Source organism: Trichomycterus rosablanca, chromosome 18, assembly GCF_030014385.1.
Source record: "Trichomycterus rosablanca isolate fTriRos1 chromosome 18, fTriRos1.hap1, whole genome shotgun sequence".
Classification (NCBI taxonomy): Eukaryota; Metazoa; Chordata; class Actinopteri; order Siluriformes; family Trichomycteridae; genus Trichomycterus; species Trichomycterus rosablanca.
In genome coordinates, this window is record NC_086005.1 from 27,599,314 (window position 1) to 27,727,590 (window position 128,277).

The 128,277-nt window shown below is 43.8% G+C and overlaps 2 protein-coding genes across 5 annotated transcripts; both read right to left on the reverse strand.

The window, feature by feature from the left end:
* Positions 1-411: 411 nt before the first annotated feature.
* arfip2b (ADP-ribosylation factor interacting protein 2b) lies at positions 412-24,945 on the reverse strand. 4 transcript variants are annotated; one of them, XM_063014008.1, is made up of 10 exons: positions 24,738-24,945; positions 17,281-17,380; positions 16,011-16,067; positions 10,458-10,566; positions 8,857-8,916; positions 7,157-7,269; positions 5,952-6,173; positions 5,682-5,839; positions 4,575-4,749; positions 412-4,239 (listed from the first exon to the last, which is right to left on the reverse strand). In XM_063014008.1, exons 2-10 carry the CDS (start codon positions 17,377-17,379, stop codon positions 4,084-4,086), a joined length of 1,149 nt encoding a protein of 382 aa, XP_062870078.1. In that variant the 5' UTR covers position 17,380; positions 24,738-24,945; the 3' UTR covers positions 412-4,083. The 4 variants fall into 4 exon arrangements, with proteins under 4 accessions (XP_062870078.1, XP_062870077.1, XP_062870079.1 ...); XM_063014007.1 differs by lacking the exon at positions 24,738-24,945 and adding an exon at positions 24,074-24,111; XM_063014009.1 differs by lacking the exons at positions 16,011-16,067; positions 24,738-24,945 and adding an exon at positions 24,074-24,111.
* A 9,439-nt stretch (positions 24,946-34,384) lies between these two features.
* Positions 34,385-95,198, reverse strand: LOC134332459 (protocadherin-16-like). Its single transcript, XM_063014115.1, has 20 exons — positions 93,420-95,198; positions 54,210-54,398; positions 53,793-54,024; positions 52,743-52,979; positions 51,296-52,333; positions 50,671-50,858; positions 50,482-50,578; positions 50,182-50,339; positions 47,186-48,035; positions 45,012-45,251; positions 43,052-43,177; positions 42,533-42,742; positions 41,539-42,405; positions 41,341-41,454; positions 40,274-40,485; positions 40,009-40,160; positions 38,843-38,973; positions 38,462-38,748; positions 38,221-38,362; positions 34,385-37,792 (listed from the first exon to the last, which is right to left on the reverse strand). The coding sequence occupies exons 1-20, from the start codon at positions 95,196-95,198 to the stop codon at positions 35,190-35,192; spliced, it is 9,852 nt and encodes a 3,283-aa protein (XP_062870185.1). The 3' UTR covers positions 34,385-35,189.
* Positions 95,199-128,277: the final 33,079 nt, after the last annotated feature.

A 128,277-nucleotide genomic window follows, 5' to 3' on the forward strand; every position in this document is an offset into this window, starting at 1 on the left:
CAGGTGTCCAAATACTTTTGGCCATGTAGTGTATTTCATTACGGACGTCTTTACTGTGTGTTTCAATTGGTTTAAGTTCTCAGGCTAATGTATATTTCTACTGGAGTAAGAAAATGTTTACTGAGGAAAAGAAAATTCACTTCTGGAAGTAGTTCTGGATGAGAGCATCAGCTCAGTGCTGTAACTGTTCCTGTAACTGTAGAGGAGGAAAAAGGGAGCAGTACATCAACATTTCTAATGTTTTAAATAAACATTTTAAATAAAGTTTATTCCAAATCATGAGGTTTTTATCTCAAAATTAAATCAAAGTGAACACGTTAGGATTAAAAATTCAAAATATTGATGTGTTGAGCAGGTAAACTTAATGTAACTACAACAAATACAACAAATTCAGAGAGTGTTTATCCTTATTCTATTTTATATTCTTTTATTCTAGGTTATTGTTAATTAATGTTTTATGTTGCACCATGGGTCAGAGAGTAACGCAATTTCAATCCTCTGTATGTCCTGTACATATTGCAGTTTTGACAATAAAGCAACTTTGACTTTGACTTTGACAAATTAAACTTAAACTAAAAAAAAAAAGAATAGACAACTTTTTTTGCAAACATGTCATATTTTATCTTGTGGGATCTACTAGATTACTTCCATATTCCAGAGGGTTTGGTCAGCGTTAGGAATCAAGGCAAACATTGTGGAAAGCCGGTTACATACATACAGTCGTCCACACGCCATCACAGAGCAGCTGCCTACATACTGATTGTATACAAAGACTTTGGGCGTTGTCATACATTAACATTAATCCACTCTGTTAGTACAAATTAGCAAAAATAAAAGACAGTTTGCAAAAATGTTCAAGTTTAGAAGTCCGGGGAAATGTAGATGTGAATTTGGTTCGGTAGTACTACAGTTCAGCATCGAACAGTCCTTCATATTTCTCACACTCGACCCACTGATACCCTCATAACTGACCAGGACAGTTTAACAAAGTCACATACAGTCAAACACACAACTCACTATTATATAAAAATAATAATAATAATAATAAGTACGCATAAAAGAGAAAAAAATACAACTAATTCTCAAACTAGCTGACATTCAAATAGTTTCTCCTACGCTGGATTATCACTCGAATGCATCATCAGTTCGGACAGATTGCCTCATGAACATGTTCAACAATGTACAACGATTACAGAATCCATATAAAACACACAATATGGAATCGCCAATATTAAAATATAACATGATCAGAAATATCTTTAGTATTGCTTATTTAAAGGCTCATTCCAGCAAATGAGAATAAAAACCTCGATCAGCCATGATATCAGCTCTGCTCTAAACAGATTGTATAGAATTTATTTATTTATTTTTTGTCTATTTTATTGATGCATTTTCTCCCAATTTATCATAGTCAATTTGTCTTCTGCTGCTGGTGGATCCCTGATCACAGTCGTGGTGGGTATATTGCTGCTCACGCCTCCTCCGACCCATGCGCAGCCCTTAGCGGAACCCTTTCTACCCATGCATTCTGCACAGGCGCCTCTATCTGCCAGTCAGGGTACTTACACATTTGCATTTGAAGACCCCACCCACAAAGTCCGGTCATCCCGCCCTCTAGCAGAACTGTGTCTGCTGCAGGCACTGCCAGTTATGCCCGCTAGATGAGTTTCAGACCGAGGGTGCCGAATTCATTTCTAATTAGACTAAATATTCAAACTATTACATGATTTTAACATTACTGGCCCAGACAGTGTTAATTTCTCAGATAAATCCAGAATATTTTACTTGTAACTGAGAAATATATATATATAAATTTTGGAACGTATAAATAAAATCAGTAGGGTGGCTAGTGTAATTAATGGACTCTTCATAGTAAGAAGCATAAAAAGAAAGAAAAGTTTCCATCATATTAAACAAGATCACAAATTAATTTAAAAAAGGAAAATCAACATAACACACACTGTAGTGTACAGATCTGTGTAGAAACTAAAAAAAAATAAACAACAACACAGCTAAATCACTAGCTAGGACAACTGAACAATAAAAATAACATAATTCACATAGGAAACTGTGAACTGTAGATTTTTTGAGATATACAAACAGCCGCCGGACATATAACACACACAACACTCTTAGACTGGCACGTGCCCTCAAGTTTAGTGTGTAATATCCACTGATGATCTGCGAACGTCCGACCACAAACAGTCTGAACCCCAAAGCTTTTTCTCTCTGGTGTAACGTCTGCGTATACAGTACAGCAGGGCCTGGAACAGTATACAAACTGTATTATGTGATATTACGGGTTTATTACAGCACGAGGGCGACGCAGCATCGGCAGTGCAGGGTTCAATTATATAAAAAGGAAACCTGACGGAATATTTTTATTTAAGGAAACACAAACCTTATATTTCTTTAATAAAAAACTTTTTTAATGCATTTTCTCCCGATTTTTAGCTCGTCCAATTTTTACCCAATTGCGTTATGCTTCCTCTCTACTGGTGCTGACCCCCGCCCCTGATTAAGGAGAGCGAACTGACACACGTCCCCTTTGACACGTGACACATCTTTTCACCTGCACGGAGAGCCACACCCTGATTAGCATTATTCCTCTACTCTGTGCAGACACCATCAATCAGCCAGCAGAGGTCGTAATTGCATCAGTTATGAGGAACCCTGGTCCGGCTCCCTACTCTGGATGAACAACAGCCAAACGTTGTTCATATAGCCACACAGCCAGATGGCAGAGCTGAGATTCGATACGATGAATTTGAAATCCCAGCTCTGGTGTGCTAGCGTGTTTTACCGCTGCGCCACCTGAGCATGTGTACTACAAATTTAAAAATGTTTATAGAGGATGCAAACCTCTATAACAAACCTTGAAACACCAGCAGAAACATTTAAAAGCTGTTTACTGCTTTGCTCTGAATTGATCGTTTAGTCCCAATACTAGAATGTATAGACTTATATTAGACAATGTGCTTAATATACACATTAATATTATGAAATTTAGAGCTTGTGTGTAGGAGTTCCCACCACGACGACATAAAAACTGTTGTTTTCAGGTTAAATATCTCTTAAAATGTAAATAAGAACGATTTGCTTTTGTTACCTGAACATTTGTTTAGTGTTAATGGAACGTTTGCCACCCTCGGAAGACGAATGATACAGAGGTTTACAGGGAACGTGTTATATTAGGAAGATTCAGCAGTCAGTCATTGACCTTTATGGGAACCTACGGGCTCCTGATGCATTGCGACCCTATTTAGGAAGAAGCGGCTCTAGCTGATAAGTAAATAAACATAAATAAAGAATGAATTTTATTATCCCTACTGTACTGTATACAACACTTCTGCTGCCCGTCTTCATTCTGACTGAATTTCAGAGCTTTGAGGGAGCGGATGCACATTTCATGAAATATTAGACCTACAAAATATTATAATAAAACTGAATTAGACATTTTTAACAAGTGTCTTGTTTTTCAGTGAGGAGCGGCTGCTATAAAAGCACTTGGTTGCACAACGTTCTCAACCGACTTGATTAAATACAGTATAATGGCTAAGGTTAAGATTTTACCTTTTTGGAACATGGAACACAACACGTGTTAGTAAAATAAATTACATTATATTGATTCTTCCAAAAAAGTAGGAACTAGAGTGCTCACTCTTTCAGTCGAGGTCCCCGATTTAATGTTTCATGTGGACAAAAGTGGAAAAAGAGTTCATTAGAGGTCACTTAGAGCTTCGAGTGACAGATTTCTGGAGAGTTCTCAGTAACCGTTGTGTTGAGTAGCATTTAAACAGAAAGCTGACAGCCTGTATAGTGATCTAGATAAGGGTAGTGTGGACTATCGTGGTCGAACACCATTTCAGAGGATGAAAAGAGTCGTAAAGTAGAGACGGTATGAGGTGGGAAAGGCAGTTCGGGCCCCGTTCTTCAACAGCAGCTGCAGCTACAGGATGTCCGACCCCGTTCTAACCCGGCGGCCGTCCTGGCTCGGCCGTGTCTCGTCGCGCTGTGGTGCCCGCTGTGTTGCTATGACCTGCAGAAGGAAGGGAGAGGACCGAAGGTGTCGCCGGAACGTTGTTACTGCTCCTCTAACCAGGACGGCTGGTCGGCTCCGGGCGGTTTGAGCTTTATGTTGAACTGCTTGAGGGTCTCCTCCAACTGCTGCTGGTTGCCGGCGAAGTAGGCAGAGATGGCATTGTGGAAGAGGAGAAGCTGCTTGTGCATCACTTTTACCTTTGGGAAGGACAATGGGGGGGGGGGGGGGGGGGGGGGGTAAGAATAACAAGGATTAAAGGTTTGAATACTGTAGCATTTACATTATTGTGACATTTACGGCATTTAGCAGACGCATACATTATTGTGACAGTGTATTGTCTAAGCAATTTAGGGTTAAGGGTCTTGCTCAGGGGTCCAACAGTGGCAACCTGGCAGTAGTGGGGCTTGAACCAGCAACCTTTCGATTACCAGTCCAGTACCTTAACCACTAGGCTACAGGTTGCATAAGTTTGTATACCCTCTTATATAACTGATATGATCTGATAGTCATCACTAAGGTCACGTCTAAACACCTTGTTTTCCTCCAGGAACTTGAGCTTGACGGAGACGTCGTTGCGCAGCCTCTCGTATTTGTCCTTGTGGAGCTGGTACTGCTCCTGCGCTGCCTCGATACGCGCCATGGTGGCAGCATCTCGCGGCGCCAGGCTGAGCTCCTCCAGATCCGCTCTGTAGGCGTCGAACTCTAATCTGCACCAGAAAACACAGAGAGAGGACGGACGATGAAACGAGTCTCCAGATTCTAGGAGGACATAAAAACTTTATTTCTAGACTTTCACCTTCAGGCTGAATTTCCAATCTAGTCATGTCCAATTCCCCTATTTGTACCTTCCTCGCTGCAGCAGTGCTATCCAAGCAAACATTTATTTCGATGTTTTACGCCATAGGTCATTCTCATATTTCAGTTTGCAGTCCTTGTCAAATGAGACTGCAATGAGGAACCAATGGTGTCTGTGGGGGCACCTGACTGGTCAATAGCACATGATTTTTACTGCGACCCAGGCAACACAAACGACACATCAAAACGAAATAAACGTACTTAAATATAACTAAAAATATTGGGGGCGGCACGGTGGGTAGCACTGTCACCTCACAGCAAGAAGGCGGGGTGGAGTTTGCATGTTCTCCCCGTGTCTGCGTGGGTTTCCTCCGGGAGCTCCGGTTTCCTCCCACAGTCCAAAAACATGCAGTCAGATTGATTGCCCTATAGGTGAATGTGTGAGTGTGTGTGTGCCCTGTGATGGACTGGAGCCCCGTCCAGGGTGTTACTGTGTGCCTTGCGCCCATTGAAAAACAGTGATAGGCTCCAGCACCCGCCCGCGACCCTAATTGGATAAGCGATTAAGACAGTGAGTGAGTAAAAATATTGGTGGCAATCTGATCCCACTGTGGTTTACAAGATGTAGCATAAAGCCTCCGCAAGGGGGCGTTTATTTAATAATAATAATTATTTTTCTCTGTGAGCCATTTTTTGACTCGTGACCCACCCAAGGGTGCCACACCCAAGCATCCATCATAAAAGCTTTTAGAATAAATTCCCTCCTGTCCGGTGAAAAGAACTGGCTAATGGGAATTTTTCTTGTGGTTCAGTTTGGACTACAGTTGAAAGTTTTTTTGGTTACCTTGCGTTCTCGTACATCTTGATGGTCATGAGCGTGTCTTCCATGGTCTTGTTGACGAGCGTGTTGATGCTGGAGACGAAAAAGTTGATGGCCCCCAGCAGGGTCTCGCCGTTTCTACACAGGAGTTTCTGGGTTTCTGCGTTGTAGCCGAATTCATCCTGGATAGAAACAGGTCACAGAAACAGACGCCGGCCAGACGCTTCCGTTAAACCATTAAACACAAAACCCAGTACTTAATGAGCGACGGATCGACGATGACGAGTCGCTCACCCGTAATTCGGGGGATTTCTGGCTGAGGTCTGCGAACATGTCTCCCAGCGAGTGCTGTGTCTGCACCATGCTGTAGAAGTGGTTGGTCAGGGCTCGGGACAGGCGCAGCACGCTCTCGTACTTGCGCTTGGTGTCGCGCAGCATTTCGATCTGAGCCTCCAGCTCCAGGTCCACGGTGCGAGAGCCGCGACCGAACCGCTCCGAGATCAGCTGCTTAGTGCACTGGAATTCAACACAGTAACAATTCAAACAGAACAATTATTAATAATGTTTATTTCTTACATTAAATGATCCAGTTTTTAAGTCAGTGATCCAGTGTTTCATTAAATGATCCAGTGCTTCATTAAAAGATCCGGTGATCCAGTGCTTCATTCAATGACCCACTAAAAGATCCAGTGCTTCATTCAGTGATCCAGTGTTTCATTAATAGATCCAGTGCTTCATTAAAGGTTCAGTGCTTCATTAAATGATCCAGCGCTTCATTAAAGGTTCAGTGCTTCATTAACGTTTCAGTGCTTAATTAAAAGATCCAGCGCTTCATTAAAAGATTCAGTACTTCATTAGAAGATTCAGTGCTTCATTAGAAGATTCAGTGCTTCATTAGAAGATTCAGTGCTTCATTAGAAGATTCAGTGCTTCATTAGAAGATTCAGTGCTTCATTAGAAGATTCAGTGCTTCATTAAATGATCCAGTGCTTCAATAAAAGATCCAGTGCTTCATTAAATGATCCAGCGCTTCATTAAATGATCCAGTGCTTCATTACAAGATCCAGCGCTTCATTAAAAGATTCAGTGCTTCATTAGAAGATTCAGTGCTTCATTAAATGATCCAGTGCTTCATTAAAAGATCCAGTGCTTCATTAAATGATCTAGTGCTTCATTAAATGATCCAGTGCTTCATTAAATGATCCAGTGCTTCAGAATTTATACTGGCCTAAAAGTATGTGGACACCCGTCAAGTGCTTGAAGCCGAAAAAATCCCAGATTTATCACCACTATTGTGACCAATGAGAGCTGTACCTAACACACGCCCCCTCTGACACGTGTAGCCAACCACTTCTTTTCACCTGCACGAGGTGGGTTCACACGGGGATCAGTATCGGGATCAGTATTCCCAGCAGAGGTCGCAATTGCAGCAGCATTGAGGAATCCCTTTAGCCCACCCACCCTCAGACACAGCCCGTGAGGTTCAGAACGGCTCATACCTTGTAGGTGTTCAGGCTCCATTTCTTCATCATGTCGAACTTCTCCACGGCGACGCCTCTCGCCGCCTCGTCTGCCATCATGGATGAACTGTTGCTGTGGTGCATGCTGGATCCTGACACACAGGTACACACATGAAACTCAAAATACGCCCCAAATCCCCGCAGCTCACTTATCTGTACGTGTGATTCAGTCTCACGATCCCACCATCACGCTTTACAGCCAATAAGCAGGAAAGAAAAGTCAGAGATCCCCCTCATTCCAGTAGAGACAGTGAACGACACTGAACAAGGTGAAATGAAATGTGAATGAAAGGAGGTCATTTGGGAATGTCCCGGGGTACCTTGGTTACCGGGGATGTCGTCCGATTGTCTGGCTATCCGGCTGGCGGCGGACTGGCTTGGGTCAATGCTAACTCCCCTACACTTCATTCGCAGGTCTGGATGGAGCCGAGATCAGGGGTTATGGGTGGGCGTGGAGGGGTGTTTGGAGGGAATTCGGATTAGGGGGGTAATGAGTGGACATCGTTACATGGCGATGCATGTAACGTTTGGAGGTGTGGCGGAGGGGGTGGAGGGTGGTGGGTGTGTGTGGAATGAGGGCAGGATGAGGAGGCACAAGGAGGAGAGAGAACACAATGCCATGGATAAATAAAACAAATAAAAACATGTATGATGATGATTAAATGATAACATGACTGTCGTATGGGAGGCAACAATAAATCTGTATCTGCACAATATCTCTGAGTTATGAGAGATATATATCATAAAATACACCATAATATATGAAACAAAGACTTTGTGATGTGCCGCATAACTATTCTGTTAATATATTTTTTTAAACAGGATAGAAAACAATCGTGTATAATAATAGTAATAATAATAGTAATAATAATAATAATAATAATGATAATAATAATAATGGTAATAATAATAGTAATAATAATAATAATAATGATAATAATGGTAATAATAATAATAATAATAACAACAATAATAATAATAATGATAATAATAATAATAATGATAATTAAAATAATGATAATAATAATAATAATAATAACAACAATAATTATAATAATGATAATAATAATAATGATAATAATAATGATAATAATAATAATAATAATAATAATGATAATAATAATAATAATGATAATAATAATAATTATTATAATAATAATACTACTAATACTTATAATAATAATAATATTAATAATAATGATATTAATAATAATAATAATAATAATACTAAAAATGTAATAAGTGAATTTGTTACTATCGTACCATTTTGCAAAACATTATATAAACTATTATATATTATATATCTTATATATTTGCATAATTAACATGATTAAATAAACATGATTTAATTATTCAATTCAGATGTGAACAGACATAAATCCTAATAAGCAGCACTGTAAAGCATGACAGGATGTGCTACTAAAAAAATATAATCATCAATAACAGAAAGTGATGCAAAGCTGTAAAGTAGAAAACTGTCACTGAAGTAAAACCCCTGAAGCCAAGAGTGGTGAAAAAAGAACAGAATCAAATTCATTTGCCCAGAACTCCCAGCCTAGAGAGAAGAGAATTGAGAGAAATGTCATCCAGCTCCAGATCACCTGAGATTAACCAGGAAAAGTGAATTAGAGAAGAGATTGATTCAGAGGAAGTGTTTGATAGATGGGAGAAGGTGTAACCTTGTCCATCGACTGGGATGCGCCTGCCCACAAAATCAGTGTTGAGGCGAACGCCCGGGCCTGAGAGGGGAGAGAGACACAGCAGGGCTTTTACTGAATCAGCCACCAGGGGGAGACGAGAGCCTCCGTCAAAACATCATCAGTTACTCTGGTATCTACAGTATAATACTACAGTACTATAGGGTGGCAAAGCCTGGTTCACAATCTACATTCGAATTCATCCCAATTGTGTCTGATGTGGCTCTGTGCAGGCCACTGGAGTTCCTCCACACCAAGCCTACATAGAATTTGGAACAGTCATGCCTGGAAAAGAGACCATAATGTAACATCTGATGTCATTTTATACACCTGAAGTACAGCGTAAAAGGGTGTCTGAATAGTTTTGGCCATACAGCGTGTAATGCAAAGTCAAAAATGACAGTGGACGTCACACCAGTGCTGGTTTATAGAGATTTACATCCCCTCCTGAATCCATCCTATAGACAGATAGAGCCCTTATACCTGATAGGAGATGCACACAGAGCCCAGTTCTGCACAGTTCTGTTCAGTTCTGTACAGTTCTGCTTAATTCTGCACAGTTCTACTCAGCTCTGCTCGGTTCTGCACAGTTCTGCTTGGTTCTACATGATTCTGCTCAGTTCTACACGATTCTGATTAGTTCTGCTCAGTTCTGCAAAATTCAGCTCAGTTCTGCTCAGTTCTTCTTATTCTTGTTCTGCACAGTTCTGCTTGGTTCTGTTCACTTCTGATCAGTTCAGCACTGTTTTGCTCAGTTCTGCCCTGCATTGTTCTGCTCAATTCAGTTCTGCTCAGTTCTATTAAGTTTCTGCACAGTTCTGCACATCTCTGATTGGTTCTGCACAGTTCTGCTTGGTTCTGCTCAGTTCTATTAAGTTTCTGCACAGTTCTCCTCGGTTCTACATACTTCTGCACAGTTCTGCTCAGTTCTGCTAAGTTCTGCTCAGTTCTGTTCTACATAGTTCTGCTCAGTTCAGTTCTGCACAGTTCTGTTCTGCTCGGTTCAGTTCTGCTCGGTTCTACATAGTTCTGCTCAGTCCTCTGTTTGGTTCTGCTCAAGTTCTGCATGGTTCTACTCAGTTCTGCACAGTTCTGCTAAGTTCTACAGAGTTCTGTTCAGTTCTGCAGTGTTCTGTTCTGCATAGTTCTACTCAGTTCTGCTTAGTTCTACACATCTCTCTTTGGTTCTGCACAGTTCTGCTCGGTTCTATAGAGTTCTGTGAAGTTCTGCACAGTTCTGCTCGATTCTGCACAGTTCAGCTCAGTTCCTGTACAGTTCTGCTTGGTTCTACCGAGTTCTGCTCAGTTCTGTTTGGTTCTGCTCAGGAAATGCAGTCAGTAATGCAGAAACATTGAGAGTGAAAGAACGTCAGCGTGAAGACCATGAGAATGAATGTGAGGCGCATTGCCAGACAGGAAATAATAATATAGACAGACACTCGGGAGGAAGTCCCACCCTGGCGCAGCTGATTCGCTGGAACAAAACAAGAACGCTTGATGTTTGGAACACCGGAGCCGATCTGTGTTCAGTGCTAAAGCTCATCCAGACGTGTGTGTGTCATCTGGAACCCAAAACTACAAACCTTTAATAGAGCTGGTGGGAATGATGCCCTCTGCTGTGCCACCGTAGCCGCCCGACACGATGCTGGTCTCGTTCAGGTCGGGTCCAGATACCATCACCTGCTGCAGATCCTACAGACATGAAGAGAGACACAAAGATGATCTTAGAACTTAGAACCCGTCTCTGGGGTTCAGGTCTGACCAGAACCTTAAAGGAAAACTCGCCTGGTCAGACACGGACTCTCGAATGTGGTGTCAACAAATCAGATCAACAGTTAGACCTATTTTTGTTGTAAATGCAACCGGGATGGGAAGTGAACCAAAAGAACACCACACCCACAGTGAAGCGTGGTGGTGGCAGCATCATGCTTTTGGTCTGTTTTTCAGATTTATTTTATATATAATGCTGTTATTTGCTTTTTCAGTTTATATTTACATTGTAAAGTGTCCTTGGGTATGTGAAAGGCACTATTTAAATTAAAATTATTATTATTTTAGCTGGAACTGGGGCTTTAGTAAAGGTAGAGGGAGCGATCAGTCAATTTTGGCACAAATTTCAGGCCTCTGCTAGAAAACTGAAGATGAAAAGAAATAACCCGAAGCATACACCCATGACAACAAAGGTATGGCATCACCAGAAGATGATCAAAGCTTTGGAATGGTCCAGTCAGAGCCCAGACTTGAATCCAATCAAAAATCTGTTGGGTGCCCTAAAGAGGGAGGGGGGCAGACGACACCCTTGCAATCCTTTATAAAAAAAAAAGAGTGGGCAAAGATTTCAGACAGTGGCTCGTCCAGGGATGGGACTGATTCTGAACACATCGGTCCGAAACTCTGTGTTGCCACCGGTCGGCTGGGCGCCATCTAGCGGGCACAATCGGCAGTGCCTGCAGCAGACAATAATTGGCCACCTTGTCTGCTGGGCTGGATGACCGGACTAAGTGGGTGGGGTCTGCAAACGCTGTGAAAGGACCCTGGTTAGCAAATAGAGAGGCACCTGTGCAGAATGCATGGGTGAAAATAGGGTCGGAGGATGCGTGAGCAGTAATGCACCCTCCTCGAATGCAATCAGCAGCGGAAGACAAATTGACTACGCCAAATCAGGAGGAAAGGGGAGAAAATGCATAAATAACATTTAAAAAATAAAGAATATATATATAATATTTGATAGTTAAGTATTTACACCACATTTAAAAGCATGTTTTACCACCCAGGGGTTTCATTTAAGGCCTGTTAACAGAAGAATGACCTGAACCGTAGTACATTCCACAAGGATGAGGAAGGTTTAGTGTTAGGAGGATGTTAGAAAATCACTCAGAATGAATAAAATCTGCGTTTTAGATGAAGCAGGGTTAGCAGAACCCGCTGTTACTGTAACCACACATTAAAGCCTCCTATTCTTCACTGTGATGAATAAGATGAGACTCGTGACCGTGCAGCAGGAAGACGCTCTGATCACGTCAGCGGCGCAGCGATTTGCATCTAAACCCCCCTCCTGCAGTCGAGCGGGCCAAATCGTGTCCTCAAACAAAACAGAGACGGTGCAGGCGCTGACACAGCAGTATAAACGTAACGTTCTGCTTTCTCTCGCAGGCTCTTTCTTAAACGAAGACGTCAGATGCACGCTCGCTGCCAGACGTCACGAGTGCTGACGTGAGTTAGTACTAGATTTAGTTTATACTGACACACACACACAAACACACAAAAAACCTTTAGAATGTCCTCACACTTCTATAATGGTTAAGATTTTGGTTAAAGCTGCTGTAAGGGATTTTAAACACACTGGAAAATATATAACAGCTAAAAGTAGCTGATAATGAGACACTGAGCTCATTTCAGCTTCTATAAATAACAACTGACCACAGTTAAGCTTTAATAATAATGAAACGAGCCTGCAGACACGCTTCACTGCTTGTTTACATTCTCGTGTATGTTCGTGTGATGTACACGGTGTCTTAAATGTACAACCCTGAATCAGAAAAAGTTGGGACAGCATGGAAAATACTTTGACTTTTATTTGATGTCAGACAGGATGAACCTGAGATATTTCATGTTTTATCTGCTCAACTTCATTCCATTTGTTAATAAACACCCAACTGTGCATTTCAGGCCTGCAACACATTCCAAAAAAAGTTGGGACTGGGGCAATTTAGGGCTAGTAATGAGGTGAAAAGCAGCATCCAGGAAAGGCTGAGAGTCTCTGATGAGCAAAGATGATCAGAGGATCCAGTTTGTCCACAAATGTGTGAGAAAATGATTGAAATGTTTAAAAACAATGAACCTCAAAGTAAGATTGAAAATGATTTGCATGTTCTCCCTCTACAGTGCATAATATCATTAAACCATTCAAGGAATCAGGAGGAATTTCAGTACGTAAAGACCAAGGACACAAGCTTAAGCTGAACGCCTGTGATCTTCCATCCTTTAGATGGCACTGCATCAAGTAAAAGTAAAAGACGTGTACATGTGTTGGGGGCTTTTCAGCATTTAGTGGACGCTTTTATCCAAAGCAACTTACAATTGTGACTGAATACAGGTTTGAGCAATTGAGGGTTAAGGACCTTGCTCAGGGGCCTAACAGTGGTGGTGGTGAGGCTTGAACCGGCAACCTTAAGATTACTAGTCCAGTATCTTAACCTCTGAGCTCTCACTGCCCTAAATTGTTATTTACATTACAGCTGTGACAGCATACAATCCACATCTAAGCAATTGTGGGTTAAGGGTCTCGCTCAAGGACCCGGTGGCAACCTGGCAGAGGTGTGGCGTGAACCGGCAACCTTCTGATTACTAGTCCAGTACCTAAACCACTAAGCCACGACTGTCTATATAGTACGCTGGAAGATCATGTCAGATCGGTGACCGATAATCACATGGAGGACGGGTTATAAGCAGCACACATGGGTCTATAAGGTCTCAGCACTGCTATTGATGAATAGGCAGAATTTACACGGCATTGGTCGAATTCTGAATCATGTGACATCTACAGCCAATCAAATGCTGATTGTGAGATGCAAGAACGGAGAAGCTAACAAGCATTTAACTAAACGTAAGCTAACATGATTTGCTATTATCGCTTACAGCAGCTTTAATAGTAGTTTAGATCTGAATTAAGGATGCTTTTCAAAAGACAAGCATGCAGGATTTGTTTCTCCTTTAAATGTGCACTTTTTCTTTATATAAAACACATTTCAGCAGGTTATTGTTTATGTTTTCCTTCCGTGACGAACGAATGCACCGTTACGTCACGGCCGGCATCACGTTTGTTTATAAATCCGCCAGACGAACGGAGGAAACTGAATCCCAAATGGTTTCCTAGCCTCTAATTCCTCACGCTGCTGAAGATGCAGCGTTAATGACGCACCGTGAAGTGCATTATAGGGTCCTTATAAATTAAACGCACATAATTTGGAAACTAGACCAAACTGTTTATGGTAAACATTGAATTTACAGTTTATAAATGTTTGTCCAGGTCAGGGTGGAAGCTCTAGCACGTTAGTTTTAATACATTAACTTAAGGTCATGGTACAGTGTATCACAAAAGTGAGTACACCCCTCACATTTCTGCAAATATTTTATTATATCTTTTCATGGGACAACACTATAGAAATAAAACTTGGATATAACTTAGAGTAGTCAGTGTACAGCTTGTATAGCAGTGTAGATTTACTGTCTTCTGAAAATAACTCAACACACAGCCATTAATGTGAGTACATAAGTGAGTACACCCCACAGTGAACATGTCCAAATTGTGCCCAAAGTGTCAATATTTTGTGTGACCACCATTATTATCCAGCACTGCCTTAACCGTCCTGGACATGGAATTCACCAGAGCTGCACAGGTTGCTACTGGAATCCTCTTCCACTCCTCCATGATGACATCACGGAGCTGGTGGATGTTAGACACCTTGAACTCCTCCACCTTCCACTTGAGGATGCGCCACAGGTGCTCAATTGGGTTTAGTCCATCACCTTTACCTTCAGCTTCCTCAGCAAGGCAGTTGTCATCTTGGAGGTTGTGTTTGGGGTCGTTATCCTGTTGGAAAACTGCCATGAGGCCCAGTTTTCGAAGGGAGGGGATCATGCTCTGTTTCAGAATGTCACAGTACATGTTGGAATTCATGTTTCCCTCAATGAACTGCAGCTCCCCAGTGCCAGCAACACTCATGCAGCCCAAGACCATGATGCTACCACCACCATGCTTGACTGTAGGCAAGATACAGTTGTCTTGGTACTTCTCACCAGGGCGCCGCCACACATGCTGGACACCATCTGAGCCAAACAAGTTTATCTTGGTCTCGTCAGACCACAGGGCATTCCAGTAATCCATGTTCTTGGACTGCTTGTCTTCAGCAAACTGTTTGCGGGCTTTCTTGTGCGTCAGCTTCCTTCTGGGATGACGACCATGCAGACCGAGTTGATGCAGTGTGCGGCGTATGGTCTGAGCACTGACAGGCTGACCTCCCACGTCTTCAACCTCTGCAGCAATGCTGGCAGCACTCATATGTCTTTTTTTTAAAGCCAACCTCTGGATTTGACGCCGAACACGTGGACTCAACTTCTTTGGTCGACCCTGGCAAAGCCTGTTCCGAGTGGAACCTGTCCTGGAAAACCGCTGTATGACCTTGGCCACCATGCTGTAGCTCAGTTTCAGGGTGTTAGCAATCTTCTTATAGCCCAGGCCATCTTTGTGGAGAGCAACAATTCTATTTCTCACATCCTCAGAGAGTTCTTTGCCATGAGGTGCCATGTTGAATATCCAGTGGCCAGTATGAGAGAATTGTACCCAAAACACCAAATTTAACAGCCCTGCTCCCCATTTACACCTGGGACCTTGACACATGACACCAGGGAGGGACAACGACACATTTGGGCACAATTTGGACATGTTCACTGTGGGGTGTACTCACTTATGTTGCAGCTATTTAGACATTAATGGCTGTGTGTTGAGTTATTTTCAGAAGACAGTAAATCTACACTGCTATACAAGCTGTACACTGACTACTCTAAGTTATATCCAAGTTTCATGTCTATAGTGTTGTCCCATGAAAAGATATAATGAAATATTTGCAGAAATGTGAGGGGTGTACTCACTTTTGTGATACACTGTATATCAAACCTTTCGAACTGATTCTCTTCATTTAGTCACTCCCAATTCCCTTTTACAATTTCTTGCTGCCTGCACTACCCCCACAGTGACCGAGAAGAGCCGCAGACTAGCACCCGTTGTTTGTTTTTTTGTTTTTTTTTAACCCCAGTCACTGTGACGTGGAGAAACCTCAAACCTCAAATATATTTATTGTATATTTCAATATAATATACAAAATATGGATAAAAAACCTGATTTAAATCCTAACCTCAAGACTAGAAAACGCTCGTGATGTTACACATCTATAATAATAACCTGCATGCTGATGAGATGAATTTTGAAAAGCATCCCGTGAGCTTAGAATTTGGAATCAAACGACAGTCAGGATACCGTCCACCCAGAAAGTCAGACAGACAGACAGAAACAGACAGACAGACAGACACACAGAGCCTCTGCGGGCTCGTTCCCGGGCCCCGAGTGCTCTCCTCACCCTTTGGCCTGGTTGACGCCCTACCGTCTCGTTCAGGCCCCAGTGTTTCTTTGGAGCCTGCGCACACACGAGTGGATGAAAGACAAACATACAGAACAGAAAATGATCAATGAAGGAAATAAAAACATGAAGGTGATTCAATAATGCTAAATAAAATAAACGTGAAATAAAGGACGAGCTGATCATCATTTAAACGTGCAGTGCTGTGTGATGAGGGATTGATCACGAGGCTAGGGTCCGACCTAATTCACGACCTAATATTTTTCAATTATTATTATGTTTTAATGTATTTTCCCCCCCTTTTCTCCCAATTTAGGACAACTGAGGACCCCGTATACTCGCCCGATGTGTGAGCAGTCCACCAATCCCTTCCTATTTTCCGATACTTCGGTAAATTTGTGTGTTGGGTACGGAGAGCCACACCCTGATCTCTGCGCTCCTTCACTTTCTGTACAGGTGCCCTGGGCAACCAGGGTCCTTACACAGCATTGATAACCCCGCCCCTTAGTCCAGTTGTTCCCACCCAGCAGACTACAGGCCAATTATCGGCGCCCAGCCGATCGGTAGCAGAGCAGAGATTCAAACCCCTAAGCTCAGAATCTCGGAGCTGGTGAGCTATAGGATTATCCCGCTGCGCCACCTGGGCACCTATTGATAATTATTATTTAAATGTTAATTATTTGTGTATCTTAAATCTATCTCATTCTGGCTGCTTTTAATAACAAAACATATCTAATTTGAATATTGTATAAGGTAAACTGATAGTTGGACGCACTGGAATGCTCAGATATTCTGATAACCAGGCTAAAAAGTACTATAAAGTTCCCGACCCTGAAACTCCACCGAGCGAGTCAGGTAATCTCCTTCTCTCAGCAAACACACCACTGTTTGCTCGGCGTTCCTGAGCCGGATCTGAGGGCTTCGCACGGTCGTTCTACGAGGCGTGTCTTCAAACAATGCAGCCACTAAACCTGGTGTTTACAGAGAACCTCGGCGTTACACCTGAACGCTTGTGTAGCTTACGTACGCCAGCTTTTATTCTCTTAGTGAACAGAAACTCACCTGAGACCTGATACCCTGCAGGTAGCATTCCTGAGGCTTCACACACACACACACACACACACACACGTACCAGGAAGTGTTTGATCCACCTGCTCCACGATGCTTTTCCCCACAGACGTAAAGATAAAACTAGAAACAACACGTGCTCTGGTTCTCACAGTGGAGACATCACGCTTATCAGTACGACCGTTGCGTAACGTCCTCTTACCTGCTCGAGGCCGTCGTCCTCGCCCAGCGTCCTGCTGTCCCCGTTGCTGTTGATGGGAATCTCCATCGTGGCAGCTTTGCTCATGATACTGTCGGTCATGCTGGAGCGTCGGCGCAGGACGGGGCAGAGAAAGAGAAAAACGTAGACAGAAAGAGGGAGGGAATTATTTCTTTAATATGTTTAATATTCACGACTCTGTATCATGCAGGGCTGGGTGATGTGACTAAAAAAACTCATATCTTGATATGCTTCAGAAAAGTGGCGATTATTATAGGATACGATATGATAAAGAAACTGTATATAATAAGTTATATTCAAATAATAATAATAAACAGAAGATAATTGCATATCCAGAACACAGCTTGTAACTTGAGTTTGTTTGTTTATTAGGATTTTAACGTCATGTTTACTCATCACACAAGATTCATCAGTTCACAAGTTTAAATCAAACACAGTCATGGTCAATCTAGCGTCTCCAGTTCACCTCACTTGCAAGTCTTTGGACTGTATGAGGAAACCGGAGCGCCCGGAGGAAACCCACGCAGACACAGGGAGAACATGCAAGGACCTCGACCTGGGGATCGAACCCAGGAGCTACAGTGTATCACAAAAGTGAGTACACCCCTCACATTTCTGCAAATATTTCATTATATCTTTTAATGGGACAACACTATAGACATGAAACTTGGATATAACTTAGAGTAGTCAGTGTACAGCTTGTATAGCAGTGTAGATTTACTGTCTTCTGAAAATAACTCAACACACAGCCATTAATATCTAAATAGCTGCAACATAAGTGAGTACACCCCACAGTGAACATGTCCAAATTGTGCCCAAATGTGTCGTTGTCCCTCCCTGGTGTCATGTGTCAAGGTCCCAGGTGTAAATGGGAAGCAGGGCTGTTAAATTTGGTGTTTTGGGTACAATTCTCTCATACTGGCCACTGGATATTCAACATGGCACCTCATGGCAAAGAACTCTCCTGAGGATGTGAGAAATAGAATTGTTGCTCTCCACAAAGATGGCCTGGGCTATAAGAAGATTGCTAACACCCTGAAACTGAGCTACAGCATGGTGGCCAAGGTCATACAGCGGTTTTCCAGGACAGGTTCCACTCGGAACAGGCTTCGCCAGGGTCGACCAAAGAAGTTGAGTCCACGTGTTCGGCGTCATATCCAGAGGTTGGCTTTAAAAAATAGACACATGAGTGCTGCCAGCATTGCTGCAGAGGTTGAAGACGTGGGAGGACAGCCTGTAAGTGCTCAGACCATACGCCGCACACTGCATCAACTCGGTCTGCATGGTCGTCATCCCAGAAGGAAGCTGACGCACAAGAAAGCCAGCAAACAGTTTGCTGAAGACAAGCAGTCCAAGAACATGGATTACTGGACTGCCCTGTGGTCTGACGAGACCAAGATAAACTTGTTTGGCTCAGATGGTGTCCAGCATGTGTGGCGGCGCCCTGGTGAGAAGTACCAAGACAACTGTATCTTGCCTACAGTCAAGCATGGTGGTGGTAGCATCATGGTCTTGGGCTGCATGAGTGTTGCTGGCACTGGGGAGCTGCAGTTCATTGAGGGAAACATGAATTCCAACATGTACTGTGACATTCTGAAACAGAGCATGATCCCCTCCCTTCGAAAACTGGGCCTCATGGCAGTTTTCCAACAGGATAACGACCCCAAACACAACCTCCAAGATGACAACTGCCTTGCTGAGGAAGCTGAAGGTAAAGGTGATGGACTAAACCCAATTGAGCACCTGTGGCGCATTCCCAAGTGGAAGGTGGAGGAGTTCAAGGTGTCTAACATCCACCAGCTCCGTGATGTCATCATAGAGGAGTGGAAGAGGATTCCAGTAGCAACCTGTGCAGCTCTGGTGAATTCCATGCCCAGGAGGGTTAAGGCAGTGCTGGATAATAATGGTGGTCACACAAAATATTGACACTTTGGGCACAATTTGGACATGTTCACTGTGGGGTGTACTCACTTATGTTGCAGCTATTTAGACATTAATGGCTGTGTGTTGAGTTATTTTCAGAAGACAGTAAATCTACACTGCTATACAAGTTGTACACTGACTACTCTAAGTTATATCCAAGTTTCATGTCTATAGTGTTGTCCCATGAAAAGATATAATAAAATATTTGCAGAAATGTGAGGGGTGTACTCACTTTTGTGATACACTGTACTTGCTGTGAGGCCACCGTGCCGTCCCTGTAACTTGAGTACAGTCGGTTGCTTTACGTTTTTGTACGTAAATAAAGACTTTGTGTCTGTTTGTCCGGCATGAAAATGCAATTTTGACGTAATATATGAAAGACAGACGACTAGGAATGAAATTTTAAACTGATAAAATCATTTAAATGGCATTTTAACCATTTTTACCGACAGCATAATCAAACAAATGGTTACACGTTCATCATCAGTATCCATAATCAGTATAGAATTCATATAGACTCAGCTGTTCAGTCAGTGTTACACTAACCACACTAACGCTGTCAGGGAACGTTTCACGCCGAGTTTTACCTTCTACATCATTTCTCGTTCATTAGCATGTTTACGTCTTGTAACGGACTGTCTGTTCATCGCTTTTGATCGCGGTGGTTCTGCTCATGGGATCGTTCTGCATGTCTGCTGTGATTACAATGATAAACTTTTTACAAGATCCAAAGCTGCCTGGATCTGTTCATAATATACTGTAATAACTTAACCAAAAACAAAGGGTGACATGGTGGCTCGGTGACTAAGTGGTAACACTGTCGCCTCATAGCAATAAGGGCCTGGGTTTGATCCCCAGGTGGAGTAGTCCGGGTACTTTCTGTGTGGAGTTTGCATGTTCTCCCCCTGGGTTTCCTCTGGAATATATAATCATAATTAAGACCACTTATAGAAGTATAGAAAAGCTAGACTTTAATTTTTACAGCCGCTTTATCCTGGTAAGGGTTGTGCCAGGTCTGGACATGATGCCAATCCATTGCAGGGCTTCTGAGAGATAGCCACTCACGTCTGTGTGGATGCCCAGCAGGCTCGTAGCACTAATGAGATTTGAACTAGGATCTCAGCTTAGGATTGTTTGATCAAACCCTGTGTGACACGGCGGCTCGGTGGGTAGCACTTTCGCCTCACATGACGTTAAAATCCTAATAAACAAACACACACACTGGTGACCATATTTTGGTTTTCATAAAAGAGAGGACACTTGGTCCGGGGAGGTTTTGGAGGGATGTCGAGGTTTGGGGTTTCATGTCATTGGTGGCACCATGGCAATGTGTATGTGGTAGAGGTTTAAATATTCCACAAATGCTTCTATAACCATCCAACTATGTTATTGAACTTTAATTTATAAACATCTAACAAACGTCTTTATGACCAGATAATCTTATTCCTTTCAACTCAGCGTTTAGCCCCAAACAATAATAACAACAAATTCAAAAACAGTTGTCACCTATAAATAAAAATACATTAGAAACAGATTTAGAAATCCAGGCCGGACGCATTTTAAGGTTTAAATGTGAGGACATGTCCGGGAGAGAAAGAGGCGCCTGTTCATCCTACGTTATCCTGGTCAGACGAGACTCGAACGGTCTACAGTCACGTCTCCAGAAACTTCATCCCATACAGAAATAAACAAGCTCCGAGTGATTCATCAGAAGCTGCTAAACTAATTCAGTCTGAGACCGGCCGTCAGAAAATCTATAACGAGCGTTTTAGCCATTACGATCAGCACGTGCTGGATACTAGCGGAACGCGGGCGAGCCTTCAGCCGCAAAGTGCAGGGCAGAGGAAACGACCTGTAATGAATTTGCACTTACTGATGGATAGAGGGGAAACGGAGCTCGTCTTGTACGATTACAGTTCACTTACAGTGACGAAGCCCTCACACGGGGCGCTATAAACTCTGCAGAGTTATACAGAGTTTAGGAATAATCTGGAGTTTATTACAGATTAAAAAGTTTTAAACTGAGATTATTTTACACTTTTCAATCCTGCAACACCCTAAATTCAATGCAATTCAATGCCATGTGCTAGTGATCTGAAGGTTGCTGGTTCAAGCCCCACTGCTGATTAGTTACCACTAAGCAAGGCCCTTAACTGTACATGCCACAAATGTAATAAAACAATGGGGGCTGCTGTAGCCTTGTGGAGAAGGTACTGGACTAGTAATCAAAAGGTCATTTGTTCAAGCCCCTCCACTGCCAGGTTGTCACTGCTGGGCCCTCGAGCAAGGCCCTAAACCTCAATTGCTTAGACAATACGTTTACATTTTGCTAATGCTTTTATCCAAAGTGACTTACACTACTGTGACAGTATATTTTCTAAGCAATTAAAGGTTAAGGGCCTTGCTCAAGGGCCCCACAGTGACAAACTGGCAGTGGTGGGGCTTGAACCAGTGACCTTATGATTACTAGTCCAGTACCTTAACCACTAGGCTACAACTGCCCCTGTAGCATATTCTCACAGTACTGTAAGTCGCTCTGGATTAAAATGTATATAAACGTACTACACCCAGATGATCGTTCTCTTTTTCTCTTATACACACACACACACACACACACACACACACACACACACACACACACACACCCCAAATAAAAACCAGAACAAGTCCTGAGTTTTAAACTCTGTAAATGTAAATAAAGAATAAAGAGCGCTCCTACACTGTGTACAGGACCGCGCCCCTCCCTCGGATCGCCTCCCGACCAGATTACAGTCTCTCTGTCTTATGTTAAAGCCGCGGTTTTATCTGACACCTCTGCATTTACTGAACCACTGGAGAGTCTCAGAAGCCCGAGGCGGCGAGTTCTCCACCCGCTGGACAAACAACGTCAGCATTAAACATGTTAAACCAACACGGGACGGGCCTGTAACAAACATGATTTAAATAAACACAATTCCCACAGAAGAGATCAGGACGGGCGGAGAGGGTTGCTGTTTGAGATTTGGATTTAGTGTTTCTAACATAACGTCTGTAGATCCTGAGACGCGTCCTGAAAGGTTTGGATTTGAAAAAGGTGCCACTAAACGAATAGACAGAGTAACAGTGGTGGACAGTGGTAGCCCAGTGACTATTAACTGAAAGGCTGAAAGTTCGAATCCCAGATACCATGCAGCCACTGCTGGGCCCTTGAGCAAGGCCCTTCACCCTCTCTGCTCCATGGGCGCCGTACAATATCTGACCCTGCGCTCCGATGCCAGCTTCCAAACAAGCTGGGATATGCTTTTGTGTACTGTACATCTGTATTTGTACAAGTATATATGACAAATAAAGGCGTTCTATTCTAAAACAAATATTGTATAGCATTGTTTATTTAGATTTATTTACATTTTTATTCATTATTACTTTGTTTTATTACTTTCCAATACCGGTTTTAACGTCATGTTTTACACTTTGGTTACATTCATGACAGGAACAGTAGTTACTCATTACACAAGATTTATCAGTTCACAAGGTACACGGACGATTTTGTGTCTCCAATTCACCTCACTTGCACGTCTTTGGACTGTGGGAGGAAACCGGAGCACCCGGAGGAAACCCACGTGGACACGGGGAGAACATGCAAACTCCACACAGAAAGGACCCGGGGATCTGGGGGACCTGGGGATCGACCCCGGGACCTTCATGCTGTGAGGCAGCAGTGCTACCCACAGAGCCACCGTGCCGCCCCTTCCTATATCGGGAACACACCGGTACAGTCACAAGAAGTAGTATTTGTTTGTTTGTTTGTTTGGATTTTAACGCCATGTTTAACACGTGTGTGTACACTTTATAATTTATACTTTACAGACTATACCAGCCTTACCGGAATAACACCTCCATATGTACCCACAGGCCCCGGTGTTAAAGTGTGTTGTTGTGATTATGAAGGTACTTGTTTGTATACGGTGAGTGGGTTATAGTGGGTACTATTACTTTTCATCTATGTAACTTGCTACTGAGGCCTTAATTCCCTTCAAGATTAATAAAGTATCTGTCTCTTCTATCTATTGCATCTTGTCTTTATATTATGTGTCAATTTTATACTTTTATACCTGCATTTCTATTTTCATGGCTGCGAGTGTAAAACTTAAAACTGTTCTTGTGTTGCCTGGACAAGGGGAGGTATATAGCAGGGTTTTGGCTATTCATCTGAGCCTTAGTTCAGCGACAGAACACAAGAAGAACCTACAAAAGTACACACTGCAAGTCAAATGAGTTCTACTCTTTAGGGTTCTGAGTTTATGGTCGCAATTTGAACAGTAAACATCATTTAAGGCTTTAATGTACAGGTAATATCACAGTTTAATACTTTTTAATATGTACGAGAAAGTTTGCTTGTGTAGACTGAATCCCATAATCACACCACAAATCTGCTGTACGTTTAACTCTAATTATAATATTTTATCTCTTTCTTTATTCCCATGCAATCTTAATTCTCTTCTTTATAAATGTATAAGCAGCACTTGCAGTCTTGGGACAGTTTACAGTTCACACCCTACGTGTCCAAAAGTATGTGGACACCTGATCATGAGCGGGTTAGACATCACATTTTACGGCCCTCCTTTGCAGCTAAATAAGATTCCCCTTTTCTGGGAAGGCTTCCACAAGATTCTGGAGTGTGTATGTGAGAATTTGTGCCTTGTTTTTCAGAAGAGCATTTGCAAGGTCTGGCTCCTAGCTGAAATGTTTAATGAGGTTGAGGCATATTGGAACAGGATGAAATACCTTCCCTAAAGCATTGCCACAATAAGTGAAGCCTAAATTGTATGTGTATAATGAACTATATATATTTGTTAGCAATGTTGTGGCTCACCTTAACATTTAGGACGGGCGTCCACATACGTTTGACCACACATGGTATATAAACAGATGCATATTTACTGTTACAATTCAGTTATATTCAATGGAAAACTGAAACACTCCTGTTTTATTAAAATAATAACTGTATAAAGAGATAAAACAGGTTTCTTCCATTTTGCATAGAACGACACTTCACAAGCATTAGCTACTGTTGCCGTGGACACCACGGCTGCGTCCTAAACCGCACACTAACTGACTACATAGTGACCTACTGGCTCTATATTTTCCCTCCCTACTTAGTGCACTAGGTTTGCACTTGTGTGCACTTGAGGACAGACCCAAGGACACTTCATTCCACAGTCGCAGATTATATCAGTTGTAATCAAACGCCTACTTGTTTCAAACATCTGATCACATTTTAAATTTTATTATTGCGAGATTATTCATTAAGATTCATAATATATTTGACGTTTAAAAGTCTAAAATACTCAAACGTGCTTAACAAATGCATGTTATGCACCGGGGCCGTACCGAAGCTAGCCAGCTGTCAAAGCAGACATACACACTCAGCGCTGCTTTTATAGACTTCTAGACAATAAAACCATGCGTACATGTGTGAAATTATGTTTTAAACACAATGCAACACAATAAACAAAGATTATAAACAGAGATCTTACCTGTGCGTCTCCTATTCTGGGATTAGCGATCTGACAAAGTGAATAACTCGTTTAAACCAAATCATGCGCAGTTGAACACTGACAGTCCGAATAAAGAGGTGAATTATGCGCTATTTTAATAATAATAAACAGCGGGTTTTCATCTTCATTCGAGTCTCTCTCTTTCTCGCTATCTCTCTCTCTCTCTCTCTCTAGCGGCTTGTTTGTAGCTATCATTAGGATAAGCGATTCAACACCCACAATGCCTTTCGAACACACTTTGCTTCCATTCCAAATCTATCACTAATTTTTACCAAGTGCACTAAGTAGGCTGCAACTTCTAGCAGGTCTGTACGCACTACGGTGTGCACTATGTAGTCCACAATACATAGCAATATGGAAGCAACTCCGGTTGGGCCGTTGACAGCGTGGAACACGCTTTGGGAGTAGAAAAAGCGGCCATGTTGATAAGGTCATTTGTGTCAGACTTGGCATACTGGCGCAGCTGGTGAAGCAAGTGCCACATAGCAACATGATTCCTGAAATTCTATGCCAATCCCTCCTTCTCCGCCCACGGTCATTCCGAACAGTTTTGCGTGTTTTTGCTTACTTAATTGAGTTTTTCCAGGGCATTCCTTATCCTTCCGCATCTTGAAAACACAGAAGGTCGAATTTACCCTTGGGTGTGACTAAGGGAATTTGTGAGACCTGGGGTGTGTTCTTTATGGCTCTATGAATGAGTTTTACAGGAAGTTTTGGAAAGGGGGAATCAGAAAGATCAAACCTAGGTCCTCAAGATCCATGTTAATGCACCACATACTCTTGTGACAGTAAAATTGACCAGCCCACCTGCACTGTGTACGTATGTGGTGGTGTTTTGTTTTTAATACACCTAAATCACCCAAACTAAAGCATCAATTCTTAAATCAGTATATTTTATCTATTCTCATTGTTTTCTGGTTCACAGTCAGTAGGCCTGTGTACAGAACCATTCTATTCTAGGATGGTGAGATCTCCCAACCTTCTGAGATTGTGTTGGACACCCAAGGAAAACAAATTTCTCAAGTTTTTCCCAAGCTGGAGCAGATCTTAACGTTGCAAATGTCCAGTGACACTTGCATGAACTCTCTACTTTTACTTTTCACAGACAATGTAAATAGAATTTGCATGTCTGGGGTGACTCCTGTAGAACAGGGCTGCAGGTGCACCTTCATGTGGGATGCACTCACGTTTACATTTTCTATGAGAAAACTTTGTCCATGGAATGATAATACAAATGATCTCAAACGGGTTACATCAATGACCGTCGCAGTCACCAGATCTGAAGCCAAACAAGTGCCACTCGGATGTGGTAGAATGTGAGAATCGCAGCACAAATGTACAGCTGACGAATTTGCAGCAATTACATAGTCTACAAACACGGTATGTCTAAGGGGGAATGGCCGAACAGCCTAGCCATTGGGAGGTGCACTTGTCAGTGCTGGGCCCAAGTCCGGATTAAGTAGGGTCGTGTCAGGAAGGCCACCCGGTGTAAAAACTGTGCCAAATCAGGTAAACAGACTAGAATGATCTTCCAAGACGACCCCTAAAATATACAATAAAAAAACAAAAGACATTAAATACTTCTTTCCATCCATTGTACTCATTTAGATGACGCTTTTACCCAAAGAATGAGTAAGTAAGATATCACACAACTCAGATTTATAGCTAATTAGTTAAAGATTAAGGACCTTACTCAAAAACCACAAAGCAGTTTGAACTCTAAACCTCAGTTTTAACTCCTGACAGTAAAATTGTGAGATTTTATTTATTTATTAGGGTTTTAACGTCATGTTTTACACACTTTGGTTACATTTATAACAGGACAGGTAGTCACCAGTTACACAAGGTTCATCAGTTCACAAGTTCAATGTCAAACACCGTCATGAACAATTTTGTATCTCCAATTATCTCACTTGCATGTTTTTGGACTGTGGGAGGAAACCCACACAGACACGGGGAGAACATGCAAACTCTACACAGAAAGGACCCGGACCGCTCCACCTGGGAATCGAACCCAGGACCTTCTTGCTGTGAGGTGACAGTGCTACCCACCGAGCTTAAATTCTATTGTGTGTTCTGGTCAGTAGGTGGCAGTAAAAAATAAGAAGTGAACTCAAAACGGTCTGTAATTTTCTATTCATTTTTTAATGATATTCTTTACTTAACTTAGTTCCTGACATCTCGATAAAACATGCCAGTAGTTGGATTGTTTATTTAAAATTGTCTCCAGGTGTAGGTTTGATGGTCAGCATAATGCCACAGTGGGTTGCGCAGTTGCCTCACAGCACAAAGGACCCAGGTTTGATTCTCTGGCTGGATGGCCAGGGTCCTTTCTGTGTAGAGTTTGCATGTTCTCCCTCCTAGGTGTGGGTTTAAGTTTGGGCTTTGGCTGGGACACTCAAAGATATTCAGAAACCTGCTCCGAAAACACCCCAGTGTCATAGTCATGTTTCCAAAACTAGAGGAAGGTTTAAGGTTGTGACAATCTTCTTCCAAAATTACAAAGAATGTACAAAATGATTAAAATTAATACTAATAATAATGGAATTAATAAAAATTATAGCATGCAAACATTGAGAAACAGTAATGATTGTGATGTGGAGGTCATCATGAGCACTGGGAATAAAAAAAACACTATTAAAGCACAAAATTTTGATAATTCATCCTCAGATACGAGCAGGTTTTGTGCACGTTATTGTCTTGAACAGATTTCAGACATCACTGCCTGATTTATCTCTCCAGTCTTCTCACACCTAAACACAAAGACCCCTGATCCTCTCGAACCTGCTCCATGTGCCATGGCTTTGATCGATGAAGACGAGGTCTCGCCCGAGTGATTCTCCTGTTTTTCCATCGAAGTTTCCCTGACGTTGATTAATGATTGCAGAAGAACAAGCTGGACGTGGGTGGACGACGGTTCTGGAACGTTTGATTGAAGAGGGAGAATGATTGATTGTGCGATAATTGAGACACATACAGTATATCAAACCTACATTTCGATTGGAAAACTGGTGTTTAATCTCTTTAGTCTCTGTTATTTAGTAGACTAACATAAATAAAATGAATTTTCTTTACATTTACACACATCATGTCTTCTGACTTTATACTCAAAACATACAAAGAAGTATAATTTACAGAATTACTGCTGGAGCCTATCCTGGCTTTTCAATGGGCGCAAGGCACACAGTAACACCCTGGACACCCTGGCGGCAGTCCATCACAGGGTAGACACACACACACACACACATTCACCTATAGGGCAATTCAGTGTCTCCAATTAACCTGACTGCACGTCTTTGGACTGTGGAAGGAAACCGGAGCTCCCGGAGGAAACCCACGCAGACACGGGTGCAGAAACTCTGCACAGAAAGGACCCGGACCGCCCCACCTGGGGATCGAGCCCAGGACCTTTTCACTGTGAGGTGACAGTGCTACCCACCGAGCCAAGTGAAGCACCAAGCAACATTTGAAGAAAGTTCAATTTTATAGGCCCAGAAATCAAATTCTGACTTTTTAACTTTAAACAAAAAGCTAAAACACATTAAAACTGTTCAATCTTACTAAACATTTATGGAAGATTTTAAAACTGCCTGTCCACTGTCAAAAAATCTCTTAATGTAGATTTCGTAAAGCTGGAATTGCCAAAAACAGCTTACTGTTGTAAGTTTCCTACTTGCAGCAATAACCACTGTGTGTAAACTGTGCCTTAGATTAGCACCTGACCCTAATTCAAATTGAAATCTACACATGAAATATGTATTTTTACGTCATTTTAGCCTCGTTAAATCACACTGTGTGTGTAAAATAAGTGGACGTGCACTGAAACTGTACTTTGAAGTACAAATTACACACACTAAAGTAAAACAGTGTGTTTTTAACCAGCACAGATGGTAGATATGACTCTTCTCAATGTACATTCAGCTCCACAGTGTTACATCAGAACGATCGACTCTCTGACTCGGCATCAGATTCGGCTCACGTGCAGCTATTTTCGTGACTTTCGTCTTTTGGGAAGTTCACCCGTTACCCGTTTCCCACAATCCATCTGAAAAACAAGGCTTCTAGTCACACCGTGGCACGAAACCTGAATAATTCTGCATGGCCAGCTCAGTGATTCACGTCCCGTCCTTGATGTTTGGATGCCGTGCAGATGGATTTCATTTACCTGTTACAGTTTCACCCGTTTCGGTCGATGACTACTAGATGATAAAACTGGCAGGAGTTCAGGAGTCCAGGAGTTTGTGCTTTAGTCACCGTTTTTTCGCTGGTCTGTGCAAAAACAAGCTTTTAAATGATGTGTGTGGTTTGAAAGCTGCGTGACTGGACACACTCTTGCATTTAATAACTAAACATGTATATCAATTCATCCTGGTACAGCTCATGGTGGATCTGGAAAGATTAGGCACAAGGTGGGGATACACCCTGGTCCGGGTGCCGGTCAGTTCTATCAGAATTTATTCATAATTAAATGTACAATTTAATAATTGTACACGGAATACTATTATTAGTATGCATTCTATATATACAATAGATATAGACAGATAGACAGTAGTGTATATAGGATACTATGTATTATCAGTATGCATTATATATAAGTGTATAAAGGATATTATATATTATTAGTATGCATTATACTGTACTGTATATCTAAGTGTATATAGAATACTATATATTATTAGTATGGATTATACTGTATATCTAAGTGTATATAGAATACAATATATTATTAGTATGGATTATACTGTATATCTAAGTGTATATAAGATACTATATACTGTTAATATGCATTATATGTAACTGCATATAGGATACTATATATTATTAGTATGCATTATATATAACTGTTTATATGTTATTATTATGTATTATGTATGTATTATATATTATGTATTGAATATAAGTGTATATATGATACCATATATTATTAATAAAAAGTGTATAAAGGATAGTGCATATTATTAGCATTGTATTAGTATCCGCAATATATACAGTATATTAGTGTATATAGGGTATTGTATTTTATTAGTATGCATTTTATTTAAGAGTATATATAAGAGTATATATGCATTATATTTAAGAGTATACATTTATAGAGTATAGAGTATATAGATACTATATATCATTAGTGTGCAGTATATTAGTTTTCGGCTTATTTAGCCAGAACCCTCCTGGTTAAGTCCCTGTCGGCTCCTCTGACTAACAGAAGATCAGGATTAACAGAGGAACGTTTACAGGAATGATTTTTCATGGTTTTAATCTCCTGGGACTCACGATCACGATGCCTTGTTTAATCTCCTCAGGAACTCATTGTGATAAGGACGCTGTGGAGGAGGATTAGTCTGAGCTAGACAATATTTTTGGGGTGATCCTCCTGGGGGAAATCAGTTCCACAAATGGGGGACAAACGGACGAATAAATATACAGCGACCTTACAAATCAACCGGCCGGTTTTAGTTGGCCGATAGAATCATGGAGGAGGTGGGAGGAGAGCACATCACCTGGGAACAGGAAAGGTCTCAGACTCATCCCTTATTCATGTCCACTTCATCTGGAGGCGTGGTGGTGGGGAGGCGGGAGGGGAGGGAAGGTTTGGTTATAACTCCGGCTGTGAGATCAATAAACAAAAAGGGGGGAGGGGGGGGTATGGATATTTAAGGTGGAGCCACCAATATAATTCTTGTTCTAAGGTTCATAAAGCAGAATAGTAATATATACACAGTAAATAAATAAAGAACAGAATATATATATATATATACAGTAACAAAGTATATAAATAAAACTATATATATACTGTAAATATATAAATATAACTATATATACTGTAAATATATAAATACATACATAAATAAAATTATAACTACATATAAATAAAAATAATTACATACTGTAAATAAATACATAAAACTATACATATATGATAAATATGTAAATAAAACTATATACTGTGTGTGTATACTGTATATATATATATATATATATTGTAAATAAATAAATACATAAATAAATAAATAAATACATACATAAATATATGATAAATATGTAAATAAAACTATATATATATATACTGTATATATATATACTGTAAATAAATAAATAAATAAATACATAAATAAATAAATACATACATACATAAATATATGATAAATATGTAAATAAAACTATATATATAGTATATATATATATACTGTAAATAAATAAATACATACATACATATATAATAAATAAATAAATAAATAAATAGAACTATATATATATACTGTTAATAAATAAATACATAAATAAATATAACTATATATACACAATGTAAATAAATAAAACTATAAATATACTGTAAATATATAAAATTACATATTTACTGTAAATAAATACACTGCAACCTGTTTTCAGTCTACAACAACAGCAATGCTGTCACCTTTAAGCCAGGTCCATAAGGTAATTTGAATCATTTAAATGCGCTAGTGCTTGTGGGTTTGTAATACGACTTTGGAACAAACACAGAAGAAAAACATTTATTTTAGATGTTTATTTTTATTTTGTACTGTTAGCACTAGCTAAAGTTACGTCGATTCCTAAAACATCACCAACGTACAAGTGCAATAAAAACCCTGAAAGGTCAGAAACCCCAAACATGAGATCCACTGGTTTTTATTTATTCCAGACTGACGAGTTGAAGCGCAGCCAGAGAGGTAGGAAAGAAAAACGCTGTCAGGTAGAAGCAGGATGAAAAGCGGTGAAAGATTTCAGGACGGATCTTTATTTAGGTACGAAATCAGACCCTAAAGTGGAAGCAGATGGCAGAATAATCCGGAATAGTTTCCACTTGAAGTCTCCGACTCTCGTTTGGACCCTGTCCAGAGCTCTCCGGTCCACATTCTGGAGCTCAGACGGGGTTTAAGTGGTTGGGTGCCGGGCGGGATGCGCACTGTTGGGACTCGGATACGAGCCTGTACCTGTGAATACGGCTAAATATTACACACAGTAATATAAAACATATGATTTATAACTGGAAGTATGAGGAGATCAGATGGCAGTGTTAGTGTGGGTGCAACATAGCAACGTGGGTCCTGAGGACCTGGGTTCAAGCCTGTTCCTCCTGTGTTCTCCACATAAATGTCCCTCCAACCTCCTAAAGACATTCCAGAAGGTGTATTAGCTATACAAGCTGCCTTGTGCCTACTGTTTCTCTGTGCCAACTTACCCACTTTGACCCCTGACCAGGATGAAGCAGTTAAAACAAGTCAGTTCTACTTTACGACAGACATTTGCGCTTCCATTCGCTCTTTAAATGCTAAATAAATAATTATTATGTTTTTATGCAGCTGAAAATCTGAGATCTGGGAATCCAGGGTTCAAATCTCAGTGGTGCTATCAACCCGTCAGGCATCTGGCTAATATCCGAGGGTTTAGGGGAGGTCAAAACAACCTAGCCGTTGGGAGGTGCACTTGACAGTGCGCTCTCAGTGCAGGTCCCAAGCCCGGATAGAAATATGAGGGTTGTGTCAGGAAGGGCATCCGGAGTAAAAACCGTACCAAGTCTGGTATGCAAACCAGATCCGCTCTGGTGACCCTTAAATACGGGAGCAGCCAAAAGAAAGAAAGAAAAGGTTTTAGAAGTACAGATGCTCGTATTTTGTGGATTTACTGTGTTGATGTCGGTCTTGTCTGTGCTAATATTTGCACAGCAACATCTGTAAACGCTGATCTCTAAAGACACGGCCCGTACCAGCGCCAGGAGCTTTTTTTCCCTTCCAGAACTCTTTAATCTCACTTTAGTCAGTAATCTGTGGAGAGTTCAGCTGTTGGCTGCTTCACACGAGATTTTACAGCGCTGCAGGTGAACTGCACGCGAGCTCTTGTTCCATTACGTCTATAAAACGCTTCTGACGGACGCTGGGAGTACAGAGGGATCGCGTTAGAGACGGCGGCATGAAATCGTAGCTTTTAACGATACCAATAAGGAGACGAACGGCAGAAAATCAAAGCAGAAAAACAAAAGCTTTGATTTCATCTGAAAGTCGGCAATATCTGGTAATGCCTTACGGTCTAACCAACGCCCCAGTATGTTGGATTGATATTTCTGGTCTACATTGATGACATCCCAATATACTGTACATATACAAGAGTACCTTAAAACTCAACATCAGTCAGTTCTGGGACTGGTGTTAAGTTTTAAAGACGTTGAGTTTCAAGGTTTTTTTCCCATAAGGATGTTTGGGAAACCTGTTAATGCGTCCATGGTCCCGTGGAGCTGCATAAATTTTAGGCTCATGTAAAATAATGAGGTTGTTTTAACACTTGTACACTAAAAATAACACAAATATAATATAAAAACACTGAAATACAATTAAAAACACGCTGCACTTTAGCTTTACCTCTTTATTATTTCTTTAAGCTTTTTAATCGTGGAGATGCTTGATCTTGGAATACCGTATTCCCTTCAGTAAAGGCGCAGTAGCTGACCACTTCTTTTCACCTGCACCGGGTGGGTTTATATGGAGATCCGCATCATGCACAGAGACTCACGCACTGATGTTTTTATACACTGTTCCCATACACACTATCACCCGATCCCCAGCCGCGGGGAGCCATAAATCTGAAGGTGCTGATGTGATGTGTCATGCTTATCTGATAGAGCTCTGCCCACCACCCCCCTGAGTTTCTGTACCCTGGGACGGGGCACCACATTCCTGCCAGTCATCGCTCACTGCAGCCGACATTGAACAAATATTTTAGTCTTTTTCTCTACGTGCGTCTTTTACTGACCTTGTTAATCATATAATAACGTTAATTTGTTTTATTTTTACAAACTGCTCTATTTAGGTTATGGTCACGGTGAGTGAGGTGCCAGCTGGTAACCGTGTTAGCAAAACAAGAGCCCTAATTCACCATCAGATGGCACGCTGGCTCAGTGGTCCCAACTTTCCTGGGAATGGGGTTAGCCCACAGTCCAAGAGAAGAAAGTTAATAGAACCCCAAATTCTAATAATAAATTCCAGTTTATTACAGGGAGGATGGGGTTCATATAGAGGAGAGAACATGTAATTGAGAATGTGGGCTTACGTCCAAGCTTAGCTGTCGGGACCAAAGAGAACCTCTTGAGACAGGCTCTGTGGTTACCTAACCTGTGGTTGTAACACAGATGTCGGACAGGACAAGTTACCAAAAGTTTATGGACGCCTTGATATTTTACCTAACTAGTGTTATTTAACTTCAGGCTTGTGGTGGTTCTTGAAACCCAGAAATATTAGGCACAACACTAGACCCTTGAGAGAACCAATCTATTACATGGCACCAAACATTTACTACCTCTATTAAACAAACTGAACCCATTCATATTTTTCATGTTTTGGGCAGGAGGACGGAAACCAGAGTACCCAGATGCAACCCCTGCTGGACCTGGAAGTACTAAGGGTGCCAGGAACCCATGATCTGTACTAGCTGTGCCAGTGTGACACCCACATTTCTCTTATTTGTTGTTAATCAAAGATACCCCCCCCCCCCCCTCCATTTCAGCACTGGACTCTACATCTCTAACTACACACACACACACACACACACACACACACACACAATTAATCTTATCGTAATTATTGGACAAACGTACTCCATATGCAAATGAGTCTCTTTTATTTGGGACCTTGGTAAATCAGGGCCCTGAAGTCTAGCAAAGCACAATAATAATATTAATAATAATAATAATAATAACAATAATAAATGCATGAAATGCATCATAACAAGGCTACTACGGGTATTTCTACAGTTCGAATTTTTTTATAAATAATTATCAAAGCATCGTATAATCATCTCAAAAAACCCTCGTTCACATGACAGACCAAGAATCGCACAACAATCACGCAGGAATCAGTGACCATACTGTATGGTGAGACTAGCTAAGTAAAAAATAAACAACAACGTACAGGAATGCGGTGTTAGCAATACGGCTAGAATGTACAGAATGCAGTGTGAGGTAATGGTACAAACTGTGAGCGATGAAAAAATATATAACAATTATTTATTTACAGACATTTGACTAGAATTGCTAATGTGCATACGCACCGAAATCTCCTGGAGCACTTTCACAAAGTTCAATATGGATTAAAAACAAGAAAAACTGGTGATAGCAGCCATTATGGACAGTCTGTACAAACGTTTCCAATCTCAGTTATCAGTATATATAAAAAAAAACACACAGAACAACACAACGATTGGTCCTCTGGCCAGCCAGGGACAGGACTTGTTGGCTTTTAGGAAGATTGGCATAATTTCACAGCAAAACAGTGTTTTTAACCCTTTCAGTAACCAGCTGGGGTCATAGTTCTTGCCGAGTCCCTCAGATTTAGCCACACCTACACACTTTCCTTGGGAGAACTAAAAAAGTCAAGGCTCCCCACAGTATGAAAATCAAGGCATGGTTAGATAGAATCTGTAGATCTAGATTCTCATCTCGGCGTCATCTTTCTTCTCCAGCGAGTGCTCAGCAGTGCTGATCGCGGAGGCCGACGGGCCCTGCGCGACACCGAACGGTGAGACAGCCGGCGATCGAGCCGCCAAAGGAGACAGCGACGGGGAGAAGCTAGGGGACATGGCCGCTGACGATATGGAGCCTTCGTGGCTGATAGGAGAACGCCTAAGTGACGCCAGATGCGGGAACGTCCTCGTGATGGCGGGCTTAGGCGGAACAGACTTGGCACTGGGATGGGCCACCGAGGTTATCAGAGGGGGCGGATCGATTCTTGATTTCGAATCTGTCTTTAGCTTTGGTTGGAAGGGTCGACGCGGGTTGTTGGGGGGTATGCTTTCATCTTTGAGTCTGGCTATTTCTGTAAAGACGTTAGCTAGTGGTTGGAACTGGGGGCACCAATTTAAAAGGTAGTCCCAGTTATAGCTACCCCTCAGTTCTTCGTCACTCGCGACGATGGCCGTCAGGGAGCCGTCGATTGACGGTTTGCCATCATCGGGGAAGGCGTAGTCCTTCGGGTGTGATATGTTTAGCCCCCTGCCGACTCCAAGATATCCACCAGCATCATCTCGAAAAACTGGAAGCTGACCGGAGAGCATGGTGCCGCTCAGACTCCCAAGTTTCTTGCCTTTGAACCACTGGCTGGCGTCCAACGTTCCTGGTTCACAAGAGATGTCAGAAAGCTGGTCGGCGTCCTGCTGAATGCCCGAGTCGGGCCCCCGGGCGGCTATGTGCTCCTGCATGGAAGAGGTGATGCTTGCTACCCGTGGATACTCATTTATCATGCGGATCTCATCATCCTCCGCAGCTTCTGCTGACCCTCTTCCACTGGAGTGCGATGGATCCAGGGAGCCTCCTCTTGTGTAGGAAGCTCCTACTGCCCCTTGATCAGTGACGTACCCCGGAAGGGTCTGATGGTAGATCCTGTCCCCACCAGCGGATTTAGAATCGTCCAATTGCTGGAGCGCGGTGTCTGAAGCCACGGTTCCGGTGTTCTGCCCCTTCTTCTTGTGTTTTGACTTTACTAAGTAAAGAACCACGGCAAGAACAACTAAGAGAACTATAACGCCGAGGGAGGCAGCGACGACGCCGATGAGAAGGATGTTTATGTCAGCAGTGAGTCCAAAGGATGTGTTGGTGACGTCGATAGTCAGCTGTGCAGTCATGACCCTTGAGGTTTCTAATGGACTGTGGGCAGTGACGTCCACAGTCATGAAGCGGGTCTCCCGTTTGGAACGGCTTCCTTTATTAGAGCTGCTGGAGCTGTCCATTTTGAGGTAAATCACACCGGTGGTCTTATTGACCTCAAAGTATGGAGAGCTAGTCAAGAAAGAGTAGAGCACAATCCCGTCAACTCCACCATCCTCATCGCTGGCCTGCACCTGACCAATGCTCTGGTCCTTTTGCGCACCCTCCGGTACCTCAAAGGAAAAGGACGTGGAGGTGAAGACCGGATCATACTCATCCTCCCCGGTCACGTATATCTGGACGGTGACCGTTGCCGTGTTGTTCCCAGCGTCCACAGCCGAGGCCATAAAATGAAAGGAGTTCACCTTTTCGAAGTCGAACGACAGTCGAGAACGCACCTCCCCTGTGATCTGATCCACGACGAAGGAGTCTCTTTCTTGACCAGATCTGTCCACTAGAAAGTACTTGAGCTGCCCGTAGACCCCGGAGTCGTGGTCTATGGCATGCAGCATGGTGACTGCTGAATTAGGGGGCTGGTTTTCTCGGATGCTAGCGGTCATGGTCTCAATTGGAAAGTAAGGCCTGTTGTCGTTAACGTCCTTTACCTCTATGTTAATGGGAGCCAGGGCAAAGTGACCGTGACCGTCCGAAGCTTGGATGATTACTATGTGGGAAGGACGGGTCTCCCGGTCCAGAGACTTCTGCAGCCTCAGGGCTCCGGTCCACTGGTCTACGGAGAACAGTTCCGTGTCGTCTCCAGAGCTGATGCTGTACTGGATGACCGCATTCGGAGCCGAATCTGGATCGGTCGCAGACAGACGCAGGATTTCTGTACCGGACGAAGCCTCTTCGCTTAAAGCCACCACATACTCAGAGCGGCTGAATATTGGAGGGTTATCGTTGACGTCGCTCACAGCGATAACGACCGGGACGCTGGAGCTGCGCTGGGGAACTCCACGATCCGATACGACCACTGTAAGGTTGTAGCAAGGTGTCGTCTCAAAGTCCAGCTGTTCTGTTAGGATGAGCGTCCCTACCGTCTGGAAGCCGTGGCCCTCTATGAAACGGACGCTACTTTCGATCTGAAAGGTGTTCCCGATGTTTCCGCTCGCGATAGCGAAATCGAAGCCCGAGTTTTCCTGGGAGAGGTCACCGTCTGCTGCTTCCAAGGTCAGAATGGTGACCCCAGGGAGCTGGTCTTCAGACACCGTGGCTTTGTATTCCGACTGGTGGAACATGGGGGCGTTGTCGTTCACGTCTGTGAGCAGGACTTGGACAGTGGACATGGAGGACAGGGGTGGTTTACCTCCGTCGCACGCCTCGATGACCAGCCTCACGGTGGGGTGCTCGGGGTCGAACTCGGCTGTTTGGCTGATGAACAACGTGCCTGAAAAAAAGAAAATAGCATTACAAGATATTAGAGTATTAGGGTTTGGGGTTAATGGTTAGGGATAGAGTTTAGGGTTGGGGTTAGGGTTATGGGTTATGGCTTAGGGCTGGGGTTTAAGGTTAATGGTTAGGGATAGAGTTTAGGGTTAGGGTTATGGCTTAAGGCTTAGGGCTTGGGGTTAGGTTTAGGGTTTACGGTTGGGGTTAGGGCTTGGGGTTAAGGTTAGAGTTGTGATTAAAAATTGGGGTTAGGTCTTAGGGTTAGGGTTTAGGGTTGGGGTTTGAGGTTAAGGTTTAAGGTCTAGCATTAGGGTCAGGTTTAGGGCTTAGGGTTTAGGGTTAGATTTTAGGGTTAAGGGTTTATAATTTAAGAAAGACCCCAAATGTACCCAAAATAATGAAAACAATAATAAATTGACTTCATACCATTACTGGGATTGATGTAAAATCCCTCCCTGGATGACGACACCACTCGATAGGTGACTCTTCCATTCTCTCCTGAGTCCTGATCCGTGGCTGTTACCATAATAACAGGACTGCCCGGTGGAGAATGTTCGGGCAGTGCCACCTGAGAACCCGGGATAGAAGACAGAGCGGTTAATACTAGATACCGTAATTAAACATGACCACTACAGAACATATTCTGAGGTCCACTAGTTTCGTTTACCTGATATAGGTCTTGCGTAAACGTGGGCACGTTGTCATTCACATCCTCCACCAGGATGGTCAGGTTGGCGGTAGCCTGATGCTTGGAGTCTGACGCTTGAACAGTTAAGGTGAACCACGTTCTTTCCTCGTAGTCCAACATGCCGGTCAAAAACACCCTGCCGTTGTATGGATGGATTCCAAAGTTGCCCACGGAGGTTGTGTCCAGTCGTAGAGAATAAGACAAAGGTGGTCCAGAGTCCACATCGTTCCCTGTCACCATGGTGATCTCTGTGCCGATAAGAGCATCTATAGGAAAGCAGAGGTATAAAATACATTTAGCATCATAGACAGTAGATGGGTTTAGCTTCAGGGAGACAATCTGGCCTGTAGGGTGACTCACTTTCTGGCACGTGGACTTCCCTCGGCAGGGGGATCGTGGGACTGTTGTCGTTGAGGTCGACAATAATCACGGTTAAGGTGGCGGAGCCGGAAAGTTTGGGGCTGCCACGATCCGTTGCTGTAATCACCAGCCTGATGAAACAAAAATAAATAAATAAAATGGTTAAACGCACATCTGCTCAAACGCACATCTGCTCAAACACACACCGTGCTGCGTTCACCACCAGTCATTCTCTTCATTTTCATTCTCAACTAAAGTTTAATAAAATATGCCTTCATTGTTTTGACAAGGACTGGAGATCATTTTTAAATGACACCAAAAATCATCAGCAAACAAAAAGAAATTAGTTTTACACGATACACTCTAATACTGGAGCTACTGGAGCTACACCAAACTTTGGGATTAGGGTTGGAGTTTAGGGTTTAGGGTTGGGTGTTAGGTTTAGGGTTAGAGGTTAGGGATAGGGTTATGGGTTTCAGTTTGGGTTAAAGGTTAGGATTGGGGTCTTAGGGTTGGGGTTTAAGGTTACAAGTGGGATTTAAGGTTAGGTTTGGGGTTAGGTTTAGAGGTTAGGGTTGAGGTTTAGGGTTACATTAACATTTTCGGCAATTAGCAGACGCTTTTATCCAAAGCGACTTACAATTTACTGTCTAAGCAATGGGGGGTTAAGGGCCTTGCTTAAGGGCCCAACAGTGACAACTTGGCAGTGGTGGGGCTTGAACCAGCGACCTTCTGGTTACTGGACCCATACTTTAATCACCAGGATACAGCTGGTTACATTGAGGGTTAGGGTTAAGGATGTGGTTTAGGGTTGGGGTTGGTATATAGGGTTAGGGTTGGGGGTTTAGGATTGGAGGTTAGGGGTAGGGCTGGGGGTTAGGGTTGGAAATTAGGGCTAGTGCTTGTGGGTTAGGGTTGGAGATTAGGGTTAGAGTTTAGGGTTAGAGCTTAGGGTTTGAGGTTAGGATTGGGGCTTAGGTTTAGGGTTTAGGATCAGGGTTAGGGTTGGTGTTAAAGTTAGGGTCATGGGTTAGGGTTTAGAGTTTAGGGTTAGGATTAGGGTTTACAGTTGGGAATAGGTTTGGGGGTTAGAATTAGGGTTTAGGGTTGGGAATAGGGTTGAAAAGAAGGAAACTCCACACACACACACACACACACACACTTACTTGTTTTGCATCCAGATCTCTCGGTCCATGATAGCCGCTGTAGTGATGCTACCGGTCAGAGGGTCGATCTTAAAAAGGCCACTCCAACTAGACGACTGAATGGAATAGGTCACCTGACCGTTTGGACCCTGGTCCACATCCTCGGCTACAACCTGGGGACAGAAACATTTTAAATGGTCTTGTCCTACCATAATGCATGCTTGTTTTTCTTAAAAAATAGTATAATTATTATGCATTGCTTTAAATCAAAGAGCAAATCAAAGACCTGAATAATGGGCGCGTCGTAGCCCTGCGCCTCACGCAGGTACGCCACGTAGTTCTGCAGCTGAAAGCGAGGCAGGTTGTCGTTCACGTCCTGCAGAATGAGGTTGACGGCCATGAAGGAGCTGGAGGTTGCAGTTTCAGCCTTCACCACTAGACGGAGTCTTGGAGCGTCCTCGTAGTCCAGTCCTGTAGAGCTTTGTACCCAAATTTCACCTGTGTGGAAGAAGTGGAACGTGTCCAAATTTATACAGACATATTAAGAATATCCTTAATAACATGCAGAAAAGTCTTTCAAGCCGTCCAACATGCTGAACAGATTTTCTCTTCCATCAAAAATACTCACTTATAAATCATTAAAAAGACAAAATCTGTGATTCATTAATTTTCTTGAATCTTTATTAAGCTGACAAGAATACAAGGGTTAAAGGTTTAGGGTTGGGGTTAGGGTTTAGGTTTAGGGTTAGGCTTAGGGTTGGGTTTAGGGTTTAGAGTTTGGTGTAGGGTTAGTGTTGGGTTAAGGGTTGGGGTTAGGGATTAGGGTTGGGGTTAGGGTTAGAGTTGGGGTTAGGGTTGGGGTTTAGGGTTAAAGTTTAGAGTTGGGGTTAAGGTTTAGGGTTGGGGTTTAGGGTTAAAGTTCAGAGTTGGGGTTAGGTTTAGGGTTGGGGTTTAAGGTTAGGGTTTGGGTTAAGGTTTAGGGTTAAAGTTTAGAGTCGGGTTAGGGTTTAGGATTGGGGTTTAGAGTTGGATGTAGATTTAGTGTTGGGTTAGGGGTTGTGGTTAGGGTTGGGGTTAGGGGTAAGGGTTTAGGGTTGGGGTAAAGGTTTAGGGTTTGGGTTTAGGGTTGGGGTTAGGGCTTAGGGTTTAGGGTTGGGGTTAAAGCTTAGGGTTTACGGTTGAGGTTAGGGTTAAGGGTTTAGGGTTGGGGTTTAGGGTTTAGGGTTAAAGTTTAAAGTTGGAGTTAAGGTTTAGGGTATAATTACACCCATATACTGTGTAATTCTATTTAACAGAAGATTAGCATTAGCAGACATTTTGCCCCCCTCACACATGGTTGTAACCCTAACTGACCTGTGCTAGCGCTGATACTGAACGATCGCTGCTTGTTTCCGCTGAAGATGCTGTATTTGATGCCCCCACGGGTCCCGTCTGGGTACTGTGCCTGCGCCTGGGCTACTGCGGTACCTTCAAAAGCAGAGAAGATGTCAGTAAATCTTGGGTCAGCTGTCCAATATCGTACCTATATAGTATTTTTACTCCTTGACTGACCTTTAGCTGCGTTCTCTTGTATACTGACGTCCCTGGTGGTGCGGGAGAATCGGATGCCCTGGTAATTCTGTTCCTTCACATAGATCATGACCACGCCCAGGGAGGACTGAGGAGGGCTGCCCTGGTCCATGGCCTCCACAATGAGGACATGCTGAGCCTTGGTTGGACCGTTCAGCGTTTCGGAGGCTTGGATTTCACCGGTCAGGGAGTTTATAGAGAAGCCCTGCACAGGCGCAGCGAAACGGTAGAACACCGAGCCGTTGGCACCGAAGTCTTTATCTTCTGCCCTCATGGTGGCCAGCACGCTGTTGGACGACACGCTCCTGCTGGACACGTTAATGATCAGAGGATCCTGAATGAAAAACGGAGCGTTGTCGTTCACATCCAGGACGGTGACGGTGACCTGGGCCGTGGAGTTAAGCGGGGCGGCGGGAGACGAGTCCACCGCACATATTTGGAAGCTGTACGAGGCTCTTTTCTCTCTATCCAAAGGGGCGGCGGTGACGATTCGGCCCGTTTCGGGGTCCACGGTGAACGCACCTCTGGCTTCGCTGCTCAGGAAGTACAAGACCTGTCCGTTCTCGCCCTGGTCTGGATCGCCGGCCGTGACCTCCAGGACCAGAGACCCGACGCCGGCGTCCTCCGAGACGTCCACGCTGTAGCTGCTGGTGCTGAACTTGGGGCTGTTGTCGTTCACATCCAGGACGGTGATCTCCACTGTGGCCGTGCTGGTGAGTGACGGGCTGCCACCATCCTGAGCGGTCACTCTGAGGGTATATCTGTCTTTTTTTTCTCTGTCCAAGGGGTGAGAGGTGGACAAGGCTCCTGAAGTGCTGTCCAGCAGAAAGTCACCATCTGGGTCTCCAGCTAAAGAATAAAATAATAATAAAACATGTAAACGACATGTACTATTTTGTGTCACTGTCCTGCTGAAACACCCGACTGAACTATTTTGGGGGTAAGTTTAAGTCAGTTTTGCTCAAATTTTGCCTACCGGTTATCCTGTACTCCACCCGTCCACTGTCTCCACTGTCCTGGTCAGTCGCTTTGACAATAAAAAGCTCCACGGGTTCGAAGTTCTCAGGCAGCTGAAGACTGTACTGCAGCCTCCCGAAGACCGGACTGTTGTCATTCTCGTCCAGTACCGTGATACGCACCGTTGCCTTGGCGAAGTTGGGTGGCATCCCTCCATCTCTGGCGTACACTGTGAGTATTACATCGAAAAGATTACTGCCGAATACAGGAACGTCCAGATACACAACAACATACGAGGGATCTTCAAAAAGTTTCCACACTTTTATATTGTGGTTATAAGCGGTGAGGGTGGGAGGAGGAGTAATCAATCGTGTCTGAGAGACGCTTATAGTCCGGATTTAGCTCCATCTCATATTCACCATTTTGGACGCTCAAAGAAGCTTTAAGGGGAAGAAGATTTTGATGATGTGAAAGCAGCGGCACATCAGAAGTGCGGAAATTTTTTGAAGAACTCTCGTAGAAGAGAAGAGAGAATTACCGGTGACGGTGTAGTGATCCTGCTGCTCCCTGTCTAGCACTTTAGTCAGAGTAATGATGCCCGTCTCGGGGGAAATAACGAAACCTTCAACTGTCACACCTCCGTACGTCACGTGTCCATTTGTACCTAAAGAACAGAGACAAACAACATATACACATCTGTATAGTAAGGCAAGAGACTTCAGTGATAGCTCAGCAGTTTAGGAACTGAACTAGTAATCACAAGGCTGCCGGTTCAAGCCCCACCACTGCCAAGTTGCAACTGTTGGACCCCTGAGCAAGGCCCATAACCTTCAATTGCTTGCATGATTGTAAATGCTGCAAATGTAAACCTAAATGAGTAGTCTGTGTGGGTTTCCTCCCGGTGCTCCGGTTTCCTCCCACAGGTCCAAATTGCCCTGTGATGGACTGGTGACCTGTCCGGGGTGTTTCCTACCTTTCGACCAATGAAACAGACCCACAGCGACCCTGACCAGGATAAAACGGTGGTAAAACAGACACTTAATGAATAAACAGTTCATTCGATTTTATTTAACACTTATTTAATACGATGAATTAAATAATAATAAACCCTGAGCTGATTTGAATGACGGCTTGTGCTCGTATCATTGCAGATAAACTGCTGCTTTAGTCCTTGGCACCTTCTCTCCATCGTGGCACGTAACTATCAGCAGGGTGCAGGTTTGCGTGCCGTGTAAGTCGAACCCGGCGCCAGAGCCTGTTTACTTCACTAATGTTTGTGAAGCAATAAACCTACCGGTAAGATTTTCCATCATAATTAACACAGCAGCACGGGTCAGCAGAAAACACGTCATGATAAAGCAGTGCTTTCAAATACTTTAAAGGAGGGAGGTGGGGGGTACGGCGTCAGAAATAATGCCTGCATATCAGCGAGCATGAACGCCCCACTGGTCAGCGTCACAGTGGGTCCAGTACAGAGAACAAGGCAGGAATACATCTTAAACAAGGCATTAATTAATATAGGGTTATCACTCACTCACAGGTTTAATCCCAGCTTTGCCGTGCAGCCACTGTTGGGCCCTTGAGCTGTTAACCCTCTCAGCTCCAGGGGCTCCATACAATATCTGACCCTGCACTTTGACCCCAGTGAAAAATAAAGCATTGTACTGTACACATGTATGGTCGTTGATTATTGTTGTTATTATTATCATTGTTTTTGTTAGTATTTTTATTATTGTTATTATTATTATTATTATTATTATTTTATTACTATTATTATTATTATTATTTTATTACTATTATTATATTACTATTATTTTCACTATTATTATTATAATTATTATTGTTATTCTTATTTTTATTACTACTATTATTATTGTTATTATTTTATTATTATTTTTTTTTTTATTACTACTATTATTATTATTGTTATTATTATAATTATTATTGTATTGTTATTATTATTGTTATTATTATTGTTGTTATTATTGCTATTATTATTATTATTATTGTTATTTATTATTATTATTTTACTACTATTATTATTGTGTTATTATTATTATTTTAATTTACTTCATGACTTAAACCTAAGAGCGATTTAAAGTTGCCAGCTCACAGTACTCAAGCTGTAGTAAGGTGAGAGGATACTGGGTAACTAGAGGAGAGTCATGTGGTAAATGAATGAATGATTCCTATCAGCAGTTTACACCGGATGCCCTTCCTGACACAACCCTCCTATGTATCTGGGCTTGGGACCTGCACTGAGAGAGCACTGATGTGTCCTTTAATGCCTAGGTTCGGTTCATGTAACACCATGTGCCTTCAGAAATTATGATCCCAGACTGGGATTCGAACCCCCAGGACTGTGGCACATGAACTTAAGGTCTAGGTCTAAAAAACATGCACATTTCTCAGACATTTCTCCCAAAAATTGTATATGGACTTTGGTTGTCTAAATACTTTTGATCATACGCGGTACTTATGGATGGTTTGGGTCTTACCTTGGTCTCTGTCAGTGGCGGACACGGTGAGCATTGCGGTCCCAACCGGCTGGTTCTCTTTGATGTGGACCTCATATTCGCTCTTCTCGAACCAGGGAGCCTCGTCATTCACGTCGATGACCCGGACGGACAGGACCTGAGTGGTGGAGTGCTGGGGTGTCCCATGATCCTCTGCGATGATAGTAAGGTTGTAGCTGTCTTGTTCCTCACGGTCCAGAGCTTTGAGGATGGAAAGAGAACCTGATGGGGAGGAGACGGGGAGAAATCAGACTTCCATTCAGGGCAGATGTAGCCTAGTGTTTAAGGTACTGGACTAGTAATCAAAAGGTTGCTGGTTCATGCCCCAGTACTGCCAGGCTGCCACTGTTGGGCCCTTGAGCAAGGCCCTTAACCCTCAATGGCTTAGACAGTATACTGCCACAGTACTGTAAGTCACTTTGGAAAAAAGCGTCCGCTAAATGCCGAAAATGTATAATTATAATTTCCAATCGAGGAATCACAATTACAAGTGGCGTCCCAATACTTTTGTCCAACACAGTGTCGGATGTGATAAAGCGCCGGATTTTTCCTAAATCACTTAACCAGTGCATAAATATTTCCAGTTCCTCTCACACACAAACCACAAGCACTGCAAACACCCGACAGGGGCCAAAGAACCGAAAGGCTCCATAGATGCCCAGGAATCTGTTACTGAAGAACTCGACCACAGAACCCTCGAGGAGAAACCGCGTTTTTATTGGCTCATTTAGTGCCTTTGTGCTTGGCTCTGAGATAATTCCTCTAAACTGTGCAGCGTGGATGGAGCTCAAAAGACCAAAGACCTACAGATCGTCATCAACAAGAGTCTGAGGTCTCACAGGATGAACACACTCCATGCATGAGCGTAGCAGCCCGACTGCCTGCCTTATTTTTTTTACTAGGTGTTTATGCTGTATTTATAATTCACCCCTCGTCCCTTAAGTTTAACTGTGTATTTGATGTTACGCTCTGCTTTTGCTCTTAATTTTGGCTCAAATTCACCGCCAGACGTCTTTCTCATCCAGTCAGAAGCTTGTTAAACGCTAATCCCGAGCGTCTGCTCAATATCAGTAAATTAATATGTGCCAAGACGAATTAAAACTGAGAAGTTAACTGTTATTACTGCTTACAGACGATACGACGATGTATTAGGACCACTGTTAAAAGAGTAAAGTCTAAATATTATGGACAGGCATGTGCTAGGACGGTCGTCGTTGGCTTGCCAGTTCAGCATTTGAAGTTAGACGGCCACAACCTGCAAGTTCAGTCCGGTTCTTTCTTCTAAATAAACGCAGTTCCTTGCAAAGTCATTTCAGTGTGCGATACAACAGTAGACGGAGAATCCTCACTGTCCCTCATTTTAACATCAGGAGGTCACTGTGTCCAAAATATTCCAACTTCATTCTCTAAATCATTTTTACTTTATCTTGAAGTTGTAGCTAGAATGGAGAATGTTGTTTATTAAACATACACTATATTCATACTCATGAACACATGATAGGCCTGATTTATTCATCTTTCCATTTATTATTACTATTATTTATTTATGTTGTGGAAAAATAAGGTCAGATAATAAAAGAAAACAAAGATTACAGTTGACTGGATTGAAGAATTTACTGACACAATCGTGGGTTCTTACAGCAGTGGAATAGCTGAAGAACCTGGAACAGAACTGTCAGCCTCCCTTTATACTGCTCTAGTCATATCACAGTGGGTGTTGGACTTTAGAACCTCCATTCTGTGCTAACTGTTGTTTCTTATCTGCTAACAACAGACTGTTGCTTATCTCTGTACTTTAGACTCCCAACCTCACCTCAAGCACCATATAACTAAGGATTAAATGCACAAAACAGCATAATACTACTCAGGTACCGTAATATGAAGCATAACATCTAATTCTTCCATAACACTTATTTATTTAAACAAAATAGAGCTGTTTGCATTTGCCTGTATTCATTGTAGTGGGTGGTAACAGGTTCACCAGCCATGAAGATTGGCAGAGGAGTGCAATCTCGAGAATTATGCCCACCTGCCATGCAGCTACAGGTACAGATGATGGAGCACCGTATCGTTTATTTTAACCAAGAATCTGACTGCTGACTGGTCAGTTTTACAGGCTACAAGCAAATATAAAATACAGTAGAGTTCCCACTTACCCGTGTCAGGACTGAGGCTGAATCGTCCCGCCGTGTTGCCAGCTTGAATGCGGTAGGAGACGCGCCCATTTTCACCCTGGTCGGCATCCCGGGCGATTACGTAGAGCAGCACAAAACCCACCGGCTTGTCCTCCATCACACTGACCGCGGTCGGGGAGTAAAACACCGGCGCTTTATCGTTTTCATCCGTCACGAATATCCGCGCTGTGACCGAGCTCCAGCGCTGCTGATCCGGATCCGTGGCCGAGTCGGTGGCCCGGACCACCAGGAAAAGACTCGGGGTCTGTTCGTGGTCCAGCTCCTGAGTACAGGTCAGAACTCCGGTCACGGGATCGAGGGATAAAAGGTCCGAGCTGTCGGGCCAGCGGCTAGTGATGGAGTAGCGCACCTCGCTGTTCGGCCCGCTGCCGTCCTTATCGGTGGCCTGAAAGGCGTAGATGGACGAGCCCGGCTGCACGTTCTCGGGCACCACGGCGGTCACCGGGTCCTCGGGAAACTGCGGCGCGTGGTCGTTCCTGTCCTGCACGTTAATCTCCAGCTGGATCACGCGGCTGCTGGGAAGAGCCTTGGAGAAGTCGTTCGCCTCGATCTGCAGGGTGTAGCGAGAACCCTTTTCGTAGTCTAACTCCCTGGCCAGGTACACATCCCCCGTGAGCCGGTCCACCATGAACATGCCATCCTGATCGGTGCCACCCAATACGAGGTAGGTCACCTGTCCGTCCAGCACCACGTCTCGCTGGTCGTGCAGCCGCACCGAACCGATGTTGGAGCCGGGTTTGGTGCCCTCCACCGTGTTGAGTGTCATGGATAGCGTGTTGGGTTTGGGGGGAGTCCTCGCTGAGCCCAAAACCTACCGACAGAAACGCAAACATATTAAACATATAATGCTAAACAACATTCTCTCTAAGCTCATTTAATAGGTATAAATAAAAGTATTTAATAATTACATCTAAATGGATTTGAACATCATCATCAGACCTTATTTATAAAGCTTTCACGAATGGAGAGATAATTATGAGAGCTAAGCAACAGTTTCAATAGCTCAAGACACTGAAAACATGAGGATTCAATCAAGTATCAGGAGCTCCTAGGAAAAAACGTCATGCTTTATGCAAGGAAGCTGGAACTCGGGCGTCAGTGGACCTTCCAACAGGGCAGTGAGCCCAAGCATACCCCAGAGTCCACCAAGACTTGGTTTTAGAGGAAATCCTGGAAGATCCTGGAGTGGCTGTCACAGTCACACAATTGGGAACAGCCTTACCGGAAGAGTAACACGAGGCGTGGACTCCACAAGCTCCACCATACTTCCTGCAGAAAAGCCCACTATTCTGTTGTATTCCAAGGTGTAGGACTCCTGTGTTCCACAGCGTGCTGCATGCCATCACAGATGTGTTCGTTGAGTGACCCTAAACCCAGATGAGCGTTCCTCTAGGCATAATTTGGCATCTCTAGATGTGTGGTGGCGCATCATCCAAACCAGCCAGAATGAAATCAGGACACAAACGGGCATAACCCGTCAGAAAGGAGGCGTCTGTAGACGTACCAGGAGTCCAACTGCCAGCTAAACAAACCTCGTACCTTTATGGAGTCCCCTGTTGTTCCAGATATCTAATTGCTGTAAGTGTAAGAAGTAGAAGAATGATGGTTGTTGTGCTATCAAGGAATTTCAGAGCACATTTAATGCTTTTTTTATCTACCGTCCACACTAGACTGCAATTAGCATGAAACAGTTCCATCCGCCACATGAAAGCACGGTGAAGTCATTTCCTGTGGCCCCTGACTGACCCTGAACGTTAGCTCGGACGCCGTCTGATGATAACAGGTGAAAATGTTCCTGCGTAAATCAGCGTGAAACACAAACCAGCGCGGTGTCGCTGTGATGTTACTGTGATGAAATGTTATCTGGGAGGTCAGAGGCTCTAAAAAGGTTCTGAAAAGTGCCCGAACAGAGAGAAATACAGCTGGGCTTGGTCGCCGCACATCTGGAAACACTTGATTTAAAGACGCCCTTTTATTTCCTCGCTCTCTTTCATTCGTTTAGGACGGGATGCTGCGGGGAGTCGCTCGTTCCACAATTAGCATCCTTTTCTCTTTTAGAAATCACACATGAAACGCGACGTGGTTCTTGTATCACAGAACGAACAATCCACCGCCTGCCAACGTGTCTACAGACATAGAAAAGAGCATTTCCGCTTCACTACTGAGGAAGAACTCGAGGTCTCTGAGCTGATGGAGGGTTTCATACAAGAAACAAGAGATTTTTTACAACATTTTTTCCATTTTTAACTAATTTTCTTTTCATTTTAATTGATTAAATTTTTTTAAAATTTTTTAACTGGTGTCTTTTATTTTTAACTGATATATTTTATTTTTAACTGATTTTTTAAACATTATTTTAAACTGATATATTTTATTTTTTAACTGATTTTCTTTTATTTTGAACATTTTTAACTGATATCTTTTATTTTTAACTGATTTTTAACTGATTTGTAAACAATTTTTAACTGATATCTTTTATTTTTAACTGATTTTTAAACAGTTTTTAACTGATCTGATATCTTTTATTTTTCACTGATATCTTTTATTTTTAACTAATATCTTTTATTTTTAACTAATATCTTTTATTTTTAACTGATATCTTTTATTTTAACTGATATCTTTTATTTTTAACTAATATCTTTACTGATATCTTTTATTTTTAACTGATTTTTTAAACATTTTTTTAAACTTATATATTTTATTTTTAACTGATTTTCTTTTATTTCAAACATTTTAACTGATATATTTTATTTTTAACTGATTTTCTTTTATTTTTAACCGATATAGTTCACTTTTAACCAATCTTTTTTATTCTTAACTGAAATCTTTTATTTTTAACTGATACTGTATCTTTTATTTAGTCATAAAGTATTGTATATATTTTGTGAGCTGGTTAAGAGGCTCCGGGTCTCAGGGACCCCGGACAGAACATGACGGGTCACCGGGTGTTTGCTGACCTGTACGCGCAGGATGTTGGAGACGCTCTGGGATGGAACCCCACGATCCGAAGCAGTGACCGTTAAGCTGTACTCCACCTTCTCTGCCCTCCTCAGTGTGGAGGCCGATCGCAGTTCACCCGTGTTCGGGTTCAGAGAGAAACGCTCGGCCCTGGAACCTGGAACAAACAGAGGGACAAAATTAAAAATCTTTTATTCAGGGAAGTTACAACCACGACCTCTGACATGCAGTCAGGCCACTAGAGCGACTAAAAATAGCGCTGTGTGTGTGTGTGTGTGTGTGTGTTACAGTTCATTTACCAGATAATGAGTAAAAGATGGTGCCGTTCTCTCCCTCGTCAGGATCTTTGGCCTGTAACGTCCCCAGCAGTGATCCAGCAGGCAGACCCTCCTGCACCTGAAACACACACACACACACACACTTATTAAACCAGTATAATACCACCAACACACCTGTACCTGTAACATTTGGTATCTTGATGATCTCACCTGGATGAGCAGCTCCCGACCGGGTAGAACATGACTAAACACCGGCGCATTATCGTTCTCATCCAGCACGGTGACGTGGGCGGTGCCGGTAGCACTACGTGGAGGAGTGCCTCCATCCTGCACCACCACCACCAACTGGTAGCTGGACTGGTGCTCTCGGTCCAACGGGGTCCTGGTGCTAATCTCACCTGGAAATAAAAGGGAAAAGGGCACATCTAAGAACTAAGGGTGAGTGAGTGGTGGCTGTGTCTGAGGGAGGGGTGGTCAGATAAGGTTCCTTCTGACTGGCACTGCAACAAAACCTCTGCCAAAACGAGGTGCTTTTCACCTGCACTAGGTGGGTTCATATGGAGATCCGTATCGCGCACAGAGTGTCACACACCGATTTCCATTATCCCTCATCTCTGTGCAGTACCATCGATCAGCCAGCAGAGGTCGTGACTGCAGCAGTTATGAGGAACCCTTAAGACCCACCCTCCCCTCATCAGGACCGCAAAGGGCAAAACTTGCCTCTCTAGCACTCAGCAATGTCCAGTAATTTCATATTTTGGTAAGATTAATGATCAAGGTTGACCTCCAAGGTTGGTATGAATTTAAATAATTGAATTTTTTATTCATTGCTTACCAGTTTGGGAGTTGATCTGGAAATTGCGATCGGTGTGCAGTAGCTTGTAAGTGAGACGGCTGTTGAGTCCGGCATCGCGGTCGGTGGCCGAAATTCTCCCGAATCCCGTTCCGGCGGGCACATTTTCCCTCACTGCCAGGAAGACCCGTTCCTGTGAGAATCGGGGCGAGTTATCGTTCTCGTCTGTCACGGAAACCCTGACGGTGGCGCTGCCCGTTTTCTTCAGCTGCCCACTTCCCGCGGAGGCCAGTACGGTCAGCAGGTAGATGTCCTTGGCCTCCCGGTCGACCGCACTCTTCACGAACAACCACCCGCTATCCGAGACGATCCCGAATCCCGCAGCGTCCCCGTCGGGCCGGAGATGGTAAGAGAGCGGGGCGGAATTTGAGGATGAGTCTCCGTTTGTACCCTGATCCCTGCTCAGGGCTCGGACCTGCAGGAAGCGGGTGTTCAGCGGCGCGTTCTCCTTCAGCTCCACCCGGTATGTCACCGTGTCGAACACGGGGCCCTGGTCGTTCTCGGCCTGGACGTGCACTACGAGCGTGAAGGTGGCGCTGAGCTGAGGGGCGCCGCTGTCCTTGGCCAGAACCTGGAGGTCGTATCGAGGGACGTTCTCGTACGACAGACCTCCGATGAGCCGGATCTCGCCGCTGCTCCTCTCCACGCTGAACGTCCGCTGACCCTCCGACGAAAGGACCTCAAAGCTCAGCTGCCCGTTGGCGCCGGAGTCGCGGTCCTCGGCTTGGACTCGGTACACCACCGTGCCCAGTTTAGTCGCCTCGGGCAGCAGCAGGGACTCGGACGACGAGGGCAGGAAGGTGGGCGCGTTGTCGTTGACGTCAGTGATGGTGATGCGCACCCGGGTGTGGGCGAATACGGGCGGGGAGCCGCTGCTGGCCTGGATCTCCAGCTCCAGTGAGGGCCAAACCTCGTGGTCCAGGGGCAGGCTGGTGCGGAGCGCCCCGGTCTCCTGATCTACCGTGAAGTAGCCGTCCGGATCGCCAGAGGAGATTTTGTAAGTGATCTCCCTAGAGGCTTCTGGAAGAGAAATAAACATCATTCAAGCAAATAGATCAGGCAAACATGCCAGTAGGGATGTTTTATGTTCAGTAATACAGGTTAGGTAGGTCCATGAGGTAGGGAGGGAGGAAAAATATCCCTAAGAGTGCAGCGTCGCTAAAGAAATTGGTCTGGATGGTTAGATGTAATCCAGGTCTTCTATTCTCCATTATCAAACAAAGAATGAATAACTGTCCACAATCAAGCAAGCTTAAAATCATCAGAGATCTAAAAGCTGCTGCACTAAAATATAAAGAAGTTCCAGCTCCAGAATTCTCCTCCTAAACCCAGACTAAAGTTCACGGTTCAGTTTCTGAACGCAGCATCAGCAACATCAAATTCCTGTGAGTTTAGGATCAGAGAAAGAGTCTCAGGTATCAGCGCTCACCGTTCTTACTGCTGGCACGCACCACGCCCACCTCGGTGCCCCTCAGGACGTCCTCCGGCACCGTGAAGAAGTACTGCGCCTGCTCGAACACAGGTGGGGCCACCGAGCCGGCGACCACGCTGATGTTCACTCTGGCGTTAACCGGTGCGGTCAGGCCGCCTCCGTCCTGCGCCGTCACAACCATGGTGATGACCGAGTTCTCCTTTCCATGCAGGGAGCGCGACAGAGAGACCACGCCTACAGAGATACAGAGATGAGAATGCCATCGAAAGACATGCTCGCTTTATTAAAGATACTGTTCATCACAACATCATGATAATAATAATTATAATAATAATAAAAAATAAGTATTGTATAATAATAATAATAATAATAATAAATAGTATTATATAATAATAATAATAATAAATAGCATTATTAATAATAATAAACAGTATTATATAATAATAATAAATAGTATTATATAATAATAATAATAATAATAAATAGTATTATATAATAACCATAATAAATAGTATTATACTGTATAATAATCATAATAATAATAAATAGTATTATATAATAATAATAATAATAATAATAAGTAATATTATATAATAGTAATAATAATAATAATAATGACAATAAATAGTATTGTATAATAGTAATAATAATAATAATAACAATAATAATAATAATAAATAATATTACATAATAATAAAAAATAATAAATATATAATAATAATAATAATAAATAGTATTATATAATAATAACAATCAATATTATATAATAATAATAAGTATTATATAACAATAATAATAAAACTAGTATTATATAGCATTAATAAAAATCATCAATATTATATAATAATAGTAATAATAATAAGAATAATTAATAATAATAACTATTTTATAATAAGAATAATTATTTTTAACAATTATAGTTAACAATAATGATTCTTTTTTTGGTGGTTGGTGGTGATATTCCCACAATATTAACCTTCTTATTACACAACAGATGCTAAGAAAATGTTCAGTATCACACACACACACACACACACACACACACACCTGTGTCTCTGTTAAGGGTAAAGAAGTCCGACCCTCCCCCTAGCACGGTGCGATACGTCACTTTGCCATTTTCGTCTGCATCAGGGTCGTGGGCTGAGACTCGGAGGACCGAGGTTCCAGGAGCACTCTGGGAGCTCAAACTGACCGCGTAGTTGACCGGGTAGAACGTGGGTCTGTTATCGTTAATGTCCAGCAGTGTTATCTTTATCTGGGAGGATGAGCTCAGGCCACCCTGGAGGAGTGAATAACACAAATATATAACACACATAAATAAAGAAGCTTTAAGGGGAAGAAGATTTTCATGTGATGATGATGTGAAAGCATTAAAATATTATTGGAAGGCGACTATGTAGAAAAGTGATGGAGTTTGTTTTTGAAATTCTTAATAGAGTTCTTTCGTAGGCCTCTTTTACTCACCCCGTCAGCAGCGGTGACCATAAACTCGTAGCTCTCGGTCCCGTCGTCTCGGTCCAGGGCTGCGCTGGTGCAGATCTGCCCTGTCTCTTTATTAATGCTGAACTGTGTGAGAGAGGAGCTGGACGCTGCTGACCCTAACGAGTACGTTATAGCACCGAATGATCCTCCGTCGGCATCGTTCGCCGTCACCTGTAAAACACAAAGACAGAATAAAAGATATTTTATTTAACATGGCTGAGCAAGGCTCTGAAGTCTCAATGGCTGAAAGTGTATTCAGTTATAATCGTAAGTTGCTTTGGATCAAAACAGGCGTCATACAGTATTAGCCCCTTAAGATTAGAAAAACTTGGTAGAGTCTGGATGGGGTCGCACCAGGCGTCCACAAATCTCAAAAGCGTTCATTTGTTCAGGCACCCCGCTACCGCTGAGTAATGGCACCCAGACAACAGCTCAGTCCTGCGTTTATGACATGATCCACTGAGAAGATGAAATGCGAGGAAGCAAATATACAAACGGCGGCTTGGCAAAGACTAATCAGCGGTCTGATCTGAAATAAGGAGCGAGCGGCTATAAGAAGCGTGTTTGCCGTTCAGGTCAGGTCAAATATTTCCGACACGGAACTCCACAAGGCGCTGGTCACGGCGGAGGCTAATCCCAGGTTCAGGGTACGAAAGCCGGTCGTGCAATAGCTCAGCTAACCTAATGTGTCATCAGCAAACACACCGACTAGATGATAAAACAGCTTAAAACCGGCCGTGTTCATTCTGAGCCGACTGTAATGCGGCATCGCCACATGTTTATACATCACCAAATGATGTAAGCCAACAGGTTTCGGGGGCTTTCCAGGAGGGTAATATTTTCTGCTACTGTAACGGCGGAGGTCGTGACCACAGATGCCCCTTTCTGTGCTGACCATTTCCTAAAAGCAACAATGATGTTCCCAGTAAACCTTCAATCAAAACCCTACGACTGAACTCTCTAAACTCTCTGAGTTCCAATCTCAGCTTTTGCTACCGGTCGGCTGGGCGCCCCCTAACACTGCTAGTCTGCTAGGTTAGTAGCCCGAGGCGCCTGTACAGAAGTGGAGGAACGTGGAGATCAGCGCGAGACTCTCCATGCACAGGACCGGCCTCATGCACCGATCCACCTAGGTACGAGTGAACAAAAAGAGGTTGTGGACCACATACACATCTGAGGGACTGGCTATGACTAAATTGGGAGAAAAAGGGAGAAAATGTGTAAATAACATAGTTTAAAAACCTTACAAACAAAGAGCTCCTGGCTGATCCTTTAGTCACAACTGAATATGGATGAAGTCACAAGCTAACTTGCAACCATGTGACGTCCTTTATAGGCTAATAAATAAATTATATATTTTTTAAAGTTAGTTTTCCCTGTACAATTTGTTCTAGACTTCGCCCAGAATTAATGCATTTGGAAACAGGCAACAAAAAAATATTATCTGTGTGTTTAAGGTACTGGACGAGTATTTAAAAGGTTGTTGGTTCAAGCCTCATCACTGCCAAGTTGGACCCCTGAGCAGCCTTTAACTGCTTGATTTTTATCACTCATACTTGTGAGCCACTTTGGATAAAACGCTGCAAACGTAAATGCAACAAGACAGACCTGAGTAAAAACACGTCGTACGTTTCCCACTGGTCAACACGTGCTGGACGGCAGTAAAGAATTACGACTTTACCCGTCTACAGAGGGTGAATAGTCTGAGCGCACGATTCATTATTACCACCCGGCTTTCGGCAGATATAGACCATTGAGAGGCTTCTCTTAACACAAACAAGACCACCAGAGGAGAGCAGATACCGGCCGCAAACGTCTTCACGATGTCTTCATCTCAGCCTTGTTTTCTTTAAGACTATCTTAAAGGTATTTCAGATGGATCTGATACACGGTGACTGTCAGGATGATGAGTTTCTGTAGGATTTGTAGAAATTAAGCGAGATAAGAGACCTGCAGAATTCATTTGGGAGGATGGGTGACCCGGGCAGATGCTCTCTTGTTCATATAGGAAGAAATAGTAAGTCACGTCATGCTGAGGGTATAAGAATTATCTCATATAAAAAACGCATTCAGATCCAGTGTTACAGCTCCACGTGTATCTGTGTTTATCTGGATTTTCCTACGTTTCACTTTTAAACTTGTGTTACAGCTCATGCCTCTGAGTAATCATGAGAATCAGAATCAGCTTCTCCCAGAGTCTAAATTGCTTCTGGTTCCAAATAAAGCTTAACGTGGTTTAATGTAGTAAAAGAAGGAGACAGGAGCACTAAACTTCTCTTCATTATTACTGCTCATAAGTTCCTCCACTAATTAACCTCCTTGCTTGTTGTTTTAGTACAATAAGTCCCGTTAAGCGCTGTTTGTTCAGGATAAGTCGTTTTCACAGCGTCATATCAAACAGTTTGTCTCATTGGAGGAGCTTTGAAAAAGTCAGCAAACAGCAAGGTTCAATCAGGTGAATGCATCCAGGGTTTGAATCCTGAACTGTGCTATTGATGGTTGGCATGATGACCCCATGATGAATCAACATCCTGTCCGGGTGTAATGGTTCTGTGGCGTTTGTGGGACTTACCACTCTTCCCCGACGTCACAGGCCTTACAGATCAGTACTGAGCTAGGCCTTTAGCAAGAGGCCAGCTCGTTAGGGTGGACGACCTGCAGCTGCGGCTCCCTTATTTAAGGGTACGCCGCCTGGCTGCAGGGGTCGCACCTTTTGTCTTGTTTGCTCCTTTTGTTTTGGGCACTGCGGTGTCCGTGGGGACTGCTGACGGCTCCCCCACGCTTCTTTTGTAGTTTTAGAGGTACCCCCGGTGGCATTAGGCCATCAGGGTGTGTAGACTGCAAGGTTGAGGTAATTAGCTTTTCTTTTACCTTCTTAGAAGTAGCGTGGTGCGATGTCGTGCAGTCCTCGTACTGTGTTTATTTTACCCGTTAGCATTTAGCATTAGCGGGTGAAGCCAGCCCCGTGACACGGCGCTGGTCCTCTCCCCGCTAATGTTTACCTAGCTAACCCAGCTGTGGTATTCGGCAGCCGGTGGGTGGCGTCTCGGTAAGACACTCGGTTGGTCTGCCAGCACCCCCGGTTCGAATCCGCACTAGGAGCTTGGGTAACTGTTTTGTTAACCGGTTTTCTTTACTCTGTTTTGTGTGCTTTAACAGATTGGCTCTAGCTGCGGCTGATGAAGGAGCCGTCTGTTACCCCGAACTGCGCCTGAGGCGATTTCGGGGCTTTGTAGCGTAAAACAAGTATTCTGGGATTCAGCAACCGCTGGGTGGCGACACCGCTAAGTGCGCGGCTGTCCTGCCAGCCGCCCCGGTTCGAATCCGCACCCTTTTGTGTGCTTTAACAGATTGGCTCTAGCTGCGGCTGATAACGGAGCCGTCTGTTACCTCGAACTGCGCCTGAGGCGATTTCGAGGCTTTGTAGCCGAAAATAATTGTAGCGCCTTAAGCGCATGAAGTCATCTGCTTTCCCCCGCGGCAGCAGCGCGCTGGTTACGCGCCCGGCTCTCACCCGAGCGGCCGGGGTTCGCGCCCAGCGTCTTTTAGTTTTCTTCTTTTCTTTTTGTTGCTGCCTGCATTCCCCAGCTAAAGTCCATCGGGGTTCCTTATGTTTGTTTTTGAGTTCTGTCTTGTGTGTGATGTTCTGTGTTTTTTCATTTAATAAATAAACTTTTATTTACTTTAACTCCGCGCTTGAGTCCTTTCTCTCCCACGTGACAGAAAGGTGCGACCATTTCTGGACTCAGTGGAGGACCCCCATTCTCTCCCAATAATTTTTTTGGGGGGGCACTCCCTGGTTGCTTATAGCAACCTGGGGGAATCCCCCGGTTGCCAGTAGCAACCTGGGGGAACTGGACCGCTGGCTAGGGACCTCAGGAGAGGTCCCTTTAAGGAGGGGGTACTGTAATGGTTCTGTGGCGTTTGTGGGACTTACCACTCTTCCCCGACGTCACAGGCCTTACAGATCAGTACTGAGCTAGGCCTTTAGCAAGAGGCCAGCTCGTTAGGGTGGACGACCTGCAGCTGCGGCTCCCTTATTTAAGGGTACGCCGCCTGGCTGCAGGGGTCGCACCTTTTGTCTTGTTTGCTCCTTTTGTTTTGGGCACTGCGGTGTCCGTGGGGACTGCTGACGGCTCCCCCACGCTTCTTTTGTAGTTTTAGAGGTACCCCCGGTGGCATTAGGCCATCAGGGTGTGTAGACTGCAAGGTTGAGGTAATTAGCTTTTCTTTTACCTTCTTAGAAGTAGCGTGGTGCGATGTCGTGCAGTCCTCGTACTGTGTTTATTTTACCCGTTAGCATTTAGCATTAGCGGGTGAAGCCAGCCCCGTGACACGGCGCTGGTCCTCTCCCCGCTAATGTTTACCTAGCTAACCCAGCTGTGGTATTCGGCAGCCGGTGGGTGGCGTCTCGGTAAGACACTCGGTTGGTCTGCCAGCACCCCCGGTTCGAATCCGCACTAGGAGCTTGGGTAACTGTTTTGTTAACCGGTTTTCTTTACTCTGTTTTGTGTGCTTTAACAGATTGGCTCTAGCTGCGGCTGATGAAGGAGCCGTCTGTTACCCCGAACTGCGCCTGAGGCGATTTCGGGGCTTTGTAGCGTAAAACAAGTATTCTGGGATTCAGCAACCGCTGGGTGGCGACACCGCTAAGTGCGCGGCTGTCCTGCCAGCCGCCCCGGTTCGAATCCGCACCCTTTTGTGTGCTTTAACAGATTGGCTCTAGCTGCGGCTGATAACGGAGCCGTCTGTTACCTCGAACTGCGCCTGAGGCGATTTCGAGGCTTTGTAGCCGAAAATAATTGTAGCGCCTTAAGCGCATGAAGTCATCTGCTTTCCCCCGCGGCAGCAGCGCGCTGGTTACGCGCCCGGCTCTCACCCGAGCGGCCGGGGTTCGCGCCCAGCGTCTTTTAGTTTTCTTCTTTTCTTTTTGTTGCTGCCTGCATTCCCCAGCTAAAGTCCATCGGGGTTCCTTATGTTTGTTTTTGAGTTCTGTCTTGTGTGTGATGTTCTGTGTTTTTCTGTTAATAAATAAACTTTTATTTACTTTAACTCCGCGCTTGAGTCCTTTCTCTCCCACGTGACACCGGGGTGTGTTAATGCACCGCGTCCAGTGATTCCAGTTAAATGAACCCACCACGACTCCGTCCTGAATAAATCTGGGCTTAAACAGTAAAATTACAGTAAAATACCACGTTACTGTGGTCATGATTTGTTTAGGTGTTGAGGCGGTGGGAATACGGTTACAGCCGGCCACGCGCCGGCTCAGTAAATTGTGAATCTGCGGCTGTTGACATTGAACCCCTCGGAGCACAGATGAGAAAAGCATTATGGGGTCGTGAGCGTGAGCAGGAGTTGGGGCCCTTTTTTGGAGGGGGGGGGGACCATGCAGAAACCCTCAGCTTGGAAGTCTCAGGAAAAACGAAGGGCTGCATCGATTCTCCACGCCGTCCGGGGGTTCACAGATCCGAGCGTGCAAAAGCCTGAGATAAACACAAACACACATGTGCAGAGATTCCTGCGTCGGGTTCCAGCGATTTTATTAAAACTTTGAGATCATCAAACTGGGACGCATTAAAGACGTGATACAATAAACAGCCAGCGGCTGCAACGGAAAAACAGGGTGGAAATAAAAGGGTGGAAGGGTCCATCTCAGGATCGACCACTCTTCATTTAGAGTGAGAGGTGCTCGATTTAGAGATCCACCTGATCCTACACACAGGATCCACCCAGTCCTGAGGTTCACCTCCCAGTTTAGACTGGTCAGAGACATACTGGAGTGCTGGTAGCTTAGTGGTTAAGGTACTGGACAACACAAACAAGGTATCAAAATTAAACACAAAACTAAATAAACTTAATTATTAAAAACGCAGGCAATCTGGTCCTACTGAGGTTTACAAGATGTAATGTAAAGCCAGTGAGGACTAATGATGAAAAGGAAGGACGGAGTAGCACAACAAATCCAGATAAACAGCTAAGCTAACAGGTAAATACATAAACAGACACACGCCGCTGTCTCAGTGCCAGTAAATATTTGTTTCGTAGGAAATCGTAAAGCTCATCTACAGTCTGAAGAACCTTCAGCTGAACTGCAGTGCTGGATTTATCGTATAAAATGTAAACTTTAAATTAAATCCGAGTTCTTCTGAGCTCTGTGTTGTTTTAGCTTGCATGTTTCTTTCAAGTGGAGTCGAGTGGAGTTTCTTCAAGCTTCCAGTTTAATGCTAAACACGTTAGCAAACAGCTGAAGTAAAGAGTAAATACATTAGAATGAACCCAGTCTGAACCTTAAACCTCGGAGGATAAACTGTTTACGTTTGTGATTTATATTTACTGTCCGATCAGATGCGTGTTTGTCACATTATCGTACTGAAATATAACACGTCAGTACTCAGGCTGAATTAGCAGCGGCTTTTACAGTGTGTTTACCGGGGGAGGCAAACATTGTGTTACGATTTTGTTGTTGGAATGGAGCTGTGGGAACTTTCCGCTTAAATACAGGCTGGTTAACGTCCCCTCTAAAGCCGTAATAAAGTCCCGGAAGGGGAGAAGATCCACACGATTCGTTCCGCAGCTTAAATATCTTCCACAAGTGAACCGACCCAAAATAAATAAATAATTCATAAAATAAATAAATATATTTATTTCTAAGGCGCTTTACATTATGAGGGCAAAAACGCTTCACATAAGAACTAGCAAACATGGGAAAGCAAACAAAAAAACCCTCAACATTTTATTGATGTACTGCTGAACCTAAATGTGGCATGAAACAATATATGAAAAAGATCATTGATAAATACAAAAAATAAATATATATAGTGGTCCTATCAGCCGGTTGGGCTCTGCATGGACATAATTAGCTAATGTCCCGGGAAGGGGGTGCTAAAACAGTTTGTCAGTGCACCCTCAGTGCTGGTCCCAAGCCCAGATAAAAATTGGAGTGTTAAGAGCAGCCAAAACAAAAAAAAAGTATGACATTATAATTATTATACAATTATTATACAGTTATTAACTAAATAAATAAAGCAATGTTTAATTATGTGTGTAGAATTTTAATTTGCATTCCATTCCACATTCTACTTTCCTTTTATCCCTTTTCTTTCCATCACATCTCGGGTTCTGCGCTCCACAAATTTCCTGCTGACCGATTATTATTGATTCTTCCATTCTTGAGGTTTATTGAAAGGAAAGACGGATGAGCTCGGTTAACCATCCATCACGCCGACAGTCCCAGAGAGCATCTGGCTCTTTAAACAAAGCTCGTTCGAGCCGATCATGCTTCCTTAATAAAAACACAATTAAATAAAGAAATACTGTTTTTCTTCAGATTGAACATCTTGCGTGATCTGAGCTGATAAACGCGGACGTTCTGCGTCGTTTCCACTCGAGGATCAGCTGAATAATAACGTCTGATGAAGAGCAGAACAGAACTGGAGGAACTCCGTCTCATCGATCTCACTGACTTTTTTAAGCACCGGGTCTGTATCTCACATCTCTTACTGACCGCTGTTATTAGAATCAGTAAACTGAGGGTAAAGGTTCAGCAAAACACACAGACTTTGATAAATCGAGCCTCATTAGGGTAAAGAATGTAAATTATTCAACCTGCGTCCTGTCTCGTCTCGTGTGGTGCCGAGCTCGATTACGTGGTACCCCAAACAGCATCAGATCTGTATAAACTGATCACCACATATTAAAGCCCCCGTTTCCTGCTTAATCAGCTTTAAATCATAAGCAACTCGATCACAAGGTGAAGCGGTGTGATACTGGAAGGGCCGGGAGCAGCTCTCAGGGGACGAAGGTACAATGTCGGGGTCAGAATACCACAATCTGTCCTAGAAACCTGTGGAAAGGTCCTTAACCTTCTAATGATCCAACTCTTGGATATCAGCAGATGGTTGTTATATGTCAGAAAAACTAGTTGTTATACCACCCAAGATCCAGCGGACTTAACTGACCTACAGGTGTGCAGTAGTGAACCGCTTCTTTTCACCCGCACATTATCCCTCGTCTCTGTGCAGCACCATCGACCAGCCAGCAGAGGTCGTAACTGCATCAATTATGAAAAATCCCCTCCGACATCCAACCCGACGGACGAGCCCATCGTTGTCTGTGCAGGTCGCCCGGTTTGCCGGTAGCAGAGCTGAGATTCGAACTCATGAGTCTTGTCAGGTCTGGTGTGCCAGCGTGTTTTACAAGTTTGCTTTGAGCTTAATGGAAGGCTAATAATGCTAAAGAATAATATAAGTCGAGTTTGAAGATGCTGGACGGCGCTGTATCGCTCTGCCTGGCGAGTTAGCGATGGTGAAGCTAGTTAAACACCAGATCACATCAAGCGGCCGCTCACATCAAAGAAACGCTGACGTTCGGAATGGAGAGACGAAAAAAATTGGAGAAAAGAGCAAAGCCTCACGTTATTCCATTAATCCTGCACAGACTCCACTGAGGATCCTGAGGATCTGTATCTGAGAACATATTTTTTGGGGTGAGAGCGAGGCCACGCACCTTAGGGAGGTGACAGGCAAGAATGAATGGAGTGAGGCAACGTAAAGACGTAAATTTGTATGAGAGAAGAAAAAAAAGACAGGCCGGGGGAGTGCGGTGGATTAGACCCGAGCGAAAACGCTACACACACGGACGTGAATCACAATAAATGTGGACGAATTGACATCAGGCTAAATCTAAATCGAGGCTAACGTGACACGAACTCTCGGCGCTAACCGGATCATGCTGACGTACGAACACAGAGCTTTCAAGCTAATCGCGTTTAGCGTGCGTCGAGCGACCGGCGGCTTGCTTGGGTTCGGGGAAGCCCTCGCCTGGGTCCGGCGCTCACAAATCAATCAATCAATATAATGTGGAGTTATAGATTTTAACCAGATGGTTTTAGGGTCAAAAACTGAAAACACATTGAAGCGAGCAGGGGTCGCGACCCCTCTTAGCACCGTGAATATAAATCAGCGTCCGGCGCAGAGGAACAGAGGGCTGATGGGTGGAACAGAAACACAGAGAGAGAGATAAAGGGAAAGATGGACGCTGTCAGGCAGTAAGAAACAGTTCTGGGGGTCAAACTGGGGGTTAAACTCTTCATTTTAAACCTTAAACATCATGTGAGCAGCAAAAAAATTTAAATAAACATAGGGATTGAAAAAAAGTGCTACACCAAGCATTAGGATGAACTGGGTATACAATTACTGACACTTTTTCCCTCAGTACTTTACTAACAAATCAACATGGACCCCCATAGGACTCTCACTGACCAGACGTGTCAGTCTCAGTGGGCAGTAGTAGCCTAGCAGTTAAGGAACTGGACTAGTAATTGAAAGGTTGCTGGTTCAAGCCCCACCACTACCAGGTTGTCACTGTTGGGCCCTTAAGCAAGGCCCCTAACCCTCCGTCGCATAGACAACATACTGTCACAGTACTGTAAGTCGCTTTGGATAAAAGCGTCTGCTAAATGCCGTAAATGAAAATGTACCTCCCCCCCCCACACACACACACACACACACACCTCCAATATCATTGTAAAAATAATTTTATTATTATTATTATTATATTATTTAATTAATATAAAGTAATAAGCAGCACTAAAAAAAGTAATTATAGACGTAAACAATTGTTTTAAAGTGGTGAAGGGCTGCTTCATTTCCCGTCTTTTTATTCCTCACAGAGGTTTCTTTCACTGCCTACCATCCCCCGACCACACACACACACACACACACACACACACACACACACACACACCAGTCCTCTGTATGAGTGTCTGGAAGTGTGTCACCACTGGCTGATACACCTGATATACTCGTTTTTAGGGTCTGATGTCCTCCGTTTTGGGGTCTGTTGTTCTTCTGTATGGGGGCTGATGTTCTCCTCTTTAAGGGTCTGTTGTTCTCCTTTTGGGGGTCTCATTTCCTCCTTTTTGGGGTCTCATTTCCTCCTTTTTGGGGTCTGTTTTCTCCTTTTTTGGGGAGAGATGTTCTCCTTTTTGGGGTCTGATGTTCTCTTTTTTGGGGTCTGATGTTCTCCTTTATGGGGTCTGATGTTCTCCTTTTTGGGGTCTGATGTTCTCTTTTTTGGGGTCTGATGTTCTCCTTTTTGTGGGCTGATGTTCTCCTTTTTTGGGGTTTGATGTTCTCCTTTTTGGGGGCTAATGTTCTTCTTTATGGGGTTTGATGTTCTCTTTTTTGGGGTTTGATGTTCTCCTTTTTTGGGGAGAGATGTTCTCCTTTTTGGGGTCTGATGTTCTCTTTTTTGGGGTCTGATGTTCTCCTTTATGGGGTCTGATGTTCTCCTTTTTGGGGTCTGATGTTCTCTTTTTTGGGGTCTGATGTTCTCCTTTTTGTGGGCTGATCTCCTTTTTTGGGGTTTGATGTTCTCCTTTTTGTGGGCTGATGTTCTCCTTTTTTGGGGTTTGATGTTCTCCTTTTTGGGGGCTAATGTTCTTCTTTATGGGGTTTGATGTTCTCTTTTTTGGGGTTTGATGTTCTCCTTTTTTGGGGAGAGATGTTCTCCTTTTTGGGGTCTGATGTTCTCTTTTTTGGGGTCTGATGTTCTCCTTTATGGGGTCTGATGTTCTCCTTTTTGGGGTCTGATGTTCTCTTTTTTGGGGTCTGATGTTCTCCTTTTTGTGGGCTGATGTTCTCCTTTTTTGGGGTTTGATGTTCTCCTTTTTGGGGTCTGATATTCTCTTTTTTGGGGTCTGATATTCTCCTTTTTTGGAGTCTGATGTTCTCCTTTTTTAGGGCCTGATATCATTTTTTGGGGTCTATCTTACTTTTTGGTATCGTCTTTAGCATGATCCGTCATTGGAAGAGAATTCCAGATCCAAAAATTTCAGACACCATTCTACACCCGAAAAAGTCCCACAGACATACCCACACACACACACACACACACACACACACACACACAGAGGACGACAAATATCTTCTCCATACACAGTCCCCTCACTAACATTACCTGAGGACCTGAGGAAGAGAGGGGACTGTTTCAGTTCGGTAAAGCACTTGTTGCACTAAAGCTAACACACAGCCGCCAGGACTGTTTTCCTTTCTGTCTCCCGGGGGAAGCCGCCGCTCCTGAAGGCCGGACTTCCGAGAGGCTCAGCGGGGACGCGGATCTTTAAATAAAACTGTCAGGACGACTGAGAGTCGGATGTGTGGATGGAACCCTTCATGCTCTACAGGTCTGATAGAGAGGATTTTAATGAGACGTGGAGCTCATGAGGCAGATTATTTAGACGCTCTACTTAGACAGAGATTGCGCTGATTACATCACTGCAGGTTTAGCTCACTAAGCTAACACAGCTAGCCTCAGCCCAGCTAACGTCTCCCTCCGTGTACCGAAAACGGTTAAACTGTTCCTGACGAGCCCCAATTTACAAATAAACGACATTCTTTATACAAATGAAAATGCATTTCATTCGTTCGCCATGTCTGTAGTTTTTTGGGGTCTGATGTCCTCCTTTTTCGGGGGCTGATGTTCTCCTTTTTGGGGTCTGATCTCCTTTTTGTGGTTTGATGTTCTCCTTTTTGGGGTCTGATCTTTGTTTTGGGGTCTGATGTTCTCCTGTTTGGGGTCTATTGTCCTCCTTTTTTGGGGGCTGATGTTCTCCTTTTTTGAGGTCTGATATTCTCATTTTTGGGATCTGATATCTTCCTTTTTGGGGTCTGATATCTTCCTTTTTAGGGTCGGATATCCTCCTTTTTGGGGGTCTGATGTTCTCCTTTTTGGGGTCTGATCTTCTTTGTTTTGGGGTCTGATCTTCTCCTTTTTGGTATCATCTTTTAAATGATCGGCCATTGGAAGAGAATTCCAGATCCAAAATATTCCGCTATGTTTGTAGTTGTTTTTTGTGAGAAAAGTGCCGCACTGAATGCTGGGATTGCCCTCAGCGCTGAGGAGGCGTCGGACGCTCCCTCGTTATTCAGTCAGATCATCACTCAGAATTAAGGCGCCTCAGCAGGAGCATTTTAAGGATTCTAAGAATTTAGACACGTCCTCTTCTCGGGAGTGTAGGATGACCTACAATGCGCCTGTGTAGAGAGATCACGAGGTTTTCACACAGACCGTACTCTGTCCGTGTGGCCTACATGGGCGAGGAAGAATAATTAGTGGGGATAAAGACGTTCCAGTTTAAACCCGGACTGGATTAAAGAAGATCTCTGGGATGTTTTACTTCTCGTTCACTCGGTCGCTAATGAACTCACTCCCTGCAGACGAGCAGTAATAGATGGTAGAGAAATCCTGATACCGTAGTGTGTAGGAGAGGAAAAACATACTAAAGACCGTGCATTTGTTCTGCCCGACACACACACACACACACACACTCGCAGAGATGCCCGGATTAGACAGTGCACCCCAGCGCAGTCGCGCTCGCAATCTATTTTCTGTGCTGCCGGCTACCTCAGGCTTCAGGAATGGCCAAGAAAAACACCATGGCCAGGCGCGAGATAGTACAGAGGTTAAAGGGCGCCGCAGCTCCAGCTGGGAGAAAACTAGACAGACTGTAAAGGCTTATGAGATAACACACACACACACACAGTATGAACCAAATCTGTCATTAGTTCTCCGCTGCTTTGCTTTTTTCTTGGCGCTAATTCATATAAACTGACCTCAAATAACACAAGCAGCCTTCATCTGTGTGGACCGTTTTTGCGCCGCTGTGCCGTTGTCTCTTGGTTAGTGTGGCACGTTGGACTCACAATTTTTACGCTTGCCAGGGTTCTCAAAGTTCACCTGATTGAACTTTGACCCAGTTTGCCACTGAACTTTTCAAAGCTCCTCCAATGAGACAAACTGTTTGATATGAGGCGATTAAACAACGCTTAACGTGAACGACACTTAACGTGACTTATTGTAGTAAAACAGCGAGTGAGGAATGTGATTAGTGGAGGAACTTATGAGCAGTAATAATGAAGAGAAGTTTAGTGCTCCTGTCTCCTTCTTTTACTACATTAAACCACGTTAAGCTTTATTTTGAACCAGAAGCGTTTTAGACTCTGGGAGAAGCTGATTCTGATTCTCACCATTTATCAGAAGCTGGAGCTGTAACACAAGTTTAAATGTGAAACAGGGAGGAAAATCCAGATAAACACAGATACATGTGGAGCTGTAACACTGGATCTGACGCTTATTCCACACTAACGCAGCTTCGTCTCATATTCGCACTTTGATGACATTTTAAGTGGTGGTTTGCACCGAGCCTCACGGTTTTGCCGCTTCTCATGTATATGCACCTTAATGCTCGCAATATACTGATGTACACATGATAAATAAACACGTTAAACTCATTAGCTTAGTGTAACATTAGGATCCGTCAGTATTCCCATCAGTTGTTGGTGTGGCAGGAATGTTTTAGAACATTCCGGTAGATTTGCCACATTTTTGAAGGTGTATCATTTATTTTAAATAATTGATTCTATACATTGGCTAGAAACAGGTGTGTGTGAAATGTCTGAACTCAATAATTACCAGGACTGTCCCAACACTTTTAGCCACACAGTGTAGATCAATAAACGCCAACTCAGTTTATTTATTATTCGTGCTATTTTATAACATTTAGGGTGTAGAATCTGTGCTCGCTGTGTTCACTGCTGGAGTCACCGGGTTCACGGAGGATCTGCTGTACGAGTCCAGCACACGAGTCCTTCAGAACGTGACATAAAAACCACATGTACTCTGGTAAAGAGGTTCCATTTAACGTAGAACCCAGAACACATACAGGATGCAACACATGAGCAGGACGTGTGCACCGGGAGTGACCTCGGGTCCAACCCACATTATTTTATAACCACAACGGTAATGAAGCCGGCTTTGTTTATTGTTTGGTGACTTTTGGAGACTCGTACTCTGCCTAGTGAGAACGACACGTTTCCTCAAAATGTAAAATTCATCTAGACTAGGGAAGGACCAGCGCGTGTAATTACAGTGCATACTTTAATATTTAATGTCTGGATTCATCATTTGGGGCAAACCTTGCCTCCAGGTACTGTCTGTGAGATGTTTGGTACGTTTGTTGGTTGGTTAGTTGGTGGGTTGGTTAATTGATTGATAAATAATTTAATTGATCCCCAAAGGAAAACTGCAGAATTACAGCTGCAATTCACAAACATCACAAACACACAGTGCAAAAATGTGTGTAATGACAATTGATCAGAGATTTGCTGGTTCAAGTCCCACACAAACTTGTCACTGTTAAACCCCTGAGCAAAGTCTTTTATTCTCATTTTTCTGCTGTAAACGTAAATGCGTTGTGACTCTTCGAATCTGAACTCTCAGGCTTTCATCCTGAAAGAGTCCCAGCAGCTAAACTGCTCAGACATTGTCTCAGCGGGTCAGTATCTTTAAGTCAGTTTAGGAATAGTTGGTCACAAGGCATCTTTAGCTGAACGTACTATGGTTCTAAAGCCACGTACCATGCATCCAGGTTTTCCTGACCTCTAAGTGACGACTGAAAGGATTTTATCTTCGTGTTTGTTAGAGATCCTGTGCTCGTGCTTAGCTAGCAACTCTGCACAGTGTCGTTTTCAGCTCAGCTCAGCACTTGGCTTAGAAAGACCAGAAAACGAGAACGATCGCAGCGTAAAGAGTAACATAATACAGGACAGAGAGCTCTGGTTCAGAACTAGTTCACAATAATGTGGGTGAATTTGTGTTTCACTAAAATACACTGCAGGGTGGACAAGGACAAAAAAAAGCTTGCACACGCATTTGCGACCGATTAACGTCTAAAAAACGCCTTGCAAGGTATTTTTCGAAGGTATTTTTTCCTTTATGCTCAGTATGGTACATCCAGACCCAAATATAAAACGTGTGATTTAGTTGCCAGCACCTCAAGTTCAAGTTCTGCAGCTCTGTGTGTGATAATATAATGATATCAGATTTCCAGCTCTTCGAGTTCCAGTGCAAACAAAAGAAATAATCACGCGAATGGAAACTGCGAGTCCGGTGGTGCCACGATGCTGTAGCAGGAAGTCCAGCGATAAAACAGGAATCCACGTCTATTGTTGGGGCAAAGGAACGGAAGCTCGGCTAACGCTGATACTGACCGCGTCTGGAGAACGAGGTCCCGATTCTTTCTTACCTTCAAGGCCAGTACATCATCCTTTAAAGACCTGACCTGGTTCTTCTCCTAACATCTCATAATGTAAAACGATTCCCGTTTATTAATTTTCCCAGGTACTCCGGAGCGGCTGGAATCCTCAGGAGCTTGTCTTGTTAATTTGGCCGGATCTCCCGGGTCAGTTTAACGATACGGAAACATCGCGTTTAAGAACTAACAAGGCGATAAACAGGGACAACGAAGCACCTTTAATTAAAAGGCTAAACATTAATAGCTTGTGCAATGGATTAACATCAGTAATAAAACAGAAAAATACTGTAAATGATGCTGTTTATTCTCAAAACTCAAAATTCTGAGCTTATAATAAATATTAATATTATTTTCTGATCATAATAACTACATAAATGTGTGGAATTTAATATTACATTTACCTTTAAGACATTTAGCAAAGGCTTGTATCCAAAGCAAGTGAGGGTTTCAATTTCAATTCAAGCAAGTGAGGGTTAAGGGCCCTACTCAGGGGCCCAACTTGGTGGCAGTGGGGCTTGAACCAGCATAATTCTGCCTACTAATCTAGTACCTTCTTTTATATATATATATATATATATATATATATATATATATATATATATATATAGTTTATGCATTTTCTCCCCTTTTTCTCCCTTTTTAGCGCGTCCAGATTGTGCCATGCTTCCTCTCCACCAGTGTCAATCCCCGCTCTGATTGAGGAGACTGAAGCTAAACCACGCCCTGTCCGACACATGGGCAGCAGCCGTATGCATTTTGTCACTTACATTTTGACCAGTGCAATGCGTATCAGCGTTGTGTGCGGAGAGACACACCCTGACAGCACTCTGACAGTCTCTGTGCAGGTGCCATGAATCAGCCAGCAGAGGTCGTAATTGCACCAGTTATGAGAGAGTCCCTGTCCGGCTTTAATATCCCACCCATATCTGAACAACAGGCCAATCATTGTTCATGTGGCTATTCAGCAGAGCTGAGATTCGATATGATGTATTCGAGATCCCAGCTCTGATGTTCCAGCGTGTGTTTTTACCGCTGCGCCACCTGAGCAGCCACTAATCCAGCACTTTAACCACTGATCCACCACTATTACAAAAACACAGATGTTCCTATCAGATGTATAAAATCAATTCTGTAAAGTACATTCCATGCCTCCAAATATGTGGCAACAGTTTGGGGTTTAGTGTGGAGAAACTATACAGAGCTTCAACATTTAACCCTGTTAAAAACCACTGGGATGATTTGGAACACTGACTGTGAGCAAAGCCTTCAGGATCAGCATTATTCAGTCGACTGAATAATTGGTTTTACTGGTGACTTGTTCATATTAAGGAGAGCAAAGAGGAACACGAGGCTGCTGAAAATCTCTTGCTGTAGCCGAAGTGGCCGAACGAAATCCCGATTAAAGCCGACAGATTGGATTCCACTAAAGTCCCGAACGATGTGAAGACACGGAGCAGTGTTCCTCCAGCTGAGCACTTTAATAACGATGCTCAGATTTCAGATCAGTGGTATAAAGTACTCAGCATTACACACATTAATCAATCCAGGTATTAATGAGCTCCGAGTCAGCAGTATTGGATTCAGCTACATCATCTACATGTCGTAACCTTCACCTTTACACATCAGTGTACAGTTGGACCTCTGAGTTTTTCCCTGAGTAGAGCTGAGTAGAAGCTTCCATTGATCACTGCTTTGTGAACAAATGCTCGTCCTTACTCCCCAAAACTTCCACCCAGTGTTAAAAAGTATACATGTTTAAATAATTAACATTACGGAGCAGCGTGAAGCACTGTTATGGCATCAAATGTGGACAAATCAAATAAAAAATTCAATTTTCTGCATTTAGCTGACACCTTTATCCCAACGACTTACAATTTAGAGTGGAGAGCCTTGCTCAAGAGTCCAACAGTGACAACCTGGCAGTGGTGATTACTAGTCCAGCACCTTAACCGCTAGAAGTAGAACTAAGCGTTCGTATGTTTGCATTGTTGGTAAATGCTTAGCAATTAGTGTCAAATCTGTGAAGTTTAATCATTAGGAGTTTAGCATGTTCTCCAAAGTGTCCACATGACGTTTGACCTGGTAGTCTGGTTTCCTCACACCTTTCCAAAACAAACAAGCAGAAGTAAGTCAGCAAATGGAACTACTAAAATTTTCCTAAGGACTGGCAACCTGTCTGGGTTGTTTCCTGCCTTTCGCCCAATGAATCTGACCCACCGCGACCCTGACCAGGATAAAGCAGTGATAAAACAGACCATGAATGAATGAATAAATAAACAAATACTTTGGTATTATGCTATTAAAAATAATTATTACTTTTTTACGTTGCATTTTTAACCTAATAAACTGTTACAGATGCCTCAGACGCCGGCTCTGGACCCTCTCCCAGCGCTGGACTGGATCAGTTATACTGGGAGTAAAAATAGGAAAATGTACAGAACGCTGTATACCAGTGGAGTTAGCATAGCAGAAGAAAGCACGCTGCATTAACCGCGCTGTCAGTAAAACTACGCAGGTCGACAGAACTGATTCGGAGCAGATGTGAGGTTCAGCTCAGCTCCTTTTAAAGCATTCTGCCGTCGCTTACATATCTGCTTATATCTGCAGAGACTGGCAACCTTTACGCGTTAGTTAGTGCATGTTTGTAAACACAAACACTTGAACCTTATCTCTTCCGCCGGAGCTAACCGAGCGGAGATGACGCCTCGCGGTCAGTGTTTAGCAGAAGCAGCGTGTTTTGTTTAGCTTCTCCTGCTTCCACACAGTCTGCAGCGTGGAGAGTGTTTATACAAACGCCGCTCAAGCGCCGCTCCCGGGTCCAGACTTCCAGCCCCGAGTGACGTGCGGCCGAGGAAATTAGCTTCATGTGGACACGGAAGGTCCAGGCCCTCGTTCTTTGGGGTCACCGTTTCAAACGTGGCCGTAAGAGGACGTCTGTAGGACGATATCTGAGCTGCTACATGCACGTGGTACCGAAATATTGTTCGCAAGGCGACAGTGAGAACCGTGATCATTTCCAGATGTGCAACAGCAGCCGTGCAGAGTTTAACACAAACGGTCGTTATGCTAGCAGCTAAAACTCCGCTGGCTGGTTGGTGAGATACACAGAGATGTGAGAATAACTCGAGCACAGCGAGACGTGTCCGGCCTCGTCACCTCCGCTGACATGATGCATCCTGGACTAACTGTGGACACAGAGACCACTGAGGGGAAATAATAATAATTTGCTGTTTTTGAATGAGCCATGCACTCAGACAGGAAGAACAGTGCATTCTAACCCTTGAGTGTCCCAGGAAGCATAACGTTAGGTGTGTTAGGCCCCCGGTCACCACCTTCCTAGCCTGAGTGACCCCGCAGCCAAGCTCCCTCGTCTCAGAGGTGCTTTAGAAATCTTAAAATCTCAAAATGTTCATGGTTTATAGTTTATTAAAACTCTACTTTATTTGAGCTTTTCATTAAACACAACGACATCCACAATGAAATCCACTTTAGTTTAAATCCGTCGCAAACGTCGCAACGACCTCACGACCGAAAAACGTGTCCCAAACCGCACAGCAAATCTTACATAGCGCGTTAAAGCACTGACAACATAATTAGCTCGGCCATCGTGTTCAGTACGGCGGTATGAATACGTTTCAGTTTAATTACAGCAGCAAAGTCAAAACTTCCATCCAAGTTGGGACGTTTCGTAGAGCGAATTAAAAACAAGAAGCTGTGATTTGCTGACACTCTTGAACCTTAATTTAAATAATAAACGTATTGTTTTGGCCGACCAACATAAATGATTTTGGTATTTAATCCCTCTAAAATAGGCGTGTTGAGCACTGTGATCACCTTTTATATCACTTGCCGTTTGTAATCATCGATTGTTCCAGTTCTCCATTCTTGCTTGATACGAGACTTTAGCTGCTCGACAGACCCTAACCACGACGGACTGATTCTCCTGTTTAAAATGCACCATGTATTTACAATAGGAGACAGATCTGGACTGCAGGCAGGCCAGTCAAGTAAACGCACACTGTGTCTATGAAGCCGCGCTCTTGTAGTGATTGCGGAATGAAGCCTGGCATCATCCTGCAAAAATAATCATACAAGACGTCGCTTTAACAGCGGCATGTGTCTCAAAAATGCCAGTATGTGTCTTCGCACCTTTCACTGATAACAGTCTGGATGGTCCTTTTTGTCTTGGGCCTGAAGACCTTGGTGTCAACTGTTCCAAAATCCAAGCTGAAACATGGACTCATGTGACCACAACACATTTTTACTGACTTCTGGTCCATCTGAGATCAGCTCAGGTAGAAAAGGACTCTGTGTTTCTGTATCGACTTAACTTATAGACTAAGATGTCCTGGGTTTCCCTGAATCTTTCCACAATATTATGTACGGTAAGTGGAGACAGACCTTGAGAAATGCTCATTTTAGACTGACCGACGATTGTCTCATGAGGTTTGTAGTGGATCCTCCTTTCATACCCTTTACTATAGTTATTAGCAGCTTGATGTAGTTACAGTGTATCACAAAAGTGAGTACACCCCTCACATTTCTGCAGATATTTAAGTATATCTTTTCATGGGACAACACTGACAAAATGACACTTTGACACAATGAAAAGTAGTCTGTGTGCAGCTTATATAACAGTGTCAATTTATTCTTCCCTCAAAATAACTCAATATACAGCCATTAATGTCTAAACCACCGGCAACAAAAGTGAGTACACCCCTTAGTGAAAGTTCCTGAAGTGTCAATATTTTGTGTGGCCACCATTATTTCCCAGAACTGCCTTAACTCTCCTGGGCATGGAGTTTACCAGAGCTTCACAGGTTGCCACTGGAATGCTTTTCCACTCCTCCATGACGACATCACGGAGCTGGCGGATATTTGAGACTTTGCACTCCTCCACCTTCCGCTTGAGGATGCCCCAAAGATGTTCTATTGGGTTTAGGTCTGGAGACATGCTTGGCCAGTCCATCACCTTTACCCTCAGCCTCTTCAATAAAGCAGTGGTCGTCTTAGAGGTGTGTTTGGGGTCATTATCATGCTGGAACACTGCCCTGCGACCCAGTTTCCGGAGAGAGGGGATCATGCTCTGCTTCAGTATTTCACAGTACATATTGGAGTTCATGTGTCCCTCAATGAAATGTAACTCCCCAACACCTGCTGCACCCATGCAGCCCCAGACCATGGCATTCCCACCACCATGCTTGACTGTAGGCATGACACACTTATCTTTGTACTCCTCACCTGATTGCCGCCACACATGCTTGAGACCATCTGAACCAAACAAATTAATCTTGGTCTCATCAGACCATAGGACATGGTTCCAGTAATCCATGTCCTTTGTTGACATGTCTTCAGCAAACTGTTTGTGGGCTTTCTTGTGTAGAGACTTCAGAAGAGGCTTCCTTCTGGGGTGACAGCCATGCAGACCAATTTGATGTAGTGTGCGGCGTATGGTCTGAGCACTGACAGGCTGACCCCCAACCTTTTCAATCTCTGCAGCAATGCTGACAGCACTCCTGCGCCTATCTTTCAAAGACAGCAGTTGGATGTGACGCTGAGCACGTGCACTCAGCTTCTTTGGACGACCAACGCGAGGTCTGTTCTGAGCGGACCCTGCTCTTTTAAAACGCTGGATGATCTTGGCCACTGTGCTGCAGCTCAGTTTCAGGGTGTTGGCAATCTTCTTGTAGCCTTGGCCATCTTCATGTAGCGCAACAATTCGTCTTTTAAGATCCTCAGAGAGTTCTTTGCCATGAGGTGTCAAGTTGGAACTTTCAGTGACCAGTATGAGAGAGTGTGAGAGCTGTACTACTAAATTGAACACACCTGCTCCCTATGCACACCTGAGACCTAGTAACACTAACAAATCACATGACATTTTGGAGGGAAAATGACAAGCAGTGCTCAATTTGGACATTTAGGGGTGTAGTCTCTTAGGGGTGTACTCACTTTTGTTGCCGGTGGTTTAGACATTAATGGCTGTATATTGAGTTATTTTGAGGGAAGAATAAATTGACACTGTTATATAAGCTGCACACAGACTACTTTTCATTGTGTCAAAGTGTCATTTTGTCAGTGTTGTCCCATGAAAAGATATACTTAAATATCTGCAGAAATGTGAGGGGTGTACTCACTTTTGTGATACACTGTATAAGCACTTTGCTTTAGTTATTAGCAATAATGATACCTAATAACCCTCACTTGTTATGATTTAACCTGCTCTATGCACCAATAATAACGTTTTCGGGGTGAAATACAATGACTGGAGTAAAAAAAAAAATTGCTGTTGCTCCCTGTTATTTTGTTGTTTTATTTAAAAGAGATAACAGCTAGAATAGTATCAGTGCTTGTTTATAATAAATAATATACAAAAATAAAAACATGCGTCTCATACAGAAACTAAACCTCAGAAACTAAACCTCAGAAATTAAACCTCAGAAACTAAACCTCAGAAATTAAACCTCAGAAATTAAACCTCAGAAATTAAACCTCAGAAACTAAACCTCAGAAACTTAAACCTCAGAAACTAAACCTCAGAAACTAAACCTCAGAAATTAAACCTCAGAAACTAAACCTCAGAAATTAAACCTCAGAAATTAAACCTCAGAAATTAAACCTCAGAAACTTAAACCTCAGAAACTAAACCTCAGAAACTAAACCTCAGAAACTAAACCTCAGAAACTTAAACCTCAGAAACTAAACCTCAGAAACTAAACCTCAGAAACTAAACCTCAGAAACTAAACCTCAGAAACTTAAACCTCAGAAACTAAACCTCAGAAACTAAACCTCAGAAACTAAGCCTCAGAAACGTAAAGACCCGTGTTTGTAAAATCCAGCAGCAGGAACCTGGACTTTATGGCTTCAGGTCTTCAATCATCACCTCGCGTGAGGAGCAGGGTAGCGATTCGGGTTAATTGATAAACCAGACGAGTGGAGGTATTTACACGGGGGAAAGCTCACGGGGGCACACGAGAGGGGCTCCGAACCCCTGAACCACTGTTATAGCCCTGTTATAGCCCCTGTCTCTCTCTCTCCTGGTCAGCTGGTCTTTCTTTACTGCTGTATCCTCATTGGCTGGTTAGTAAAAAAGCTTTCACTAATAACCCTGAAGGAAAAGCATTAAAACCATCAGATAAATAAAAGTCCCGGTGGATGGAGCTGATTGCTGTTAATAATTCACGTTCTCATAATAAAGCACGGAGGACGTGACCTGAAATGAAACACACGCACAAACAACCCAATCGTAATAACAATTCTAATACAGATGCAAAAACATCTGTAAACCTGTCTAAACAACCTGCACTTCAACAATAATAATAATTCACAGTCCAGACTGAAAAAGTATCTAACCCTAACTAGGTCAAGGTCACAGTGGGTCTGATTCACTGGGTGAAAGGTAGGAAACACCCTGGACAGATCGCCAGTCCATCACTGGTCACACACACACACACACACACACACACTATCAGGACAATGCCTTTTGGACTGTGGGAGGAAACCGGAGCTCCCAGAGGAAACCCACACAGACACAGGGAGAACATGCAAACTCCACACAGAAAGGACCCGGACCGCCCACCTGGGAATCGAACCCAGGACCTTCTTGCTGCGATAAGACAGTGCTACCCACAAGCCACAAATTGTTAGACAGGTGGGCGGTCGGACAGACAGACAGACAAGACAGGCAGATATACATAGATAGATAGATAGATAGATAGATAGATAGATAGATAGATAGATAGATAGATAGATAGATAGATAGATAGATAGATAGACAGACAGACAGACAGACAGTTAGACAGACAGACAGACAGACAGACCTATAGACAGATATACAGACAGACAGTTAGACAGACAGACATTTAGATAGATAAACAGACAGACAAACAGGCAGATAGATAGATAGACAGACATATAGATAGATAGATAGATAGATAGATAGATAGATAGATAGATAGATAGATAGATAGATAGATAGATAAATAGATAGATAGATAGATAGATAGATAGATAGATAGACAGAAATATAGATAAATAAATAGATAGATAGATAGATAGACAGACATATAGATAGATAGATAGATAGATAGATAGATAGATAGATAGATAGATAGATAGATAGATAGATAGACAGAAATATAGATAAATAGATAGATAGATAGATAGATAGATAGATAGATAGATAGATAGATAGACAGACATATAGATAAATAGATAGATAGATAGATAGATAGATAGATAGATAGATAGACAGACAGACAGACAGACAGACAGACAGACAGACAGACAGACAGACAGACAGACAGACAGACAGACAGACAGACAGCAAATGATTCAGTACATATGTATAACAGTTCATTTTGCTAGTAAAGCAGCAAACTACTGGACTCCTGAGACGTGATCTCAACAGGTTCTGCTCATCAGATCTTTATCCAGTTATTAGAGCAAAGACTAAATAAAAGTTCACAGATTAAGGACAGATGAGGAGGGGGAATGTACCAGATTTGGGGAAAGTCTGAGTTTTTACGACCTGTCATTATGACCCACAACTCCCTGCACAAATGCTAATGACTTTACTACCCTTCGACGACATTGTAATAACGGTTTATATATAATTATCATGTAGTAACGTATCATTAGCATCTAATAACATATAATTCACTAGTTACTGTTCAGCATTTCTTGCTTCTGACTCAAAAACTCAGCGGCTCACTGGATCTCATTTTCATTCTCTTTTTTAACTCCCGTTTTTAGACACGATGAGATCAAATATGACGCCTGATCTAAAAATAAAGGATTATTGAATAAACTCTGTAGTGCAGGTGTAACCGTTCTAATCAGCACCAAACACAGTAGGTTTTATAATGACGTGCTGTATATATGTACGACTGAATGTATGAAGTCATTATATATGAAGTAAAGTGCTCTGCTGAGCTATAGATGCTTATAAATGTGAGATCTTGGGTTACACTGGACGTTGAGTAATAACAAACCAGCACGAGCACCTGAGTTTTATTATAGAAATCTGAGAAACATCCAACAAACATGTTCCGAAGAAATGAGAGCTGGATCTGGAGAGCGTAATAATAATAATAATAATAATAATGATGAAGCTCATACAGCCGTCATCAGAAGGTTTAGAACCCAAAACCTTCCACTCACCCCTGTGATTTCCCATGACGGGCGGTGATACGTATATATAATCAGGACGTGATACGTATATATAATATGATTTCTGGACTAACTGATAAACGTTCAGTATCTTATATCAGCAGATCGATTTGATCACAGGTCGATGATTAAAGAACGAACTCTGATATTTTAAACTGAATTAAATCTGTTGTTGGATTTTAGGAAATCTAATCTAAACGAAACCCTGATTGTGTCCCTGTGCAGAGCCAAATCCAACCTCACATTTTGTCCATTATACTGTTCATCAGTGTAATTGGGCAGGCCACGCCCTGCCACCGAGGTGCCAGGTGGACCCCTGTACCCGCAAGTATTTAGGAACGAACCCGATATGCAGGATGCTTAACCAAGATAAAACAACACTAAAAAGGGAGGAACAAAGTAAGAGGTGGCCAAAATAACGGAAACTGGTAAAAGTATTAAAAGAAATGTGGTAGGTGGAAGGAAAAGAACTCGGTTCTTCTCTAGCCTGACCCTGTGCTCTCTGAGGTTCAGGGTGATGTGTGGAGTCTAGTGTGCTCTCTGGGGTTCAGGGTGATGTGAACCACTCCAGTGGTACTGTTCCCCTAAATCAGGTCCCCTCCCTTCCTCTTTTTGGGTGGTTGGGGTGTTGCTTTTGAGTCCCACTTCAGGCAGCTGATGTGTTTTTTGTTAATCTCTAAAGCTTGTGAGTTTTATTTGATTATTTTCTGGTTTATTTAGAGTGAATATTGTATTATTTCTATTTTTCTATTTCCCTTTGTTTCTGGGACTCAGGTAGGGGGTAACCCCCAGCGCTTGCCACCCCAGTAGAGAAATATCTTTCACAGACACGACTCTGAGCCTCTATGTGGTGTGAATTTCTTTGGGAAAGCCTCGAGATTCCAGAGAATTCTCAAGACCAGCCGAACAACTGCTGGAACAGAAACGGCTCGGTTCAGCTACACGGCCGGGTGTTGGCCGGGGGTCGGAATGCTTCGGCTCCCAGCGCTCCGTATCATGTTTGCATTAAAGATCGACGGAGCCAGAGAGGCTCAAGGTTCAAACCTAAACTCCAACACTGAGTCTCAAACGCCAGGAGCGAAACCAAATCACGTCTCCAGGAGCACAGCAGAACATTCATTCACCTGAAATAGGTACACTGAATCGGGCTGAATTTATACGAGGGTTCGATTCCCAGGCGGGGCGGTCCGGGTCCTTTCTGTGCAGAGTTTGCATGTTCTCCCTGTGTCTGTGTGGGTTTCCCCATGGTTATACCATAGTCTACATAAACACCCTTTTTAATACTGCATTTAGCTATCGCAGTCATGTGGTTTGTTACAAGGAACATAAAATATAACATAAACTATACGGCCAAAAGTATCTGGACACCTGACTATGAGCTTCAAAAGCAAATGGTATTAAAATGACCTCCCAACAGCCACTCTTCTAAGAAGGCCCCTCCCAAGACTTTAAAGTATGTCTGTGTGTGGGAATTTGTGCCATGTTGATCAGTTGACGTTCCAGTTCGTTACAGGGCTCTTGAGTGGGCTCTGTCCAGGACACGAGCTTTTCTAGACTGTTGCTTCAAAGTGATTGATTTATTACACCTGTTAGCTACAGTTCATGAAACACATGAAGTCAAAAATTAGAAGGGGTGTCCCAATACTTTTGTACGTTCAATTCTGTCCTGCAGGAGCTGCCCTGATGTCTGTACTGGTCTGTATGGGGTTCTGACCTCATTCCATTCCAGGCCAGTGGGAAACATTGGAACTCCGACTGCAAGCCAGGCCTTAACACATCACATGACGTTAGAATCCAATCCACCAATGCTCCAAATCTAATGCTGAAGTGTGAATAAGGGGGCACTGGGGCAAAGTCTTATTATTAAAGCAGGTGGTGTTGCCTCACACAGCAGGATCTGGAGACCTGGGTTCAATTCTCTCCTTCGCCATAAATCCACACAGAAAGTTGGAGATTGGCTCGACGTTGGCAAGCCTTAACTGGCCGTCGCTGGCGAGTAAGTAAGCGAGTATCTGAGTGATTGGCGATTGGCACCATGTTGAGTTTGTACGTATTTATGACTTGCACCCTGCGTCCAGTTTTGGAAGGTTAAAGCAAATAAACGTTCCACCAGCGCGTGTGGACGTAACGATCTGACGTCCACATCGTTTAAAAATGTTTTTCGGAGCAGGAATAAAAGCTGCCCACTTAAAAAACGAGCTGGCAAACTTCTACGACAAATATCATGAACAAATGTGGGCACATTCTCAAACGTCTCTCCTTCCATTCACATATAAAAGTGATTTACGCTCGGCACAAAAGAAAGCGCTTTGTCGAACCGCCCGTCCTGGCAGCTCTATAAAAAAAAGAGAGGGTGCTATTGTGGGTTTAAGCTGGTACTTAAAAATGGAACTGACTGAACCAATGGAAACCCTAACGTGTGAATGTGGGATCTGCCCCGGACCTGCTCGTCTGGCAAGGAATTAAATAGAATTTAAAAAAAATGAATTACGCTGAAAACAAAGTCCTGCTGCAGTTTCCATTTTAGAGGAACCTCCAACATATCCAGGGTTCAAAGGAACTTTGGGAAGGACGGGGCTTTTAGGTGGCATACTAACAGCTTTAGGAAAGATTGCTACCACATGATAAAGTCCTTTAACCCTCGATAACAAGCATCAACATCAAAAAGCATGGGAGTGACGAACATGTGGGACGTCGTGTTTTTCTGACCGTTCCTCCCTCAGGAGCGCTGAAGGACCCTATAAAGGAGAACGCCGAACTGAAAGGGTAGCGCTAGCAGCTGGAGACGGTTTGCATGCCTTTATAAACGGATCAGCTGAGCCTTATGGGTAATGTTAGGAAAGCAGGGCCAGATGCGGCTTTATTAAGCTAAAATGTAAACAGGACTGATTCTGGGGTTTAAGGGAAACGTTCTGGTACCTAACACGACCGTCGTGAAGCAGAGTGGAGAGTTATTCTGTGTTTACTGCCTGCGCACCTTTGCAAAACCACACAGACATAGGGAGAACATGCAAACTCCACACAGAAAGGACCCACATTGCTCCCTGGGAATCGAACCCAGGACCTTCTTGCTGTGAGGTGATGATGCCGCCTTCCTACAATGAAATCAAACTGTATAAAACTAATATGTACTAATAGCCGAAGGTTACACAAGGCATCCTGGGAGCGTCAGGAGAGCCACGCCCACTCATCCCTGTCCAGGGAACCAGCGTTTCTTTTGACGTATCACAACATCCATGATACTGATGAGCGGTGCCCAGCCTGGTCAACAGCAGTGCCTGGGATTCGAACCCCTACCACCTTCTTTTCTCAGGCCGACTGGACCGGTGTCAGCGCAGACAAACAGCTTTAGGTTCCGCCTGTGCTGTGGAATGCGAAACGTCTTGGCTCAGAGGACAACAAACAGCTCTTTGATTTCGGTGAATAAAGTAACTCAGAACGACGCATGCAAGCCAAGCCGCCGTGGCCGGGAGGATCTGTGAGCCGCTTACCCCTGCATCTGTGTTCCGCGCAGCTTTTCCTCATTACCTGCTTATTAGTTATTAGTTCTCGTTCCTACTGTACATAATGGCTCACATTTGTTTGGCAGAAGAACACAGAGGAGAACAAAGCTGCTGAGTATTAGGACCGATTTCCTTTGAGGTGAACGAATGTGACTTTATGGTTCCTTCAGGTGGTCCGAGGAGCTCGTTACAGATCCATATTTGGTCTAATCAGTGAGAAGAATCAGAGAGTGGAACCTGAACGATGCTGATTAAAAGCAACGAATAAAAGCTGAGCTGAAAAAAGTGAGAAATGCGCTTGTTTTTTCACATGTGGTGTAAATATCTGCACTCAGTATATACTGCATCCTGCATACTACAATCAGTATATACTGCATACTGCACTCAGTATATACTGCATACTGCATACTACAATCAGTATATACTGCATACTGCATACTACAATCAGTATTTACTACATACTACACTCAGTATATACTGCATACTGCATACTACACTCAGTATATACTGCATACTGCATACTACACTCAGTATATACTGCATACTGTATATTACACTCAGTATATACTGCATACTACATACTGCACTCAGTATATACTGCATACTGTATATTACACTCAGTATATACTGCATACTACATACTGCACTCAGTATATACTACATACTGAATTATATACTGACTGCAGTACATATGCATATACTATATCCGATCAGTGAAACCCCGAACTCTATTCTTCCACGATCTTTGTCCTGTTTCTCACATCTTACTACAGCGCTAACGTCTGTGTCACTGTGGGAACCGGTTGCCATGGTCACCTGGTTTCTGGACCAGTTTCCCCCCACCAGTCGTTAAACTGGTGGGGGATGGCAGACATGCTAACCCAGACACCATGCTAATACGCTCCAGTGCCCGTACAGATCCCAGTCCCACAAGAGCGTCCGCTACTGACTGAGGATAACAGCCAGAGAGAGAGAGAGAGAGAGAGAGAGAGAGAGAGAGAGAGGTTTAAAGCGACCGAATCATCAACAAGGTTCAGAAATGATGAATGAATGTACAGAAGCGCCTCATTTCCAAATAACACAAGAACTTTGAAGCCAGTCTGGTTATTTTATTTATTTATTTATTTATTTAGATGAATGTGTTTTGCGAGCTCCCTGAGTCTGAAGGACTTCCAGCACCAAACCTTTCAGGTGCAGCTTTAGTCGACCTTGTAAACCACAAAATACAATCATGTGTGTGTGTGTGTGTGTGTGTGTGAGGGTGGGTCAGTGATGGATGAAGCTGCAGAGATCCACACGGAGCCAAAGCCGCTACCGGCAGGACAAAGCCGAGCAAATCAGAGTATTTATATACAGTATTATTTTATGGATCATTTCTTTCACATCTGTGTAAAGGAAACTGGTCAGAACATCAACACAACAAGCTCAGGTTCATCAATCAGCATTTAATAATAATTTACACTCACTAATCTGATTGTGAACTGATTAAATTATCGATAGTTGTTTATTATTGGTGTGAGGAAGAAAAAACGACCGTCGTTGGCCTAATACACTGTCATACCTTCAGCCTGGACTCCACCTCTGATTATATTTAATACCCACAATCCTCTTTTGTTTACTGAATGAACTCGACAAGCTCTGTATCTACAACTTTAGTTGTAAATTGCGTTTATTTATTTATTTACAGCATTAAAATAAGCACCTAATTTCTCATTAACATTCAGTCAGTCAGTGTCTGTTTTACCACTGCTTTATCCTGGTCAGGGTCGCAGTGGGTGCAATTCACTGGGCGAAAGGTAGGTAACATCCTGGACAGGTCGCCAGTCGATCACAGAGCACACACACACACACACTGAGGTGGACTTAAGTACCCGACTGCAGGTCTTTGGAGTGTTGCAGGAAACCGGAGCTCCCAGAGAAAACCCACACAGACACAGGGAGAACATGCAAACTCCGCACAGAAAGATCATCGAACCCAAGACCTTCTTGCTTTAAGGAGACAGTGCTACCCACCGGGGAACCGTCCCGCACTCCATCACTAACGTGAAGGTCAAATTTAAAGAAGCCATTCCACCCTATGCATGTGTGTGTGTGTGTGTGTGTGTTTAACAGTCAATAATCTGAGAAACTTTGGAGCTTTGTGGTACCTGGAGTACCTGCAGTGCACATGTGCTGTGTGTGTTTATATTTATTTAACGCATTAACACACTATATATTTTATAGATTAAAAAATATATATTCTCTAATGTGAGATGTGTGTGTGATGTGTGTGTGATGTGTGTGTGATGTGTGTATGATGTGTGTATGATGTGTGTATGATGGTAAAAACAGGTCGAAGGAACAGCAAACGGTCCGTGTGCACGTGAGCGAGCGCCGCTGCTGTAAAGAGGGCGGAAACAAAGCGCATTCGGAGACGTGACCTTGTGGATCGTTACCCCATTTACCTTCAGCAGACTACACACACACACACACACACACACACACACACAATGTGCATTCAAGGAAACATGTTAAAATAAACTGGGACGTCCTGGCAGGCCATCACATCAGTATACAACAAATCACTCACACACACACACCAGTCCTCACCCCCCACATCCTCATCATTTCCATCAAAGTAACCATGGTAACCAGCTCAATTCAAAACCGCTACCTCACACCACATGCAGACATCTCTGTAATCGTTCACACACCCCCACCCTTCACATCTCAGTGATCTGTCTACTCCAATTTAACTCACCCGCTATGTTCTCTTCACATGTACAGCTAATGTACAGCTAATGTATGGTTCATGTACGGTTCATGCCAAAAGTTTACATACACCTACAGTATGAGGGATGAGGAGGTCACTACGTCTTCCATCAAACCATCACCAGTTTCAGGTCACCAGTTGCACACCAGTGCTCAGACGCCAATTGTGCCCGCTAGAGGGGCGGTAGCAGAGCCAACATTCGAACCTAAGGTTTGACTGGAATCCAATTGTGCCTGCTAGTGGGCGCCCAGACGACCGGTAGCAGAGCCTAAGGTTCAAATCTCGGCTCTGCTACCGGTCGGCTGGGCGCCCTCTAGCAGTCACAATTGGCGTCCAGTCTGCAGGGTCGGAAAGACCGGACTAATGGGTGGGGTTATCAACGCTGTGTAAGGACCTTGGCTGCCCAGGGCACCTGTACAGAAAGTGGAGGGGCGCAGAGATCAGGGCGTGGCTCTCCGTACCTCCGGACCTCACGCACAAATCCACGGAAGAATAGGAGGATAAAACAGGTTTGGTGGACTGTTGGAAGGAGTGTTTGTCAGGCGAATATACACCCTCCTTGGACTCCTTGGCTATGTTACATCACTAGCGCTTTGAAGCAAGAAGGTCCTGGGTTCGATTCCCAGCCTAGGCAGGCAGGGTTCTTTCTGTGTTGTCAGTCAGGTTATTTAAAGATACTAAAAAATGCCCCGAGCATGTGTGTGTGATGGACTAGTGACCTGTCCAGGGTTCTTACCTGGCTTTCACCCAATAAATCAGACCCACCGCGAGCCTGACCAGGATAAAACAATGGCCACACAAGAAGAACCTGAAGAACTAATTCCTGATTCCTGACCCGACATGACGAGGTATTTTTACTCCCACGTGAGCATTCCAGACCCCCATTAAACCCAAAACCATTCAGTCAAACGATCAGACGTCTAATCACGGAGCTCCGTTTGATCAGCGCCGGTTCATCTGACGACTGATTACAGATAAACACTGAAGGTTTATCAGTGCTGATGAAAAGACGTTTTGGGCTCAGCAGGTGCGGTAAAGTTTCGCTGGTGAGGGGCGGAGCTTAACGTGGACAAGAGTTTACGTCGTATCAGCTGTACGGACATGTGAACTGAAGACGGAGCTTACAGAGCTTCTCAATAAAATATTATTATTATTAAAAAATTATAGAAGACACGACTGTGCTCTGGTTTGAGTCTAATTCTGCAAGTCTAATTCATTCATTGTCTGATTTACCACTGCGTTATACTGGTCAGGGTCACAGTGGGTCCGATTTATTGGGCAAAAAGGAGAAAACACTTCATACAGTGCGCCAGTTCATCACAGGGTACACACACATTTACCCCGACATAACTTATATTGATGATATATGGCAAGGGAGTCAAACTCATTTTTGTCGAGGGCCACATCTGCATTATGGTGGCCCTCAAAGCGCTGACTGTAACGTATCCTGCTGTGATTGCAGTCGCCTGTAAGTCTTGGACAGTTTGTTGTTTTTCTTAGAGGTTAAATGTATCCTGTATATTTATAATGTATATCTACATTTATATTGTTCTCCTTTACCACAGACACGGCCTCATAACACAAGAGACGTACCGGTTTCTCTTCTTGAAACGCAAACTTGTTTTCACTTTCACATCTTTCATTAAATTTCCTCCTTCTACTTCAATTTTCTCTTCTTAAACATTTTGGGATTATTTGTGAATATTTCTCAACATCACTTGTTGGAAAACCGAAAAAAGCTTTTCTGGAGAAGGGGTTGACTGGTTCATCAGGTAAACAAGAGGTTTAACCACTCAAAGAACCACAAACTGTGTCAAACAGCCTCAAGAGCCGCGGTTCCAATCTGAAGCAGAACGTGAAGTCATTAAACTCAGGCACCGAGCCAAACACAACCAGCTCAGAATGAGCTACTGGATTCTTTCTTCTCCTCCTTCCACGGCTTTACTACATCAGTCACTCAGTTCATCTGCAGAACGGAGAGTAAGAGAGGACCAAGCCAACGGAGGGATCGGAAACCAGACCCTGACGGAGATTAGAGATTCTGGGTCTGTCTGAAACCTCTGATCTCTCTACATAGACGCATTTTACACCATCCTAGAAAAGGCAGTCGAGGATAGAGAAAGCACGACGGCTGTAAAGTTTACAATATAAAGTATATAAATAAAAGGTATAAATGTTCATTTTTGTGTGTGTATACAAATACTGACAAACTAAACACCAGTTATACGGCTGCTAGATTTCTTTTTACCCGTGTACTCACTCACTTTCTTATCCGCTTATCCAATCAGGGTCACGGGGGGTGTTGGAGCCTATCCCAGCTTTTCAATGGGCGCAAGGCACACAGTAACACCCTGGACACGGCGCCAGTCCACACACACACACACCCATTCACCTATAGGGCAATTCAGTGTCTCCAATTAACCTGACTGCATGTTTTTGGACTGTGGGAGGAAACCGAAGCTTCCGGAGGAAACCCACACAGACACAGAACATGCAAACTCCGCACAGAAAGGACCCGGACCGCCATGCCTGCTACCCACCGAGCCACCTTCCCGCCTGACTCTTGTACTAAACAAACAAAACGAAACAAACGAAAACGTTCACATATGGTTCTTTTCATCAGCAATACCTGATCGATGCTTTTTGAATAAAACAAACATCTGTAACAGCAGGATGAACCCTCACAGGTAATCTACACACTCCAGGATCATGTTAGAACTGTTTACAGTTGTTGTAATCCTCGGCTCCCAAAAACTGGTTTAAAAAAGCACCAAGGTTCTAAGAAGCCTGAACAGAACCAGTTAAAGAACCAGAATCCTGAGAAAATCCGCCTGAATAAAGAAAAACACACCGAGCGTCTTTCTCCAGCCATAAATCAAACAAAAATATGACATCCGACCAGAAGGAACTACAGAGGAACTCAGACATGCCAACGTAAACAGGTCGACCTGAAACGGGCGGGGCACCTATGAATCAACTCAACGTACGCACACGGTTCGGAAAAACGCAGTAAGCTCTTTTCCTTCATACAGAAACGTCCAGCTAATGCAGCGACTCTTAGCTGTAAAACAAAGCAACACCCCACCCCCCTCGTTCGGTGGAAATATGGACCGGGCAGCGTGGTGACAGGACCGAGACGCCAGCCAGGTTTTTCTTATGCTGGAAACGTTTGTGGCGCGCTGGGGTGTGTGTGTGTATGTGTGTGTTGGAAGGCTGGATGACGAGGAACAGACCACCAGAGAGAGGACAGGATCGCTTTCGGAGCCGGACACGGAATGGAAGGACGACTCCGGGTGCCTGAGAGTCTACAGCGGGCAGCGAACGGTCAGGACGAGCGCAGTTTATAGAGCGGCGGGCTAGAAGGGCGTGAATTCAGCATGGTAAAATCTGGCACTATATCTGAGGAACGTATAAGATGCCTCAAATTCACTTCTATTTTTACACAGTCAAACAAAACACAGGATTTTTGGCCACATACGGGGACAGGAGGACTGTGCATCATGTTTATTTGAGCCCGAGTTTTAAATCCACATCATCATTTATTTATTCATTCTTTGTCTGTTTTACCAGCACTTTACCCTATTCAGGGTGGCAATGGGTCCGATTAACTGGACAAAAGGTACGAAACCCCCCGGACAGGTCGGCAGTCCATCACAGGGCCCGTCAGCAAATCAAACACACATTCAATTTAAAGAAGAACGTCTTGTAGTGAGATGGAATTACTTAAGGCAGCCGAAATGACCGTGAGTCCAGTCCAAACCGAGCTTAAGTCCACTCCTGAGCGGTCCAACCTGTTCATTAAATCAATACAGCTCTTATTATTATTATTATTATTATTATTATTTAAAAGAGGTGGATTGATGCGTGTTTTGGGGTTAAAAATATGAATATTAGTCACAATGAAAAGCAGGAGGGAGTGTGTGGAGGGAGCTCAAACCTTCGTCTGCTTGAACCAGCAACCCTCTGATCAATATTCCAATCCGTACGTCAACCACTAAACCGGGCAGCACGGTGGTTCGGTGGGTAGCACCGTCACCTCACAGCAAGAAGGTCCTGGGTGGAGCGGTCTGGGTCTGTGTGGAGTTTGCATGTTCTCCCCGTGTCTGTGGGTCAGTCACGTTACCTGACCTCCCTTAGCTTTTTATTCTGAACATTATTCGGGACTGACCCCGTCTGTCTGGTCATTCTGAGCAGGGAGAGGTCGGCAGGGCGCGGTGTTTGAGTTCTGTTTCAGCACAAAGCTTGTCGCTGTACACAAACAATTCCAAAGCCGCCCTGAAGAACGTCTGATCCCGTCAAAATCCGGAGTGGACGGTGTTATTGTGGACGGTGAGATGATGGGAATGTGTGGCTGATCCTTGTTTATATACAGGCAAATAGCACGGATTCATTTTAATCTGTGAGTGGATAAGTGTGTTTGTGTGTGTGGAGAAAATGTTGGCGCATCAACCCAACCCCCACCCCCCCCTCCCCGATTGTCGATTGTGATGGAAGACGAGCGGCTGGAAGATAAATCAGGATTAATCCCGGCGTATCTCTAGTCCATCTCCATCACCTCTCGCCTCCGGATCGGCCGTGCTGATGGGAGTGGTTTCCTCACACGTGCGTGAGAGAACGGAGTCGGGAGATTAAAGTGTCATCGCGTCTTCATCTCGAGAACACACTGCGTACTGGGAACTCGCCGTGACCCTCCGGAAAGTAAATAATCGGCACCGAACAATGACAATGAGACACAATGATGGAAAATGAGGTTATCAAGGTTTTAGGATCGGGATCGGGATGTTCTCCTGAGGTGGCGGGTGAATGACGGATCACGGTGGTGAATAAATGTGTTTGTTATTTTTTGTTTTGTTTTGAAGAACATTAACCCAGCGCTTCCCCAACTTTTTCTGCGGTGCCCATTTTTCCCAATCCGACACCCGTTCGCAGCTTTAACTTCCACTGGAACTTATTTTAAAGATTTTAATTCATACAAAAATCATTTATTGTCTTTTATCACCGCTTAATCCTGGTCAGGGTTGCGGTGGGTCTGTTTCACTGGGTGAAAGGTAGGAAACACCACGGATAGGTCGCCAGTCCATCACAGGGCACACACACACACACACACACACACACTCATACCCAGGGGGTACTTCAGTAGATTCAATTAACCTGACTGCTTGTCTTTGGACTGTGGGAGGAAACCGGAGCTCCTGGATGAAACCCCCTCAGACACAGGGAGAACATGAGAACATGCAAACTCCACACAGAAAGAACCCAGACAGCTCCACCTGGGAATCGAACCTCAGTGCTACCAACCGTGCTGCACTCCATACAATAGCTAATAATAATTAAGTTGGGACAGCATGACAAATGCAAATAATAAAAAACACATTTTACATTTCTTACAGTGACTTTGACTTTCATTTGATTGCAGACAGGATGAACCTGAGATATTTCATGTTTTGTGTAAAAAAAAAAAAAGGATTACAAGAAAGTGGTAAATGCTTTACTGTCCCAACTTTCATTGGAATGTTCTTGCAGGTCTGAAATGCAGGAATGGATGTTGAAATGAAGTTGAAATATCTCAGGTTCATCCTGTCTACAATCAAATAAAAGTCAAAGTAAATGTAAGAAACTCTGTGTTTTTTGTATTTTACTTGCATTTTTCATACTGTCCCAACTTTTTCTGATTTGGGGTATAAATATATATATATATATATATATATATATATATATATATATATATATATATACTGATTTGGGGTACAGAACAGAAGCAGCCTGCCATTAACCATTAGGCTACGGCTTTTCTATATACAGTATATATAATGTGTGGATGTAAATTTGTGCCCATTCAGTCAAAATATCACATTTATCCACATTTATCACTGAACTCTTTATTAATTAGCTTTTCAAAAATGTCTTGTTTACGTATATTAACACATCATTTTTGTTCATATTTAAAACTGAACGTTAAAAATATATCACTGCTTAAAAAATAAAATGCAACATTAAAAGACATTATATATACGATCAACTGTCACACTCAGAAATATCAGCTCAGCAGGAACAGAGAGGAAGTGAAACCCTGAGCCATGTGGTAGCGAGAACCGAGTTTAATGAGGCGTGCCACCACCCACCATCCTCCAGGTCCCGCTATCGGCCCGGATTTAGAGGTTTGGATTGTAAAGCGGTCAAAGAAAACACAGACGAGCTGTTAACGTCCTGCGTCCTGCTTCTGAAAGGGTTTGTTAATGGATTAATTATTTGGGACAACTAAAAAAGAGTTTGGATGCCTGTGGTTTTCTGTTTAACGAACAAACGACGCTCATATTACGCCAGCAATAATCTATACCACGTCTAGAGAAGCAAATCAAAGCTAAACGTTCCATCGTTCCTGGATATATGATGTAAGTTTTTCTCTAGACTCGGTACAGAAGCGGTTTGTTTCCTCCAGTCCGTGAGAACAGGTAGCCGCAGCCCGGCTGGTATTTTCAGCGGGGCGCGCTTTAACGTGACCCCGCCGCGGGCCGGATCTCCAGTTACAGGAAACCATCCCCAGGTAGCTTCCTGCGCTAGCATCAGCCCAGATGTGTTTACAGCCTCGGATTTATTAGACGTGATTAGTCCAAGCATGTGGGCTCAGGAAAGTAAACTGCGTAGTCGCGTGATCGCCGAGACAGGTGGAGGAATTTACCGCAGCGTAATGTGACAACAGGCTCGTAACGTTCCAGCACCTGCGTATTCAAGCTCAAACCGCACACAGCACGGCGCATGCAGCAGCGCAGGGGGTTAAAATGACCCCGGGAGTCCTCTCAGATATCGCCGTGTCTAATCTCCAGCGCTCATGAGCGAGATTTAGGATGTGATATTGATACGGCTTGTTTTCAAACGCCGCTGAGTAGAGAGGAGAACTCGACGCTCCTCCAGGCTCCACACTGGTTTCTTCTGGGTTCTCCAAATTTCCAAAAAAACTTGCCATTTTCTCCTCTCTGTGTACTCTGGCTGTACGTATGTATACCACTGGCTGGTGAAAAGAAGTGCCTCGTGGCTCCATGTGGAAGCTTCTTTGCGGCTCTCATCATCCAGCTTGGACGTGAACGTTGAAAATGTACTGTGCAGGGAGCATTGATTGGAAATGGACACGTCTAAATTACTTTCTAAGCCGCTTATCCTGATCAGGTTCGAATGGGTGCATGTCTTTGGACTGTAGGAGGAAACCGGAGCGCCTGGCAGAAACCCACACAGACACGGGGAGAACGCGAGAACTCTACACAGAAAGGACCCACTGTGAGGTGACAGTGCTACCCACCGAGCCGCCCTGACATGTCTAGATGATTACAAATAAAAAATAAAACCATAGCTTGCCCCCATGTCTACTTTACCTTGTCTTGTGAATAACTGTAAGTATAAATAAACAAGGGCCACATATCTGGAGTTCCAACTCCTCCGCCCATGTGGAACACAGAACCGCGACTGGTTTGGCAGTTTAACACAGCAAAGAGAAACCGACGTGGTTTGACGATTGAAGTGTTTTATTTGGTATTTTGGGGAACAAACGCTGGTGGTGTGGAGCATGAAATAAGATCTAAAGAAAGTGTTTTATAATAATAACTGCCAAGAATTTAACACAGAAGAAACTCCATTTTATTCCGAGTGCTTTTGTTGTGAGGTTTTGACAGAACAGAACGCAGTAAAACATGGGCGTCTTTTTCAAAAACTGATGAATGCAGAGCTGTTTGTATAATAATTTTCTTTCTATACTACTTTCTACAACATCATTACAATCCCCGCTCTGATTGAGGAGAACGAAGCTAACCCACGCCCCTCTGACATGTGGGCAGCATGCCGTATGCAATTTGTCACCTACACTTTGACGAGTGCAGTGCAGCTCAGCACTGTGTACGGAGAGACACACCCTGACAGCACTCTTTTCTCATCTCTGTGCAGGCGCCATCAATCAGCCAGCAGAGTAATTGCATTAGATATGAGAGAGAGACCCTATCCGGCTTAGTCCCGCCCATATCTGAACAACAGGCCAATCGTTGTTCACGTGGCCGCTCAGCCCAGCCGATACAGCGTGTGTTTTTATTGCTGCGCCACCTGAGCGGCCCCCAATTAATAGTATTTTTTACCTAAACCTTTAATACCAAATTAATCTGACCAATTCTGTCAATGTTTCTTCCGACTCCATGCACCAAAAACACGTGCGTTTATTAATATAAGTGCGACTGACAGGCTAGTAGAATTGTGTTTGTGTTTAATTGTGTTAATTGTTGAATATTTCCTGACACACAGAGCCTGGAGCTCAGAGCATTTTTTTAATCATCAGCTTCAAAAATATTCTCCAAAAAGAAAGGTCGGGTCCAAAAATAAGCGCTTGTGCTAATACCTCTTCCTTGTGGAACGACAGACACCAACAAAACATGAGTGAGTGAGTAATAATAATAAACTAATAATAATAAAAAGTCAGACTTATATAGAGCCGTCGACGAACCCAAGGTCACTTTAACCAGAATCTAATCCAGAGTGGTGGTGGACAGTAAGTGGACATAAACTGAGGAGAGGCTTTAAAAGTAGTAGGATTTAAAAAGCACACAAAACCCATAACAGGTCCTATAGTTTGGTCAGTCTTAAAATACTATATTTAGCATCGTAGTGGCTAATCAATATGCATGAAACACTTTCCTACCTCGAGGAAGCAGGTCCCGGCAGCTGTGTTCTCCTTGATGGACACTTCATAGGAACCGCTCCCGAACACCGGCTTGTTATCATTAACATCCTGTAGACTGATTTCCACCACGGCGGTGGAGGACAAGGGCGGCTTCCCACCGTCCGTCGCCACTATTTTGACGCTTGGATTAGGATACGTCTCGTAATCCAGCTGGGTAGCCGTGGTGATGATGCCAGTCACGGCGTCGATCGTGAACCAATCGGAATGCGTCCCCGTGTTGGGCAGGATGCTGTACCGGACGTCCCCGTTTGGACCCTGGTCTTTGTCTCGGGCCGTCACTTGTAGCACGAAGCTGCCCGGATACGCGACCTCCGGAATGGTCTGTCTGTACGCCTGCTGGTCGAACAGAGGAGGGTTATCGTTCACGTCGGTCACCTGGATGGTAAACGAGGACTCGGCTTGAAGCGGCGGCGTGCCTGAGTCGGTAGCCATGACTCGGAGCTCATACGAGTCTCTTTCTTCACGATCGAGGATCTTGTCCACACAGATCAGGTAGATGATGCTGTCCTTAGTAGTGAGAGCGAATTTACCGTCTCCGCCCTCCAGGGACACGTTGACGTTGGAGTACTCGCCGTAATCGGGGTCCGTGACCGAAATCCGGGCCACGTACTGCCCGGGCTGGGCGCCCTCGGATATCCGGGGCGAGCCGTCCTCGCTGAGGAAGATGATGGTCATGGTTGGCTGGTTGTCGTTGAAGTCTCTGACGTGGATGGTGACGAAGGCGTTGGTGACCTCCGGGTGACTCGCGTTGTCCCTGGCTTGCACCACCAGCTCATGGACCTTCCTCATCTCGTAGTCCAGAGGCTTGTTGAGCGTGATGATTCCGGAACGTGAGTCGATCACGAAGTACCTCTCGGGGTCGCTCTGCCGCCGGTTGATCTCGTACAGCACCAGGCCGTTGTCGCCTTCGTCGGCGTCCGTGGCGAATACCTGCAGGATGTTGCTGCCCTGAGGGAGGCTTTCGGAGATGATGGCGTGGTATCTGCTCTGGTTGAAAACAGGAGCGTGGTCGTTTATATCCTGCACCGTCACGTCGAGAGTCATCTGACCCGTTTTTTTAGGAGAGCCGCCATCGAACGCCTCTAAGAGCAAAGAGTAAGAGGGTCTCTTCTCACGATCGAGGACGCCACTGACCACCAGGTCCAAGTACAGGACCTTATTTGCTGCCCTCTTTGTCTCCAGTTTGAACACTTGCCCCACGTTGCCCTCCTTGATGACGTACCCTTGAGTCGTGAGCTGATCTTTGTCTGCATCGGTGGCGGGTTCGAGGGAAAATCTGGTCCCTACTGCGGTCTGCTCGGGGATCTTTAGGGCCGCCTTGTTCTTGGGGAACTTGGGCGCGTGATCGTTGATGTCGTTGACCGTAATGGACACTTTGACCGTAAGGCCGGTCATGGTGACCGCTATGAAGCTGTAATGATCGCGCTCTTCGCGGTCCAGCCTCCGAGCCGTCTTGATGATCCCAGTGGTCTCGTCGATGTTGAGGTCGCTCCCGACGCCGGTCCCCTCGTGATCCGAGATGAAGTAGAGCGAGGCCGTCTCCCCGGCCGGTAACCCGGCGCTGATGTCGCCCACTATGGTTCCTTCGGGCTGCTCTTCGTCCAGCTGTAACTCCAGGAGGTTTGGAACCGCGTCCGCCCCGACGCTCACCGCTAGCAGGTTCACGGACACGAAAATAAGTAATAACATCCTCGTCCTCCACCTCTCATAAAACGTCGAGCCCTGGAACAGCGTCATTCTGACCACGTTCTCTCACACCTGCAGGACAAAGGGAAAGAAAACTGATCACAATGTGGAATCGAGGCATTAAAGCACATTTCATCAGAGCACCGATGTTCCCCGCGGTACTGGAATGCCTGAAAGACGTCTGGTGTGGATCACCGAGCGCGTTCACCTCAGACGACAGAGACACGGAGATTATCTGATGCAGCTGAAACTTGTAGGGCACGATACGTTTTATTTATTTAAATGTAAATTGAAATTGCCACAAAGGTATTGGCCCTGAAGTTTCTGCCGAAATACTTTGCCGTACTATAATAAAGTTTTAAAAATGCTGAAATTTGCACCTTAACACGCTGGGAAAGTCACAAATACATTTCAAGCCTTTAGGACTTCACCGAACCACACTAAGAGTTATGATCTTGAAGCAGCGGTAAATCTGTTTCAAAATCATAACATCCCAGAACTAATAAATAAATAAATAAATAAATGAACGTGGACTCGGCTGATCTCGGTTTTCATGACGGCGCTGTATGAGAAAGAACAGACGAAAAAAAGGGAATCACAGGAGAGCAGCGGAGGGAAAAGAGCCGCCGACCATGAGAAACGTAACTGATCATCTTACGTTTGCCAAACAGCGCTTGAACGCCTCCCAAACCTTTCCGGGATTATGTTATACGGACGGATGAAACATGGGGGCGCCTGAACCGCTCGCTGTTACTGATAGAATAATAAATTCCATTCGCTATCGGTGGAGTCTCGGGAGGAACGTGGGGTCGTCGCTCGTTTAGCAGCTAAATCTGTGGGGTGTTTGGATCGAGAAGCTGGTCGATGATTCAGAACCCGAGCGCTACGTCAGAAAAGCTAACAGGAGTTGACGTTTTGGGTTCACCCTGTTATAGTTTTAGTATTTTAAAGTAGTGCACTATCGCTGGTGTTTTAATGTTTAAGTAAAGCACTACATTTGGGATGCAGCATCTTGGATAATGCAGTTTTTTGGCAAGCTGGAAAGGTTAAGGATAATCAAGGACTTTGTCTTATATACAAATATACATGTACAGTACAGGTAAGGTGGGGTCAGGGACCCAAGAGCTATAAGGTTCCTGCTCAGAGGTCCAACAGTGGCTGCATGGCAAAGCCAGGATTCAAACACACAGCTGGACCCACCAGGCTACCTCTGTCTCTGTGAATTACTATTAATAATAATAATTATAATTCATTATTATTTATTATAATTGTCATTTAAACTGTATAAATCCGTCAGTATTGCGAAGCTTCATGGTTCCCGATGCCTCAGCAGACACAACATGTGACGGAATGACGGCAAATGTCACGTCAACACTGAACAATCCCTCAGACGTCCTCCACAGATCCACATCCCAGCTGTTCCAGTAAGCGCCGGCGAACACAACGGCCCCCCCGTCGCCCCGCGTTCCCTCAGACGTTCCTGTCAGTCATCCAGTCTGGGGTAGGTTTTTTTTCTTCGTCACGCTTGGGTCCCAGCGCGCATCTTAATGAGCTGTTTAATGTAAGAATGTATACGGGCAATATCGAGCTAGCGGGTGATTTGTGAGTCTGGGGCGTATTGAACTTGGCTAATATAACGGGCCGTGTGTTCGCGCTGTCTGTTAGATGCATTAGGACTGAGACGGCTGCTCTTCCAGCCAGAGCCAAAGCCACGTTATGTAAATACAGCGATATTACCATGTTCCGAAATTCCAGCGTGGTAAAAAAATGAATATTGCTGTGATGATTTAGTGTGATAATTCAATTTAGCATGATAGCTAGCCAAAGTACCAAACTAGGAGTGAGTGGGCTAGTTTATATGATTCGGTAGCTCAGCGGTCAGAAACCAGCTAGTAATTAAAGACTGAAGTAAGGCTGGGCGATAAGGACAAAATAGCAATACGATACGATACGATACATATGATATATATCTCGATATTTTTGTTATATTTTGTTAATTTCCACATTAAGTTTGGAAAAAGATCAGTTATTTGTGGAAAATAAAATCATAATAATATTTAACAAAGTACATTAGTTGTTTTAAAAGGGAGCCCATCTCTCTGCGCTCCATCGTTCTAGATTACGAGACTAATATTAATCAGAAATGACTCCTGTAACTTAAAACTCTGATGCATGAAACCACTTTCAAGAAAATCGGTGACTCTCTCAAATCCCGAAGGTGAACGCGTCTGGGACGCCCCCCGTCTCCCCCCGTCTCCGTTTCCAAGACTTGGTCGAGCACAAGTGCGAGACTCGGCGTAAAGCCTCCCACCTGTCATCGGCGAATTAGTCCCGGGGCAAAGGTGGCAGACGGGTCTTAGCCGGCGATGGGCTCGGCGGATGAGCGCTGATCCTTTTACGCCCGGCCCACCGCTGTGAGCAGACACGCCAGCTGTAGCGGCTCGACCGACGCAAAGAACACGGACCGCCGTTCTCACCATTCCATCCTAGACGTTCTCAGAGTCGCCCACAGACGTACACGACATTCTTTACACTTCTCACTTTCTATTTATACGACCTGTGTCTCGTCTGCTTCATCAAACTAATGAGCTCAAGGGCATCCGAGGAGGACGGAGGGTCCTGAGTCTGGTTCCCCTCGGGTTGCTCATCAGGGGTTTTATTGGTTCCCGAATCTGTAAAGCTGCTCCACTGTAAAAAACTCTGCAGAAATAAATCTGACCAAACTATAAAACTACAGCCTAAAGCAAGTAAAAACCTTTAAATATCGGGTTTGGCGATTTCAGCCACCTCCTCAAACAGGGGAAATTTATTTTATATAATCCATTTAGCAATTGGTGTGGCTAAAAAAGGGAAAATTAATATTATTAATAATGTTGGGTGTCCATAAACCCCTATATTTCCTAATCCTATTATCCCTAATGTTGGGTGTCCATAAACCCCATAAACGCCTATATATCCTAATGTGGGTGTCCATAAAACCCATAAACCCCTATATTTCCTAATGTTGGTGTCCACATACCCCATAAACCCCTATATTTCCTAATGTTGGGTGTCCATAAACCCCACAAACCCCTATATTTCCTAATGTTGGGTGTCCATAAACCCCATTATCCCCTGTATTTCCCAATGTTGGGTGTCCATAAAACCCATAAACTCCTATATATCCTAATGTGGGTGTCCATAAAACCCATAAACCCCTATATTTCCTAATGTTGGTGTCCACATACCCCATAAACCCCTATATATCCTAATGTTGGGTGTCCATAAACCCCATAAACCCCTATATATTCTAATGTTGGTGTCCATAAACCCCATAAACCCCTATATTTCCTAATGTGGGTGTCCATAAAACCCATAAACCCCTATATTTCCTAATGTTGGTGTCCATAAACCCCATAAACCCCTATATATCCTAATGTTGGGTGTCCATAAACCCCATAAACCCCTATATATTCTAATGTTGGTGTCCATAAACCCCATAAACCCCTATATATCCTAATGTTGGTGTCCATAAACCCCATAAACTCCTATATATCCTAATGTGGGTGTCCATAAAACCCATAAACCCCTATATTTCCTAATGTTGGTGTCCATAAACCCCATAAACCCCTATATATCCTAATGTTGGGTGTCCATAAACCCCATAAACCCCTATATTTCCTAATGTTGGGTGTCCATAAACCCCATAAACTCCTATATATCCTAATGTGGGTGTCCATAAAACCCATAAACCCCTATATTTCCTAATGTTGGTGTCCATAAACCCCATAAACCCCTATATATCCTAATGTTGGGTGTCCATAAACCCCATAAACCCCTATATATTCTAATGTTGGTGTCCATAAACCCCATAAACCCCTATATATCCTAATGTTGGTGTCCATAAACCCCATAAACTCCTATATATCCTAATGTTGGTGTCCATAAAACCCATAAACCCTTATATTTCCTAATGCTGGGTGTCCACATACCCCATAAACCCCTATATTTCCTAATGCTGGGTGTCCATAAACCTCATAAACCCCTATATTTCCTAATGCTGGGTGTCCATAAACCCCATAAACCCCTATATTTCCTAATGCTGGGTGTCTAGAAACCCCATAAACCCCTATATTTCCCAATGTAGGGTGTCTATAAACCCCTATATTTCCTAATCCTATATTCCCTAATGTTGGTGTCCATAAACCCCATAAACCCCTATATTTCCTTATGTAGGGTGTTTGTAGGCCCCTATATTTCCTTATGTTTGGAACCTTGAAAATGGCGTCTGACCTGTTTTTGACTTTTACACGAGTATAAAGAAGAATAAAGCATTTCGTGTCAGCCTCAGTTTTTCTCGGAGTATTAAACCAGCAGATTTAACGTCGTGCCTTTAATGTAGAACATGTTTATAGGGAAATTTTTTACTGCGATGACCGAATGATGAAGGAACGACGCTCCCGAGAGTCGTTACAGATCTGTGTTTTAGTGTATGAAGAGTCTTCAGGTTTTTTAGGGAAACGCTTCCTTTGACCGAGAAACAGAGTCAAGAACCATAAAATACGTTACCACAGGAGGACGAGTGTAGATTCGTTAGCTAAAGCTCACGTTGGAGCGACTCCAAGCTGCGTTTTGCGACTCTGAACACATGCAGTGGTGGATTCATGGATTCAGTGTGGATTTCCACACTTCAGCAGAAGCTTTGTTTGTGTTTTCCACAGTTCCATAGAGAACAAGATTTGATGTTTGGTTTCTCTTTGCACATGACGCAGCGGTGGACCGTGTTAAATGACAACGGTTTTCACAAGTACTCCTGAGCTCATGTGGCTCTATTTATCTCAGCAGCATTACAGTTTCTCACGTGATGCTGCCTGATGGCTCGAAGGTCAAAAACATTCAGTGGTTTTCAACTTTGTTCTTCACAGATTTGCTGAATCTTTTCACAATATTATGTACGGTAGATGATGAAAGACACTGAGAAGTTCGTTTTTGTTCTAAACTGATTGCTCTCATGATTCTCTCATGAAGTTTGGAACAAAGTAGTGGACAAAATCCAGCACTACTTGGAAAGACTGAACATCTATGGATCCTCCACCCAATTACGCCACCTTCACCTTTTATAGCATTTCCCAGCATTGGGGTTTGTACTGTAGATACGTCCAGGAGAAGATACGTCTCCACCTGCTGATTTGTGGACATGTTCAGCGTCAGGCAGAAAACCAAATCCTGTTTTTGATTTCCAGACTCGCCGCTGACGTAAGCCAGAATGGAGGCCACGTGCAGCAGTTTCATGGACGGTTCCCTACACGCCGACATCCTCGACTTGTTCGCTTTTTATAGCCTCTCAGAGAGGCAGGTTTAACGGCATGTGAAGTTCCTGAAAAACCACCGTAATGGTTGAAATATGGAACTGTAAACGTCCAGGATTCACTTTCTGACTGAGGCAGCTCCACTTACCATATAGAAGCACTTTGTAGTTCTACAATTACTGACTGTAGTCCATCTGTTTCTCTGCATGCTTTGTTACCCCCTTTCATGCTGTTCTTCAATGGTCAGGACCCCCACAGGACCCCCACAGAGCAGGTATTATTTAGGTGGTGGATCATTCTCAGCACTGCAGTGACACTGACATGGTGGTGGTGTGTTAGTGTGAGTTGTGCTGGTATTAGTGGATCAGACACAGCAGTGCTGCTGGAGTTTTTAAACACCTCACTCACTGCTGGACTGAGAATCGTCCACCAACCAAAATCATCCAGCCAACCGCGTCCCATGGGCAGCATCCTGTGACCACTGATGAAGGTCTAGAAGATGACCGACTCAAACAGCAGCAATAGATGAGCGATCGTCTCTGACTTTACATCTACAAGGTGGACAGACTAGGTAGGAGTGTCTAATAGAGTGGACAGTCAGTGGACACAGTATTTAAAAACTCCATCAGCGCTGCTGTGTCTGATCCACTCATACCAGCATAACATCTGCGATGATGTGAGCGAGCGAGTTGAATTCATAAGTCAATCCAGCTGAAAATATGCACTTATCTTTGACATTCCTTCAGTCCACCTCATTTATCCGGTTTTGTTTATCATCTGTAACGACGGGAGATTTTGGGTGAGTTTAAAAACCTTTTAGATCCTAAAAGCTCTTGGAAAGTCGTCAGAAAACGTTGACGTCGTTTTTTTATTCTGTGGGAGCTGTGAAGCATCAGAGTGGCTCGAGACATGTGATGTGAACAGATGAGACATTATTTAACACTTAAAGTCAGATATTTTAAACTGCCCTCCCGGAAAAAAAGGTTAATTAATAAATGTAATAGATGATAGCAGAACGTAGGAGCCAAAACCATTAAGATTCTCAAGTGTGATTAACAGGACTAGTGCTGAGATCTGGGGATCCAGGGTTTGATTCTCAGCGGTGCTATCGGCCGGTCGGGCGTCTGCATGGATATGATTTGCTAATGTCCAAGGGGAAAACATCAGAAACAGTCTAGCCATTGGGAGGCACAGTCAGACAGTGCACTCTCCTCTCAGTGCAGGTCCCAAGCCCGGCTAGAAATATGAGGGTAGCACGACACTGTGCCGAATCTACTGTGGCGTACCGTCTATGCCAAATACTGAGTGTAGAAATGAGTATTTTATTTATAAGTTTTTTTATGGAACAATAACACAAGAACTGTTTCCCGAAAACTTAATGGATTGAACTTGACACCACCAGTGGACTCAGGAGAATGCTACCAGCACAGCTACCAACCGGTCCCAAAATGATCCCGACTGTACAACTTGGCAGAAGAAAATACACCCGAGAATGTTTTCCCATAATCTGGTCTTTAAAGGAAAATCTTAAAGGTTTATAGACTAGAATTACAAGGTGCTGTAAAGCAGTATATCATGTTTCCATCCACAGCCAAAGAACCATAAGATATAAGATATTTAACAAGACACTGACGAGCCTGCACACAGCAAAACACTGGTCCTAACTCCCTGATCCCAACAGTCCTATTCCAAAATCTAGTGATGCCAGTGATGACCACGTACCTGTCAGTCATTCCTGCAGGGCTGTGGTGCCACAAGCACTCTGACACTCAGAAGATCAGAAAAGCTCGACAGGAAAACAGAGACGGCGAGAGAGACCGGATCACTGAATTATTAATAAACACACGAGCGGCTGCTAACTGGAGCGGACGAGATGTTAAACACAGGAGCGACAGTAGATCAGGTTCTAGCGTCCCGTATTTTACACTCCAGCCATCAAGAGTTCAGCAAATGACACTATAACCTACCATCATACCACCATCATACCACCACCTTACCACCATCATACCACCGTCATACCACCGTCATACCAGCATCATACCACCATCTTATCACCATTATACCATCATCATACCAGCATCATACCAGCATCTTACCACCATCATACCACCATTCTACCACCATCATACCACCATCATACCAGCATCTTACCACCATTATACCATCATCATACCAGCATCATACCACCATTCTACCACCATCATACCAGCATTATACCAGCATCATACCACCATCATACCACCACCTTACCACCATCATACCACCATTATACCACCATCATACCAGCATCATACCAGCATCATACCACCATCATACCAGCATCATACCACCATCATACCACCATCATACCACCATTATACCACCATCATACCACCATCATACCAGCATCATACCACCATCATACCACCATCATACCACCATCATACCACCATTATACCACCATCATACCACCATCATACCAGCATCTTACCACCATTATACCATCATCATACCAGCATCTTACCACCATCATACCACCATTATACCATCATCATACCAGCATCATACCACCATCATACCACCATCAGTACAATATATAGAAATCTATTTTACCAACGTGTTGGATATTTTATCCAATAACAACAACAGACATGTTTTATCCCTTTATATAGTCATATCCAACTCTCGCACCACCCTGTACCAGCTGAGAAGGGCCGAATCTGTTATCTCCGACACACGCAGTAGTTGACCGCAACTTTTCACCTCACAGGTTGCCGTATCGTGTTAACCAGCCGACAGAGATCAGAACTGCAACTGCGAGAGCTCCAGATCTCGAGACTGCTGCGCCACCAGAGCGGGCACAATATTTATTTAAATAGCATCAAGCTACCAACAAGTGCTCAAAATATTGCAAACTGCTTTCAGATACAAGCTTTAATGCATTGAAACGACGTTATTACAGATTTTGAGCCGATGCTGCGTGATGGATCGGCACCCTGTCCAGGTTGTTTTCCTGCCTTGTGTCCAGTGTTTCCTGATGGCACTGGACCCGCTGTCCATAAAGTTATTTATTATTAGAGCTATAGCTGTAGCATCTTGGCTCAAGTAAAACTTGAAGTCAAATTCAGCCTCACATAGTCGATTTCTGTCTTGATTCTTGGCCGTGCAGTAAAATCAGAACCCAGAACGGTACATAGACGGGCACCACGGTGACTCAAAAACGCACTAAAGAATTCCTCCCTGACTCACATTCTTCACCCTGGTACTTACAGACCACGACACCCAGCGTATCAAACAAACCTCAGTGGAAAACAAAGTTGCAGGCTGCACCGCTACTGTACACACACGAACCCGACGTCCTTTAGATCCCTGATTACCTCATTTACATCACAGATAACGGGTTTTTAATATAAATAAGCGTGCGTGGGCAGGACACAAAGTTCCAGCATCCGTCTGGAGCATTTAAACTCCTCACATTAGTAAAAAATACCAGCGAGCTGACGCACAGGCTAACAAACAGTGAGCGTGTTGCGGAGCGATTAAAACGGAATGCTTCACAGGGCCGAGATGTTTTTGTGTTGCGCTGTGGCATCGTCATGGTTCGAGTTATAATAAAACAACCATAATCAGAAAATCTCACGAATGCCTGAAGCGAGCGAGCGGGTGTGTGTGCAGTTCTTCTGTTATTCTTGTGTAAACATTTGCTCTCCGCTGCTTACGCGAGGGATCGGACACAGATATTGCTTCTGTCATATGGTACCCATTCTGATATGTGCTGTAAATGTGTGTGTGTGTGTGTGTGTGTGTGTTTGTGTGTGTGTGTGGGTACAGAGGGTGTTTGGGTTTGCGTGCATCCATCCGACATTGTGACCTAACATCCAGCTTTTCAGGCGAAGGCTAGAAACACACTTAACACGAGTACTGGGGCGTTAACTACCAACTTTTCTGATATACGCTTGAGTTGGCCGATTCAGATGAAAGCGCCGCGGTAAACATCCAATCGATGATGATGTAGCAGCACTAACAGGCCGCCTCTCACCGGGGAGCTTTATTTTATAGCTCTGTGATCTGCAGCCCACACCGGGGAGGCACGTGTGCGCCGTATGACCTGAAGTATTTACTATTACAGTGTTTTCAAACCCGGTCCTCACAGAGTGTCCTGAGATCAGAGTAATGAAACCAAAATAGTTCACATTCTTGTCTTTCTCCCAAAACATCTGTGCTGGCGGCTGGTGTTCGGTGCTCCGTTTGGATCAGGTTTGATGTGAGCGAGGACAGAAAGTTCAGTTACAGTTCTGTCAAGGCTGGACCATTTTTGTCATCCGCCCATCCGCAGTCTGGCACAATGCCTGGACAGACACTTATTCGTCTTTCTTTTTGGGGTCTGATGTCCTTCTATTTGGGGTCCAATGTCCTTCTATTTGGGATCTGATGTCCTTCTTTTTGGGGTCTGATATCCTTCTTTTTGGGGTCTGATGTTCTCCTTTTTGGGGTCTGATGTTCTCCTTTTTGGGGTCTGATCTTCTCCTTTTTGGGTGTCTGATGTCCTCCTATTTGGGGTCTGATTTCTTCCTTTTTGGGGTCTGATGTTCTCCTTCTTGGGTCTAAGTTTCTCCTTTTTGGGGTCTGATATCCTGCTTTTTGCGATCTGTTGTTCTCCTTTTTGGGGTCTGATGTCCTCCTATTTGGGATCTGATCCTCTCCTTTTTGGGGTCTGATCTTCTCCTTTTTGGGGTCTGATGTCCTCCTTTTTGGGGTCTGATCTTCTCCTTTTTGGGGTCTGATGTCCTCCTATTTGGGGTCTGATGTCCTCCTTTTTGGGGTCTGATCTTCTCCTTTTTGGGGTCTGATGTCCTCCTATTTGGGGTCTGATGTCCTCCTTTTTGGGGTCTGATCTTCTCCTTTTTGGGGTCTGATGTCCTCCTATTTGGGGTCTGATTTCTTCCTTTTTGGGGTCTGATGTCCTCCTTCTTGGGGTCTCATGTTCTTCTTTTTGGGGTCTGATATCCTTCTTTTTGGGGTCTCATGTCCTTTTTGGGATCTGATGTTCTCCTTTTTGGGGTCTCATGTCTTTTTTGGGATCTGATGTTCTCCTTTTTAGGGTCTCATGTTCTCCTTTTTGGGGTCTCATGTCCTTTTTGGGGTCTGATGTGAGCTGACGTGCTGATTTCTGAACTACCATGACAAATGCTAATCCAAATGAGACTCAAACTGACTCAACCGCAAAATAAAACAAAGCAGAAAAGATGTGACTGTATAAACACAGTGAAAAACAGGGAGTTGGTTCAGAGTCCTTTTATCCATCTAATAAAATACAACAACAAGAGACTTTTTATTGTTCCTTTGTGTTTCCATTCTGGTTTCAAACGTACAACGCTGCCCCCTAGTGTTTAAGTTCACTATAACTGAAATAATGCTGACAGGACACCTGAGTCTGAATACAGCAACTAAGAATGTGTCTTAGTACCCATAAATTAACGTTTACACTTTACCCTATTAAGATCTGAGTTTAACTGAATGATCCATTAGGCTGCATGGTGTGTGTCTGCCCTGTGATGAACTGGCGACCTGCCCGGGCTGTTTCCTGTCTTTTGCTTGATAAATCAGACCCACCGCAGCCCTGACCAGGATAAAGCGGTGATAAAACAGAATGTATGACTGAATTTGTTTATGTTTGTTCCAAAAAAAAAGTAGAATGGAATTAGTGTGAATTTTTTGATAATAAATTTTTTTTTAGATGTAATTAGAGAACCATTAAAATTCTGAATTAAAATGTGCTGCAACTCTGATGTCACTGTTCACAGCCAAGCAAGCTCTGTATGACTACAAACTTGCATGCTGATAAACAGTAAAGACACACCTGCCCCTTGAATCCGTAACTTAAGTCTGTCATTGATGAAATAGGGGGGTTTAAAGGGGGTAAGCATCCTTAAAGCTGGAGCATCCTTGTCACATGGCGGTGTAGACCCTGACCCCAAGCTTCTAATTAGTACCACTGATTTTTTTTTAGCATGAATGAACATTTTGTCCCTTTTTGTCCACTTACAGTTACCTAGTTCACCTGCAATGGAGGCACTGGCTGTCAGTCCTGAAGGTGTGCTATCGACCAGACTCACAGGGGTGAACTGAGATGCACAGGGATGCAAAATTCCCGTTCTGGAAGGCCCTATTCCAGCTAGATTTGTTGATTTACATTCTCAAAAGACACCTACTACACATAGTAATTAACTAGTATTTAAATCAGGAGGGTTTGAGCTGGTAAATCAGCAAACTGTGCTGGACTGGAGCGGTGCACCCCTTGTCTATACATGAGCATCATCTTAATTCACAATGTTCATTCTACCTTGCCTTTACAATTTATGGTAAATACGTGATCTGTTGGAATCTCTGCACACAGACCAGCCCAATTAATTGGTTGTATTGCACAATTGATAGTTTTAATGGATGCATATTAAACTGACCTGATGAATTGGCTATTAATGCAGATGCATAATTTATGTATTGATATGCTGAGGTGCTAAAACTAGACCATAAAAAGGGGTTTCATCCGTGTACAAATGCACGATGCTGATCCAATCGATAGCTTAGCATCTCTAGAGCCAATATCAAATATCACAGAAACCTCCTCCCGGCTGAATTAACACTTCCAGTGTTGGTTAGGGTCCCATCTGGACATGGACGCTGCATGTGTTAAACCAGTAACAGGATTCCAGTGAGCTGGGCTCGTCTCAGAGATGCTGGCATGAATAAAGGAGCACTGGGTGAAAATGCATGAATGAGAATGCCACCATCGATACGGCTGACTGGGTTAAGCGTGCATGCACGGGAATGCAAATGCAAATGCAAAAAAAAAAAAGAAAACCAGTAAACGTTCACCAGTACGCATCATTTAGCATCATAACCTCGAGTATTAAAACGCGTAATGAAGCGTCTGTGTTTTCTTACATGCATGTGATCGAGGCTTCCGTCAGCGCTCCCGTTGTTCCGCTGATGTGTCTCCAGCAGAAGGAAGAAAAACGCGCACAAAACAGCCGGTTCTACCGAGCGAGATTAAATCCCATGTCCACCTGAATGTGCCTCTCCGTGCCGGTCCAGGTCACCGCGACCAGTCGGGCTTCCAGTCTGTGTCAGGTGTGTGTAACAGCCCCGCAGACTGGACTCTTTTCACCCCGTTAACACCGACACCACCGGGTCCTACACACCGTCCGGTTATCCCCGGTATAGAGCGCGGAGGTTCGGGGAGGCTCGCGCTGTGTAACGGTCCTGTGTGAGCGCGGAGACACCGGGCGCGGCGAACAGCTCAGACTCCGCCCCGCTACAGCCCGAGTACAGAGCCGCTAATGCGTAACACACGTGGAGAGGAGCACAAAAGAGGAGGAGAGAGGAGAAAACAGAGGAGAAGAGAAGAGATAGGAGAAGACTGAGGAGAGAGAGAGAGAGGAGAGAGAGAGGAGAGGAGAAAACAGAGGAGAAGAGAGGAGAAAGGAGAAGACTGAGGAAAGAGAGAGGAGGAGAGAGGAGAGGAGGAGAGCGGAGGAGAGAGGAGAAGACTGAGGAAAGAGAGAGGAGGAGAGAGGAGAGGAGCAGAAGAGAGAGGAGGAGAGAGGAGAGGAGAGAACACTGAGGACAAAACAGAGAGAGGAGAGGAGAGAACACTGAGGAGAAAACAGAGAGAGGAGAGGAGAGGAGAGGAGGAGAGAGGAGAAGACTGAGGAGAGGAGAGAGAGAGGAGGAGCGAGAGGAGAGAGAGGAGGAGAGAAGAGAGGAGAGGAGAGAGGAGCAGAAGAGAGAGGAGGAGAGAGGAGAGGAGAGAACACTGAGGAGAAAACAGAGAGAGGAGAGAGGGGAGGAGAGAGGAGAAGACTGAGGAGAGGAGAGAGGAGGAGAGAAGAGAGGAGAGGAGAGAGGAGCAGAAGAGAGAGGAGGAGAGAGGAGAGGAGAGGATAGAACACTGAGGAGAAAACAGAGAGAGGAGAGGAGAGAACACTGAGGAGAAAACAGAGAGAGGAGAGGAGAGGAGGAGAGAGGAGAAAACAGAGAGATTTTTGACTTTTTAACAACACTTTATTTTAAACAAATTCATATCTCAACATGTAAAAAAAAAATCTCTTGTGACCATCTTAGCCATTAAACTCTACATAAAGATGTATAGAAAATATTTAAAAATAAATATGTAAACATATATGAATTGCATTTAGTAACTATTAAATAAAGTAAAGTGCAAAACAGCGCTCATCATCTAAAACCGAGCACACAGCCTCTCTGCAGCACCATACATCCTTAAAAGTTTCCAGGTCATTCATACATTTATAATAATTAAAATCAATTAAAATCCTTGATTTCACCAGTCTAGAGAGAACCCTTATAATGTCCGAATCAGCTGTGTGAGAAAACAGAGAGAGGAGGAGAGGAGAGAAGAGAACACTGAGGAGAAAACAGAGAGAGGAGAGAAGAGGAGAGGAGAAAACAGAGGAGAAGAGTGGAGACAGGAGTGGAGACGCTGCTGTTCTGTTAAGCTCTGGTGCCACCAGGCTCTCTGTTAAAGAAACACAGAACCAGACAAGAGTCTAAACTAATGAACTAATCACAAACCTTCCACAACAACAACAACAATAACAACAACAACAGTAATAATAATAATAATAATAATAATAATAATAATAATAATGCAGCTCAGGTGACGGAGCGGTAAAAACACACGCTGTTCACCAGAACTGAGATCTCGAATACATGGTATCGAATCTCTGCTCTGCCTTGCCGGCTAAGGCTGAGCGGCCACATGAACAACGATTGGCCTGTTGTTCAGATAGGGGCGGGACTAAGCCGGATGGGGTCCCTCTCTCTTAGACTGGTGCGATTGCGACCTCTGCTGGCTGGTTGGTGGCCTGCACGGAGATGGGAAAGGAGTGCGGTAGAGGGTGTGGCTCTCCGTACACAGCGCTGTACTGCACTGCACTCGTCAAGTGTAGGTGATAAGATGTTCGATTGCTGTGCGCTTGTCGGAGGGGGCGTGGAGCGGCCTCGTCCTCCCCAATCAGGAGCAGGGACCAGCATTAGTGAGAGGATGATTGACGGGTAGAAACTGGATGTGCGAGAAGTGGGAGAAAAAGGTAAAATAATAATAATGTTTACTTTGTAGGGACTCTCAGAACCCCCTGCTGGGTTCGACACATGATGTAGGGACTCTCAGAACCCCCTGTTGGGTTCGACACATGATATAGGGACTCTCAGAACCCCCTGTTGGGTTCGACACATGATGTAGGGACTCTCAGAACCCCCTGTTGGGTTCGACACATGATATAGGGACTCTCAGAACCCTGTTTTGGGTTTGGTACATGATGTAGGGACTCTCAGAACCCTGTTTTGGGTTTGGTACATGATGTAGGGACTCTCAGAACCCTGTTTTGGGTTTGGTACATGATGTAGGGACTCTCAGAACCCTGTTTTGGGTTTGGTACATGATGTAGGGACTCTCAGAACCCTGTTTTGGGTTTGGTACATGATGTAGGGACTCTCAGAACCATGTTTTGGGTTTGGTACATGATGTAGGGACTCTCAGAACCCTGTTTTGGGTTTGGTACATGATGTAGGGACTCTCAGAACCATGTTTTGGGTTTGGTACATGATGTAGGGACTCTCAGAACCCCCTGTTTTGGGTTCAGCATGTGATGTAGGGACTCTCAGATGTGGCAGAATAGCAGAATTACTCCGGGTACAGCTGTAGATGTGACGATGCCCTCTTGATGAGATTAACGTCCTGTTTCTCTTCTCATTCTCTGACCTATCGGATGCCCCCTGTACGCAGCCTCGCCCTATTCATAGACCTCAAGGTAACAACACAAACAGTCGTGGGAACGGAATGAGGAAGAGGAAGGAGCGAGGGCTCGGCTCCAGCGTCCGGTGACGACACAATGTGGCCTGATTGTGGATAAAATGGGGCGATGTTGAGTGACGAGAGTTAAAATTAGACCTCGTGTGGACGGGGCAGATTTTTAGACCTTTTAAACATTGTAACACATTGTATACAAAGCCAAAGCTCTCAGTAATCATTTTATTCTTTATTCAATAATTTAATTTAATTACTCGTTGTCTTTTAACGCCGCTCTGTCCCGGTCTGGTTTGTGGTGGGTCTGATTCATTTTTTCTCCCAATAAGAGCAGCTCTAGCTGCTGCCAAACCAGCGTTACTTTATACACGTCTGCAGGAACATTTAGGGCCGAATCTCTTCGCCTCTTGCTTGCGTTGAAAAATCAACCTATGAAACGAATATTTGATTCTGCTCAGCGCTACTGAAAAGCAAAACCAGAGACTCTTGGACTCCGCTCGCATCGTTTCCTTCCCTCGGTGATGAGTTGATGGATAAGTAGTTAACTGCTCGTGCTCTGTAATCATCCACTTCCATTTTATACTGATTTTATTCCGATTTTATTTGGGTTTGTAGATGCAGGAGACAAACTGACCTGAGGTCCAACATGAGCACAAAATAAAGATCAAAGAGACTTAAAGCGCTGGGTTTGATATTAGTCTCTCACCATTTCACTATTCATTACCACTTTATCTTGGTCAGGGTCACAGTGGGTCTGATTCACAAGGTGAAAAGCAGCCTGGACAGGTCATCAGTCTTGCATGTCTTTGGACTTGTGGGAGGAAACCGGAGCACCTGAAGGAAACCCAGACAGACGCCACACCGAAAGAAATCAAACCCAACAGGCAACAGCACTAAACAACTGTATGTTTTATAATGAATTAATAATAATAATAATTATAAAGAATTAATAAATTGTATGTGTTATAATACATTAATAATAATAATAATGTAATAATAATAATAATAATAACAATGTAATAAAAACAATAATAATAATAGTAATAATTATAATAATAGTAACAGTAATAATAATAATAATAATAATTAATTGTATGTATTATAAGTTAATAATAGTAGTATAGTAATAATAATAACAATATTAACAATGATAATAATAATAATTAATTAATTAATTGTAATGATTATAACAAGTTAATAATATTAACAATAATAAAAACAATATTAACAATAATAATCATAATCATAAATTAATAAACTGTATGTATTATAATGAGTTAATAATAGTAATATTAGTCATTATTAATATTAATTAGTAAATTAATAAATGTTATGCTTTCTTAGGTTCTTATTGAAATTTGCTCTTCATTTTGTTTTTCTAACCCTGGAAGAAAAAGAGTTGAATATTAAATGTCGGATCTTCAATGGCCTGTGAAAACTCTGCTCGGTCCAGCATGATCCATCAAAAAAGGCCACCAGGAAACAGGAAGACCGAAATCCTGAGAGCTTCCTGTGGATTATTTGCATATACAGGGCTGTGATTTGTGAGAGTAACGGGGCTGCCAATGTCTGACCAACACAAATGTCCAACCGCTTCCTTCCTCGCCTGTACGGCTTCATGGGAAAGAGGGAGAGGTGTTACTCCACCAGACCTTTCCTCATGGACTTGTACTCGGTCATTCAGCAGCACCTGACCCCTAAACTCCAAGTTCTAACAAATAGACCCGGGGCATCTTAGAGGGCGAGATTGGTTCTGTTCATGTGTGTGTGGCATCATACTAGTGTGTGGGGGGGGGGGGGGGGGTGTAATAAAAGATATACTGGCATCCTTCATGCATTGTGCAGATTGTGAAAACACAACAGAAAACAGCATTGATGCTGTATTGGGATTTCAGTAAGAATCAGTGGTCATGTAAACGTGTCACAGACGTCTCCTTCCACCAAAGACGACATTAAGGAGGAAGACGTGAAGATCAAGGGTGAGGTCGTAAGATTTACTCACTTCCTTTTGCGTTCCATGAAACCTCACAGATTAATAACTCAGCTGCTTCCTGTTTACTGTTTTAAAGTCTCTGTGTTCTGAAGCTGCTCGACCATCGACCTTCAGGATGGACGTTAGCTTCCTGTAATGGCTCCTGTACACGGAGCGGATGTAATCGTTCTGCTCATCCATGTGTGAGAGGAACAATCTGTGGAGTTTTGTTCATTTGGAAAAAGTCTCAACATTGAACTTTAAAAAATAATACAGATATTTATTTTTATTATTTTATTTTATTATTATTTTATTATAGTAGGTTTAGTTTTTATATATTTATGTTATTATTTATTATATTATAATTTATTATAATATTTTTTGTTTTTACATATTTGTTTTATTTTTTATTATATTACAATTTTATTATATTATTTTTTTGTTTTTATATATTTATTTTGTTTTTTATTATATTATTATCTTATTATATTATTCTTTGTTTTTATATGTTTATTTTATCATTTATTATATAATAATTGTATTATATTATTTTTTGTTTTTTTATATATTTATTTTATTTTATATTATATTATAATTTTATTATGCTATTTGTTTGTTTTTATACATTTATTTTATTATTTTTATTATATTTTTATTTTATTATATTTTGATTATAGTAGAATTTTTGAATAAAGTTTTAATTTTAATTAATTTAATTTGATTTAATTCTGGAATTCTTTTGAATAAATTAAGTACACTAACCCACTACTGCTGACATCTGGGTATGCAGGTTTCAAATCTCAGCTGTGCTATCAGCCAGTCAGACGTCTGCGTGTGCTTGACTGCCAACCTGAAGCCCAGATTGTTCTCCTATTAAAATGTCAAAAATCATTCAGATAAACGGGACTTTTTGGAGTTGCATGAATCAAATTCTGTCCCAATTCTTCTAGAAATTATGTTTGTATATAAAATATAAACATATGTACTGTACAATTTACATCCCCTGTTTTTGTACTATAGCTGTTATTCATTGTGGGAACGATCGACTATAATGTTTATTCTCCCTTTAAAATGATCCTATCTTGGATTCAGGACGCAGGACCTCATGGTCTGTTTAATCCTGGATCAAAATCAACTCCGATAACTCTCCGAGCTGTCGGATCATGGCTCGGGCCCTCGGGGAGGCGGCTTAATAAACACAGAACGGTTCCAAAAGTCCGAATGATCAAATTTGTATGAGGAAATAGCAAACATTTCACTCAGTGGATACTTATCACGGCTGTGTTATTAAATACGAGCAGCAATCATCACGTTCACAGGCAGGAATATCAGATATAGTTACACAGCGCCTATAGAAAATCATCATCAGCTGTATGTACACATTATAACCCTCATCATTCATTCATCCATCCATTCACCGTCTGTTTTATCACCACTTTATCAGTCACACAGGGTCTGATTCATTCGGCGAAAGGCAGGAAACACAGACACACACACAAACACACTTAGGGCAATTTTTAGCTTCTAGTTGGCCTGACTGGACTTTCTTAGGACTGGTGGGGTTTGTAATGACTGCTGCAATCACGGCCTCTGCTGGCTGGTCGAGGAATAACGGAGAGATGAGGAATAATGGAGATCAGTGTGTGACTCTTTGTATGCTATACTGATGCTTGTTTAAATCCTAGCACTTGTTGTGTTGAGTACGTCCCTCCTCATCCAGGGTCGGGGTCTGCAGAAGTTAAGGAGAGTTACAACCGGGTAATTGGATATGACTAAATTGGGAGTGAAAGGAAATGCATATATATAATTTTTCCATTAATTTGTCAGTCATATTTCTGTATTGGTAGAAAATAAAAGAAATAAACCTTGACATGAACTTGATACTGAAGTGTCGTATTCGTACGTATGACACTAGCCGGGGCCGACACGGGTTCCGTCAGCCCCGTAACAGCGGCGTCTGAGTGGTAATGAACTTTCTTTATCGTTTCACAGCTACGGTACATTAGGGCTGCGATTGTGAGTTTAACCCACAGTTCACGTACTCATTACAGAATACACACACTTCCCTGTGGTTATCAAGGCTGGAAACATCACATATCCCAACACAACCACGCAATATCTACAACCAGAATCGGACTCCACGCATTACAGTGTCCAACACAATCAAACCCGGCGTTTACGGACGCAAATCTGCTCCATAAACGCGTCTTTAGGTTGTTGTTTTTGTTCTATGTGCGCTACAAGCGAATGGTTTCTATCTGAAGTCAGAATCAAGATTTTTTAGCTCTCGGTCCTGCAGGGAAATGAAGTCGCCCTCTGGAAGGAAAATAAATATTATGATTGTGGCATTTAACTGAAGTTTAACCTCAAATGTTCCATTACATGCAGTCACCACCAACCAGAGAATGATACACTGATCAGTCATAACATTAAAACCACCTCACTGTCCATTTTCTCAGCTCCACTTACCATATAGAAGCACTTTGTAGTTCTACAACTACTGACTGTAGTTTATCTGTTTCTCTACATACTTTTTTAACCTGCTTTCACCCTGTTCTTCAATGGTCAGGACCCCCACAGGACCACCACAGAGCAGGTATTATTTAGGTGGTGGATGATTCTCAGCACTGCAGTGACACTGACATGGTGGTGGTGTGTTAGTGTGTGTTGTGCTGGTATGAGTGGATCAGACACAGCGGCGCTGCTGGAGTTTTTAAATACCGTGTCCACTCACTGTCCACTCTATTAGACACTCCTACCTAGTCGGTCCACCTTGTAGATGTAAAGTCGGAGACGATCGCTCATCTATTGCTGCTGTTTGAGTCGGTCATCTTCTAGACCTTCATCAGTGGTCACAGGACGCTGCCCACAGGGCGCTGTTGTCTGGATATTTTTGGTTAGTGGACTATTCTCAGTCCAGCAGTGACAGTGAGGTGTTTAAAAACTCCAGCAGCGCTGCTGTGTCTGATACACTCATACCAGCACAACACACACTAACACACCACATTTACATTTACATTTTCGGCATTTTATCCAAAGTGACTTACAGTCTAAGCAATTGCGGGTTAAGGGCCTTGCTCAAGGGCCCAACAGTGGCAACCTGGCAGTGGTGGGGTTTGAACCAGGAACCTTCTGCTCACTAGTCCAGTACCTTAACCACTAGGCTACAACTGCCCCATGTCAGTGTCACTGCAGTGCTGAGAATGATCCACCACCTAAATAATACCTGCTCTGTGGTGGTCCTGTGGGGGTCCTGACCATTGAAGAACAGCATGAAAGGGGGCTAACAAAGTATGTAGAGAAACAGATGGACTACAGTCAGTAATTGTAGAACTACAAAGTGCTTCTATATGGTAAGTGGAGCTGATAAAATGGACAGTGTGTGTAGAACTGAGTCTATGGGCATGGGGTAAAGGGGGTCCTGCCATTCTGGGACAGTGGTAGCCTAGTGGGTAGAGCTATCACATATGGGACTATCAATTGAAAGCTTGACAGTTCGAATACCAGCTCTGCCATGCAGCAACTGTTGGGCCCTTGAGCAATTAATCCCTTAATCCTCTCGGCTCCAGGGGCGCCATACAATACCTGAACCTCAGTTTCCGTCCTTAAAACTTCCATAGAGTCGACCGTCCAGTCAAATTGGGCTTCCAGATCAAGCAGGACCCTCAGAATCTTTCTAAACGAGGTTCAAACGTCCTGTGTAGAGAAGAGAGAACCTGTTGAATGGACAAACTCTGAAGCTCTTCTTTAACAGCCACTGCATCACCTGGTTAGTACGATTCCTACAGCGAAGTGTGAAGGTGGCAGCATCAGGCTACTGAGGAATCTTTTTCTTGTCATTTTTATTTAAAACTAGGAACATGTATTATGAATTTAGGATGTCACCATTCTGCACAGTCCTGTATAACCTCCATTTCCAAACCAGAAAACGTGGGTCTCCTCGTCCCCCGTCCAGTGAGCCACCGTCTGTTCTTTCTCAAACACAGTAGTCATTAGTCGGTCCTCACCGGAGTGGAAAAAAGGACTCGCCAGGCGAGAGCGCGCGTCCTAGATCAGCTGATGTGTTTCCCATTAGCGTTCGCAGATAGCTCCGGGCGGAAAAGCGCGGTGGCGTAACATCGGGGAGAGCTGCTGGAGCGCTTAAAGGTCGGCCGGCCGGCCACATCACACGGCTACCGGTTTTACCGGGTCTGTAATTATCATGCAGCGGGTTATTTCAGCGACGTTCAGCTAGGAGGACGCCCGGGTTTGGGTTACCATGGCAGGGCTGAGAGACGCTGGCCGAAAAAATAACAAACAGGAGCCTAATCGAAATCGAACGGGACTTGGTACCGCAGAGAGTTGAAATACACAGACGGGGCAGCTGAAAATGAGAGAGCGAGACTGATAACGGCAAAGTTACTGACAGAAAATAAATACATGAAATCCGTTTTTTTTACAAACCATTTGAAACTACCCCCATGCAACCCTGGTCAGGCCAGCCATCAAAACCATAGATAACATTCGTCCTGGTTAACAAACTGAAGGAGACTAGATGCTACTAAAACCAGTGCTCAACCATAACCAAGACATGCTACCAAAACTGCTCTGCAAGGAGGAAGCATCAACACCATCCTCGCTGTAAAATATGATGGTGGTAGCAGCTTGTCAGAGTGATGTTTTCAGCAGGAGCTGGCATCCTGTGGTTGGTACAGGAATAAAAACCTCCTCCCTTCTACCAGAGGTCTGTTTTACCACTGCTTTATTCTGTTCAGGGTCGCGGTGGGTCCGATTCATTGGGCGGAAGGCAAGAAACACGACAGACAGGTTGGCAGACACACACTTATACACACACCACACACACACACACACATTTATAGTGTGTATTTTGTTTCTGAAACCTACTACACATCCCTGGGTTTGGGTATGTTTGATTGCTCCGAAAATTGCTATATAGGCACTTATACCACTTATGGCACTTTAAAAGAGACCGGCAGCTGTAACTACACAACTTTAATCTGAACCATATTTAAACATGAGCGTTATTTCATTAAAGCAAGGTGTAAGAGACTGCAAGCAAATGTTCGCCTTGGGCTGTCACAGCCTACTGCAATTATTTTCATGTTTCCCAGCAGCAAACGCGTCGGGTGCTCACCTGAACCTTGGTCGGCTTTATTTCTTTCCTGAGAACAAAAGGCAGGAAGCTGTTTGAAACACAGAAGGTCTTGTTAACGACGACGCAGCGCTTCGGTTATACTCTTACGTTCCTTTGTAAGCAAATATGGGCGACACGTGGGTGGACGGTCCAGCGTCAGTCTTTTCTCCACAATCCTGGAAATACTGTATACAACCGCCTGATATATTAACACAGCGTTCTTAACCAGGCCACGTTTACTACCAAGTAAAATCAATAAGAATGTGGTCTGGGGTAATGAGAACTGAGAGTATTAATACGTCTTATTCTCATTCATTTATTCTGTCTTACCACCAAATTAAAAACTTTACCTTCAGTTGACCTGACTGCACGTCTTTGGACTTGGAGGAAACAGGAGCACCCGGAGGAAAAACTGGGATAGAACTGTGACTAGTTTTTCGGTCCCAAGACAGGTCAGGACCTCAAACGTCCAGTCAAAACCTAATCCATGTAGAAGATAGACTGAGATAAGTCCTAACTATAGCACTATCGCTTCACAGCAAGAAGGTCCTGGGTTCGTTCCCCAGGTAGGGCGGTTCGGGTCCCTTCTGTGTGGAGTTTGCACGTTCTCCCCGTGTCTGCATGTGTTTGTATATCGTCGCTGTCCGATGAAAAACACGTCTCCACACATATATATATGGTTATGGTTATATATATATATATATTGCATGGTTGTAAACATGATTTATATTTATATTTGTACACGTAAGTCCATTTAACATATAAAACCGACAGACTGACGACCTGATAAAGATATAGTTTTATTCTGTGCTGAATTGTATGTAAATGTCGCCATGTGTGGTTTGTTTGCACCGTTACTGTCAAGTGGAAAAGTTTTTGCTTTTTCCTGTTGGGTTGTTGGAGATACGTGTTTTTCATCGGACAGCGCCGATATACAAGTACATACGCATGTGCGAGTGCACGTTAACCACGTATGTTTATTTGTAATTAGATGAACGAGCGGTCAGGATGCCTTGAGGTCACTTTCTGTTGAGCTGGTTTGGTCAAACTAAGATCAGTATCTGACCTGGACCATCAGGGACCTAAAAATACAAAATAATTTGTGTACCTCACAGCTCCCAAGTGAGGCATGCGAGACCCCCTTCTCGGGTTAATTTGGATATCCAGAAAAATACAATAAAATACAGATAAATACAAGTGTCACTGATGTCGGCGGTACAGTGTTGGTGCCTTTTAATAAAGTGTTAAGAAGTCATTGGTGGTTGTTGTTTTGTTGTTGGTGTAGCGTGTTAAAATGAGCCAGAAAATCCGTCTCGACTCTCCGTGTTTGTGTTTTCGTGCTGGAAATTTGCTCAGGACCGGTTTCCTAAACAAACTGCACTGCAAAAGGGTGCAGCGGGATTTCCAAACCCGCCCAGGAGCCGTTTGATGATGAAGAACAATAAGGAATGAAGAAATCTTCCTGACGTCTCTCAGGACGATTACAGCACGAGCGTGAGGTCCGTTGAATGAAATCTCAGCTCTGTGGGATTAAGGAGGAACGAGGTGGAGAGGTTTTGTTTTAAGCTCGAGTCCCAGGGCACTGAGCAATGACCGGAGGATAAAATAGATCAGAATGGTACTTATCCAAGCTCGGCTTTTTATTACAGCGTTGCTAAAGGAAACCACAGGATAAAAACAGAAAGGGAGGAAATATATTGAGGAAAGACAGCAGGGTGAACGTTTGGAGTTTTGGAGGACAGAACTGGTCTGTGATTGGGAAGCTGGGTTATTAATATCAGAATGAGTGTGTGTTAGGGAAGCTGTGCGGATCGGAGGCATTTCCTGGTTTTTGGGTGGTTCCCGTGATGGCTCGCTGTGCAGTCGGGGTTGCAGGAGGGTGTGATGGCTGCGTTCTCACTCTGGACTCAGCGTAGGTCAAAGCAGGACAAAAACCATCATAGTTTGACTTCCGACTGAACCGGTATTTTGTATTTGGGAGCAGCCGCAGTGGACGGCGTGGGCGCAGGATCCTGAATGGAAATAGCCCGGCCCGCTGCGGCGTGGGGATTTCTGACTCGGGTGTATTGTTTGGTTCGCCCGTGCGCTGCGGTCGGCGTCCACGGCGTACCGATCGTCAGGCGACGAAAACAAATCAGAGTTAATGAAAAGGCACGGGCGGAGATCAGAAGAGCGTACAGATCCGACGTGAGGGTTTGTTTGTGTGTGTGCACATGTGTTTGTGTATACGAGTACGGACGCATGTGTGAGTGCACGGTAACCACGTATGTTTATCTGTAATTAGATGCTCGAGTGGTCAGGATGCAGTGAGGTCATCTTCTGTTCAGCTGGTTTGGTCAAACTAAGGTCAATATGTGACCTGGACCATCAGAGACCTCAAAATGCATAACTGTGTACCTCACAGCTTCCAGCTCGTTGGGACCTGGATTAAATCTGAGTGAATTTTGGCATGGAAATGGAAATGAAACCCCCTTAAACCCCTTTCTCGGTTTGATTCGGCTATTCTATGTTGCTCCTAAGTGATTAGGTGAGTAAGGTGTCCTGTAATAAACGGATCTCTAGCACCCAGGACGGTTCCAGACCAGTGATCCTGATCAGGATAAAATTGTAGCTGTATAAAGTACATTTATTAATAAGTAAAATAGTCAGAGGTTCAAGAATTTGCTCGTGCAGATGCCTCAAATGAATTACGATGAATCAAATGAACCATCATTTGACCTGCTGCTTGAATGGATTAAGGTTGTAAAGTCATGTAGCTGCATTAGCCCTTGTTTATTTCGGGTGGGGGTGCTCACTGGAGGACCCCAGACACCCAACCCCCCTTCCCGCTTCCTGAAAGATTGATTGGGTTTGAGGATTCATAAGTAAAGCCAACGATTCACCAAAGTTGTTTCTTACTACCCTGGTACGTCTGACTGCAATACTGCTGCAGTTACGACCTCAGCTGGCTGGTCGATGGTGCTGCACAGAGACGGGGGTTAGTGGAGATCGGTGCGTGACTCTCCGTGCACAATACAGATCTCCATATGAACAAATGAAGCGGGCGGTGCTGCACACGTATCGAAGGGGGCATGTGTTAGTCACAGTCCTTCTCGGTATATACTGTATATACAGTGTATCACAAAAGTGAGTACACCCCTCACATTTCTGCAGATATTTAAGTATATCTTTTCATGGGACAACACTGACAAAATGACACTTTGACACAATGAAAAGTAGTCTGTGTGCAGCTTATATAACAGTGTAAATTTATTCTTCCCTCAAAATAACTCAATATACAGCCATTAATGTCTAAACCACCAGCAACAAAAGTGAGTACACCCCTTAGTGAAAGTTCCTGAAGTGTCAATATTTTGTGTGGCCACCATTATTTCCCAGAACTGCCTTAACTCTCCTGGGCATGGAGTTTACCAGAGCTTCACAGGTTGCCACTGGAATGCTTTTCCACTCCTCCATGACGACATCACGGAGCTGGCGGATATTCGAGACTTTGCGCTCCTCCACCTTCCGCTTGAGGATGCCCCAAAGATGTTCTATTGGGTTTAGGTCTGGAGACATGCTTGGCCAGTCCATCACCTTTACCCTCAGTCTCTCCAATAAAGCAGTGGTCGTCTTAGAGGTGTATTTGGGGTCATTATCATGCTGGAACACTGCCCTGCGACCCAGTTTCCGGAGGGAGGGGATCATGCTCTGCTCAGTATTTCACAGTACATATTGGAGTTCATGTGTCCCTCAATGAAATGTAACTCCCCAACACCTGCTGCACTCATGCAACCCCAGACCATGGCATTCCCACCACCATGCTTGACTGTAGGCATGACACACTTATCTTTGTACTCCTCACCTGATTGCCGCCACACATGCTTGAGACCATCTGAACCAAACAAATTAATCTTGGTCTCATCAGACCAATTCCAGTAATCCATGTCCTTTGTTGACATGTCTTCAGCAAACTGTTTGCGGGCTTTCTTGTGTAGAGACTTCAGAAGAGGCTTCCTTCTGGGGTGACAGCCATGCAGACCAATTTGATGTACAGTGTATCACAAAAGTGAGTACACCCCTCACATTTCTGCAGATATTTAAGTATATCTTTTCATGGGACAACACTGACAAAATGACACTTTGACACAATGAAAAGTAGTCTGTGTGCAGCTTATATAACAGTGTAAATTTATTCTTCCCTCAAAGTAACTCAATATACAGCCATTAATGTCTAAACCACCGGCAACAAAAGTGAGTACACCCCTAAGAGACTACACCCCTAAATGTCCAAATTGAGCACTGCTTGTCATTTTCCCTCCAAAATATCATGTGATTTGTTAGTGTTACTAGGTCTCAGGTGTGCATAGGGAGCAGGTGTGTTCAATTTAGTAGTACAGCTCTCACACTCTCTCATACTGGTCACTGAAAGTTCCAACATGGCACCTCATGGCAAAGAACTCTCTGAGGATCTTAAAAGACGAATTGTTGCGCTACATGAAGATGGCCAAGGCTACAAGAAGATTGCCAACACCCTGAAACTGAGCTGCAGCACAGTGGCCAAGATCATCCAGCATTTTAAAAGAGCAGGGTCCACTCAGAACAGACCTCGCGTTGGTCGTCCAAAGAAGCTGAGTGCACGTGCTCAGCGTCACATCCAACTGCTGTCTTTGAAAGATAGGCGCAGGAGTGCTGTCAGCATTGCTGCAGAGATTGAAACGGTGGGGGGTCAGCCTGTCAGTGCTCAGACCATACGCTGCACACTACATCAAATTGGTCTGCATGGCTGTCACCCCAGAAGGAAGCCTCTTCTGAAGTCTCTACACAAGAAAGCCCCCAAACAGTTTGCTGAAGACATGTCAACAAAGGACATGGATTACTGGAACCATGTCCTATGGTCTGATGAGACCAAGATTAATTTGTTTGGTTCAGATGGTCTCAAGCATGTGTGGCGGCAATCAGGTGAGGAGTACAAAGATAAGTGTGTCATGCCTACAGTCAAGCATGGTGGTGGGAATGCCATGGTCTGGGGCTGCATGAGTGCAGCAGGTGTTGGGGAGTTACATTTCATTGAGGGACACATGAACTCCAATATGTACTGTGAAATACTGAAGCAGAGCATGATCCCCTCCCTCCGGAAACTGGGTCGCAGGGCAGTGTTCCAGCATGATAATGACCCCAAACACACCTCTAAGACGACCACTGCTTTATTGAAGAGGCTGAGGGTAAAGGTGATGGACTGGCCAAGCATGTCTCCAGACCTAAACCCAATAGAACATCTTTGGGGCATCCTCAAGCGGAAGGTGGAGGAGCGCAAAGTCTCGAATATCCACCAGCTCCGTGATGTCGTCATGGAGGAGTGGAAAAGCATTCCAGTGGCAACCTGTGAAGCTCTGGTAAACTCCATGCCCAGGAGAGTTAAGGCAGTTCTGGGAAATAATGGTGGCCACACAAAATATTGACACTTCAGGAACTTTCACTTAGGGGTGTACTCACTTTTGTTGCCGGTGGTTTAGACATTAATGGCTGTATATTGAGTTATTTTGAGGGAAGAATAAATTTACACTGTTATATAAGCTGCACACAGACTACTTTTCATTGTGTCAAAGTGTCATTTTGTCAGTGTTGTCCCATGAAAAGATATACTTAAATATCTGCAGAAATGTGAGGGGTGTACTCACTTTTGTGATACACTGTAGTGTGCGGCGTATGGTCTGAGCACTGACAGGCTGACCCCCCACCTTTTCAATCTCTGCAGCAATGCTGACAGCACTCCTGCGCCTATCTTTCAAAGACAGCAGTTGGATGTAACGCTGAGCATGTGCACTCAGCTTCTTTGGACAACCAACGCGAGGTCTGTTCTGAGTGGACCCTGCTCTTTTAAAACGCTGGATGATCTTGGCCACTGTGCTGCAGCTCAGTTTCAGGGTGTTGGCAATCTTCTTGTAGCCTTGGCCATCTTCATGTAGCTCAACAATTCGTCTTTTAAGATCCTCAGAGAGTTCTTTGCCATGAGGTGCCATGTTGGAACTTTCAGTGACCAGTATGAGAGAGTGTGAGAGCTGTACTACTAAATTGAACACATCTGCTCCCTATGCACACCTGAGACCTAGTAACACTAACAAATCACATGACATTTTGGAGGGAAAATGACAAGCAGTGCTCAATTTGGACATTTAGGGGTGTAGTCTCTTAGGGGTGTACTCACTTTTGTTGCCGGTGGTTTAGACATTAATGGCTGTATATTGAGTTATTTTGAGGGAAGAATAAATTTACACTGTTATATAAGCTGCACACAGACTACTTTTCATTGTGTCAAAGTGTCATTTTGTCAGTGTTGTCCCATGAAAAGATATACTTAAATATCTGCAGAAATGTGAGGGGTGTACTCACTTTTGTGATACACTGTATATATATACCCCGAGGTGGTTCTGATGGAAACCTGTTTACCCACCCGAGGTTAAGGAATGAAGTCGAGACTGCCGTGCCAACAATGCTGCTCCTGCCAGATGTGACGGGAACCTGGCGTGTATAACAGTGAAGGGAAAATAATATATTCATGTGTGGAAGCTGGGGTCAGCGTGCAAGGTCAGCCATTTTACAGCAGGCCTGGAGCTGAGAAGGTTAGTCGAGCGGTGGCGGCTTAGCAGAGCAGGGATTTGAACCCACAAACTTTCAATTAAATTTCCACAGCGATACCCACTCATGTAGTATACACCACTACACGTCTACAGAGCTGTTTTGGTATCATTCAGGCAGTCTGACTACTTAATCTTGAATCTTTACCACCCTCAGAACCTGCAGCAGGACTGACGGAACTTCTGGAGTCTCACTTTTAGCTTCTACAGTATAACTGTAATAAAACACGAGATAACTGGAATTTAACAGCAATAAAATAGCTTCAGGAATGGAGACGACCCGTCCTGTCGTGCTATAAGGTATCAAAGCAGGTGGCTCAAGCTTTCGCTCTCTTTATTTTAGTACTGACCTGTCCTCGGTCCACTTCAGAAGAAGAAGAATGATCGGACAGCTGCTGAAGATGCTGCACCGCTAACTGCTGCCATGCATGAAGAGGCAGCAAATGCAGAGCGGAGAGAGGCGGAGAGAGCAGGAGAGAGTGTGAAATGGAATCGGACTTCAAACGGGGGCGAGGGGCGTCTGTACGGATCTGTTATTACTGCAAACACCTGCTGGAACCTTTTACTCTCATCGAGTGGACAAGAGTGGACAAGAGGGTCCAACCAAGGTCTCACTAAAATATCTTCTCTTTATGTAGGTTTGATGGGATCACATGACCACGTTTACAGACGAACATTCATTCACTGTCTGTTTTACCACTGATTTATCCTGGTCAGGGTCACAGTGGGTACAATGTACCGGTCGAATGGTAGGAAACACCCTAAACAGGTCACCAGTCTACCACAGGGCAAACACACACACACGCACACACACACACACACTCACACTGGGATCGTGTCTGGTGGGAAAGACAGAGAAATCACATGACCACGTTTACAGACATTTATTCATTGTCTGTTTTACCACCGATATTTATCCTGGTCAGGGTCGTGGTGGGTCAGATTCACCAGTTGAAAGGTAGGAAACACCCTAAACAGGTCTATCACAGAGCAAACACACACACACATTCACACTCTTACATTCAAATACACACTCACACACACTCACACACATTCTCACACACATTCACACATTCAAATACACTCACACTCTTACACACACATTCACACACTCATACACGCACATTTACATACACAAACCCACACAGACTCACACACACACACACACTTAGAGCACTTTTTGTATCTCCAGCTGACCTGACTGCAACACTTTGTGTTTAACCTAGGGTCTTCAGACGTCCTCGATTACCCAGGACTGTCCCTGATTTTAGGAACCCGTCCCCGGAAAGTCCCCGATTTTTTCTGTCCATTCTGAACCGCCTGAATTGTGAACAAGTTCTTGTAAGTGAGAAGAACGAACTACGGGGTGGCAGAGGTTTCTGGTTGGCGTCCACCTCTTGTGAACGCTCTTGTTATGATTTATAACCATTTTCAGACACTGATCTGTCTCAACTGCTCGTACAAATCTTGAAAAAATGACCTAATTTAAAGTAGAGTGGATTGTAAGGACAGTGAAATAAAGTAATAATAAAAATAACAGAAATAAAGTGAGGACAAAGACAGCGAGGAAAATAGTACAGAAATGTTTTGTTGTTGTTTATTGTGCTGTGATGGACTGGCGACCTGTCCGGGGTGTTTCCTGCATTTCATCCAATAAATCAGACCAACTGCAACCCTGAATAGGATAAAGCAGCAATAAAACAGACAACAAACAAAAGAATGAAAGATTTTTAATAGATTATAAGTAATTTAATGTTAATTGATGTGTAAATTAGCCATCATGTCTATTTAAACGTGTGCAGTAAGTCTACAGGGGTCTGAATACTTTCTAAACTTACAGTACGTGGATGTAAATGACCTGTCAGGTTTCTTACAAACGTGGTTAGGCCGGAGTAAAAGCAGATGAACCCGGGGGACGTTAGAATAACACGACGAGAACAGAACACGAGCGGCCACGGGTGAGTTTGACCTGCACTTTAGTAAACGTATAAAAACAATAAACTCAAGCACTTCTGCTGTAAGGTGATTAAATGCTGGAGTCGGGGGGGTAGATCTGCTAAATGGCTACTGTCTTCATAACAGGAAATCTGTTCATAAAATCACATAAACTAACATAAACTAGTTTACATTATACATTCAAACTGTCATCAAAAAGCATTATAAGTCTTCTTAAACCTTCATTATACTGTATGTTCATGCACACAATGGAGCTCTTAATCACCAGTAGGTAGCGCTGTCACTTCACAGCAAGAGGGGAGTTTGCATGTTCTCCTCGTGTTCTTGTGGGTTTCTTCCGGGTGCTCCAGTTTCCTCCAGCAGTCCAAAAAGCCCTGTGATGGACTGGTGACCTGTTCGAGGTGAATCAGACCCACCACGACCCTGACCAGGATAAATAGAGGTGAAACAGACAATGAGTGAATGAATGAAAGTCAGGCTGTTTTATTCAACATCAGAAGCCTAAAGTCAGGTTTACACTGAGTGGGTTTTACTGGTTACATCTTGTCAAAGGTAACTGACTAGTGATCAAAAGGTTGCAGGTTCAATCCCCACATCTGCCACTGTTGAGCTCTCTATTCAGTTTAATCACACACTGAAAATAAAAATTAATTCGTTCATTCATTCATTTTCTTATCCGCTTATCCGCTCAGGGTCGCGGGGGTGTATCCCAGCTTTTCAATGGGCACAAGGCACACAGTAACACCCTGGACGGGGCACCAGTCCACACATACACACACCCATTCACCTATAGGGCAATTCAGTGTCTACAATTAACCTGACTGCATGTTGTTGGACTGTGGGAGGAAACCGGAGCTCCCGGAGGAAACCCACGCAGACACGGGGAGAACATGCAAACTCCGCACAGAAAGGACCCGGACCGCCCCGCCTGGGGATCAAACCCAGGACCTTCTTACTGTGAGGTGACAGTGCTACCCACTAAGCCACCGTGCCGCCCCTGAAAATAGAAATAATTATGTACTTAGTCTTCACTTATAATGTCTATAAGGTTAGAGTTTGTTTGTCTCACCTCTGTAGAGTCTTTACTAGGGTCAATTCAGGACTTTAACACAAGTACTACTACAACAACAGACGTTTCTCTATATGTTACTAAACCATTAAGGAAATGTATAACGAACAGCCACTATTGGCTAGATTAAACACTCTAACACTCTATATTCTTCATCTGGAGGTTGGGGGTTTGGTTAAGTCCCACAGGATATGTGGATAGAAATGTGTAGCCGTGTACTTTGTATTTCAACACCGCTTTTCTTGGACTGTAGCACAGTCACCACGTTGGGACTTTGAGATGATTGTTTGTCTGACTGAATAAATGAATTGAATGAATGAATGATTGATGAGTATTTTCCATTTATGATCCACGAGGGATCCGTAGTCGTGCACCCGTTATTATATCAACTCAGTAAAACACATGGGAAAAACTATTTCTGAGTTACATTGTGTGTGTGTGTGTGTGTGTGTGCAGTAAGAAACATTACCCATCATGCAGTGGCAGGCTACAGACCACAGCAGCTCTGTAATTACGACCGAGGCACAAGGCGCTCTCGTTTGGCTCCTACGTCACCTGCATACAAACGTCTGCAAAAAAAAATGACATGTGGCGAGAGCGTGAGATCAGAACAGGCTGCACATGCTTCCAAACTGTGTTGAGATGGGGGTGGCGGGGTTCACAGAGAAAGGTGCAGAACGGCTGGCGACGAATGAATTAGAAGTAGTTTTGTGTCTGTTTGACATCAGTACAAATCAACAGTAGCACTCGAATGATGTTGAACTCATTTAAAAGCCCCTGTGAGTACAGATGTAGGATGTATACGTTATGTTACACTAGCAACTAGGGTGAAACGAAATGAAAAATGCACTTCAGGAATCCCCAGCAGTGCTATCGGCCGGTCGGGCGCCTACATACAGACATGAGGCCCTGTGATGGATCGGTGGACTGTCCGGGGTGTGTTACTGCATTGCGTCCAGGGATATTCTGGAAAAACCGGGCAGTTGCAGTAGCTCTGACTGGCCTGCCTGCACTTCTTTGTATAAAGTGTGTGGGCACTTACAGACAGCTGTGCCCAACCAGCCCCAGATGTGCTATTTGGTTACACCCCCCACTGTTTGTTCTGGGTATGCATGCTATCAGAGCCCATTGTGGTGGTGCGTGGGTGAAAAAAGCTCCACTCCCGTTATCTGGGAGATGAATGAGTGGAGCACAAGCAGACGGTGTACCAGTACATAAGAGTGAAAGAGTGTGTATATGTGAAATTTTCATCACACAATTTTTTATCACATTTAACACACTTTTAACAA

What these genes read in the sequence shown, in the direction of transcription:
- LOC134332459 (XM_063014115.1), bottom strand. Translation starts at nt 95,198, where the DNA reads ATGACGCTGTTCCAGGGCTCGACGTTTTATGAGAGGTGGAGGACGAGG. An exon ending in CGCCACTGACAGAGACCAAG is followed by an intron (nt 43,178 to 45,011) that starts GTAAGACCCAAA and finishes TCTGTTCTTTAG; the next exon opens with GTACAAATGGACACGTGACG. An exon ending in GGAAGTCCACGTGCCAGAAA is followed by an intron (nt 38,749 to 38,842) that starts GTGAGTCACCCT and finishes GCTTTCCTATAG; the next exon opens with ATGCTCTTATCGGCACAGAG.
- arfip2b (XM_063014007.1), bottom strand. An exon ending in AGAAATCCCCCGAATTACGG is followed by an intron (nt 5,840 to 5,951) that starts GTGAGCGACTCG and finishes GTTTCTATCCAG; the next exon opens with GATGAATTCGGCTACAACGC. An exon ending in AAGATGTACGAGAACGCAAG is followed by an intron (nt 4,750 to 5,681) that starts GTAACCAAAAAA and finishes TTTCTGGTGCAG; the next exon opens with ATTAGAGTTCGACGCCTACA.